Below are 142,569 nucleotides of genomic sequence, written 5' to 3' on the forward strand. Positions count from 1 at the left end.
CATCAACATTTAAATGGAAACTTTTGTATCATATCATTCTAAATGTGTGTTTTTTTTAAAAAAAATCTCATTATAATCTCATTATCATAAAACGTAACAGGTTGTCACATCAAAACATACTGGGAAAAGATGCTATATCATATCTATGTCCATAATAAATGGGCATGAGAGTTATTTTTGAAGTAATGATCTAAAAATGTAGTGTAGACAAGCAGTTTTTGGGTTACTCAAAGCTTGACTATTTTTGGGGTTTGGGGTGAGGAGCACACACACATTCACACACTTCTCTGGCAGCTGACTATGACCTCTTCTGCCCCACAGACTAACAGATTCAACCACACACACACACACCCTGGCACATACGTTCAAGTGTTTTTTGCTCCAGTTGCCTTCTTTAATGACTTCAACATGGGCCTGCCAATATTTTTTATTTTAGCAATGGTTCTAAATCTTGCTCACAGAGGGGACATGCAAGGTAGGTCCATATTATCTCAGATTTAATTATTTTTGCTTAATTTGATCAGATGATGCTATTGTGTTTTCTGGCCCTTTTGAATAGCTTGCATATTTTCTGATATATAAGAACAGACAGATTTGTATATAATGTGAATTAATAGCATATGATTAAATATTTGAACACACAGCCTGTGCATTTCATCTGAGTCTGTCACTTTGCTCACACCGAGAAGACATTTCCTGAGAAAAGAGAGGGAATGAGAATTTCTGGCAGGCTTTGCAATTGTGCATAATTAATATTGTTACTATTTCTTTAAATTAGCCTGTTGCTTGAATCGTTGCTATTGTTATTTTGAGTGTTTTGAGTATGTGATGATAATCATGATGAAATCTGTTGCTCATTGAGAAGAGCTGCATGCAATGAATGAAGATTCTTTTACAAATTCTGCTTTAGGCATTTCCACTGTCCTCCTCCAGACATCCTTATTTGAGAAAAAACATATAACCACTTATCTTTTCATTCTGAAAGTAATAAATGCCGGGGCATGGAAACAATCAATTCTGTCTTGTATTTAGTACTCATGAAATTATATCCCTAGAAGAGATTGAATTAGATTAAATCCTTAAGAAAAAGAAAAATGTGGTTTAAATTGTTCTGTTAACATACAGTAGCAATGCAGAATGCAAGATGCTTTTTTCAGATGGCAAAGAAATGCTTCTTGCAATTGTGTGTTCTGCTGGCTTTATTTATTTATTTATTTATTTATTTATTTATTATTTTTCTTTTTCTTTATTTATTTGTTTATTATTTTTCCATGCAAAGGCTGTGATTTTGAGCACAGAATTGTGTTCGCATGTAATCAGTTAAATGACGTACAGTGGCATGTGTGCGGTTTGCAGCAGCACGCAGCATATGTGCAACAGACCTGTGTTGGAAAGTCTTGTCACATGACTGAAAAACCAAAAACATCTGCTTCCTTTTGTGCAAAGCATCTCAATTTCCATCCCAGACGCTGTGCATGCTGCGTGTGATGTCACTTTTGTAATCAGGGCCTCATGCATTGTTTTTTTTAACGCTGTAGGAAATATTGCCTAATGCATTTTTAAGGTAATTTTAGCTTTTGTAAACAGTAAAAAATTGTCATTGGTCTTTACAGTTCACCCAGAATTAAAATTCCGTCATTTACTTACCCTCATGTCCTTTCAAATCATGCATGACTTTCTTTCTTCCTTGTAATACAAATGGATGTTTTGAATAATGTGCTGGCCCCTCTTTTCCATCACAATGAATGGGTACAGGATGCAAAAAGGATGCAGAAGCACCATAAAAGTAGTCAACATGACTTAAATTTGGGCCTTTTCTTCACACAAACTATGGTATAACTTCAGAAGCCTTGAAATATGGCAAACAAGTTGCATGAAATTCTTTTTAATTATTATTATGGTGCTTTATGCTATTTTGGAGTTTGACAGGCCCAGTCCCCATTAACTATAATTATATGGAAAAGAATGGCCAGGACATTTTTCAAACTCTCTATTTTACCTTAGGCCTTTTGGGTTTGAAACTACAAGGGTGAGTAAATAATGACAGAATTTCTGGCTGAACTCTCCTTTTAAGAAAGTGGTTTCTTAATTTACTCTGTGTTGCGTAATATATGCCCTTCAGGATTCATTTCACAAAATGTTAGGGAGTGTTAAATGGTCAAGAAATCCTTTTGTTGGCAGCCCTATCACAAATGAAGAAATCTGTCTTAGTTTATTAAGAGTGCCAAGTGCTGACACTTCCCCCAACTGTGCTTTATATGTGGGGTTAGCAGGGGACACAATGGGCGTAAACAACAAATAAAATTAGTTGTTGCCATAATGATTACTGTAATGGACTATGTCATTAAATCTTTAAGTAATATTCGTCCCTCTGTTTTATATATATATATAGATTTGGAGACCAGAGACTTGGTTCTTGACCAAACAGTGACAGGGATTTTGGGGGAGGAGGTCTACCTGCGTTGTCTGTACACTGGACAAAGTAACATCTTGTACTCCTCCTGGAACCGTTTCGATTCTACAAAGAAGGCAAAGAAAATGGCAGGCTACAAATCCAGCACCATTTTTTTCAACAGAGAAAACTTTAACATCCCGGCATCAATTACAAACCTCACTGTAAAGATGAATGTGACGAGTTTTGATCAAGAGGGAGAATACACATGTGGCTTCGACTCTGAAGAGGACGAAACGAAGGACAGCATGTTTCTCAGTGTTATTGGTGAGTATGCAAAAATGTATTTCCTCCAGAAAAAAGGAAGCCATATGAGTTTGAAATTACATGACGGATGCGTAAACGATTGAAAATCATTGAAAAAAAATCATCGAACCTCTGTTTTGTCTCTAGCTCGGCCTGATGTTGACATAACTGTGAAAGAGGAAGTTGTGAATAGGACCATCTACCATGCTGTCACTTGCTCTGCCTCCGGTGCCAAGCCTAAAGCTGTGATTAGATGGGAGATCTCTGGTGCCCTTCCAAGAGATGACATCTTCTCTGTGAACTTGATTAATCCAGTTCATCCCAATGGCACAACCAGTTCAATCAGTGTACTTCGCTTCCCCCTAATTATGAATAATGAGAGCACTGTTACCTGTGTGGTTGAGCATCCTGCTTTTACTGAACCCAAAAGAGCCAACATAGAGGTGGACACATTTGGTAAGTTCTGTTTTGATAGGTAATAAAAAGAGATAGCGTTATTAGGAAAAGCCAAGGTGTGCAAGACAACATAAATTACGTTTCTGTTCTTTTGCACTGGCTAAGTCTGTTCAGAATGAAACCTAAAACACAGAACTGAGAAAGCAAGTTAAGGTCACATGTGTTTACTGTGGTGCCGCCACATTTGCAGCAGCTGTCTGACCATAAATGTAACATACTGTGTAGATACAGTGTGTTCCTTGTAGAATACAAAAACTGCAAAACTGTGAAGAGTGAACATCAGTAGTTACTCTATTTAAAAATGCCTGCTAATTAAACTTATGAATGCTGGTGAACTCAGCAAGAATGGTTCTTACAGTTAACAGTTTATTTGCCTTTTTTAGGCCTGATTCACAAAAACATGCTGTTATACAAATCGAGTAACAATACCAGTCCAAAAAAAGTAGTTCTGAATATAATTTGCACAGTGCAGTTCTTAATCTTGCAAACCTGATAGGGTAAATTTCTATTTACCTTCTGCTTTATGTTAGCGGTAATAGAGCAAGACTTTTGACTTTTGACTTGTAACCGCTAAATCCTAAACTGTATATTGCAGGTGGTTAGTGAACAGGTTTTTGCACTCAAATACTGCAAGTGGTGCAAATGTTTAGTGACTTAATCTTTTATCATTTCTTGAATCATGACATCTAAACCAAGTGTCTTTCATTCACTGAAAAAGTACCTTGCTTGGAGCTAGAGTTAGTGTCTCCAACAGCTTGGTAAACAGACCGAGCAGCTGTTCAAACGCCTCTCTAAACGCCTCTATACTTGTTTAACTCACAGATACGCTTCTTAGTTTTCTTAAAAAAAAAGAACTGTCTCTTTTTCATGAACTTCCCCTGTTCTTATTGACACTTTTCACTTTTCTTTTTAACAGTTTCTCCTGTTATAAGCATGGAGACCGTCCTGGTCCAAGAAGGAGGAGAAGACTATCAAGAGGTCATATGTACAGCAACAGGAGGGAGGCCACATCCAAATATCACATGGATACTGCCTGAATTCAGAAACATGCCACCTTTACAGAGAAATGTCTCCAAACCAGATTCAGTTATCAGTTCATATTGGTTCCCTTCAGATCCTTATGAAGGAGAAAATATCATTTGTGTCTTTAACTACACTTTTCTCCCATTCATAAACTCAAGGACAATCACTTTGCCAATTTACTGTGAGTACCAGCACTATTTAAACTGAATAGATGCACATATGTAGTATATTTGAAGCACTTTTTAATTTGTAAAACTTTTTTCCATCTAGATCTTTCCTCACTTCAGCTGAAGGACCTTGATTATGCCATTAACAGTGAGAATCAGACTTCACTGGCGCTTGTGGAGGGGGACACGGACATTACAATCGGGATGAATGTTTTAGGCAATGTACCAAGTTATAAAATGAAATGTTCCAGGTAAGATGTGGTTATATTATCCCTGAAGGCCTTGAATATGAGCATAAAATTAAAATAAAAATTGAGCACTGATACAACACAATGATATAGTAAATTTCATCCACAATGTAAACATTTTAGTATTGGATTCTAGTGTGTTCACCACAGAATAAAACATTGAGACAAGTTGTGAAATGTTTGCTTTGCACTTTGTATCACTTGATCAAGGGAAGGCCAACCACTGCCTGAAGATGTGGATGTGGTTGGCAGTGATCTGTTTATCAGAGGACCCATACAGCTGCACCTTGTCGGACAATATCTCTGTCAGGTCTCGTACCGTAGACATCAGGTTTCTTTGCAGTTCACAATCAAAGTAAATCTAAAAGTCCTACTGCCAGGTACTGTATTTGCTTTCATAATATCATCACTCTGTATTGAAATTCTACACTCTACAACTAAAGATTGTAAACTATAGTGTTTGTTTTTATTTTTAGTGACATTCCCCCCAAATATCAGTGTGAATTTAGTAGAAAAGTCAGACTATGTTCACATTGAGTGTTTGGCCTCCAATGCTATTCCCGCTGCAAATGTGTCCTGGATTCTTCCACAAGAGATTAATAGTACTATTCAGTCTGAATACACACACTTTAATGGATCTTGCTCTGTTAGAAGTGTGTTGACTGTGCCTAGCTGCATGACCCGCAAATCTGTAGTTGAGTGCGTAGTCGACCATCCTGACTTCATGGAAAAAGAAAGGAGGCTGATTGCTCTTCCTGTGTGTGGTAAGACATTGTTGGGTGGATGGATAGATGGATGGATGGAATAATAGATGAATTGATAGGTGGACAAATGGATGGATGGATGCATGCATGAACGATGGGTGGATGGATGGATGGATGGATGGAATACATGAACTGATAGGTGGACAAATGTATGAATGGATGGATGCATGCATGCATGGATAGTATAATGATGATAATAGAATGATGGATGGATGGATGGAATAATAGATGAACTGATAGGTGGACAAATGGATGGATGGATGCATGTATGGATGGATAGTATAATGATGGTAATAAAACAATGGATGGAGTGGATGTGGATGGATGGATGGATGCATGCATGGATGGATGGATGCATGGATGGATAGTATAATGATGTGGATGGATGGATGGATGCATGCAATTGATAGGTGGACAAATGGATGGATGGATGGATGCATGCATGCATGGATAGATTATGATGATAATAGAACGATGGAAGGATGGACAAATGGATTGATGGATTGTATGAATGCATGCATGGATGGATAGTATAATGATGATAACATGGATGAACAACAAATGGATGTATGGGTGTTGAATGGATGAATAGATGCATGAATGAACAATAGATGGATGTATGGATGTATGGATGGATGGATGGGACAATAGATGGATGGAGGGATGGATGGATATGGATGTATGGATGGATGGATAGGACAATAGATGGATGGAGGAATGGATGGATAGAACAATGGATGGATAGATGGATGGATGCATGCTGGTGACATAGGTAGCTCACTAGGTTTTAAAACAGAGCTGTCTATCAAACATTCTGACATGTAGTTTATGTTTTCTGGTTGTAGCACCACCGAATATAACCCTGCAGTCTGGTGTTGAATGGGACAATGGCATTACATATGCATGGCTGGTGTGTTCAGTGCAGAGCCAGACCCCAGCAACGGCCATCACCTGGGCTGTCGAGTGCCATGGCATTGATATGAGCTCTAGTGAATTTGTAATGACTCAACCTGTGTTTCAGAAGAGTCATATGGTTGTTGCTCAGAGCACGGCACGTATTCCTATTCACTCACATGCCGGATGCACCGTGACCTGTGTGGTTGAGCATCGGGGGTTAGAGAAACCAGAGAACAAGAGCATCGTCCTCCCATCCCTAGGTAAGTTTTACTATTACATTAACCCCAAAAGTAGTTTGACACTTGAGCCAGACTTAAAAAAGTATAAATGTGATTGCATTAGGAAGCTAAATGTCAGTCCATTTATACATTTTAAACATGACCTAATTATCACTGTGAAACTGCTATGCTTCTTATAGCTTCAAGAATTAATCAAGTTTAATTGACAGCACTTGATAAACTTAAAACCCTAAAATGACCACTACAATAACAAGAACAACTTTACAGCTGCTTTTACAAAATTGGCACAATAATGAAGTAATGAAAACGTCTTTGCTGTCAGGGCCGTCTGCAAGCCGCGCATTTCTGGGTGAAGAGAGATACACTCAGATTTGGCATGCTGTGTGTGAGTACAGCGGCGAAGGGGTAAAACCCAACATCTCCTGGGTCCTTCTTGATGAAGACACTGTAACTCAGGCGACTACTGAGGTCAAATATAAAGGAATTAAAGTAAAAGTCAATTCAACTCATGAATTTCAACTCAGTCAGTATGAGGGGAAAGATTTGATATGTCTGATCCAGAACAAGCTTGGCAGGGATGAGAGACGGACAATACGAGTTCCAAAATACTGTAAGCATTCCTCAACCCCAAAATATTGACTCATTCATTCATTCATTCAGTAAATGTATTTTTTTGCTGAATGCAATCTGCTTTATCGTTCACTCAGCTATTTCATCTATTGAGGTTTTAAATGAAACCACACTTGATCGTAGAAGTCATGGCCAAAATGAGCATCGTTTAGCACTGCAAGAAAACCTCTCGAATCAGAAGATACTTCTCAGAGCCCATGGCAATGCTCCATCATACAAGACAATATGTTACAGGTATGTTGAGTAGTGCATTTAAATAAGGCACAAAATACTCAAGAATTCAAAGTTGGCGCACAGAAAAAAACTTCATGAAAATATTCAAAATATTAACAAAATTTGTGATAGTTTTAATTATGTGACTTAGACTGTTTTAGTTATTATTATGATTTGTCATTCTTTAAGAACACTTGGTGTCTCAGTCTTGTCTGACTATTGTTAACTAAAATTAAGCTATGCAAAATCATGTATGTTTATGTATTGAAATAAAGCTAAATATTAACACATTTAAACTTGGAAATTAGAAATGGTAACTGCAGCTAATGAAATAAGTTTAAGTTAATGCTACGTTTTTCCAAGCTGTTATTTAAGACATCTCTGAATTTTTCTCATCCCAGGGAGGACGGGTCAGAAGCTGACACCGCAGGCATGGCATTGGTTTTTACAGAACCAGTGTCTGAACTGGATGCAGGACTGTACATATGCCACGTATCGTACCACCACCGCACATCTAAAGTTTACATTCGGGTGGATGTCACTAGTGAAGAGACTCAACACAGTGAGTTTTCCATTAGATTATCAGCATATTGAAGTATGATGAATCGGGATAATGAATGTCTGTTTTCCACAGTGATATTCATCACTATTTGCTCCACGTCAGCCGCTGCAATCACCCTCATCCTGATTATCATTTTGGTTGTCCTCTGGTGAGTAGACTCGCTTTCTAACAAACTAAGTAAAATTCTGCAGTTTTCTTTTTGGATATAATACCATACAGGTGAGAACGGTGGAGGCAAACAGGAAGCAAGGAAGCTTACCTAGACCAGTGGCATGCATAGTGTTCATAAACAGGATACATGGTGGCTTGCACAGGCTGGCAGAACAAGACCACATCAATAACACATCTCTGCTATTCATGCGACATAAACAGATTGTTCATGTCTTTGTGGTAGAGACGTCAATTTGAATTGCAAAAGTATCTGTGGCTTTTTGTTTTAGAAAAAAAAAAAATCCCCCTTGAAATAAATTTCCTAATCTTATTTCCTTTTAGCAAAATTGGGAGAAGTCAATCATCACCAAAGGTACTTAGACAAAGTGTTATAAAGCTTGTCCAATAGATATCAATCGCTCATTTGATTATTATTTATATTTATTTTTTTCCAAAGAAGAAAGACAGGAGAGAGCGCGAGTCTCTAGCAGCTCTAATGCAGGACCCTCGCTGCCCAGACAAGACGGTGATTCCAGGTACGGCTGGGCCGCATTATGCTGAGCTTGTGCGCTATTCCATTGTTTTTGATGCTAAAAGCACCGTGTGACCCACCTGTTGAATTTTATGACCGTAATGTATACGTTTTTGCACATACTTGTGGAGCTCATCACAGCTTGCATGCATTAAAAAGAGGACGTTTAAGAAATTAATTCATTTTCAGTCAGATTGTTATGCTGATAATGTAACTGGTAATGGAAAAAAGAAAATGAAAATTTGTTGAAAGTTTACTCAACAACAGGCCACCCAAGATTTTAGATGAATTGTTTCATCTGAAAAGATTTGGAGAAATTTAGTTTTACACCACTTGCTCACCAATGGACCTTCTGCGGTGAATGGGTGCCATCAGAATGAGAGTCCAAACATCACAATAATCCACAAGTAATCCACACCACACCAGTCCAGTCCATCACTTAACGTCTTGTGAAGTGAAAACCTGCGTGTTTGTAATAAACACACCCATCAGGTTTCTCCAAAACTTCTCCAAATCTGTTCAGATGAAGAAACAACTCATCTACATATTGGATGACCTGCGGGTGAGTACATTTTTATTTTTGGATGAACTATTCCTTTAATAAGAATATTTCACTAGTGGTCTCAGGGGTTTTGGACCCCACTGTACAGTATATACACATTACAGTTGGAGTTTTTGATATGTAGCTGTTCTTCTTCCTCAATTACAAATACCAACTGTAAGGAAAATTAAGTAGCTTGGTATTACTTTCAGCATTATGATTTCCTTTGATAAGTAGCATTGTTTTATAAATATTCTAAGCACACTTTTTAAGACTGTTCTGATTTACATAGATGTTCTGATATGTTCTTATTTACACAGAGATATACTTTAAAAGTCTGGCTGGTGTTTTCTGTCTTGTTTTCATTCGAATCTGTAACGCTGTAGCCCCCTCTGGTGATCATACAGTATATAGTGGGGATCCACATCTGGGCCAGGTGTGTCCAGTCTGACATTTCTGTTATAAGCTTGTACTACCTTCACAGTCTTTGTCTCAATGACGACTGATTTTCTTTTGTGTTGCCCTAAGATGTTTAGGCATCTCCAGGGTAAATAATGTGACTGTGACACTTGTAAAAATACAATAAAATACTTGACAAGTTCAAATACTTTTCGAGTCTTGTTTGTTTATCAGGTAAAAACTAATCCAATCATAAGACAATATATGACAAATAGTTTTCACAAATTCCTTGAATATCACATGAAATTATTTTCTTTTTTTTTATAAAATGTACTTTCCTGTTACACTGATTTACAAAACATACAATGTTAAGGGGAGAGTTGACCCTTGAAACTGAATTTCCGCTGATAAACTTTTCATACACAGTCCATACACGAAGCAGCAAGATATTTACTTTGTGTATATTTATCGTTTCTTGTACAGACAAGGTTTAAGTTGAAGCCCGACTTTCTTCACGTTTACAGGTGCTTTTCCTGTCTTTATGAATTCAAATGAGTAGAAGTGGCTGTTTTCTGTGTCCTGAAAAAAATAACAGAAAATGAATAGCTTGTAAACAGCTCTTGTTCATTAAACTGTAAATTATACTACATTTTGATCACTAAATTATGATCTATTGCTATCTACATTATTGTATTTGAAAAACTGAGGACATTAAACCTTTTATGTTAGTGTTGTTGTTAATATATTTCATTATTGATCAGCATACTTGCAGAACAGCACAATTGTAGTCTGCAACACTTGGCCTGATTTTCCATCCCTAATACAGCATTAGACCTGCAACTAACAATCATTTATGATAATTAAGGAGGAGATTATTCTAGTGATTTAATATATTTTTGATAACTATCCTTTATTTTTTGCATGTTTGTCAGTTTTTAACAGTACGTGTTTTGCACAATCATCTAGAAAACACATCAGGGGTGGCCAACATCGGTCCTGGACAAACACAGTCCTGCAAAGTTTTGCTCCAATCTTGATAAAAACTCACCTGCCTGTAGCTTTATAGCAACCCTTAGACTTTATTCAGGTGTGTTTGATTAAAGATTCATCATTCATCTAAACATTTGAAAGGTAGTGTATGTTCACTGGAATAAATTGCACATTACCTTATTGACTAGCTTGAAGCCCAGACTTGACAATGCACCAATGAACAAACGCACATTTTCAAATCTACTGGCCACTTCAGCTATTTTAAGAACACCCCTGCAAAAAAATTTAAAATAAAAATGGAAAGAGGATATATATTGGCTTGGATTTTATAATAAACTTAAAATAATGGCAATAAATGATACAAATAAATGAAATAAGACAGTTACTCCATCACCAGGACTCTGTTTGCTTCTGCCAAAAATTCTCCCAGATTAGTCCCCATCAGAGAAAGACAGAAAACAGCAATATCTACTGTAGAGTCACGAAGTGGCACCTGTGAATAAGTAATAAACAGAGCCGTCTTTAGTCTTTCGGCTGCATTACAATTACTTTTATTACCACAATAACTTACTTTTGCCATATCACATGCAGTGACAAGATCACAAACCGGAGCCAAATCAAAAGAGTGCACTTTATTTTTTACACTCCGTGCAATTTTACAGTCTCCACAGCCGAAGTCTGCGACAACTAAAGAAGCTGGCCTAAAAAAAAAGGAATCAGAAATGCATTGATTTTCAGTGCTTTCCAAAAAGAAAAGTGCAACCTTAAAATGCTGTATTATTGTTGTCCATACACAGAAAATTATTCCATGTATGAACACTATTATTTGATAAATAGAAGTCTGGGGAATGTCAGTTACTTTGTTAATTGTCTTTGTTAACATCTTTAAAACAATTAAGTAGTTCAGGAAACTGTAGCCATGACAAAAACAGTATATAAAACAAAATTAATAATCCTTCTTCCTCATCTTCGTAATAATAACATTATTATTAAATAGAGCATAAAAAGACAAAGCAAAATCCAGCTGCCTCAGATCTCTTGTTTAATGTTTATGTAATTTTTTTTCTTGATTTTTTTTTTAAAGGTGCATCTAATAATAATACGTATTAAAAATATTTAGAATATTAGTATAAATATATATAGCATTGTATTTTTTGTAATTTTTATAATGACAAAAAAAAAGAAATATATATATATATATATATATATATATATATATATATATATATATATATATATATATATATATATATATATATATATTTTTTTTTTTTTTTTTTTGTCATTATAAAAACTACAAAAAATACAACGCTACATAAAGGAATAAAAAAAGGCAGGTTCTCTCACTTTTTACAAATATATGAAATGATTGAATCCACAGGGTTTGTAGGCCAGTGTTGAACTTGTGTTGTGTAGCCCTTGTGGTAAACTGCAATGGCCTGTGGGTCCTGTTGAAACATGCGTTTGGCCTCACCGCTGGTGGACGTGTAAAGCAGCTCGTTGATGTAGCGGAATCGAGCGGCTTCTAACTGCTTCTCCATCTTTGTCCTTAAAGCAGTCGAGGGGTCAGGAGCCCCTTTCTCTTCATCACCCTTCAAACTTACTGTTGTACCTTTTGGTTCTTGTGGTTCCTCTGAGGCTTTATTGCCATCATCAGGAAGCTGTGACTTTAAAATCCGACGCAGTTTTTCTGCCTGCGAATTTTTCATCATTTTAGAAGGTTTCCCTTTATGTGTGCCTTTATTGTTACTTAGGGAGACATCTACTATTCTAGCTCCTGTGCTGGATGTGTCATCTGTTTTAGAGTCTTTGCAATTTTGAGCATTGTCTGAAATTGAAGAAATACCATTCTTTTCATGAAACTTCATTGCTTTTTTGGATGCCCTGTCATGCTTCTTCACTTTCTTGGATTCTTTGACATGTTTTTTTTTTAATATTGGTTTGTTTTTTTTTAGATATTGGTTGTTGTTTTTGGTAGATATTTGTTTTTGTTTCTGGAAGATATTTTTCATCTTGTTCCTCCACTGCTTTCTGCTAAGCTCGTTCTCTGCTTGACCTTCCTTTTTATCCAACTGAGGTCCGACTCCTTTATCATTCGTCTCTTTTCTGGACTCTTGCGACACCTTAGAACCTGCAAACACAAATTGATGTGACGCAGTCAGTAACGTTCAAGAGGGTAAAATTATAAAGTTAATAGCACGTGTTCTCACTTGTTTCATTTGCGGTCTTCTTTGCTGTCTTCTTCTTCACAGGCGGTTCAGATGAATCTACTTTATCCTGCTGCTTCCCTTCATTTGCAGCATTAGACGTTCTTTTACGCTTTTTGCACCTTTTCTTTTTTGGTGCCTTAACTGTAGTGGAGGCGTCTTTCTCCTCGTCACTATCCTCGCAAACATTCCCAGTGTCCCAGTCTGGAACTGAACCCAATGTTTGCAAGGTTTTCAACAGACTTCGCTTACCCACAAACTTATCCTGTTGGGATAAAAAAATGGCCTATGAAAAATTCATTTCAGGTTAGAGTTACCTAAACAAAATGAAAAACCATAATACCTTGCCAGGGGCAGGAGACGTTTTAACAGTGTGAGATGATCCATCTGGAAATGGAGAATCAGTCCACTCCTCTTCAGCAAACATGTTTGTAAACGCTGTTAATTTTGGATAAACACTGTAAACTTGAAGCAAGGTTAAGTATTAACAGAGTTATGCTTGCATATGTTGTCAGAGAATAAAATTGATCATAGTGTTGACATATGACAGTACATAACGGATTTATATACGCCAGACTTACTCTTTCTTCCACACGTGCGAAGCACCGCCACGTGATTTTGTTTACATCCGGGTTACCGTGCCAACTTCTTTTCCAAGATACTTGATGTTGTTTTCTCCAAAATCGCTCATTCAAACTATTTATTATATTGTGAATGGTCCGTTAAACGACAAACATTACCGTTTTTAACACTAGATGCCTACAGGCTTTGGTTGTGCTGATGGAAAGTACGACTCGTTTCTGCGAATCGGTTCTTTTGAACAGTTCATTTCGATAAACCATGATACATAATAACACCTACTATTCTGTTCAAAATTAAAAGTTTAAATTCCCCCTGGCTATTAATATATTATGTAATTTCATAATTATTCCCGTTGCCATTAAAATAACAGCCCAAATAAGGTAAAGCGTACTGATGAATAATGACCAGCATTTATGTTATACCAAAAAATGCTTTAGTGTCATTTCTAATGATTGATTTCTATTAAATAACACACTGCAGTTAAAATTGCAATGAAGTGTAAGTAGCTAGCCTACATATATATTCGCTCTGGTAGCCTATGTTCATCACCACATGGAAATAAGTACATTTTTAAAGTCAAATAATATATATTAAAACCTAAGGATAATAAGCGAAATCATTATTACAAGTGCAAGTGTACTTAAAGAGAGTTGTCTCTGTGACATTTCTCTACACCCTCTGTTTCTCCATCTCTCAGGGAAAATTCTGGGTACAGTTAACGCTACATGTTTTATAAAGATACATATATTTTGTAACCATAACTATTACTGGTGTTAAACCCTTTCAATTACAAATTTGTGCAAGTGTAGTTTTGATTCTGTATTGACCCACCTACCATTTCTAATATGATATGGAAATTTCCCCTAAAAGGCCTCTAAAATCAAAACTTAAGTATAGTAAGTTTAGTATTAATGTAAACCTAAGGTTATGATTCACTTGTCTTTTTTTCTTTTCTTAATTATCTTTGCTGATTTTTATAAAGTAAATGTAAAAATAACTTTTATGTTATTGTTAGTAGGGTGTTGATAGTATTAGTTAATAATATTTTAAGATGAACACTTAATGGACTGAAGTAGCTTAGGTGTACTTGATTATCCATACATGTTTGCTTTTTTTAATCATGTTAAATATGAATATCAAATATGATAAAGCAGGCTTTTGAGGAATGTTGATTTGTACATCTTTCAAAAACATCATTGTATTGCATTGCATTGATGTGGTTAGATTATACATGTATATATATATATAATATCATTGATGTGGTTAGATTCAAATATATATACTTTTTTTGTAACTATGTTTTTTATCATGTTAAATATGAATATCAAATAGGATAAATCAGGCTTTTGAGGAATGTTGATTTGTACATTTTTTGTTGACAAATGTTTTATTTATTTATTTATATAACAATAGTTCGCAGTGCCACAAATTTTCCTCTAGATGACGCCATTTGTTTTCTAATGTGACTATCGTGGTTTATGAAAGCACTCTCATCTAAATCTGCTGTTAATCAGACTGTGAGACACTTGTTTTATCATTAATTGTATGAAATCAAAATCTGACAACGTATAGCTACAGATTAGACCACTGTCTGGTTCCTGAACGAATGACTACACCAGCGATTATAGAGTAATCTCAGATATTCAGATAATGAAGTTATTACTTTCTTCAAGCGACTCCTGGGGGAAGACGACGTTTTTGTCTCAAGAGCTACTAGCTAGCAACGTTTGCTAGATATGTTCATATCCGTGACTTCCGGCGGAAGTGCTCGACTCTCTCGTCGATGTCAACAATGGCGTCGCAGCAGCATATGGTCACTGCTGCTCAGATGGGCGTTCAGCAAGCGGCTGTTTTACAGCAATCACAAACTCAACAACAACAGCAGCAGCAGCAGCAGCAGCTCAGTCAACAACAAGATTTCGACCCCGTTCACAGATTCAAAATGCTGATTCCTCTGCTGAAAGATAGTTTACAGGTTTGTTTGCTGTCTTTCCTTGATCATGAGAGCTGAAAGTGCTTGCTGGAAATAGAATACTAACATTTATTTACAATGTTATGTTTTCAGAACGTCATGACCATTGCTTCACTAAATTTTGGACACAATGCAGCTATTGACAACGGAAGAACGACAGAGTGAGATTCTCTTATTGTTATGTAAATAACATGGGACATGAATATGCAATACACACACGCATTTATGTATCTACAGTGCTGGGTAGTAGCTGATGTTACATATAATCTGGATTAAGTAATCAGATTCCTAAAAGTACTTTCTAATTAGATTATATTACATTTTAAAATACTCGTAATCAGACTATAGTTGCTTTTTTATTGATTACATGATTACTTATTATTCACACAAGTCTTTGTCTTTGGAAGGCCTTTGTCTTTCAAACACGTTTTTAATGCACTTCATGCTGTTAATAACAACGAATGGAATATATTTTCAATCTCTTTTTATTTTTATTTCAATTTGGAACAATATTAACCTATTTAAATCAGTTTGATAAAAGAGTAAGGTTACAGAGACTACAATTTGTAAGTTATCTTCCCAGCACTGTGTGTATTGTCTGTTCTATCTGTCTATTAATTTACATATATGGAAATATATTTTTGCCACAGAATAAAAAAATATATATATAATCGTGACTTTTTAATTTCACTTTTTTTTTCTTGCAAATCCGAGGGATAGAAATTGGCAAAAAAGAATATGAATTATTATAATAAATAGTTTTTCTCACAAAGAATGAAATATAAGAATGTAATTGTTAATTCATATTTTTCCACAATTCTGAGATAGTTTGTTTTTTGTTGAGTTGTGAGATAAAATGTCACATTTATTTATTTATTTTTATCCTGTGGCAGAAATGAGATTCAGTAGAAAGATTTATGGTTGCATAAACCAAGAAATAATATTTAAATAATATTTCTCAATGTGTAGGAAGGGTAATGATGCAGCAGTTCAGCGGTTTGACAAAAGTTTAGAGGAGTTTTATGCTCTCTGTGATCAGCTGGAGCTCTGCCTGGTGAGTAACTGCTGTGTTTCTGTTGAAAATGTCATTCAAAGGTCTTCTTCTGGATTTTGAGTAACACTGACATTTCGTTTCTTCAGCGGCTGGCCCACGAGTGCCTCTCACAGAGCATCGACAGCACAAAGCATTCTCCAAATCTCGTACCTACAGCCACGAAGCCGGACACCGTGCAGACAGAGTCTCTGTCGTACTCTCAGTATCTCAGCATGATAAAATCACAGATCTCGTGTGCTAAAGACATTCATAATGCTCTCTTAGAGTGTTCAAAGAAGATTGCTGGGAAGGGTCAAGGAGCTTGTAATTAGTAGCTGCCAACTGTATTTAGATTCCTTTTTTATTTTTATATTGCGTAGCTTTGATGCTGATTGAAGAATATGTTTTTGTATCTTCAGTTCCGTTTTTCTGTTCACTATTGTGACAAGTGAACTCTTACAATTAAAATGATATATTCTTCAAAAGAAGTGTGTGTGTATGCATGTGTTATAATTATTTTGATCTACTGTAACAAGCTACTTATGTTATGGGTCCTGTCTAAGAATATTTTAGTATTGTTTATATACTGAGAGTTATGTAGTATTATTTACATTTATATTTATAATTAGCTTTTATTTTAATTTTTGAAGTCTAATAATTTTATTAGTTTTTTTACATGCTATTTAGCTTTAATAAAATTTTATTTTAATTTTAGTTGTAGTATTTTAGCATTTCAACTTTACTTCAGTAGGTTGCCAAGCTATCATATCTACTTTTTAAGTTTTTAGTTTTTTTTTTTTAATCCAATTATATTTTATTTAAGCTTTATCTGAATTAATGAAAATGATATTGAGTGGTCTACATTTCTGCATTAACCACACACTTCTGTGGGAATGGAGTATTCTGATGATGCTTTTCATACTTTCCTGGACCTTGACACTGTTATTTACTTGGCAGTCTATGGGACAGTCACAAGCCTCCCGGATTTCATCCAAAATATCTTTAATTGTGTTCCGAAGATGAACAAAGGTTTTATGGGTTTGGAACTACATGGGGGTAAGTGATTAATGACAAAATTTTCATTTTGGGGTGGAGTATCCCTTTAAGAATAAGAGCAGTAATATATATTAATATTAACATTATATTAACAGTAAAATAATGTAATGAATTACTTTATATGAAATATAGCAGTGTAGTTACCATTAAATAAAACCAAAGCTATTAAAAAATTCAAAAGCGTTTTTATTAATTGAAATATATCTGAAATAAGATAACATTTAAATGCTAAGTTATAAATTATATCCATCCTTTCATTTTCCAAACCACTTATACTCTGTAGGGTTATGGTTAATATTAGATGAAAACTTTTAAAATTTTGCCTTGGCAACTAACTGAAATAGTTTTATTTTTTATTTTTTTAAGGTTTATGATGAACTTAAAATAAGTTTTACTTAATTCGAACTACTAAAATTACAAAAACGGAAATAAATATAGATCAAAGCTACATATTTATATTTTAATTTTAAAAAAAATCAATAAAAAGACAAAAACAACTTAAAAAACTACTTAAATATATAAAATAATACTAAGTAACTTAAACATATGAATAAATACTTTAATAGTAAATAGAAAATACTAAAATAACACTGGAACATAGAAGCTTAACCTTTTTTTTTTTTTTTTTTTTTTACTTTGTTTTGTCTCCAGAGACCCCAAGATCACAGAGCTGCTCTTGCAGTGTCAGTATCCAGTGGTTGGAGTGGACAGTTATATGCCTGTGGTTGATGTATTCAGCGGCAGCACTCGTGGAAACCTCAGGGTGTGTCTAGCAATGGGTCTAGCACAGCAGATTACTGCACTGCAGCGAATGAGGGATGATGATCTGACCCATGGATCACCACTGCACCACTGCATCGACCTGATGCTTAAAGGATGAAGCTTAATTTGTTTCTGAATCAATGTTCTTGTAGGCCAGTACCACTGTGGATGTTCAGCGTGAGCATGTCTTCATGGTCCGAGTAGAGAGAGTGAAGGGTCTGACGCCTCTGCAGTCCACAGTTTGGGGAGAAGCTGACTGTTACATCCAGTACTCCTTCCCTGGACAAAATGAGTCGAGAGAGGACATGGACCCACTTATTGTCGAGAGCAGTAAGCTGTTTTCTTGCTGACTGTATCAAAAAGTTGTTGTTGTTTTTTTTTTTATTCAACTCAACCAACTTTCTGTTGCACAGATGTGGAGCTCAAGGCCTACCGCTCTGAGACCACTCTCTGTGTGCCTGACCCTGTGTTTGGACATAATGAGACTCATGTCCTGCTGGCTCCTCCTGATGTCCCAGTGCAAAGAATACTGCTAAGCTCACTGGCGAGTCAGGGGCTGAAAAACGGAGGAGGAGTGCAGTTTGAGGTTTGGTGCAGGTACAGTAAATGTAGAAATTGTAGTTTAGTCCTGAATTTTATTTATTTCATTTTAGCATTTAAAATGCATTTCTTTTATTTGGCAATAATTTCATTTCGATTTATTTGTTTATTTTATTTTAGTACTTAAAATTTATCTTTTATTTGGTTATATTTCTGTTTATTTAGTTAGTTGCTTTTTACATCAAAACCTGTCTCTTAAGCAATATTTAATCTTTTTATTTTTTTTTTTTTTTTACATTTTAGCATGTGAAAGCATGGTTTTTTTGGCAATATTTGTTTATTTATTCTTTTATTTACATTTTAGCATTTAAAATGTGTCTCTTTAGTTTGGCAATATTTTTGTTTAATTTTATTTATTTATTTATTTTTACATTGTAGTATTTAAAACATGTCTCTTTTATTTGGTTTTATTCATTTATTTATTAATTTGCTTTTTGCATTTTAGCATTTAAAAGCATTTTTGGCTATTTTATTTATTTATTTGTCTCTCTTATTTGGAAATATTTTCATTTATTTATATATTTATTTTTTACGTTTAGACATTTAACATTTAAAGCATTATTTTATTTGACAATATTATTTATTTTATACTTTTTTTTCTTTCTTTTTTTACATTTTAGCATTTAAAAACATTTGCTTTTTTTGGTAATATTTTTATCATTTAATTCTATTCATTTATTTTTCTCATTTGGAGAATTTAAAAACATGTCTCATTTTTAGTAATAGTTTTAATATTTGTTTAGTAAATTATTTACAAGCCTATTGAAACATTTGCAGGTATTATTATCCAAATGTTAGAGATCAGCTAGTAGCCAGAGGATTGCTGCCCATGTCCAAGCTGTGCACCATGGTAACCATGCAGAAACAGGGTCAAACCGATGCTCAACTTTTCTCTCTTCCTCTGATACCAAGAACTGACCGACCTGTTGACACACAGCCTCAGCCCCCTGGTAGTTACATATCTAATTATCTTAAAACTGCATGCAGGTAACATATACATTATAATATGTATTCGGGACAAATATAATAAAGTAAAAGCTGTTTTTATCTGTGTTTACCTGTAGGGCTGCTTGAAGTGAGTGTTCAGTACAAGTCTCGACCAGTGAGGAGTGTGGGAGTGAAGAGTGGGGTTGTGCCGTCCCGCAGAGTGATGCTGGTTGTGCAGGTGCACAGAGCAGCCGGGCTGCAAGCTGCAGCCAAGTGAGTCAATCTGCCTCAAATCTACCTTTAGCTTTTTGACCAATTACCCCAACAGCAATCTAGAATGATTACAATGATCTGCCTTTGCATGAAGTACAATAAATACATGTAAATTGTGTTTTTATTTACAATCTTTCTATTATTTCTCAGAGCTCTTGCAGATACCGATAACGCACTGCAGTATTACTCTGAAGTGGGGCTTAATACTTTCATCACCCTGCAGTTGTCCTTCCTGCCAGACAGCGATGTTCGGAGCACACGTGCGGCGGCCAGAAGTTTCTGCCCAGAGTTTGAACATCACGCCGAGTTCTGCTGTAACCTGCTGGTGCAGAGAGACAGCGGAGAGAGCGTCAGTCTGGCTGAACTCCTGCAGGAGGCAGTGGCTGTCTTCACCATTTACAACAGAGACACACGCAAAAGTGAGTTACCCAACTTGGAACTTACTCTTTAGTATCATTTTAATATTTACTTGTTAATTATTAGTATTATCACTCCATTCCAACAGTATAAATACTATGTACTGTGTGTTTTGTTTATCTCATTGTAGTGGCTGATACAACAAGATTGAAGGACACTGTCTTGGGCACTGTGAAAATTAAACTTGCAGATCTGATTCATAAAAGAAGTGGTATGAAATTCTTGTATATTAATAGGATTTAAGTTTTTGATTTATTTTTATGTTGTAGTGTTAATATATAATTTAGTATTATTATTTTTTTTATTTTTATATTTATATTTACTTTTTAGTATTTAAAAACTGGTCTGTTTTACTTGGAAATATTTTTATGTTAATTTTCTTTAATAAATTAATTAATTATTGTAGATGAATAATTAATATTTAAATGTTTTTGGAAAAAAATATATATATGCTTTTTTTACATTTTAACATTTAAAGAACTTGTGTCTTGTATTTGGCTATGTTTTTAGAATTTCATTTCATTTCTGTATTTATTTATCTGTGGTATTAAAGTATTTATGAATAGAAATGAATAGAAATATAACAATTGTTTATATATATTTATATGTGTGTGTGTGTGTGTGTGTGTGTGTGTGTGTGTGTGTGTGTGTGTGTTTACAGGCATATCTGGCTGGTACAGTCTCTCTCTACCTCAGAGCACAACATCTTCTCACAGTCTGAGCTCAGCAGGAGGGCTTGAAGTCTCCATTAGTTTTTCTCATCATGCTGATAGAGAGCGAGTCATCAGTTCAGCCCATGGTCTGGGATGGGACGTGGGGCAAAGCAGTGAAGATGAGGAAGATATAGAGGATGAAGATACTTTAGAAGCAAGCCCTTCTAAGTACACACAGTCTCTGGCATTATCACTTTCCATGCCAAGAGCATGGCTGCCCATCCATTGCCTGCTGCTGCCAGGAGATGAAGACTTACAGTGTTCCACCTACTGCTTCTACAGATACAAACTGTACAACCTGCAGACTGTCTGCTCTGAACTTAGACATCCTGTTCCAGACGAGTGTGAGGGAGGAGAAGGTTTAGCCACGGTGGCATTTCAGGGGAGTAGAAGCGTGGTGCTGAGGAGGACTCAACCCCTGCTCTGGTACCTGAGGGAGGAGAAGCTGGAGGTGCAGGTGTGGGTGGCCTTTGGGAAGGAGAAGAGAGTCCGGCCTCATAACGCTGACCGTCTGGTGGGCTCTGCATTTGTGGATCTCTCTGCTCTTGCTGGGACTTTGAAGCACCATCAAACAATCAGTGGTAGATATTTGTTAAAAGAACAGAAATTTGATTTAATTTAAAACGTTTCAGTCCTGATTTTGAAGCCCATTTTTAGTGCTAGGAAAATCCTACTTTCCGATGATGTGTCCTCTGCTCATATCTAATATAACATTTTTGTATAATAAAATCTGTATGCTCTCCATGTTTCTCTCTCTCATGGTAGGTGTGTATCCTCTGTTCAAGCGCTCTGCTGTAAACCTGAGTGGTGCTGCTCTCAGAGTCCATATCACGGTCACAACAGACTCTGAGCCACATGAGCCTCAATCCACTGAGGAGCTCAACGGCTCAGTAGAAGATGAGGAGGATGGAGGCCTCCCCACCACAGTGCTGTCTAGACCATCTCAATCCCCCAGCAAACAGCTGATCAAATCAGCCGTGAGCACTGATGCTCCACCATCCAAAGAATTCAGTAATGATGACACCTTCATAGCCAACATTACTGTGGACAGGGCTATGCATCTGAGCCTGAAGGGTGAAATAACCTAAGTTATTACTGATTTTACTTCATTCTTATTTGCAAGTACCTTGCGTTTATGATGTTTAACGCTGGTGTCATCCTCAGGTTGTCCTCTCGCTGAGCGTGGTGGTGGATTGCCTAGTTGCTGTGTTTCTTATGCCACCGCCGATGTCCCGGGCACAGTGACAACAGCACTGATCAAAGACAGTGACTGCCCTGTGTGGGACCACCAGCAAGAATCCAGGTAAACCCATTTGACATTTCTTTCCCATGTGCTCTTTTCACAGACTATGATGAATTTATTTGTTGTAAAATTTTAGCAATTTTCTTTTAGATTTTCAGTTTTTAAAAGATGAGTGTACATGTTTTGCACATAATTTTTCTCTTTTGTAAAGTCATAGAATGTTGTTGTGAAGTCATGTTGTTTTTGTTTTCAGACTGTCGAAAGAGCTACTTTTGGATCCCCAGCAGTCCTTGGTTTTCAAAGTTTGGCATAAAGGAGGTAATGGCAAAGCAATCACTCATGATGCCCTAGCATTGTGGCAGCAAGTTTTGAACAGGCAGGCACCATGCATATCTTCACCAGAAAATATAAAAGACTAGTTTTGCGATCTGTTTTCCTTTGCAGAGGTTGAGCGGGTGATTGGATTTGTGTCTGTAGACCTATCACCACTTCTGTCAGGATTTCAGTCAGTTTGTGGCTGGTATAACATCACTGATTTTAGCGGGCAGTGTCAGGGGCAGCTGAAGGTCTCTGTGTCTCCTCTGAGGGCAGTACAGGAACTCCGGGCACAGAGACTGCCGGCCCACAAGGCCATTGCTCCAGATTCAAGTGTAAGCCATTTATAGATTAGATTTTTTTTTTTTTTTTTTGTTTTTTTTTTTTTTGCTTTTGTGAATTTTTTTTTTTTTTTCATTTTTTATTATTTTTTTTTGTTGAGTACTTTTTTTGTTGAAATTTTGATGAATCCTAAAAAAAATGTATCCTGATTTCCATAAAAATATTAGACAACCAGAACCCTTTTCAACCTTTATAGTAATTAGAACCATTATAAATACTTCAGCATTAATAAAAATTATGACACTGAAGACTGGAGTAATGATGCTGAGATTCAGCTTTACCATCACAGGAATAAATTACATTATAAAATATATTACCATAAAAAACAGTTATTTTAAACCTTGGTGAGCCTTGGTGAGTATTGTAAACTTTTGAGAGTTAAAGAAAAAAAATTAAAAATCTTTTTTTTTAATCTTTTGACCGGTAGTGTGTTGTCTCAGATGGTGATGATTATGAACCTTTTGCAGGCTCTCTTTAGTGCACTTCCACTTTGTTATCAAACGACGTCTACATACAGCAGCTTCATCAGTCGATTCTCAGGGCAGAGGATCAGCACACCTCCTGATCAGTTTGAAAGACTGCTCTCTGACAGGTATTTATTTAGGAAAGCTGCCTTATTATCAGAATTACTGTGTGAAGTAATACCTGTGGGGATGTGTTTTCAGGTCCAGTGTGACGGATCGCCACGATGAGCACATGGACAACATAAGAATGTTCCATCAGACTTTGCGTGAGGATGAGAAAGCGTCTCACTCGTCCTTGGCTGGAGATTCCCACCCATCCAGCTCTGCACTCTTCTCTGCCCTCAGGTACCCACACTGTCCTCCACTTCCTAGATGAGAGGAGAAGAATTCTCACGAGATAATGATCAGATTCCACATGAAATCCAAATATCTGTTTACATGTTCATCCCATATTGTATTCCGAATAAAAGTTCTGTATATGCAAATACTTGGCCATACCAAAAGTGACAGTAAAGGCATTTATAATGTTCTAAAAGATTTCTGTTTCAAACAAATGAACTAGAAATCTCTCACAAAAAATATCATGAAGACTGGAAATTTTTTCAGATTTAGAGATTTTACTTTACTATGTTATTTAACAGATTATTTAAGATAGCAAATATGTTTTGTTTTTGTTTTTTTTGTTTTTTTTTTTTGGGGGGGGGGGGGGGGGGGGGGGTGGTATTTATGTTGACTGATAATTCATTGCACTTTGGCTTTCATTTTTGGATTGTTAATGGCATTTTTTTTTTTTTTGCATTTAAGGAAAAACCTGGATGAGCTGGATGATATTCAAAGGTATTTCAGCCGAAAGCTGTCCACTCCAACATTCCCAAAGCTGAGTGAGCTGAGAGGAACCTCCAGGCAGGACGAACACAGAGACTCAGAGACGGATGCCACACAACTGCTACTGAAATCCAGTCAACTGGTGGGAGAGATCAATAACATTATGAGGTGAGATTAGTTCATGATTTCCTGTTTATTTAAAGACATTTTAACTTTACATTCCTTTCAAATCAGGCTTAAGTGAACACCAGACAGAAGAAGCACCAACAGCCCGTAAAAGCTCTGCTGCACTTGTTGTGGTTGAGGAGCACTTAACGTCTGGGGTTGATCAGCTGATATTATCAGAGTCTGATAGCTGTGCGATAGAGCCACGCTTTCATAAAGAATTAGACCTGATGTTGGAGGATGAAGATGAAGTCTCACCCATCAGCTCTCCTGCTCCTGCACAGACTAGACAGTCACCAGCTGCTCCTGAAAATGAAAAGCTCTACCACAGCTCCAGCGAACACTCATCTGATGAAGATGAGTGTAAAGAAGAGGAAAGAAATGAGGATGAGCATGAAGATTTTGAGGAAACTTTAATACAGCCCCGAACACTTAATGAGGTCACTTCAGTCACAGACAGAACCAGCCCTTGGACCAGCCTTCTGTCTGACCCAGATATGGGATCTCTGGAGAGTCTGGAGTTAGTGCAGCATCACGCTCATGACGACACCATCCACACTCGAGGGATGGAAAGAAACCGTAAAGAACTTCTTCCAGACTTCAACCTGCAGTCACAAGCCGTTGATTCTGATTCAGATGTCTGTGTAAGATCTGAAACTGATCTGGAGACATTTAGGAGTGACGGCACTATTGCCACAGATCATCGGGAACAGCAGCCTTCTCCAGATGGTCTGGATGGAGACGCTGCTCTTTCTAGTATCAGTGAGGTGGAAGATTATAAACAAAGTTACAGTGGGCCTGAAGAAAGGGATGAGAGATCAAACTTGCTTCCCTGTACAGAGTCTGGCTCAGAAACAGATGATAAAAGTGATGAGTGGACAGCAAAACCGTATCCTTCCAAGCTTTGTAAGACCCCCAAAAAAGTAATTTGTTTCTCTAGTTCTTTTGACCGCATATGTTGCATGCTGTTGATAACCACAGAAGAAAAAAAATACATCTTCATCTTCTTCAGTTTGTAAAAACCAACAAAAACTTTGACACTTGCCCCATAGACTTCCTTTATAAGAGAATTTATAATGGAAGTCTATGGGACAAGTGTTCCAAACTGCTGCTTATTAAATGATATCTAGGTTATTTTAATCTAAACCCCTCTGCAGTTTGGAATCTGTTGAGATTCCAAATTTCTTCCTGTCGGCTCACCATCTGGAGGCGTCCATGAGGACTTTGAGGATGGCTCCTGTCTTTCCATTGGCAACCACTGAATCTGTGAGTACTCTCCCATTTTTATTTTTATTTTTTTTGAGCTACAATAAAGCTGCTGCTACTGTTTGGTAATCCTGAAAAAATGTAAAGCAATGTATGTAATTTTTTTGACTGTACTAAAGCATAAAAATACCATAATATGTTTGCAGATATTTAGAAAACATGCTAAGTTCACTTACTTAATTCTCCAAAAAACACTTTGACTTTGAAATGTGCGTTCCGTGTCGGAATGTCTGTTTTTGTTTTGGTCCGATTTTTTTGCGATTCCACCCACTGCCAGTTTACCCAATAGTATTTCAACACCCTTGGTTGCAAGTTGGTGTGAAAAAAAGTGTTTTGTTGCAGTGGTGGATAGTAGATAATATGGTTGGTAGATGAGATATTATATTCTACCTAAAAAAAACTCAAAATCCAAGTAAAAAGCTCTACGACATATTAAAATGTGGATAAATCAACTCATCAACTTACAGTGTGAGGCTCGTGTACTTCCATTTTCAGTTGCGCTTGTTCTTGTTGAGTGTGTTCAATCTGGCAACCCAAGTAAAGCGTTGAGTCTGATATTTTAAACTTGGCCTGTTTCAACTGCAACTGCTATATGAATGACGACATTTTCAAATGTGGTCCAAAATGACAAACCTTTATCTTGTAAGCAGGTCATGAATCTTTGTCCGCTTTCCTGTTTGTATAATTATTTGTTTTTAAGCCTGTCATGATTTAGCTATTAAAATTCATTCTTTGTAGGAGACTGTAAATCCTGGAAATCTACATAGAAGAATGCCTCGATCAAGACCCAACATCCCTGCATCACAGAGAAGTGAAGAGACCAAAAGAATTGCAAAAATATTTGCTTCAAAGTTTACAGAAGAAAGTTAGTATGTTCTTCTAATTTGTGTGTGTGCGCTTTAGTTTTTTCTATATTTAAAATATGTGATGCTTATTTATTTCTTACGGGATGCAATATTCTTTTTAACAGTAATTTGGATAATGTGAGCATTAAAAAAGTTGTTTATTTACAGTAATGAACTATTTTTGTAATAAAGAATTTTGTTTTTCCATCTACGGGTAATTGTTTTTGAAGGTCCCATTCTCACTATTTAGTTTTACCTCTTATAAACGTTGTCAGTTGTCTGGGGCAGTTAATGTCTGTCAAACTGAGCTGCTCAAAGGCTAGAAGCATTTAGCTGACAGATGAGAAAATTGCCCAATTTGAGCTGCTGCAGACAATGGCACTTACTGACAGTGATGAAACCAAAGTATTATCCAGAGACAAAAGAAGCCAACGGTCAGACAAAAGCTCTCCTTTTGTTTAATCAGCTCTAATTAGAGAGATGAGTCCAATCAAGCAACAATTCCTCGTGTTGACCTTCTTCTAAACTAGATGAATCAGCTGACAGACTCGGAGCTATAGAAGATGGCAGCAAATTAGGCTGAATATAATAGATTATTAACTATTTTTCTTTGTAGAGTGGACTCTGAATTGGTAAATTCTTGTAAAATTACTGATTTTACAAAATGGTTTTAACAGTAATTTAGTGCTTTTTGCAGAGCTCCCAGATCCCCAGCACATCTTTACTAGGGAGTCTCTCAAATGTTCAGTTGAATCTTCTCGAGTGGCTGTAAAGCAGCATGTCTTTGTGGCCATCGGCGAGTCTCAGAGCACAAAGTCGAGCATGTGTCGACACAGCCATGATGCTTTAGAGGAGGAAGATGTGATGTTGGAGATAATGGAGGATACTGGACACCAGGCAGCAAGATAACAGGAGCCCTGCCACTGAAAACATTGATTGTGGTCGGTGAGTGCAGAAAGTTTGGATGATGCCCAAGACAGCAAAAATCAGCATCTTGATTGTATGTTTGTGCGTGTATGATGAGGTTTTGGATCTTTTCAGCTTGAAAAAGGTGTAGATGACACAACGTCTGAGAGCTTTGAAGTGATTCCACAAAATCTGTCAGCAGAAGTTTTCCTTCTATGAACTTCTGTCAGAGATTCTGGAGAGTGAAAGACAGAAATCGCAATTAAAACTTTGAAATCAAGCTTATGTCTCTGAAATCTGCATGTCATGAAACCATATTTCAGATGTACCTCAGACTGACTGATGGAATGATTGGTCTTCTCCTTAAGAAGCTTATGAATCACTCAAAGGCTGATTTTCTGCTGCAAAGTGTCTGCATATGGCACAAGAAGCATTAGATCAGTTATACAGTGACACACATTAGAAAAAAGCATTATATTGCAAGCCTGCCAAGAACCCACCCAAATTTCTCTGCTTGCGTTGCACTGAAGACACCATTTGACCAAGAATCTGGTGCTTTCCAGCTAAAAGCTTTTTAGAGTTGTTCAAATATGGCTGGCTAAGTCCTAAGTTCTGCTCCGCAAGCCAACAGTTGGAGGCCTTCAAGATCTTTTTACACCTCTGAAGATGCTGTAACTGCAGGCAAGTCCTTCAGATAAAGTACGTCATGTACAGTGACACTATAAATGTATTTAGACACTTTGAAAACTGTAATCAGTCACCTGTAAACAAATGCTACCTGACATTTTCTCAGAAATAACTTCTGAGCACTTTTTGCAATCAGCTAATCTAATGTCTGTTTGTTTGTTTGTGGTTTGCGTTGAACACTACCTTTGAATTGAGTCTGACAGTTTCTTGCATCCTTTCCTCATCTTCCAGGAGCTCCAGAAGTTGAGCTGTGTTCAAACTCTCCAAATTTAGCATTGAATCCCCTTTATGAGGCATTGCAGCCCATTTATGAAGATGCTGCCTCTCAACAAGGACCTGAGCTACTGAAGCTGTGAGATCAGGCTGCATTTATACATCTTGTAACATGATCACGAGCTCCAGAGAGATTGGTTGCTTGGGATTTCTGAACTTTCATTGGAGCCAACATACCAACACTGAACTACACATTCTCTTCCAACACCCTTGATAAATGTAGACAAGGACAAGCACAAAAGCAGGAGCCAAAATGTATGAGGGCCTTCAGAACCTCGGACAGCTCTAGAATAGTTAGAATAACCTTGGAAAATATTAGCAGTATTATCTGTAAGCATATTTTGCATATTAGATATGAGTTATCGGTTTCATTCTATGACATGTAAATAATGATGTTCCACATCCACATTTAATGCCTTTATTTTATTTATTTATTTATTTTTTTCCCCATTTCCAAACCCCCACCCCCCCTTTTTTTTTGCAAATGTGCACATTTGATTGGGAAAACAAAATATACAACATATAACTAGTATATTTATTTTCACATAATATATTATTAAAATGCTTGGCAACACTGTTATTTGACATCAGCATCCTTTCAGGTAGTGTTTTTTTTTTTTGCACTTTAAATTTAATTTTGTAAGGCTTCTAAATAGTATGACAATAAATTGTCAACCCTGTTACTGTGATTATATCTATGAAACAATCTGTCATTTAAAATTAGATATTTGTAGAAGTATCAGCATTAAACTCTCTTTCTAATAATACTGTGAAAATGGCCAAATTAATTATAAAACTATCAACATGCCATCATCAAGCCTGTTACTTTATATTTACTATATATATATATAGTTTTACTTTTTTTTAGTTAATTAATTTACTAAATATTAGACATCCAGTTGATAGGAAATATACAAAAACCCTCTAGTTGTGTGTGTGTATATATATAATATATATATATATATAATTTTTTATATATATATATATATATATATATATATATATAGTGTGTGTGTATATATATGTATGTGCATATATATATATATATATATATATATAACATTTTAGTCACACCATTTCTGAACAGGGGAAACTGTTAAGGATATAAGCTTGTAAGGATAAGGATATAAGCTTGACATGTTCTATAAAAGTATCTTTGTTTTGGATTAAATCCAATTTTGTTGCTTCCTATAGGAGGTTATGTAACACTTGATCTTCTTTCCCACCTCAAGAGTATATTGCTTTTACCCTAAAGTGGTATCCTGTTATACTTTGACTTGGAGGTTCAAGAACTTAGCCATTTACCCATCATTCCACTACTTGCCATACTTTGTGTGTTCACACTTTAGTTACTTTACCGCACTTGCCCTCAGTATGACGTAGCCTCGCTCATTGATTACTGTTTATGTTCTTTCACTGACTGCAGTAAGTACATGTAAACAGTCTTTTGGAACAGATATAGCCACGCTGGACTAAATGTGACCATGCTAGCTAATCCTCTTTGCTTCGGTGATCCCAAAGAGTCCTCTGGGCTTCAGAGACACAACAGTGTTTTCTGCCTGATGAGTGGAAGACCATGCAACACTATGGCTGGCAATACAAACTCTTGCTGCTCTCTGTAAGTAATGACAATTCCTATGTATAGTAAAAACTAGAAACCTGTACAAATAATACTTTCTTGATTGGCACAACCTACTTTTATTTTATATTTATATTTATAAAGTAATTTTGTGTTTTGTCATTTTCAGTAGTTTTTTTTTATGTCGATGTAATTTAAATTGTTTTAATACTTCAACTTAAACTGAATGAATGTTGCCTTAGCGACTAGCTGAACATTTTTTTTAGATTTATTATTTTATTATTATGTTTTTCTTTTTTAACTTTAGTTTTAGTTTAAGATTAAGTAATAACTTAAATTAAACTAAACAAAAATGACATTTGTAGCTGAAATAAAATAAGGAAGTCCAGTTAATATTTATTTTATTCCAAGTCATTTTTTTGTTTTGTTTTAATTGTTTTAGTAAACAATAATAACCCTGAATCAGATGGGACCACAAATTTAATTATAATTTTAGAATATTGTAGATTTCATTTTTGTATTTATCACAGCCAATATTCAGACTATTTAAAAATGTATTTTCTCAGTTTATGCATGTTTATAAAAGAAATACAGAATGGTTTATAAGTTATTGCTCTTTAGCAGTGGTCTTTTTTGTGTGCTTCCATAATAGTACAGAAAAGCATATTTAACCTGAGATGTGAAAAGTTGTTTTGTTTAAAGTGAACAACGCGTCACTTAAATGTGTTTGAACTTATGGCAGAGTGTGCTTTTTATTGCTGTCAAACTCAGCTATTCTGTTCTGGTTTTACAGTTTGACGTTCCCACAGAGCCTCTGAAGAACACTGAGATGTGTGCTTTGTTCTAAGCAGCTCCGACTGAAGCAGGACAGTCATGAGTGCTGACATAGCTAACAGGCTGGATTTGGACCCTGATTACAATGCTGAACTGGCTGACATGGTAGCAGCCATGAACGTGGCTGCCAACAGACTGACCCCTTCTAATGGATACAGGACCACCCCGCGTCGCCTCAGTCTCTCCGATCGCAAGCTGTCACTCCAGGAGCGATCCAGTTACCAGAATGGCATCAACCCACGAATAGCCAGAAGACCCACTATTGAATCGAAGCGGGTGTCTATCTCTGATGGGGATGTGAGTTGGGCAGGACATTTTATACTTTTGCAGCAAAGTGTTACCTGAGATTGTTGAGCATCAGTGGAGTTCATTATACTTGGGCTGTCAAGATATCAGATTTTCACTATACATGGTTATCAAGGCCAAAATAATTCATGATTTAGGTGTAGGATTTACAATTTTCACTCATAAATTGCTAGTAAATTTTGCAAATAATTTTAGAGAAATGGCAAGAAAGATACTGGATTAAACATTACATTTAAAAGTAGAAAGACTGAAATATTTTCTTTAATTTTAGAAATATAGTAATTAATATATTGGATTTAAAGGTATATAGACTGAAATATTTAAGCTATTAAATGCATCTTTAATTTATTTTATTTTTATGGCCAGTGAATCACTCAACATATGAGTGTATTAAATTATCAATATTTTATTTTGTTTAAATATTCTTCCCACAGGACTGTGTCCAGCTAAACCAGTACAAGTTAAAGAATGAGATAGGAAAGGTTGGTGGTTCTACTTAAGAATCTTAATTTGTTTCTTTTTTTCCCACTCATATTTATGATTGATTGACTATTTCTGGTAACCTTCCTTTTTTCTTTTTCTTTTACCCAGGGTTCATATGGGGTGGTCAAATTAGCATATAATGAAGATGATGACCAGTATTATGTAAGCATATTGGTTGTAAAATTATATTTTCGTCTGTCAGCATTTAACCATAACATTATCATTACTATTATATTATATTATATTATATTATATTATATTATATTATATTATATTATATTATATTATATTATATTATATTATATTTATTATATATATTATTAATATTATATTATTAATAATACTTACAAAAATGCTCACAAATTGCTATTAAATGGCATTATATTATAATATAATATATGATATGATATGATATGATATGATATATGATAATACTTTATTGCAGGCTATGAAGTTGGTATCCAAAAAGAAGTTAATGAAGCAGTATGGATTCCCACGTAAGCAATAAACATTTACATTACATGTACTCTTATGAAGTTTGCCTGCAGAATATTAATATTAATGTTGTGATGGTTTTGTAGGGCGACGTCCTTCCAGAGACTCCAATGGATCCCTAGAGAATCTTTTAAAGCATTCTGGCCTGTTGGACCGGGTATATCAAGAAATTGCTATTTTGAAGAAACTTGACCATCTTAATGTTGTTCATTTAGTTGAGGTGAGCCAAACACAGTGTCTTCATTTTTTACAGGATTCTTTACAATACAAGGCAAATATGCTGGACTATAAAGTATAACTCTGTGTTAATTCGGTTTCTTTTATATAGTATTTATTTTTATTTGGAATTAGCTTTTATATTGATATTTTCAGTTTTTTTTTTTTTAAGTATTTCTATTTAATATCTATTATATGTTTTTAACTTTTAACTTAAAACCTTATCGTATTTATGTCAGTTAGCTACCGTGGCAGTATTACTAATTTAAGTTTTTAAAGTTTTTAATCTAATATTTATATTTTATTATATTCCAGCTTTATTTCATCAAACAGTTTTTGAATTGAAATAACAACTCTGTTGAAACAACTAACCAAAACACATCTGTCCTGTGATATTTAACTAAAGGTTCTTGATGACCCGGCTGAGGATAACTTGCACATGGGTAAGTCATTTTTGTCATTAGTCAGCAATCTGCGATATAGAAGACTTTGCTTTTTACTCTTTGATCTATTTTTTTCTGTTTATTCTGTTTGTCCCTTTCATAGTCTTTGAGTTGGTACCTAAAGGGTGAGTATTTGTACCTATAGGTCATTGCCACATATATACAAACTAGATGTTTCTTTAGTTTGTTTTTTCTCTCATCATTTTCGCCCCGTCCCAGTCCAGTGATGGAGATCCCAACAGACAGTCCTCTAACAGAAGAAATGGGCCGCTTCTACTTCAGAGATGTCCTCCTAGGAATTGAATACTGTACGTTTCCCTAGTCTATGGTATTTTAAGTTGTCTTGTATTTACAAATGGCATTTATAAACTTTAGGGTTTGGTGCTGTTTTATTTTTTTAGTGCACTATCAGAAAATCATACATAGAGACATCAAACCCTCCAATCTGTTGCTGGGGGATGATGGGCACATCAAGATCGCAGATTTCGGTGTCAGTAATGTGTTTGAGGGGAACGATGCTTTCCTATCAGACAGTGCAGGAACACCGGCTTTCATGGCACCTGAAACTCTGACTGACCAGGACCTCAGATTTAGTGGAAAGGTCAGAAGATTTATTAAACATTTCTGTTTACATACAGTGAAGACATCGATTCTTTATTATTTACAATCAACTCTCATTGGATTCAGGCTCTGGATGTATGGGCAATGGGAGTGACGCTGTTTTGTTTCATCTTTGGAAGGGTAAGACATTCACCTTTTAAAATAGCATCTATAGATATATCGTATACAAATCTGTTTATATCTCTTTGTTCAGTGTCCTTTTCATGATGAATACATCTTAGGCCTGCATGAAAAGATCAGGACCGCGCCGGTCGAGTTCCCAGACATGTGAGTCACCCATGCTGAAAATCCCTGTTCTAAACTATTATAGGAAAACATAGAAAGAAATGGTATCATTTTCAGTTATATATTAATTAAATTGTAGAGTATTTTTAGGAAATGAAACTGACAAAGGAACTGTATGTTCTAGTGGAAAATGGCACTTAATGAATATTCTTATTCAAATAAAGTGATATTAATATAAAGTATTTTTTATCATATAATAACTATTTTATAAAACCAAAACAAATCTGGTGCTCTACTACTGCACAGGCCTGTGATCAGTGATGGGCTGAAGGATCTTATCATCAGAATGCTGGACAAAGTCCCTGGAACTAGAATCACGTTACCAGAAATCAAGGTGAAATCATATTGAAAGATTGCTGAAAAGTATTTTAAAGTGTAGATGTAAGTGTTACTCTGAGTGTGTATATGTGGGCAGCTGCACCCGTGGGTCACACTTGATGGCACGGATCTTCTGCCTCTGGAGGAGGAGCACTGCACTGTGGTGGAGGTCACTGAGGAGGAGGTGCAGAACTCTGTCAAACTAGTCCCCAGCCTGTCTGCTGTGGTGAGTACATCTGAAGGAAGAGAAAAAAAAAAAAAACATTTGCCACGCACTGTAAAAAAAAAAGTTATGTTCAATTTAATAAAAATAAGAAAAAAGAAAAAAAAAACACTGCATTGTGATTTATAGGATAAGTTCCTTTAGGCTACGTTTACGCAACAACAATGTAGTCAAAAACGGAAAAGTTTTTCCCTTGCGTTTTTTAAAAGTTTCACGTATACACAACAATGTTTTCAAAACTATTTGCGTTTGCACATATCCACGAAAATGGCCAAAAATGCTGTATTACATATGCCAGGCCAGTAGTTGTAGATGTAACCTTGTTAGTGGACAGTAATTGTGTGTTAGTGACGATTATATGGTGTCTATGATGCTTGTCTTTAAAACCAACACGTACTGCGCATGTCTACATACCTAACACGTACTATGCACGACGCATGACGTGCATAGAAATGATAGAAACGATAACAGTGGCGTTTTCAAAACTTGCACTTTGAAACCCGTTTTCAAAAATGTGAATTTTCATTCCCCAAAACGCCATTGTCATGTAAACGAACAGGCAAAACGCATAAAAAGTTTCCCGTTTTTGGCGGAAAACATAGTGTAAATGGCCCCTTCGCTTCGTTGCACATGCTGCAATGCATTCTGGGAGCAAACAAATCCACATTTTTCATTATGAAACTGTTATTGTTGGAATATTGTTGGTCTAACATTCACTTTCATTCAAACCCAGTAAGAGAATTGGTAAGAGATTGTAATGTTTTTGAAAGAAGTCTGTTCACTTTCCTTTAAAAAAATAAATAAAAAAATGCTTTAAAAGATAGTTCACCCAAAACTGAAAACTGTCATCACATACTTACCCTCGAGTTGTTCCAAACCTGTATGAGATTCTTTCTTCTTCTGAGCACAAATTAAGATATTTTGAAGAATGCTGTTAACCAAACAATTGGCGGTAGCCATGGACTTGCATTATATATATATATATATATATATATATATATATATATATATATATATATATATATATATATATATATATATATATATATATATATATACTATGGAAGTTAATGGTTACCGTCAACTGTTTAATATTTGTCTCAAAAAAGTCCAATGTTGTGGATCAAAGAGTACCATGTTGTGGTTCCTTGTAAATGTGTGCTGTTTAATGACTTGTTTTAGAGTGAATATGTCTAAATGTTCTCTTTTGCACCGTATTTTAAGATCCTGGTGAAGTCCATGCTGCGGAAGCGCTCCTTCAGTAACCCTTTCGAGTGTCCCAGCCGCAGGCAGGGCAGGTCAATGTCTGCGCCTGGAGTTCTGACTGTGTAAGTCCAGAATGCACATCCTCGTCCTCTGCACATCACTGCATCTTGAGACTCATAATACCTGTGATTTCACTGACATTGATATTTTGTTCTTATTTCTCATTAATTTCTGCAGGGATATGTCACTGTTTCGCCCTCTAAGGTATCACACAAAAGACGTCACTGCCATGATAATCAGCTACATTTAATATTTCAAACTCAAAGCTCATTTTTCAGTGTGTGTGTGTAATACATATTCATATTTTTTTTATGGTCTGTGTCTCCAACAGCAGAGGGAGTAACAGTAACAGTAACGGAAGCAGAGAAGGAGAGCTGGAAAACCTTATTGAGGATGAAACGTTTCCATAAATTAGCAAAAATCATTTTTCATATTGGCCCAATTGTGTGATCAGCCATTTTTTCCCATCTGCATTGGATTATTTTGAGCATCAACATGAAAACTCTATATACTGTACACACTGCATGATGGTTATCTTTTGGAGGTACCTTTAAAATATAATGCAGAATCTGGTAATACTTTATATTAGAGTAATATTTGTGTTTCATTGCATTTACGTGCCAAACCGAAAGTAAATTTGAAAGAAGTTTAGATTTAAATGCATATATAAAATGATTGTATCAGTGCATTCGACAGATAAGCATGAGATCACTTTGCTGTGCAGCAGAAATCAGCATAGCTTTGCGTGAGATGTACAGTATTAGTCTCTGTTATATCAAAGGTCTGTTTACTGTTTTGATGTACTTTTGCGGTTTTGAAGTTGTGCTGTGCATTTGATTTGTGGACACATATATAAAATCTAAAATAAAAATAATTTGTTTTATTTTACCTTTTTAATCATATATAGCTAATTTATTTATATTTAATGTTTTAGTGATATATTTGAATTGATGGGATAAAATATTATGAATAAATAAATTATTTAAATTTAATTTTTATTTTTATTGTTTTATTTTTATATTTTGATTTATGGTTCTATTTAAATATATAAAAAATAGGCCTATATATATATATATATATAGTATATATATATATAGATATATTATATATATATTATATAAATTGATAAATAGATATATTACCTATTTAATTATATATATATATATATATATATATATATATATATATATATATATATATATATATATATATATATATATATAATATATAGTCACTGGCTAAACATCTAGAGTAAAGAAATATTTTTGATTATATAAAAATAAGAATCTAAAAACATTGCATTCTGAGTATAGGCTCCTGGGCTCCTTTTATTATTATATCCTATTATTAATCACTACGGATGTACCCTAGTGCCTCTTTGAGGTTGTTCTCTGATTAGCAACACAAACCCCAGGGACTCAGTATAACACTCTTTTTTTTAAAATAACCGTCTAAGGGAGATAGTATGTCAGGATCTGGCCCAGACAGACATGTCAACATGTGAACATCACTGCTGTTTCTCTTTAATGTTATAATGACAGTCCACATTTTGACAGTCCACCAATGATCACACTTTCAGGTTGTATTACAGAACTTAATTAGATCAAGCATAAGTGTTTTTACCTGTCATTGTGCATTCATTTTAAGTAAGTAAGTACATTTTCTGAAGAAAATGTGAATGGTTGTCGGCTACTGTTCTTTGTTTTGCAGTTTCAAGGGGTCTAGGGCACTTCCATTTAAATGGATTTTGTGGCTCAACAAACTATAGGTTGATGATATAGTTGATATGTGCATCACTCAGGTCTAGATTTGAACTGATGATCTGGAAACATTATTGGCTTCTCAGGACATGCCAGGATGTTTATCCTTTATCTTCTAAACAGTTCAACAGTTTAGTCCTCAAATACCAGGACCCAGTTCTTATCTTTACTGCCTGTACAGTGTCAATCCATTACACTGAAGAGAAAACAAAATTAAAGGAACTGTAATTAATACACCACTTTGTCTAACTACAACTGCCTTTGGGTTTTATTGGTCATGACTGGCATGATGAGCTTTAGGCTGGTATATACAGTGCTGGGAAGCTGTCGGCAGCTGTAAGGAGGTTTGGGATTGAGGTGGATAATGAAGGAAAATGGGCCACTGGATTTTACAATGTGGCTTTTTATATCAGAGCTTCAGCCTCATGGGTAATTCAGGACAAAGAATGCGAGCGTTTGATTCACACATAGACTCCCACTTTGTGGTGTCTCTCCAAAGTATTCCACAAAAACCTGGCAAACATTAAATATGTAATTACCATACAAAAGCAAAGAACAGATAATCCCAGTGTGTTCAATTTCTGATTTTTTGGAAAAGCTTTTGTTTTGCCTTTGTACTCAAGGGTAAATCTCACAAAATATGTCCAAGACTAACACACTTTTCACCCCGTATTAAAATTATATTTAACAAAAACAAATCTCCTCTTCCAAATTCTTATTAATGTAATGCATTTTTTAGAATTCCCATTATTTTTTATAGAAGATTGTTATTACTGCATATTTTGTAATACATTTGCTCTTACTAGAGTATTGTGTGTGTGTGTGTGTGTGTGTGTATGTGTATATATATATAGATATATATATATCTATATATATATATATATATATATATATATATATATATATATATAAAGATGAGAAATACAGAGAAATATGTTCTCAATGGTCATAAAATATCATTAATTTAGAGAAAAATAATGAATCTTTCTTTTGATTTTGAATGTGACCTAATAACCTTAAAAGATCGTGTGATATTTTTTTATCTAAAACTTAAGTAAATATTTTTGAAAAACTTGTAGCATAATGATAATAACAGAACTGTACAACACAATGGCTTTTTAGCCATTTTGGAGTTGTATTAATTCCAGGTTATTGTTGTATTTTCATTTGCCATTATAATAATAAATCAATAATTCTTGTATAGACTCATGGTCTGGAGGGGAAATTTGGAGTAAACTCACAGATAGAAATGGACTCTTGAACAGATTCCATGGTTAGAGCGAGTTCTGGTGCAGACTCAAGGATTAGAGTGAGCTCCGGTGCAGATTCAGGGCCAGAGTGGGCCTGTTACTGAACTCTGGGGCTAGAGCGGACTCATTACTGAATTTTGGGACTGGAGGGAACTCAGGACTGAACTCAGGGGCTGAAGCCATCACTAAACTGTGGTCTGGGGCTGGAGCCATCACTGAACTCTGGTCTGTGGTTGGAGCCATCACTGGCCTATATTCTGGATCGGATTTTTAATCTGAGTGGAAATCTCATACAGACTTTAGGACTGGAATTAAATTTAGAGTTATTTCAAAGGCACAAGTGGGCTCTAATGTCGATTCAGGGGTTAGAGTGGGCTCCCATGTAGATTTAGAGATTGTGACTGCCTTGATACTGATCACTGGGACTGAAGCAGACTCCTTACTGAATCCTGGAGTGGACTCATAACCGAACTCTATGGGATTAAATTCAGGGGCTGTAGCAGGCTCTTGACTGAGGTTGAGGAAATTAGTGGATTCTGCAGCTGGAGCCGACACTGGAGCTGGAGCAGACAAAGGAGCAGACTCAGGGGCTAGAGCCAACACTGGAGCTGGAGCAGACACTGGAGCAGACTCAGGGGATAGAGCCGACACCTGAGCTGGAGCAGACACTGGAGCAGACTCAGGGGCTGGAGCCAACACTGGAGCTGGAGCAGACACTGGAGCAGACTCAGGGGATAGAGCCGACACCTGAGCTGGAGCAGACTCAGGGGCTGGAGCCAACACTGGAGCTGGAGCAGACACTGGAGCAGACTCAGGGGATAGAGCCGGCACCTGAGCTGGAGCAGACACTGGAGCAGACTCAGGGGCTGGAGCCAACACTGGAGCTGGAGCTGACTCAGGGGCTGGAGCCGACACTGGAGCTGACTCAGGGGCTGGAGCCGACACTGGAGCAGACTCAGGGGCTGGAGCCGACACTGGTGCTGACTCAGGGACTGGAGCCGACACTGGAGCTGGAGCTGACTCAGGGGTTGGAGCCGACACTGTAGCTGACTCAGGGGCTGGAGCCGACACTGGAGCTGACTCAGGGGCTGGAGCCGACACTGTAGCTGACTCAGGGGCTGGAGCCGACACTGGAGCTGACTCAGGGGCTGGAGACGACACTGGTGCTGACTCATGCGCTGGAGCCGACACTGGAACTGGAGCTGACTCAGGGACTGGAGCCGACACTTGAGCTGGAGCTGACTCAGGGGTTGGAGGAGAGAGTTGTGGGGAGTCAGGGGTTGGAGCCGACACTGGAGCTGACTCAGGGGCTGGAGCCGACACTGGAGCAGACACTGGAGCTGGAGCTGATTCAGGGGCTGGAGCAGACTCAGCCGACACTGGAGCTGACACTTGAAAGGACTCAGATTCTAATTGGACTGGAGTGGACTCAGGACTCTGATATCAAAGAAAGGATGAGCATTTTTTTTTTTTTTTTTTTTTTTTGGAACTGGACTGGCTCAGAAGGAGGGCATATAGAATATATTGTTCCAACATGCAGTTGTTAGTATTCCAGGTTATCCGTGAATATAATGGTTTGTCCAAACCTACATGGAAGAATGTCATCAACACATCACCCTCCAAATAGATGGCAGAGAGTAGCAGAAGGAGGGATGAGGGGAAATGTAGTGCTTTATCTATCTATCTATCTATCTATCTATCTATCTATCTATACATTAGAAGTTAATAGAAGCCAGAACTGTTTTGTTGCCAACATTCTTCAAAATATCTTCTTTTGTGTTCCACAGAAGAAATAAAGTTGGTTACACTTTATTTTAGGGTCTCTTAACTAGTTGCTTATTAGCATGCATATTACTAGAATATTAGCCATTTATTAGTACAAATTAATCACATATTAATGCCTTATTCTACATCCCTAATCCTACCCTATACTTAAACTTAACAACTACCTTACAAACTATTACTAAGCAGCAAGATTAGGAATTTATTGAGGGAAAAGTCGTAGTTAATAGTGAATAAGTGTTCCCTATTATAAAGTGTTACCATAAAGTCATACAGGTTTGGAACAAAGGATGAAAGAATTTAAATTTGTGGGTGAATTATCCCTCTAAATATGTCTGTAAGTTGGTTACTTGAGTACATCTGTAATCATTAGGGCCACAAGGGTTTCTAGTGACATATATCTCTGCATATTCTGTTATTGATTTGGAAGTCATTTCTACATTACGCAGATGGGATCTTAGACCAAGGCACATCACAAATCCTTGGCATTCTGCTTCATACAGATGGTACAGTGTTTTAATGAATGTTCTCCATTTTCTTTCTCCAGATTAAACTTTAAATGTGAATGCCCTTGAGGCGCAGAGACGGATGTATTACATCCTATTCCAATTGTACTTGAGACTTGTACTTTAATGTTTATCAGACGATTTGAGTATGAAATCAATTAAATAAGCCTCAATATAATGCTGCAAATATATTTTGAGGTGACAAATCTTCAGATGAGAAGCCTTATCTAAACAATTTAACCAGGGCAAAAATATTCAGATATTCAGTGCTTTCTATCTTGCATCCAATCATAATGCAGCAGAAAATGGTGGCTTGCTCCTTTTGTGTACATGACAGAGTCTCAATGTGAACGACGGGAGACAGGTTTCTCTTGAATTTTAATGGTGTCTCTGATGTTCTGATGTTTATCTCTTTGCAGGTTGTTCTATATGTCTGAACAGCAATGGGAAAGGGGATGTTTTTTCTCCAGCCCTAGCAACATGCACTGGATTGGTGGATATGACAGCTCACTGTGCCTGCGATTGGCTGTTATTATGGACCATTTTGAGCAGAGAAATTCATCTCTTGCTCTACTGGGTGTGGGTTGCTGTAGGAGGCTGCAGCAGAATGTTGAAAGCGCTAGCAATTCAGTTTGTTTTACCTCCATAATAGATATAAACGCAAAAGGCGCTAGAATGAAGCATGATTTCAGATGGTGCTCATGCAGTTTAAGTAGCAGTCACACATCACATTCATTTCAGACAGCAGATGAGATCCGAGTTTAGTATCAGTGAGACAATTATTCAAATAATTAGTCATGCTGATAATGAATTAAATTGGAGATGTCTACAGGCATGCAGGAGTCAGCAATTTATTTGCAGTTTCTACTCTCATTAAACATCAAATCATTTTTAATGCATGCATACTGTAACTAAAGCAATAATGTGGTCCTTATCGAGGTACATTCATGTCAAGCATATTATTATATTGTGGAGAGGTGAGCTCTGCAATGCAGTGCTGAACACTTATCATGGATAGTAGGTGCAATGCAGAGAAAAACCATTTGGTCTTCTTAAATTCAGTTGTGTCCTGTTGGCATCTTACTTACTTGGATTGGTTGACAAGAAAAACAGGACTTGGATTTGACCACGTATTGAAAATTGAGCTGTAATTCAGTATTTTGAGTAATCTTTTTTTTTTAGATGAGTCAATAATAGAAAAACAATACACACGACCAGCATTGATTAACATGATGCATCTATGACTACTTGAGTTCTTTTTTCTGTCTTTTTATTGTTGTAATTATTTTGGCTCTTGTGCAACTGCTACATAGTTATTCACATTCAAGATATTGTCACTCAGGATACAGCTAAAAGTAATAAAAAGAAAAGAAAAGAAAGGAAAAAAGGCAAACAAATGAATTTAAAAATACTGCCAGAGACAATTTATGGTCCATGTTCTGAATCGATCACGGAAACACTGATTTGGTAACGTCACTGTTGTTTAAACCACAAATTCAATGTGCATAATATGACAAGAAGAGCACTCATATATTGTTGAGAGAGCAAAACATTGCTTAACAATGTCATGGTTACATTTTACCAAGAAAAACACCGTTACATTTAAGTGATCAGTAGTGTTTTTCGAAAGTCAGCCTAGCTAAAGAAAAAACATTCCATGTCACAACGGCAACGCCCATAACAGATTGATTTATTGTTAACAATCACAATTTTGGAATAGCAAATCAAAACGAAAACTGCTAAATTATAAATAAACAATATGAAGCCAGTTTACTTTTCAATTATAGGAATACATAACATCCAAGATATAAGTTAATAAAGTCAAGCTATTGTATAAATACATCACCAGCATGCACAATATTGAATCATTGATAGTATCGTTGTAATTATCTTACACTGACAAAACAGTATACTTGGCATGTGCAAAAATAAATTAAACACAGAAGTAAACCACAAACTTTTAAGCTGCAATATTTTTTTTTAAAACCAGATCAGTTTCTTTCTTTTCCCTAACCTGTCCTTCAAAAAAGTGAATGGTTCCAGTAGTATAAGACTGTAATGAATATATGACAATGACTGAACTTTATCTGTTTTGGTGCATTCAAAAGAACACAATTTTATTCAACGTACTTCCATCTAATAGCTATTTAAATTGAATTTTCAGTTCAGTTAATTGAGGACGATTTCAACAGATCAACTTGTGACTAATACCGGAACCATTTAATACTATTTTTACCCTTTGAACACCATCTTACCCTCTTTTAGAAATGCTTTTCTACTACCCAAAACATAAATAAGCAGCATCCCTTTGAAATACATCAGTCCATATGCCAGTGTGAGGCTGCCATTCCCAACCAACAACGACCGTTTCCGGCTGATTGACTGACATTTCAGTGGGGTTTTGGCAAATGTCAAAGAGAACCAAGAAGAGGGAGGCCCATTCAACTATATATATTTCTGTATATATTCAAACTAGTACTTCAGCCCCCCCTTTATCACCCTTGATATTTTTTTTTTCTTTTAACTCGTGGAAAAATAAAGAACTGCTGCTGCAGAGGAAACCATGGCAAAAGCTGCTGCCAAAGTCCACCAGCCATTTCTTATGTTTCTAGATCGAGAACTTGTCTACTTTTAATTGTTGCCCTCCCCGCCCTCATCATCTTGCTGGTCACTCGTCCACAGCGTTAAGTTGTCTCGGAGGAGCTGCATAATGAGGGTTGAGTCTTTGTAGGAGTCCTCATTGAGGGTGTCGAGCTCGGCGATGGCGTCGTCGAAGGCCGTCTTGGCGAGATGACAGGCCTGCTCCGGAGCGTTCTGGATCTCGTAGTAGAAGACTGAGTAGTTGAGGGCCAATCCCAGCCGGATGGGGTGAGTGGGCTGCATGTGCTCTTTGCTGATCTCATGAGCTTCATTATAGGACTTCTCAGAAGATTCCACCACGGTGGAGCGCTTCTCGCCGGTGGCCACCTCGGCCAAGTAACGGTAATAGTCTCCCTTCATCTTCAGGTAGAAGACCTTGCTCTCGTGCTGGGTGTCGCTGCAGTTCTTGATCAGGAAGTTATCCAACAGGTTGAGCACGTCTTGGCACACAGCCTCCAGCTCCTTCTCAATCTTCTCGCGGTAGGCCCTCACCATCTCAATCTTCTTCTCATTGCCGTCCGCGGATGTCTTTTGCTCGATGCTGGAGATGACCCTCCAGGATGAGCGCCGTGCGCCTACGACATTCTTGTAGGCAACGGACAAGAGGTTCCTCTCTTCGTTGGACAAGGCCTCGTTCAACTCGGTTACCTACAAAGGAAGGAAATAGAACGCTGTTTGAGAAAAGCAGCTAGCTAATAACAAGTTTTTCTTGTTACAAAACTCATTTACCAGTAAAATGAACATACAATGCTTCATTTTTCCATTACATAATGATAATATCCACAGAGAGCTTCATCATCTGGCTGAATGCATTGTGCAGCCATGAGCTCGAGCTATATGCCAAGTGCAGTTTCCATGGCAATCGTCTCATTTTGTACAGTAGTCCAACTCTATCTAGTGAGATGACAGAGTGCTAGCGCTACACAATACACTAGAGGTGAAATCACTTCAGCCGAGAGTGGGGGCAGGGGCGGGAGTAGAAATGTTCCCACATACCCTCCAGGGCAACTGCAGTGTAAGTTAACACGATCGCTGTGCGGCAATTCATGTGTTACAGTGGCCTTCTCTCTGACCTTTTCTCTTGCCAAACTGGGATGACCATACTACGGTTTGATGATGTTTCATGAGAATATATCGTAAATCACTCATGTCAACCACAGATCTCCTTCTGATGAAAATGTCAGAACTTCTTTGTGGTGCAATTACATATTGGCACGGATTAATTTGTTTTCTGTACTTAAGTGAAAAGGACTATATGTACTCTCTCTAAATAAAGGTTTCAAAACGGCGTTTTCACAGTGATGCCACAGAAGAAACATTATGGGTTCCCCATAGAACCTTTTTTTTTTGGAATGGAAAGGTTCCATGGATTTTCAAGAACCATCAAAGCCAATAAAGAACCTTTATTTTTATATTAAGCGTACCAATGTGCAGTTTAACACTTTTCAAATGCCACATGCCTCAGATCAAGGTTTCTGGTTTTAGCTTCCAGCTACAAAAGCTACATTTATTCCCTCAAACTCTTCAGAATACAAAGACAGCTTAAAAAGATCAATAGAGATCAGAGTAGAAAACAGGAAAACTGGGTAGGACAGGGAGACAAGACTCATAATGAAACACAGGCAGGAGGATATGTAAGGGTTTTATTTAAACAAGCGTATTGCTATTTCAGTCTGGATACACAGGTTCTGTGCAACAATGATTTAGCATTCCTCTCACAGACAGATAGTAACGGATAGTTGTGGTGGGTGACCGGTAACCTTGTTAACTTGGTAGCCGTGTTGCAATCGGATGCAAGTATTTACATGGATGCCAGCCCTTCACAAATTTAAAGTTTAAGAACTAGCTGGATGATCTCACTCCAGTGTGAAGTTTGAAGCTTGGTCTATTGAGTTGGCCGGACGCATCAAGATAATGAAGGCCCGTGGGCACTTTCCCATTAGGTCTGTGGCTAAATGGGCTTTTATCTATAGAACTGAAGTAACTTTAGAGTCAAACTGCTTTTAAATCTCCCCCACTGATCCATGAAGCTAAAATTGCATACACAACGATCATTGCAAGGATGGAAACCTTCCCTTTTAACAGCCATTTGGGATTTAGACCAAGGTTATATGGCAGTAAGATAATACAACCATTTTAGCAAAATTGATCGGTCTGTCACTCCTCAATTTTCTGGTTCAATAAACTTAATTTAATATTCCACATTTTGGTATTAAATAAATACTTTATTTTATGTAAAACACTGCTAATGAGTGCCAACACATTTGGTCTAGATTGTAAATTAACATATTTTGCACCCTAATCTATTTCCAGTTGCTTTATGACTATTTCAGTATGAAGATCATTTATTGGAGGTCTAAGAATAAAGAGCATTGAGGTAGACACATCAACATGTCATTTTTAATTAAGTCAGAAACATATTACCACGGGTAAGAACCATTCAATCACTCAAGAAATAAGAGATGCTAGACGACACCCCTGCAGAAAAAAAAGCATGATGTCAACCCTTAACAAAGCAGAAACGGAGGGGTCCTCCTAAATCTCCATAAGCCTGTGTAAGAATTGTCTCCTAAATGCCCTCACTCGGATGGGAATTAAGTCAGGATGCCCCCCCACCAAGAAGCCCTAAGGCCTTGAATGTATTCATTATGGTGCCATGTACATTCACCCACTCAAATACAGTTAAAATTTTACATAGAAATACTATTTACTATGAATTAAAGAGATCCCATTACCTTTAATAATCTATAAAACGGTAGGTTTGAAACTAGAAGGAATATCCAATCTGAATCATGGAGCTTACTGCAATATGACAAGGATGGAAGATTCTAGAAGGAATGCTGCTGCCTCTAACGTTGGTTTAGAGGAAACATCTTAATATCTCCCATATGTGGAAAATTAATATGGGAAGACGTAACAAAACTGCGAGGATGCGTGAGGAAAAAAAGGCAGCTGGTGATGGAAAATAATTATCTGATGCATTATGATGCATTTATGACATTATGCTTGGGTAATGAACAAAAATGACAAAACGCCTATTTCTAGTGTAAAATCAAATGCTAGCCAATACACTGCGTTTATGAACATGAATGTGTAGTTACGCAAAGTAGCGATTTAAAAAAAGGATAAAGTACGATATATATATATATAGGCTATATATATATATAGCTATATATATATATATGCATATCATTATAATAAGTATATATATAATATCATTATATATATATATGACCCCCCCCCCCCCCTTTTTTTTTTTTTTTTTTTTTTTTTTTTTTTGTATTTCATTAATGCTGAAAGCGATGTTGAAGCATCTTTTATACATTTGTCATGTATCGTCTCATTCATTTGATTGTGGGCTCGGGTAAATCAGGAGGCACCGCCCAAGATCCAGACAGTCTACACCCGATCCACTGCACTCTCATTAATAAAGCACTGATTTACCATAGATCCACACCCCAAAATTTGTCAAACATCATATTAAAGGCTCCCGTTACATGCCATATTTTACTGTAACTCAACCTATAGCCTATGATCATTCACCATTACCATTTTCCACCAAATGGATCGTGCGTAAAGTATGCATAATATGTATTTTATATTTATTCATGTATTTTTATATATTATTATGTATTTTATGATAGATAGATAGATAGATAGATAGATAGATAGATAGATAGATAGATAGATAGATAGATAGATAGATAGATAGATAGATAGATGATTTAAGGATCGTTGGTCAAACTAAATCATCAAACAAATAAAACCCCAAGGGTAAATTTGAAAGAATGACTTACCGATTTCATGGCTGCTGCCATATCATCATATCTCTCTGCCTGCTCAGCCAGCCTGGCTTTTTGAACCAGCTGCTCGCGGTCAACCATGTTGGATGGTTATGGTTTGGAAGATATTATTTGCTTTTAGGGGAAGAAACAGTAATATTGTATGAGCTATGCAGTGTAATTCAATGAACGAGAGCCTCTCTGCAGCTGTTCCTTGCTGTCTGCGCTCGTGCCGACGGGCCACCCTCGCCCCTCCTCACGCGCTGGAGGGCTACGTCAGGGCTCTAAACGTGGGTGCTATGGCAAGCTGGCACGACATTTATTCCTTAAAACTAACTGGAAGGCCTAGGCATGTCTATTGTTACCTTACTAACACTTTTTAAGGTAACACTATTTTACAATGTTCTTGTCATAGCCTACATGTACTTTAAAAAAATATTCCATAAATGCATAAATTATGACTAATTCTGACTAGTACATATTTCAGGAATTTCTGACTATTCCAGCTTTACTAGTGACTAGTACATAGTACTTATTTTAACTGTAGCTATTTAAGTTGTAAGTGTTTATACTAGTGTTTATAAAAAAAGTATTGTTTTTAATCGGAACCATTATGTGTTTATTAGACATTAATGCAAATTCCAGTTGTTACTTTAAATTTAGAGAAGATAACAGAACAAACTACAAAGAAATATAAAGTAATATTTTGACTATTGATTGTATATGACAGTTAAAACAGTAATTGCCACTATGCTATAGTGTTGGGTCCGAGTACACCTTGTTGAGTCTGAGTCGAGTCCTTAACCAATTAAGTCGGAGTGGGAGACATTTATTAATGCCTTGTCATGTTAATTTTATGTTGTTATTTTTCTCTAAATGCTACTAGTAATAATTAAGACATATATGATTATGAGTCTTGCATATATAGGTATTTGTCTAAGATTAATACTATTAAATAATTAGTACTAGGATAACTACCAGTATATACTACTAACTAGTAATGTAAATTAGGAAACGTTTAAAGAATAAATGTTAAAACGGCTTGCCATACCGGGTGCCTCACTCATGATGTAATAGTCCTTATATGGGAGTCAAGAGGCCACATATCAGCAGTGATGATGATGGCACATCAGACATCTTCTAAGAACAAATGCAATATGGGAGAATGAGTCACCCCCTATTACCATATCTAGCGACCCTCCTGTATGGAGTGGAGGATTTTGGGGGTGACACAATTATAGTAATATTTAGGATAATGTGTCTCATGTTTTGTCCATGCTCAGAAAGGTTATAGATGTGCTATATATCAGACTGGTGGAACAGACAAGCAATTTGGATCTTCAAATGAGTCATTTTATAAATAAATAAATAAATAAATAAATAAATAATGTGTCTCATGTTTTTATATATAGATATATATATATATTTTTAGTATATATTATTTAATATATATTATTTTTTATTTTTTTTCAAAAACATGTAAATAAATAAATATTCCAAACTTTTGACTGGTAGTGTATGAACACTTCAATAAGTGTCAGAATATGGAAGTGTCAGGAATATGGTAAATACATAGAATAGAATAGAATAGAATAGAATAGAATAGAATAGAATAGAATAGAATAGAATAGATGCTGTTTTACCTTACCAGTCAACAGCAGAACAGCAAGTCAAGTTCTCTCCCATTACTGTTGTATTTAGTTTATACAATATCTTCACAATGTTTTTTGGTTTCCTTAGGTTGACCCATGCAAACCTTTTGTTGACTGTAAAGGATTGTCCTGAAAAGGTGAAAGGGACTTGCAGGGTTACTTCCTTGACGATAATGTGGTTGACAGCTAGCTCTACTTGGCACAGTTCAGAACGGATGGCTCAGCTAATCGGCAGGACTGTGCGCGGCAGGACTGAGCCAAATGCACTAGCAAAGTGTTATTCAAGTTCCTCAGTGCTTCAAGTCCATGATGTGAAATCTGTTCTTTCACTAAAGAGTTTTGTAGACTGACTTTACAAAATGGACTTGATTTGATGTGTCAGGTTAATAGCTGATGATGTCTCAGGTAAAACTGATTCATTTGTTCCAAGAGGATTAGTCTGAGGCAGATTAGCTTGGCTACAGCTCTTAATGCTAAAGCTATAGAGAGCATATGGGTGTTTGCTAACCACCTGTCTGCCTACTGAGGGGACATCAGCTGGACAGTCGCAGGCATATGAGAAGACTGGAATGATTGGGCTGGATGTCTATCTATATCCAGATGGTCTCACGGTTGCTACACCAAAAAGTATAGAGAACTGGGAATCCGAAAGGGAAATGTTTGACCCGAACGTACGCCTCTTTGTGGCTCTGTTCTCATACAACCCTGCGGTGATGTCACCAAACCCTGAAACAATGGAGGAGGAACTGCCTTTTGAACAAGGACAGATCATTAAAGTAACAATGGTTATTTATTTATTCATTTATTTATTTATTTGTATCTTCTCATATCTAAATTCGCAATTATTCAGAACTCCATAATTAGTAAAACTGAACTTTTGCATCTCACATGAACCTGCTAAATGAAACACATGCTGTGATGGAAGCCTCAGAGATAGCGAGATGTGCTCTTTTGTAGGTATATGGAGATAAAGATGCTGATGGCTTCTATAGCGGGGAGACCGGTGGCCGATTTGGTTTTGTACCGAGCAACATGGTTTCTGAAATTCCTGTGGAAGACGGAGAGTTTAAACTTCGTCTGTTCCAGCAGGGGTTTCTACCAGAGGAGACGCCTTCCACAGGCAAGTATTTACACTTTTCTCTTTCTTTTTTTTCTTACTTGATGAAACTAGCCATATATTTAATACATTAATTAAACATAGTACACTTGTATGGATTTAGGAATTGAGTTATGGCTACTTTGTACTTTTAATTTTAGCACCCAGCGAAACGTCTAGTGTGCCAGATGGCGTGAAGGTCCACAGGATGGTGGCCATCTTTGATTATGACCCTTGGGAAAGTTCTCCAAACATGGATATTGAGGTGATTGCATTTTCCAGTAAATATGAAAAAAAAAAAAAAAAACTTTTTTATTTGACAACATACCAGACATTATAATAGAATAAACATTGAAATAATACATTAAATGATAATTAAAAATATTATAATATAAAAGTATTTATACATTTTTATGTTTTACTATTACAAATAAAATTAAAATATTTTTAAGTAATATTTTAGATATTTTAAAATTAATACAAAAAGTATTATAAATATTTATTATTATTATGCTTTATTTTGAAATATGTAACATTTTCAAATAATAATCATATATTACATTGCTTAACGGTAACAAGCTGAAAAAAAGTAAAACAATTATATACCTTTTGAAAGGTTGTACAAATAGACAACGAAAATATTTTATAAATATAATAAGTCTGGTCTATTATTAATTAACTAATTAATTCATTCATTTGTTATATTTCTTCAAAGATAAGAATCAGGTCATCGACCTATTATTGTTGTTTTCTTCTTTAGGATGAGCTTCCCTTTCGTGCAGGAGATATTATTTATGTTTTGGGGGAAATGGACAGTGATGGATTTTATTACGTGAGTATTATGACTCTGTTTACCATGATACATTTTTTTTTTAAAGGTCATAAGTTAAAGAATGACTGTTTTATATTGATCCAGGGAGATCTACATGGTTATCGAGGTCTTGTACCATCAAACTTTTTGCAATCACTGCCTTGGGACTGAAGGAAATGAGAAATGAGAAATCAGGAACATGAGAGTGACCTCAGACTGTGATTATAACCCACTTTACTGAATTCAGCTCCAGCTCCATTCTAGCTTCTTTTTTTTTCTTAAACCATATAACGTGTCTTGTTTCCTGTAATGTGCATGACATATTGTGTCGTGTGTCTATAAATGCACTTGACCTTTCCTCTTCGCACTGTGCTTAGCATTAATTATATATGTAAAAGCAAACTGATTTCTGATTACTACAAGAGCTTTTGGAGGCAGCTAGTATATTTTAGCCTTAATGATAACTTAATAATTGTGTTTTTATACTTTATGCATCGTCTTTTCACTGCTGATGTCTTTATACGATTTGAGCTATTTTTGTAATCTCCTTCCTGTTTACAGCAACTGCACTATAGGTTTTGCACACAGTTATACAGTTCAGCTTCATTTTATTACTGTTTCATGAATTCAAAGTCGTTTGATACAACTTTACATGCAAATATAAAGAAGAATGCATTAAAAAAACATTATTGCATTACAATTAGTCATGAAATACAATCTTTAATAATATGTAAAATCACAAGACATTTAGATTGAGCATCTTTGGTTCTCCATAAGGTCGTCCATCGCAGCCAACAGTACACTCATCCATAAAGTAGGAAACACTACACTGTGTAGAGACGTTTAGTAGTGCTGTCTACTTTATGAGTGACTGCACTGTACCTCTGATGTTCCCGCCTCTTCTCTTCACGCTCCAATCGTTTCTTTGCACGCTTCCTCTTATCTCCATGTGCTCCAAATGTTCATTTTACAACTATTTGTTGAAACCTGAAATAAAAAATTTGATCAAAATGATGTAATAAAATAAGCCAGATCATGTTTTAGTATGGTTGGATGTTCAGCTGCATCAGCTTCAATTGTTCATAGTGATTCACTGTAAACCACCAGGAAGCTTAGAGTCATTTTTATTGCCTGTTCTGTAGGTAAAAATGAAATATTACATGTGTAATGAACTAATCTAAAATAAAACTATGCATAATACCTCCAGTTTTGTCGCTTTGTGTAAAAAATGTATGTGAAATTGATTCAGTGTGGACTATTGGAATTGACTATTAAATTTAGGTTTTGTAACTACTAGTTTAAAAAATAATTGATAAGAAAAAGAATTCACTTTTTTAAACATTATTTTCTATTACTAAGTTTTAGCAAATTCACCTAATTATATTTACATCAAGCAGTTTACCATCCTTTACAATTTAGTAGCTGAAAACAGAAATGTAGTCATATTTATCCGATATTTTAGGTTAAACTGAAGAGCAGTGACTTACCAGTTCTCTGTCTGCTTGATCCCGGAAACAACAGCGAAAAGAGAAAGAAGTTGTCGCCTTTTAACACTTTTTAGGCCACATGGTGCAAACCACAGGAAGAGGCCCTTCAGTCGCTGTCTTAAAGAAGCACGAATGCACGCCTATTGGACTACAGCGATATTCGTTCAAAGATTGACTCGAATCAATTCCTTTTAAGGGCATTTTAACCGATAAAAGACTGATCAGAAATGAGAGAAAAAGCCCTTGGTCTTTAGCATACATAAAAATCATACAAAGAAATAAAGAGGAAGTCTACTAAACACGTGATCAGATTGCATCAGGCTTCCACATAGTCTGACGGTGAGGCTTTAAAAACATGATATCCATCAGTTTAAATGACAGCGGTGTTGGTCTGTGAGAAAATATCAGCGGTGGATGATGTTACACTTGTTTTGTGTGTGTTTTATGAATAGGTTCCTAATAACTTGATGTTTGAAGCATCTTGTTTGCGGCACTTGTAGAGCTCTTTCCTGAGGGGGAAGGGTGGTTGCTATGTTGTGCAAAACCACACTGTTTCATCAGCATATTACATATACTTATGAAGGTGTGGTATTGTGTCACATAAATGTCATATGAGTGTATTTTAAAATCTTGACTAAATTTGCATTGTTTTACAGTAAGATGCTGATCAGTAAAACAGTTATAGATATTATATGCATACAGAATTAAACATATTATGAGATTATCAAATGAAAATGTAATATCAGACACTCTTTCTTCTGTGTCACTTTCCTCAGATGCTTGAATTTAAACACTTTTGTCCCAGTCCCCCCTGAGTATTTGGTAGTTTGGTAAACAGGAGGCCGGTCTCATATTTCCCTGAACATGATGTACACGAGATGGACTTGGTTGTCTAGACAACCCAAACCTCAAACTCTCGTTTGACATGCACAGAAGGAAGTGGGGGATGTGCAGATACTTCTCTGTGATGTACAATGATAATGTACCTAGTGTTGTACAAAAAAAAAAAAAAAAAATCAAAATGATTTACAGACATCCCATTATATGTACCTGGGTGATTATAGGCAGTTTTTGGCTATTTTCACTAGTTTATTTAATTTGTCTAATAATAATGTCCAACAGTGTGTACATACTGTACATGAACCACAGGAGAATTCTGTCTTTATTTTATTTTAAAGGGATACTCCACCCCAAAATGAAAATCCCCCCCTGTCGTTCCAAACCAAGCTTCGTTCGTTCTTCAGAACACAATTTAAGATATTTTGGATGAAAACCAGGAGGCCTGTGACTGTCCCATAGACTACCAAGTAATTATTAACAGTGTCAAGGTCCATAAAAGGTATGAAAGTCATCGTCAGAATACTCCATCTGCCATCAGACGTGCAATCTGGGTTATATGGAAGTGACATGAACACTTTTTGTAAGCGAAGAAAACACAAAAATAATGACTTTATTCAATAATTCCTTTGTCAACAGTCTCCTCTGTGTCTCTCCATATCACCGTATGCTCTTCTGTATCATCCGCGCCACAAGGATGCGCTGTTTTTACGTGTATTTAGCTTTGATTTGAAAGAAAACAGCGCATCCTTGTGGCGCGGATTGTTGTTAATTTTTTTTACTATTAAATGATATAATATTTTATCGCACAGCAAAGGGTAAAACAATAAAATCTACACAAAAGGTATTCAAACATTGTAAAAATGAAAATGATAGCACAGTGACATCCAAACCAGGGTCCCGCCATGCCATATCATGCCATAAAAATAGGGGGGGGGGAGGTCATGCCATGGGAGCATATCTTCATTTTTTAATTTCTTTGTGTTAAAGCACCTTTTGTTCTATTTTTGCATTGACATTTAGAGAATATACTGGAAGTGAATTAGATTTTTAAAAAATACATTTTTATATATTTTGATATAATGCAACACTTTGTTCAAGTTTGATATTTGGCCCTTCGTAATGCAAAGTTTGGGCACCTCTGTGATAGTGGCATGATTACAAGTTTAAGTCAGTTCATTTGTATGTGGCCTTCATATAACAAAAAGACAAGATTTGTAATTTGAAGATCTGTCAGTTGTAATTGTAATGTACATGAGACATGAAAGTTCCCGAAGCTGGAAAAAAAAGCCTACTAGTAAATCACTTTATTTCAAAACATTTGCAGCAGTTATAAAAAAAGATTATGAAAGATGAAGGTTGCATCTAAAGGTCAGATCTAGAGGATGTTGTTTGCCTCCCTTTTATCAGACACACAAATCACTCATTGAGCAATCCACTGAGACCAATGGATCTTTTATCAGCTCCATCAACTTGACAATGTTTCGGTGCTACAAACTGTGTCCTATAAACTGTATTCTCACTGTTCAAGCAGTAGGGGTTGAGCCTGGACATCCTTTATATGCCTATTTCTGTACAAAACAAGATTAAGTCCTGAAATAAATTTCATGGTATAGATAGATTTTTTGGTATAGATACTTGAAAAGATGTAATTACTTGAAGAAGGTTTTATTTGTATAGTTGGTTTACCATCTTTGCCTTTGTTATTTTTAATTTGAGTTTAGTTTCTTTGGTTATTGCTGAATGTTTTGATTCATTATATATATATATATATTAAATATATATAGTATATCATATAATATATTAATCATATTATAGTATATATATATATATATAAAGATTCAATCATTTCAATCATTTTAAATACAATCAACATTAACATTAATCAATAAATTGTCATTAAAGTTATCATAAATTAAGATAAACTTTTACACCGCTATCATTTTTACTGTATTTTTAAGTAAGGTATGCATTTTTTGGGATTTCTTGATTTTTTTGTGTTTTAGGCGATTTCTTCATACTTGGTGATGGTAATGACTGAAACATTGTTTGACCAATAGCGTGCGAGTATTGTACATAATCGACCAATCGTAGCGTGCGAGAAGGTGGGATCTACAGAGGAGAGTCAAGCCAATTTGCATAGCCTACATACTGTATGAGGACTGTAGTAGATCACGTCAATATGAAAAAAAAAAACAAACAAAAAAAACAAAGCCGAAACCCGGACATTTTCATAGGCAACTTAGAAATCTCGGCCAAGTCAGCATTTTAAGTAGAGCTTTAATTCAGTAAAAAAAGAAGGTCTAAATGTTGTGTGATCCCACACTGTCTTATATTTGACGCTGTATGGACTTGATTGTTTTAGATATTTAGGATGTGACTGGTGTAATCTGGTGATACTTGTTTTCATTATATTCAAACACTTTAAAGTTTTGCAGTAAAGTAATGTAGCTTCATTTTACTTCATTTTACTGTTGTTATGTTTGCTTACTGCTCCAAAGATGGGCCTATGCAACCACATTATTCATTAGTTAGTGATAACTGATAATAAGTGCTTTATCATGTGTTAACTGAAATCAAGTGAAAGTTTTTTATAGGTGGAGAACATTTTTGTCATCATGACTAGTTTAGAGTAGATTGGATACACTGAATTACTCATAAGTAAGAATATGATTCATCCTAATACAAATGAGTTTTATGGTCTCTAGGTTTTGTGTTGTAAACCGTGAAAAGGGAGGGTCATTGTGTTCTTATAAAATGCACCTCCAAAGTATCCTATCATAAAATACATTCCCCTGTGAGCTGGATTGATCTTTCAGATGGATTTTTTCTATCCAAATATTAAGGATGAATATGCTCCGTTTTTCTGTACTTGCCATTCTATGCATTTTTGCTTGAAGTGCAGGTAAGCGAGTTAAATGGTGTATATGTCATCTTATTTATCATAAAAACAGATTTACTTTTAAACCTGATGCTGCTGAATTTAGGTGTGAGCGTGTTTAATTGTTTTTATGTGTTATTTTTTGTGATGATTTGAGATTTATTTATTGGAAGGCTTGCAAGAATTATAAGTTTACGAAGTGCATCAAGATTTATGAGAATCTGAGAATAAGAGTTGTCAGAATTAAACACCTTTGAAGGTTAGAGGTCCAGTTTAAATCTTTTTAACTGAATGACCTGAACATAGACAACATACACTGGTCATTGTCTGTATTCATGTAATGTAAATGTAATTTATTAAATGTGAATATATTTCATTATCAATATATTACAATATATTACACTACATAAAAAGCTCAGCAGCTTCATCTGCACTGGGGCAAGAATGGTGGACCTGGATCAGAATATACTATAGATGGAGAGAAATACCCTATAGAGGTAACAGGCTATTAAGAAATCCATCTTATTTTTAATGTAAGAACAGGGATGATGCCAATTTGTAATTAAATTGTGTGTGGCTTCCGGTATCATCCACTTCCAGTTATTTTAGCTGTACAAAAATAATCCGTCATGCAAAGTGCTATTTGTTATCAAATTATTTTATTATTTTATTAACATATTTTTAAACACTCTGGTTTATAGTGCAAATAGCTTTACAGTTTACTGCACTTTAATTATTAAAATAGCGGCTAATGAATCAGAAGTCTTGCACATTCACAGAAAATTTTTGCATCGCAAAATAAGGTGGATAGACAGGTTTTATTCCTACAGTTATTTGTGGATCGATAAGAAACTAAGCATGCATTTTTTTTTTTTTTATCCTTAACAGCTTTACATTGTACATATTAAAGAAAATTACAAATCTGTGAAACAGAGTTCAGGAGTTGCTGTCCTTGGACTTTTTTATAAGTGAAAACCACTGATGCATTGTTAAATGTTTGCTACTAACAATCAATACAACAGTGTTTTATCACATGCATCTTATTTTACAGGAATCACCAAGTGCCAATAAAAAATATGATGGCATCATTAATTCTCTGAAAAATATTACACATCCTGGTAAGGTTATTTTATGTACCTTCAAAACCTAATAAACATTTTTTATTGCTTCTTGTTGGATTTACAGCAGTGCTATAGTCACTCAAGTCTGCCGTATCTCTAATATGGGAGGAACTGGTTTGATAATCTATTATTATTCAGACAGGCTATATTTAGAACAAAGAACGGGAACTTCATGACAACTTGTAAAACATCTTTTTTAGGCACCAATGTAACACTTTCAGCTGTATCATTAGACATGCTTATTCTCCCCCATAATGAATTGGAGAGGTACTTCCGCTACCAGGGGTCCCTCACCACACCAGTCTGCTCTGAAAATAATTTGCTGTGTGTATAAACAAGTGAAACTTTAACACATCATAAGAATGAAAGAATACTATATAGCCGTCTTTTGTAGTCTTGCAGCTTTCTGCATTTTCAAACCTGACGTTTTCTGACGGGATTGCCATGGTAAATACACACCGCTCCGTTCAGCTGCGGTATGGGCGTGAAGTGTATTATTCTAGGAGTTATGTTTTTTTGTGTGTGTTGGCACTGCCTTATTTGTCAGCTCTGTTTTCACTTCCCTCTATGTTCTCACTGTCTGATTTATGTTGAGGTTTTACTCGGAAGCAAGTTATGTATCATTCATCAAATAATTCATGGCAAAGAAAACTTTATTGTCAAAATTTAGCCATGTGTGGCTTCAACATGTATCTAACATAAAATTATCAAATATGTAAGGCAGTCAGATAGATGCACCCTCTTTGATTTTTTGGGTGTTTTCTCTTAATAAATGTTCACCAATTGATTATTACTGTTGCCTCTAGTAATTCTGTTAGAGATTTTTAATTTCCAAAATATTTTTGGTTAATTTTAAGCCAGCAATAGTAATTTTCAATCAATAGTTGAGTTAATTAAAACAAGCCAGCACCCAACTAGCTGGGTCAAAATCAACCCAGTGAAAGGTTGCCAAAATAACCCAATTTGGGTTATTTTTAACCCAGTATTTTTAAAGTGTTTCAGTATATAATGAATAACTAACCCTGTGAAAATTATACAGGCTGAACACTTTGTAACATTTATTGCATCTGTTAGAGCTGTGTGGGATAAAAAGCAAGTGTGTTCTCATTGGCCAGATTCTAAGAAGACAGATTATTCATTGACATTCCAAGTTAGGTGATTTGTTATTGGTACTGAATACCTGGCAACCAAAGGAGAATTGAGAAGGAAATGGCAACTTTTAGAATTTTAAATTCAAAGAAAAAAAAACTTTATTTTAAGAGACAGATAATATCAAAAAGACTGGGAAAAACATACGAATTCATTCATTAATTCATGAACATAAACAGACCACTTGTACCTCTTACCATTACATATCCTACTATTAAATGGACTATCAGTTATCAGAATTTTTATTAATTTTATACTCATCCAAAACATGCATTTTTCATGTTTAATTCAAATGAATTTAAAGAGAATGAAAAACACAAATGAAAAGGATATGTTCAAATTAACTTACGTACCAAATAAAATAATCATAGAATATAGCCTATAATATACGCAATTAAGCCTAGCTAAAATCGCTGAAATCAGATAAATCGATTAAAACAGAAAAAAGCAATGCTGAACGTGTAGTGTACGAGAGTGTGTTTGGGCGGTGTGAGCAGGTTTTAAAACAATTTTGGGATGAAAAGCTTTGCTAGACCTGGCAACCCTGATCACTGTAACGACAGTCAGCTGTCCAGCAGTTGATCTTCGTGAGAGTAGCTAACAAGCAGCATGGATCGCTGGAAAGGCAGGCTTGCTCTTGTCACTGGAGCTTCAGTGGGAATCGGAGCTGCAATCGCAAAGTCTCTTGTCCAGCATGGCATGAAGGTGGTCGGCTGTGCCAGAAATGTGGGGCAGATAGAGGTAATGCACCGTTAGCATACACTCGCGAGAAGTAAGTTAAATGTGTATGCACCGCCTGAAAAATCGTGTGTTCTCTTGTCTTGCAGAACTTGGCTGCTGAATGTGTCAGTAGTGGATTCAGCGGCACTCTGATACCATATAAATGTGATCTGTCTGTAGAGGACGACATGTTATCCATGTTCTCCTGGATCAAAGTTCAACATCAGGGAGTTGACGTGTGCATTAATAATGCTGGTTTGGCTCTCCCTGCGCCTCTATTGAGCGGCAAAACCAGTGGCTGGAGGACTATGATGGATGTAAGTAACACTGTAGCGACGAAAAACCACCGACTCCTTTCTGCGAATCGGTTCTTCCCAGTAGCTCATTTTAATGAACCGTTTCAATCGACGGGTGCCTTCGAATAACTTCGTGAAGCTTCGAAACTTTTGGGAATCATTTGTTTCGAACCAATGGCTCGGAGCGCGTGTCAGACGTTCAGCATCACGTGATTTTAGTAGTGCGTGCTCTGAAATGTTTCGGAAGTTCAGTGTCATATTTAATGGTATTTGATGAATTGTTGATTGCAATAACCCTATTTAGAATTATTTTATATATATAATATAATATTATATATATATATATATATATAATAATATATATATATAAACATTTGCAATGGGTTTGTAGAAGTTGTTTTTATACATGTTTTGACCAGCAGGAGTCACCAGCTTGTGGTGTTTTCAGTGAATCATTTTGCGAAGCAATTGATTCAACTGATTCAAAGTTTCGACAGACGTTCGTTTCTCCCATCAACCGAGTCAGTGATTCATTGAAGTCATCACTCTCTCTGACATCTCGACATGCATATTACTTTGCAGTTTTTTTTTTATTTTTATTTATTTATTTATTTTTAAATAAGGGTATTTATTGTAATTGCATGTATCCACTTTTCAATTTGTTGTATTTATAAAAAAAAGTCAACCCAAATATAATTATGTAATAAATACAGTTTTTTTTTTTTTTTTTTTTTTTTTTTTTTTTTTTTTTTTTAGTGTGTATATGATAGTACTGTTGAAAAATAACTTGGTTGACTCCAATACTCCATAATTTCTTATGAACACTCATTGGTTCTGAAAGAAATGGATCTTGAGTTCAGTGAGTTGTTGAATTTATGAAATAAAGAGTTTCACTTTTTGTTTAGGTGAATGTCATTGGGCTGTCAGTGTGCACCCGTGAGGCATACCAGTCCATGAAAGAACGAAATATTGATGATGGTCATATCATTAATATTAACAGGTACAGGAAAGTTTTATTAGACTTTTTTTTTTTTTTTTTTTTGCCTGCATTCAGATTCCAGCCTGTACCAGGTCAGAAAATCTTTTAATATATTTGTGTGTTTCAGCATGAGTGGACACCGGGTCGTCAACAATGCCGATGTACACTTCTGCAATGCTACCAAATATGCAGTGACGGCTCTCACAGAAGGTTTGAGGCAAGAGTTACGAGAGGCCAAGACCCACATACGTGCCACAGTAAGAGCAGGAGGATCAGGATTTGCTTCTGTTGAGCACTTTATATATGTTATATGATTATTGCATGTCCAAAGACTTGTTGGCACTAAGTGTTCTCTTTCTTTAACAGTGTATTTCTCCTGGTTTAGTGGAGACAGAATTTGCCTACCGACTCTTAAGTGAAAACCCAGAAAAAGCTGCTGCTACTTATAAAAGTATAAAGGTATAGACAAATTCTGATTCCTTTCTATTCAATTTGTTGAAGGTCATCATTTACATGTTTAAATATTACAGTGCCTTCAAGCAGATGACATCGCAAACGCAGTGGTGTATGTCCTGAGTGCTCCTCCTCATGTTCAAGTAAGCATCATCGAACACTGGAGAAAACATTATTGTGATATATAGGCAGTTTACATCAGTTTTAGCAGTGTTTAGTAGGTATTACTTAGATTTCATGATTAAATTCTTATATAATGGTTTTCCTTTCACATATCTAGATTGGTGACATTCAGATGAAGCCTGTGGAGCAGCTGACATAAACTGAACAGAGAAACTGGAGGAAGCATCACTATCATCTCAATAGCCCATAAATGGCATAAAATATGAAATGTAGAGCTGACATAAGCCACAAGAATGTCCCATAAACCTTTTATAATAATTGTAATGACTATTATTGTACATATTAAAAAGACCAAATTAATATCAGAGAAATTATTTTAGAAGCACAGAGAGTTCTTTGCGTCATGTACTGATGCAGAATTTATTTTGCTTGACATCATAATGATTGACTTCTTGAATAAACATTTACAGATCTGATGATGCTTGACAATTTTCTGTTCAATTCTGTGCCTGCAATTCTGACCTTTAATGTTTTAAGTGAGATATTGCCTAATTAAAAGAGGTGTTTGTCTTTTCTTCTTAAAATGTATTTGATTAAACTACAAAATCGCTATTTTTTTAAGTCGAAGAGAATAAAAATATTGCTTTACAAACATGGCTGAGGGCATAAGGTATGTCACAGACCCCAAATAACTGAATTTGCAATTGTTTTTATCTAAATAAATAAATAAAAAGAAAACAAACGCTATGTATGGATTTCACTAGTGCATAAAAACATACAGTTAGCATTCAAGTTTAAGACAAAATGATGAAATAGCCTTTTTATTTCCCTATATTGCATTCAATATTGATAATCATTTGAATTCAAGTGCGAATTTCTAATGGCGCTGCATGAACGTGACACTTCCAAACTAGATAGATGGACGAGAAAGTGCTATTCGCAGCAGCAATCCTAACGGTTAAACACGTTTAACTGAACTGCATTTTATTTTTACACTGGAAAATGCGGAGGTACAACATAATAGCAAGCTATTGCAAATAATGTATGGATAGCAATTATTGAATGTGACTGCAAACCCATGAAAATCTCGGACGAACTGACAGGATTCTCTTGTCCAGCTTGGCATGAAGGTGGTCGGCTGTGCCAGAAATGTGGAGCAAATTGATGTAATTTACAGTATGCATTTGTAGCAGAGGAATAAAGGTTTTTGTTCTACTGAAGTTCTGTTTATCTTTTTAAAGTTTTGACAGCACCAGTTTAATGCTTTTAATGTGGAGAAAAGGCACCGTGCACATTAATCATTAATTCTCACTTCATGTTTCAAACAGTAATAAGTCGTAAAGGTTTGGAAGAACATTAGGGTGAGTAAATACAGGTGCATCTCAATAAATTAGAATGTCGTGGAAAAGTTCATTTATTTCAGTAATTCAACTCAAATTGTGAAACTCTTGTATTAAATAAATTCAAGTAGTTTTGTTATGATTTTGGCTCACTTTTAACAAAAACCCACCAATTCACTATCTCAACAATTTAGAATACTTCATAAGACCAATAAAAAAAAAAAAAAAAAAAATTTTTACATTAAAAATGAATTGTTGGAATTTTTTAAATTGTTATTGTTTTACTTTTAATGTTATAACCAATTGTAGCAGTATATTTTTGATTTAATTACTGCCTCAGTTCGGCGTGGCATGGAGGTGATCAGTGTGTGGCACTGCTGAGGTGGTATGGATCCCAGGTTTCTTTGACAGTGGCCTTCAGCTCATCTGCATTTTCTGGTTTCTCATTTTCCTCTTGACAATACTCCATTGATTCTCTCTGGGGTTCAGGTCTGGTGAGTTTGCTGGCCAGTCAAGCACTCCAACACCATGGTCATTTAACCAGCTTTCGGTGCTTTTGGCAGTGTGGGCAGGTGCCAAATCCTGCTGGAAAATGAAATCATCATCTTCAAAAAGCTGGTCAGCAGAAGGAAGCATGAAGTGCTCCAAAATTTCTTGGTAAATGGGTGCAGTGATTTTTTTTTTTTTTTTTTTTTGGTTTTCAAAAAACGCAATGGACCAACACCAGCAGATGACATTGCACCCCAAATCATCACAGACTGTGGAAACTTACCACATGGACTTCAAGCAACTTGGGCTATGAGCTTCTCCACCCTTCCTCCAAACTCTAGGACCTTGGTTTCCAAATGAAATACAAAACTTGCTCTCATCTCAAAAGAGGACTTTGGACCACTGGGCAACAGTCCAGTTCTTCTTCTCCTTAGCGCAGGTAAGACGCCTCTAACGTTGCCTGTGGTTCAGGAGTGGCTTAAGAGGAATACAACAACTGTAGCCAAATTCCTTGACACATCTGTGTGTGGTGGTTCTTGATGCCTTGAGTTCACTCAAATTCTTGAATCGATTTTGCTTGACAATCCTCATAAAGCTGTGGTTCTCTCGGTTGGTTGTGCATCTTTTTCTTCCACACTTTTTTTTTCCTTCCACTCAACTTTCTGTTAACATGCTTGGATACAGCACTCTGTGAACAGCCAGCTTCTTTGGCAATGAATGTTTGTGGCTTACACTCCTTGTGAAGGGTGTCAATGATTGTCTTCTGGACAACTGTCAGATCAGCAGTCTTCCCCATGATTGTGTAGCCTAGTGAACCAAACTGAGAGACCATTTTGAAGGCTCAGGAATCCTTTGCAGGTGTTTTGAGTATTATTATTATTATTATTATTTATTTGTTGAGATTTGTGAATTGAATTGGTGGGTTTTTGTTAAATGTGAGCCAAAATCATCACAATTAAAAGAACCGAAGAGTTAAACTACTTCAGTCTGTGTGCATTGAATTTATTTAATACACAAGTTTCACAATTTGAGTTGAATTACTGAAATAAATGAACTTTTCCACGACATTCTAATTTAATGAGATGCACCTGTAGTGTCAGAACCCAACAATGAAATTACTATCATTATTAACATTTGAGATCTCCAGTTGATCACATTTTAATAATATAATCTTAAAGTTTGAAATGCTTTACAATTTCTTCGTTATAGCCTGCAGTATTTCATGTCACAGGGAACAATGCAGGACGAAGTTCTAAAAACTTGTATAATAATTAACCCAGTTATACCAATGTGCCAGTGTCACCATTTTTGCTTGGTTTGCCAATACTTGCTGTCCCACTGCCAATTTTTTTTTTTTTTTTTTTTTTTTTTTTGCTGAACGTGTCAGTAGAGGATTCATTGGCACTCTGATACCATATAAATGTTATTTGTCTGTAGAGGACAACGTTATCCATGTTCTCCTGAATCAAAGTTCAACATCAAGGCATTGACGTGTGCATTAATAATGCTGGTTTGGCTCTCCCTGCGCCTCTATTGAGCGGCAAAACCAGTGGCTGGAGGACTATGATGGATGTACATACATCACAGAATAAATATGTATTTCTGTTCGGAAAACATGCAGCAAGGGATTGTGTTATGGTAGTCATCTTCATATTTTGCAGGTGCATGTCATTGGCCTGTCAGTGTGCACCCGTGAGACTTAACAGTCCATGAAAGAAAGAAAAGTTGATGATGGTCATATCATTAATATTAATGGGTACTTTTAATGTTTTATTGGACATTTTAGACACATTTTATTGCTACCTCTGCCATGGACCAGAAAATTCAGTATCTTTAAATATCTTACTTTAAGTATGTGTGGACATCCATATTCAATAATGCTGATTTATGATTTATACTTTTATACTGATTATGAATTTGCGGTTATGGCTGTAGGTTTGGGTTTGGGGTTAGAGTTACGAGAGGCCAAGACCCACATACGTGCCACAGTAAGAGCAGGAGGATCAAGAATTAACATGATTATTCAAAATAAACATGTCTAAACACTTGCTGGCACTATGTGTTCTTTCTTTAACAGTCTGTATCTCCTGGCTTAGTGGAGACTGAGTTAACCTACCGGCTCTTAAGTCAAAACCCAAAAAAGGCTGCTGCTACCTATTTAAGTATAAAGGTATAGACCAATCCTGATTCTTGTCCACAGAACATGTTATAGGTCATTGTTTACCTTTTTAATATCTAAAAATCATATTTGCAGTGCCTGCAAGCAGCTGAAATTGCAAACACAGTGGTGTATGTCCTGAGTGCACCTCCTCATGTTAAAGCAAGCATCATCCATCACTGGAGAAACTATTGTGTGTTTAATGCTTGCTGTCACTTCATCAGTGTTCTGAATATGAGATGAATGGGATGTTTTGATGATAAGAATTTGTTAGAAATTAGAATAATCACTGTTCTTTGTTGGTTTGTAGTGATGTAGAATCAATTTGAGCAGCAGTGGAAAAATTTGGCATTGTTTTTTTTTTCCTAGGTAGAATCATGATTTAATGGCTGAATTGTTTAATATAATATTTTTTTTCCTTCCTCTGGTGTAGATTGGAGCAGTAGATGTAACATGAGCAAATACATTGTGACAGTGATGAAGTACAGAACTTGAAGTCAAAAAACTAGTATTATTGTTATTCAATTTACTAGTTTATTTACTAATAATAGTAAATTTGCTATTATTACAAATGTTACTAGACAAAAAAAAATCAGTGCTGATGAAATATAATGCTTCGGTACAAACTTTAGATCTGAATTGGCAGCTCAGCATTGCAGGGTTAGGTTGCATCAATGGTTTTAATCAAACTTTATGATTAAGTTATTGACTTCAGTAACAAAAAAACCCTGGTTACCCTTATTACTTACTTCTGAAAATTTGGACTATAGTGCAGTGTTTTATGATAAATGTTTATGGTGCTTTTTTTGTAACTCCATAATCTGGAGTTTGGTAGATACCAAATAGCTCTTTAATCTTTCTGGTTTTCTCAGAAATCAAGGGTGACACCTATTGAATATTGAAAAGTAGAGAAACTACTGCAAGCATTTATTATGCCAAGAGTGTTAAACAATATTAGTGAAAGAGTCTGACACCTTGTTTTCCTCTAAAAACAGTATAGTGAAGAAAGGTATTAAAAAGCCAGTGTTACTTTCCAATGTATTTATAGTGTAAATGACAATCATTCAACTGATTTTTGAACTTGCTTTCATTTTAAGACTGTAGATGCTCGCGCCCCAATGTTTCGTCCTCATGCATGATTGGCATCTCAAGCTAAATTACCTAGCAACCAGAAATGTTCAGCCCTGAGTATAAAATGTGCTTGTGTTTTTTAAGTATTCTGCTTAAAAATGTAAAGTTCATTAAAATCATTTTGCTTTAGTTATTAGTTATCTAGCCACATTTTGTACTTTTTACCCACTTTACATTCATTTGAGTTCCTCTGCGGTCTTTAGATGGTCTGTCTCAGCATGTGGACAGAACATGCAGTTACGCAGCAAAAGCCTCTTGTTCTCATGGGAACACAGTCCCGCCCTCTTAACCCCATTTCCATGACCGCAACTGCACTGTGGAATCAATCATGAATTGTCTTTTATGCTTTGTAAGTGATACTATTGTACTGGTTTTGGAATGTATATTATTTCATAATGTCTACACCCTCTGACTGCTGGATTATTATTCTGTGTCTGGGAACCTGGGAGCTGGTATGAGACTCCACATTGTTTTAAAACACACTCGTTCTGAAACTGCTGAGTACAGCAGGGTTGGGGAGGAGGAAGTTGGTGTGATGCAAAATGGTGTGATGTTCTGCTCAGGCCATAATATGAATAAATTTGGGTGGTCCCTCATTTGAATAATGGAAAACCCACATTGGTCTCCCTTGAGTAGTATGTTTTCATGAGAACGTGCTAATGAAACATTTAAAAACCCTTTTTAAACTGTTTATAATTTCAATTTCCCCAATTGTTTCCCCAAGTCCTAATTAGGAGGTCAGATTCCCCAAACCCCATAATTCACACATTCATGTCCAGACCTCTCCATAAATTAATTTTGAATATTTAAAAGCAGCTACTTCATATGCATTGTAACACTGTGATTTAAATCACATCTTCCATTGCATATTTCAGACTGAGAATCTGCAAAGGCCTCGCTTTCTAATAAGAACATGTGAGGATCAGCTGATTTGGAGGAGATTGAGTTCAGTGTTACAATACTCATTTAATGACGTCGGGTGAGGTACCTAAAGCAGATTACCCCTAAGTCCACTGGCAAAAACCTAGTAAGGCCAGAGTCTGTGCTAGAACAATGACCATCATAAATGGACTCAGTGCACTCTCTTGTTTTTTGTTTTGTTTTTTTTTTAACAGGAGAGCAAATGCTGTAAATAATCAGGTTACCTAGAGGAACACTTAACACTTCATTTATTAAAAACAAAAACAATACTGTGTAGCAGAAGAATGTTTTCTCAAACCATGCTATAAGAAGGACCACCAGTGCTCTTATTTACTTTATTCAGCAATCATGTTGAGAATCACGTTTCATAAAAATTATCTGATCGGTCAGTCTACCATCAATGGAGCTATAAAAACAGAGTAGGTAAAAACATGCTGCTTATTAAAACAATGTTGCTGCATATCATATGGCAGCCTAGAAGATAACCAACCATTTGGTCGCACCATGTGGAGCTTCTTGAATTTCACTCTCTTTTAATTTTCCCACGCTTTTCTCGGTTTCCTCGCTCCTTGCTTCTCTTCATTTTTGTGTTCCTAAGTCTGCGGGTTGTGTTGGACGGAGTGTTAGTGTGTAGAAGAGGAAACATTGGTGCTGTGTTTATCTCTGGACCCTTCAACTGAAGCTCAGTGTCCTTTTCGATCAGAGTTGGAAGGGGTGTTGTGTCTGTACCGTCAGGCAAAACTGCTTCATAGCAGATTTTGATTACACGCCTTCCTTTGTTCCTTCTACCATTGGTGTCCTTCAAACTTTCTGTTGGGTTTTCAAGTCGGTCCAATCCCAGTCGCTTTAGTACATCTGTTGGCCGGACAGTTGCAGAACCTGTGAACAATAGTGGATCCTGAAGGCTGATATCACGAGGAGGTACTTCTGTAGAGGAAACAATGATTTTCCTCATTCGCTTTCTTCCTTCTCTCTGCCTCGAACTTGGCCTTTTGGTTCTAACAGTGGGTGTTTTTTGTGTAGTAGTGAATACAGGTCCCTTTTCTTCCATGTACTGTGTCATTTGCGTCACTTTGTTTCTTACAGCGTCAGCTGGACTCTCGGTTGTTGATGTTGCGAGGCTGACACCTTCAGATGGACTAGTCGAGAGAGTTTCTTCCTTGAAATAAAGTTGGGTGGCTTCTGTGGAAGGGTTGTTTTTTCTTTGCTTTTTCTTTCCAGCTCTTTGTCTCAGCTTAGCTCTGGTCTTATCACGGACAGCTGGGGTAATGTGAGCCGTAGGCGAGGAGGAGACTAACTCGGTGTCGTTTGCTTGTCTGTGCTCTAGAATCTCTGGTTCTTTATCTGTATTTATTGAGGTGGCAATGGTAGCAACATCCTGATTATCATTCACTGTCCTCTGAGGATCATCTTTCATCATCTTATTAGAATTTCCTACAGAGTCTAGCTCACTGTTCATGAAATTATTTTTTTTTATGCTAAACCGATTCATTTTCGCTGCTTCCTCCGCAAAGTTGTTCTTACCCATGACCTCCTCCGGCGCACCGGCCGTTCCTTCGTCGACCTTTAACACGGCATCAAGTTTTTTATTCTTCTTCCTGCCTTTACCCTTTCCTCTTTTCTTCTTGTTCTCTTTTTTCTTCTTGCTGGAATTTTTCTTCCTCTTCTTCTCTGATGTCTGAGTTTCTCCTTTACCTGTGTCTGCGGACGAGCTTTGAGAGGTGGAGACTGTGGCGAGCACTTTAATGAAGTCCTCTGCAGCTGTCACCACGTTTGTGAGCGAGGGCTCTTCAGGGGTGGCGGTCTTTGATTCAGAGAAAGACGACTGTGTTGTGCTTCCAGCGTTCTGAGTCTTGTTCTGATTTTCTTCATCTGACTTTTTCTTCTTAGGAGGAGCGATAGTCAATACATCAATGACATCAATGCCTCCAAAGTCATAAGCTTTTGATTCTTTAATCACTGCTACTGGAACTCTGTCATACTTTTTACACCTTTGTGATAGAGAAAAGAGTTAAAATTTGCATTAATTTGGCTAATAATTTGGCTACTGTAGACTGTACACTAGAGTATATGGAAGGATTTAGAACAACACAGAATTTGATACTTACACCCCATACCAGTGACGCTCCACACACTGCTCTTCAAACGAAAACTCAAAGCAAGGCACTTCCATCACATTAAAGAAAGCTTGTCCGACCACTCGGGATGAAGTGTCATTGACACGTCTCAGGCATTCCTTTAAGCTGTAAGATGCAGATATAAGTGTTCATTAGCTTAAATAAATATGGAGATGATTTCAAAATGTCTATTTTTCAGCATTTTTACATAAAGGTAAAGATAAAGCTCTAACATCAGTTTTTTAAAAAAAACCTACTCTGCAAAAATTGGTAACCTGTTGCAATCATTAACTTGATTTTTTTTTTTCTACCTGATCTAATTCTTAAATTAAGGGTTGTTGGTACACCCTTAATTATAATTTGATGTTTCTGTGTATGTTAGTTTTTAGTTTTAATTTAAGATTATTGTTGTTGATTTTTATTGTTTTAAAGTAGCAAGATTTTAATTTTTTATTTTTATTGGTATTGTCAAAATGATTTTTATTTTTGGGTTTGTGTTTTTGTATTTGAGTAAGTTTTTCTATCATTTTAGTCACATTTTAGTCCAATAAAATAGAATTTTACAGAAAAAAACGTTAAATTAAATTATCATTAATAAAAGTGTCTTAAAATTAATATAACGTCATAAAAACGGCTTATAGACAATAGTAAGATTTTTTAAAAAGTTTTTAAAGTAGTTTTAAATGAAGTAGGCCTACAGCTTGTCATGCTGCTGTCATCTATCTAACAGACATATTCTGGACCACATCAGACTTACGCATTGTCGCAGTCGCAGTGGCTAAGGGAGTGCCATTTAAAGTTGGTGTATCCATAGTTGGAGGAGAACGCATGGATGACGTATGGGCAGTGATCGTGAACGCGACAACATTTGTCGGTCTCCTCGAATTCGCCTGGGGGGGAAATCACACGCACAAAATGCCTAAACACTTGCTACAGTACGATAATTACACATAACACTCAATTCAGTGAATTAAAGTCAACTCACCTAGCTGATCATAATGATCTGCGATGTTTCCTGCACCACACCAAAGAGTCCCGGGATAAGTGAAGCCTCGCTTGGTTCGCGTCTTTGTATTGTTCGCCGCATCAGAGTTCGGCTCTTTTGCTTGTTTTGTCGTCGCGATGAAGTTTGTGTCGCCTTGTGATTTCAACTTGTTACAGTTCGCCTTCGCTTCGGACACCCCTGTCAAACTCATCTTCAAATCGGAGCTCATTTGGTTTCTTAGCCCAAGTCTGCACACATGCATGAAGGATTTGACTTGCATTTCGTTTTGCATCACAGAGCAGTCCACCAGGCGGCCCTCAGAGTCATGCACAGAGCGAATCTCTTCAGCCCCATCGGTGACCTGATGGAGGTGATACTCTCCTACAACCGAACTTTTGGCGCAAAGAGTGTTGTTGAGCATGTAAAAGAGCTCTTTGCTCTCTTTTTCCGTATCTAAAGCTTGGCTTAAGAATTCGCCTTTAACAAAGTTCCTGTCTAGATAAGACAGAAACACGAAAAACACGGACCACATCGCGGCGGGCGACACTTTCAGCACCACGGAGTCTCAGACAGCACCTCAGCCTCTCCTGTCCTTCGAGAACCGGCTTCTTTCACCGGCTGCCGTGGGTTTTAATATATTACCGGTCAATAATGGGAGGAGTCTGTCATTTAACTAACCCTTTCCTCCTCCAGTGGACTTGAATACCCTTACATGCATCTGTTTCCTCCTCCTGTCGTCCGTGTGGCAAGTGCACAATGTGTAATGATTTCCAATGGATTCTCATTTCTAGGCTATTTGCAAAAGGCAAATTCGTATTTCTCTTATTTGCGAGAGGGAAATGTTGCAATGCAAAAGCTAACAAACAAAAGGGTATTCTTGTTTTGTTTTCTTTTTTAAAGTAAATCAATGCTTTGTTGAAACCAAATATATCACAAACCTTGATATTTTAAAACTCTTTGAGTTGGTTGACTGTGCTAGGGGCGCTGAAACATTAGGATATACTGACAGAATAAATAACCTTCGACCTCCTGAAAGTCATTGAATACCAGCAGCACACAGAGTAATCACATCTACAAATACAAAGGTACTATAGCATGATTTTCTAAAAAAAAATGCAAACACACTTTTAGTGTAGGTTCTTTTGAATCAAGCCGTGTTTGTTGTGTGCACGCGCACCGGAATAAGTAATCCCACATAATGAATAGGCGGGTAATGGATATGTGTGTTTTGACCGCAAGTAACCCCATCGCTCCCCACACCTCGAGATTTACTTTGGTGACGCAGCAAGGAGGAGGTTCCTTTGGCGCTTTCCATAGTAACAAGAGATGGGGTGATCCTTCCGACCCAACGAGATTGGGCATTCTAATTTCACAAAAGGAATGGGTAGTGACCTGCTGGAACAGAGGGCTTTTTCAGTTCAGACCAATGAAGATCTCTGTGCAGTTAATGAACATCACTGAGAGTCTTTTCCTACATGGATCTTTTTATGACTTTAACAGACGCAGGTGTCAGCAAAGTGAAAGAGAGTCGTTTGAAAAGAGAACGCACGTTTGTCCATATGTAAATATATGGCTGTTGCGTTCAAACAATTAAATATGTAGCTTCCCATTGCTGTATTTCTTAGGAAAAAATATCTTATGATTAAAATTGTCCATTCCAGATGAGATTTATTCGAACTCATTTTGATTTATTCAGTTAGCCTATTTAATAATTGGTGCAACATTGTTGAAAAGTGTACAAACAACGAACTAATAAAATAACCAAATAAATCAGGAATTGAGTAGCCTATGTTCAAAGAGCCCCCATTGAGTCAACAGTGGGCTTTGGTAAAGAAATCGGATTGGTGAGGGAGGAAACAAATGATGTAAAACAAAATCACCAGAGGCAACATGCGACATTGTTGGAAAATCCGCCCGATGTAGTAGGCCTATTAATTTAATGCTCATTAAAAAGTTTTGCCCGGATATTAATAAGCGCGTGATCCGCGTATAGGACTACCTGACGAAATGTTACTTCATCACACCACACTGTTTAATTTCGAAATACGCCTTTTCTTTAAAATGTTTATGATCTACAATAGCGCGTAAGTTCATGGAGGATAAATCTGAAATACTGGAATATAAAAACATTTCTAAAACGATGACATGACAGCGCAATACTGTACTCATTAAATCTGACGTAGGCTACAGAGGAATCCATTATCTTAAATTGCACATGATTTTCAGATATATAGGTCAAAAAGGAACCCTATTTCCTTATATTAAACAATAAAATAAAACAGTCAACTGCTCAATCAAGAGGTCACTGTGAGACATCTCTGCAGAAAATAAAATGTAAAAGACCAAAAGATTCAATAATAAAATTGTCCATAGCATCATAATTTCGATCTTTTGTGGATCATATGGATGTACTGTAAAAGGCGAGTCCTGCATAATGAGGTGGAAATTCAGTGGAAAGGCTGCTCCTGGCACCTTGCACTTAAAGACGCTTATCGTCTAGGCTTTTTGTATCAGGTTTCCCTACTGCCGTTCATATAAGCAATTAATGAAAATGATATTCATATGCTATCATCTTAAAAGTGTGTAGCCTATAAGAAGCTTTCAGAACCTATCTGAACCCCTTTTTTTGACCGTCATTAATTGTTGTAACAATAATAATTGTAGCTTTTTTTTCAGAATTGATGTTAGGATACCAAAATGCATTTTTGTTAGCCTACGGTAAAGATAAAATATCATATAAAGTGAATTATTTCCAAATTAAATTCAACATTCATACTTGATTTCTTACAGCATGTTTTAGTTCTCCTTTTTTTCTTCATCACAGGTAAATCCAAAATGTCTGGAAAAAAAATGCAATTAAATTATTGCAAGACCTAACTTTGGCCCCACTTAAATACGTTTTCGATATGTGTGTATGCGTGTGTATGTACATGTCTTTCTATCCCGGTGGGGACTTAAACCTGAATACACACCAACTCATGAGGTTCAGTTATAAATCTATATATACATAAATCTGTGTACAGAATTAGTTTTTTTTTTTTTTTGAGAATGTAAAAATGCAGAAAGTGTTCTGTGAGGGGTAAGTTCAGGTGTAGAGCGGTACGCCTACACTCTCAGAAAAAAAGGTTCAAAAGTTGTCACTAGGGCGGTACCTTTTCAAAAGGCACACCTTTGTATAAAGAGTCCATATTATTGGTACCATAAAGGTACATGTCAGTACCCAAAGTGTACATATTAGTACCTAAAAGGTACAAAAATGTACCTTTTGAAAAGGAACCACCCCAGTGACAGCCTTTGGTACCTTTTTTCTGAGAGTGTATGGAGAGTCCCCGTAAACCAGACGTGTGTGTGTGTGTGTGTGTGTGTGTGTGTGTGTGTGTGTGTGTGTGTGTGTGTGTGTACATGTATTTCTATCCCGGTAGGGACTACAACATCAAGTCACTTTAGCGCCTCGGCTGATATCGTGGAGGGATTTCTTCTTCATGTAGCACTCCGGTTCGGGACATGCCACACAAGAGATAGTGCGGATCGATATCACAATAAGAAGAGCGCATTCAGCCCCGGTTAGTCACTCACACTAGGCTACTGTAGCGCAACTTATGATGTTACTGAGCATTTATTAAAACACATCGCAACCCAAAATTTTGAGAAGTCTAGCTCTTTCCAGAATGGACATTTTAGCAGTTCCCCAAAAGAGACAAGAGGGCTGGTACCTGCCTCTTATGGCACCAAACACAAAGGGACCGAAGTTTGCATGGCTTGATCCATCAAGAATCTATTGCAATTCACAGGTAAACAATCACTCTTGTTGCACGCCAAACTTTTCCCAGTGTGGACCTACAGTACAGGTCAAAAGTTTGGAAACATTACTATTTTTAATGTTTTTGAAAGAAGTTTCTTCTGCTCATCAAGCCTGCATTTATTTGATCAAAAATACAGAAAATGTAATATTGTGATATATTATTACAATTTAAAATAATTGTTTTTAAATTTATTATATCATTTATTTCTGTGATGCAAAGCTGAATTTTTAGGATCATTATCACATGATCCTTTAGAAATCATTCTAATATGATGATTCATTATCAAAGTTGGAAACAGTTCTGCTGCTTAATATTTTTTTCAGAACATGTGATACTTTTTTTAGGATACTTTGATGAATAAAAAGTAAATAAAAAAAAAAAAAAAAAAAAAAAAGCTATATTTTTAAAATATAAATATTTTGTAATAACAATATACACTACTGGTTAGTAATTTGGGGTCAGTAATTTTTTTTTCTTTCTTTTTTTTTAAATAAAATCAATACTTTTATTCAGCAAGGATGTGTTAAATTGATAAAAAGTGATAGTAAAGAAAATATATTATTAGAATATATTAATTTTTTTTTTTTTTGAATAAATGCAGTTCTTTTTAACCTTTTATTCATCAAATATATTAGACAGCAGAACTGTTTCAAACACTCATAATAAATCAGAATATTAGAATGATTTCTAAATGATCATGTGATAGACTGGATGTTACATGTGACACTGAAGGCTGGAGTAATGATGCTGAAAATTCAGCTTTGCATCACAGGAATAAATGATTTTTTTTTTAAGTATATTCAAATAGAAAACTATTATTTTAAGTCGTAATAATATTTCACAATATTACTGTTTTTTTCTGTATTTTTGATCAAATAAATGCAGGCTTGATGAGCAGAAGAGACTTCTTTCAAAAACATTAAAAATAGTAATGTTTCCAAACTTTTGACTTGTACTGTATGCATGTACATTTTTGAATAATCTAGCTTTAAAACTGTGTAAATTGAAGTCTGAAAAATAAAGACGTTAGGATGTGTTTGACTACCATGTGTTTTATAGTTTATAGTCTCTGCTCACTGTTTTCTGTCACTCCTAACTGATCCAGGCACTGTCAGATTGCGTAAAAGATCTTCTCAAACCATTTCAGAATGAGACCATTGACCTGGTGGCATGGGCTTCATCCTCGGTAACATTCTCTTTTGTAGCTGGTATGGAGCAACACAATCTGAACTTAAAAGACTATGTTTTTAGCTCAGTTCACATGTTGAAGTAAAAGTAAATATAACACCTGGTAAATAAGCTTTATATAGAATGGGATATACTTTAGGGACCATCTCTAAAGCGTGACTTAATGAAATTAATTTTAGTGCACTATTAAGATAATGTAACTGAAGTCTGACTGGCGAGAGTTTATTGACATTCTTGTAATATTACTTGCTGCAAGATGCAACACAAGGGATTTGGACAGCTGTTTTCTGTGAGAGCGTAATAGCTCCTGTTCACTTATCACTTATCAGTAGTGTTTTCATGTAAAATTTTAAAGGGATTCAGCCCTTGAATCATTTTCAGGTTGTGACAAGCATTATTGTATGCGAATAAGTATGAATCTTGTGAGGACTGATCTTTTCATTTTAGTTTAAATAGATTTGATCCAGTACATTTTTCATGTTTTAAGCATTCAGTCATATTGGTCATAAATAATCTGTTGTTGTTACACTAAAATACCAGTAGAGGTCACTATCAGATTGAAACTCAGATTTCTAACTTGTTACTGTTTAAAAATGGTAAAATAATCATTAATAATGAATTTCATGTATACTAAAGTTTTGATGAAAATATGAACAGTATTAAGATCAGTATTTAATTAAAAAAAAAACAGTATTATGATATATTAACACATTTGTAAAAACACCCATTTTATTTATCGAGAGGTTTTTAAATAAATAAATGGCTCATTTAAGGAGAAACATTTTATTATGAATAAAAATGTCAATCACAGGAAACAAAATATATAAGCCCTTATACTTTTAAAGTATTTAAAGCAATAATTTGAACACGTATCAAAAAAATTCAATATCACTTTTTAAGGAAAATTACCCTTTTAATAAACAGGATTTTTGATATAAAAAAATACATGTATCACTATTATTGCTTTTCATGCAACTCATGCACGATCCTCTTGTGTACCTTTTAAAATCACTACTGACTGTAAACTAAGAAAAACATGAGCTAATATGTAGCCTATTTTTAATGAACACAATTGAATAATCACTTATTATTGTGCATAGATCTCTTGGAGAAACCGAATACTGCTTTGCCACAAAAAATGCAAACCAACAAAGGAATGTTTTCTTTCATCCAGCAGATATTCAGTTGCACCTTATGAATAACAAACCACGCTGCTCTGTGTACAGTCGCATAGTTGGAATATTGTCCATCCAACTTTTCTTATCTTGTATATTCTCCCAATGTATGTATATGTACATTTATGTGTATGTTTTGCTTTGGTACTATTATATATTGGTGCAAATGTTTGCATTTTCACATGGCCAGTCTTTACTGACAACACTTGGTCTGTTTCTTCTTGGAAGTTGCATGCATGTTATTTGAGTCGCTGTTGATTTCTGTGTGGAGAAAATAAAGTTCAATTTAAAATCAAAGACAACGTGATCATATACTATTCTTCAGTGCATCTTTTTCTACAGAAAATCACTGCTTCATGATCTTTCATATGTAATAACACTGGAATGACTTTACTCTATTAATGAATTCAGAACAGTCAGGCAGGGGAACCAATAATATTTCATGATGCAATAAAATTCCAATGGATTAAATAATGTTGTTAAAGGAAGAGTTCACTTAAAAATCTAAATTAGCTGAAAATGTACTCATCCTCAGGCCGTCCAAGATATAGATGAGTTTGTTTCTTCAACTGAACAGATTTAGAGGAATTTAGCATAACATCAGTCCAAACAGCTGATAAAAACATCACAATAATCCACAAGAAATCCACATGACTTCAGTCCATCAATTAATGTCTTGTGAAGGGAAAAGCTGTGTGTTTGTTATAAACAAATCATTTTTAGTTTCCGACTAAAATATGAGTCTATCCATAATATGGCTTTCTCCAGTTAAAAAGCTGAGAAATATATACAGAATAAGCATTATTTACTCTCATTCTGACGGCACCCATTCACTGCAGAGCATCCACTGGTGAGCAAGTGATGTAATGCTTAATTTCTCCAAACCTATTCCGATGACGAAACAAACTCATCTACATCTTGGATGGCCTGAAGATGAGTGCATTTTGAACAAATTGAAATTTTTGGGTGATCTTTAATGTACTTACGAACAACTTCCCCAATACGCCTGGCTCCACTTTTCTCCAGCTCTGCCAGGACATTTGCCTCAAACGTTAAAGATGCCACTCTGAAGAAAAACTCTCTTACATTCTCCCCTACAGTCAAAGAAAGAGTAATTAATCTAATTAATAAACAGTAGCAACCTCTAAGGTTTCCCAAATACTTTGTTATACATTATTTACATAGATCTGATACAAATCCCATTAACATATAATACACTATAACAATATCTCTAGTCAGAATCTCACCAGACAAGGCGGACACAGCCCAGTACTCTGCTTTCATCTGATCTGCCAGTTTAATGGCGTCCTGCTCAATAAGCGTATACTGTGCAGGAGACTGCAGGAAAGACACACTGGTAAGACATATATAAATATATACATAAAGTATGTGGGAGAAAACAGTATTGGATTATGCATGGCCATGAATTTTAATATAAAAACATGTAAGTGTGATGTCAATTCAAAAATGTAAAAAAATGTAAAAAAATAAAAAGATCACTCACGCTCAGATCTTTCTTTGTGCCTACCAAGAAGAGTAATACACTGGTAGGATCATTCTCTTTCATTGCATCCTCCAGCCATTGCCTTAAGAAGAGGATGATACATTTCAATGTGTGAAGCACACTGTGTATTCGTTAACCCAGAGGGCAGAATTACAGTGATGATGTCATTTACCTTGTATGCTCCAGTGAAGCCACATCCGTCAAATCAAACACAATGATTACAGCTGTAAAACAGGAATGGGAGAAGTATAAGAATACCTCAAAAGAAAAAAAATAGAATTCAATAAATAAAAAAATCAATGGGAAAAATATGTACTTTTAAAAAAATAATACTTAAAAAAAAACATAAAATTACTGATTAGATGATTATCTAATTATTCAATAATTATGTTTTTATTATTATCAGGATATGTTATAATTTTTTTTGTATATAATATATATAATATATATATATATATATATATATATATATATATATATATATATATATATATATATATATATATATATATATATTTTTTTTTTTTTTTTTTTTAAATAATATATTTAATATTATCATCTGATGAGTCTTATACCCTGAGCTCCTCTGTAGTATGTAGAGGCAATGCATTTGAATCTCTCCTGTCCTGCAGTGTCCCACCTGAAAAATTAAAACAAAAACTAATTTGAAATAATTATAGAAAATACTTGTTTTAGAGACTGTCATAAAATGTACTTACAGTTGTAAACTGAAAGGCACCCCAAGAACTTCAAACCTCTCCATTTCAAAGTCCACACCAATGGTGGCCTTGTAATTTTTGTCAAAGACATCTTTACAAAATCTTTAAAAAAAAAAAAAAAATCAGTAGATTAAATTACTATATTCAGCCAAACAATAACTAAAGAGCAAGCTGAATTCTTTGATATGTCTGTTAAACATTAACCGGTTAACTCTGTAGCTTTTCTCACCTATTAATCAGACAGGTTTTCCCCACCGCCAGATCACCCACTACAATGACCTTGGAGATCTTAAACCTACTGGACAAAACAGGGAGGAAAAAAGCACTAAATAAAACAATGCTGCATAAACCATCCAAACAGTTCTGAAAATATCCTCAAACGACTGTTTCAACAAAAGATAACATCCCACCCCACAGTTCCTGTCCTCTGCTGCTGACAGGCCGTCTTCACCTTGCCGTGGAATTCATCCTCTGTGTTCAAAGCAGCACCTTTGTTGAAGCACTACAACAGGAGTGAATACTAACACTCATTACTTCAGGAAGCGCTCGAGGAAACGGATTACAGATCGGTTAAGTTGGACGGGTTTCAGAACAAACAATACCTTGAGCATCAGTGAATTGTGTGTAAAGGATGTACCTACCTGAGGAAGCTGGCTGATAATGCGGTCTTTCCGTACAGGGGGCAGTATGCTCATGATGATGCTTCTGCAGGAGAAACACAGAGTTATGAATCACAGCTTGGCATTTTGTAACATGGCACACCATTAAGGAAGAAATGAGTAATGGCTGCTGAGAATGAGGCTGACTTGCAGGATTAAAATAAAGGCCTATCTTTCAGTTTAGCGCGTTACTCGTGAGTAAATGTAACAGTCATGAAACAACGAACATTTCGGATTAGTTGTAATTTAAACAGTTGCCTACTTGGTCACAAGAGCGCCATAGATGTTGACTCACTAATCTGTGTCTGTTAATCCTGCAGTAAATCTGAGAACAAAGAGAAAAAAAACTAATTTGTGGCAAAACTTTTTGATGCCTCTTTTTATACTTTTGGTGCCATGCGTGCGTCTTACGCGTACATTATTACATTAACAACATAAGTATTAAGTATAGTAGTTTTATGACTAATATGATGTTGGCCTATCCGTGCTTCGTAACTGCTGCAACAAACAAACGTGCGCTTCTTACCTCAGGACTTTTTTTCTGTGAATGTAGCGCTAGTTTCCTGAGACAAAGACGTTTGAAACGCCTTTAAGGAAAGAAGAATAAAAAGGGAAAGAAACTAAAGAGAGGAGGGGGGTATCGGGCGGTTCTAGCATTCAAGCATCGCGTACAGTTTCCAAGTTTCTGAAGAAAACGGCAGGATATTCCGACCGACGGAAGCGCTGTGAGCGGCGTACAGATGGACTCGTCTGCTCCAATCCCCCGGTCTCTCCCCACCAAAACCAGGAAAGAGGGATAGAAACGCCTCCTACTGTCCCCGGCGTTTTCAGACCGGTTACAGCAGATATAATACTGTTGTTACTGTACTATTCTTTTAATATACTGTGGTTAGCAAGGTATGTTATTTTATTTTAAGGCCTATAGCTCGCAAACACTAAAAATATTGAATTTAGTTTAGAAACGTGCTCAGTTCACTAATAATTGTCATCCCTTGCTATAGTGCTATTTTTTAAATAAAAATAAATTAATACTTTTATTCAGAAATTATGCACATGTCAGTAAAAACATTTCTATTGTTAATAATAAATGCTGTTCTTTTGATATTTCAGCTCGTCGATGTATCCTGAACCAAAAAATGTACCACGGTTTCCACAGAAATATTAAACTGTTTTAAACATTGATAATAACATGAAATGTTTCCTGAGCAGCAAATCAGCGTATTAGAATGATGACACTGAAGAGTGGAGTAATGGCTGATGAAAATTACATTTTAACATATGCTACATTAATATAGGTCTAGAAAACACTTCTTTTAAATTGTAGGCTTGATACTTCATATATAATATTACTGATTTAACTGTTGTTGTTGTTGTTGTTGTTTTAATCCAGGCTTGGTGAGCATAAGAGACTTCTTACAAAAAAATAAAATTTCTTGCCGACCCCAAATTTTTCAACATTAATGTACAATCATGACCAAAAGTTTTGGCGGTGGCATAAATTTTGAGTTTTGCAAAGTTTGCTGCTTTGTAATTATTTTAAATAATTGCTAAAATCTTCATTGGCCAAAAATAAATAAATAAATAAATAAATAAAGTTTTTTTGATCCTGACACAAAATTGACTAATCATATTAGTATCATATGGGTATGGTATTTGTATTTGTGAGAAATTGTGAAGTTTTGAATGTGTGAGTGTGGTCAGGTGAAATCACTATCATACTAAATGGATTGTAAGAGCAGACTGGTTGCTTTAACAGGAGGAAGGAAGCGCTTCCGGTCATTGTGTTCTTGTTAGCAATGGTTAACTCCAAAGAAACGTGCAGCCACCATTGCTCTGCATCAGAATGGCCTCACATGCAAGGAATCTGCTACAAAGAATATTGCACCTGAAAGAACCATTTACCTGATCATCAACTTCAAGGAGAGAGGTTTGACTGCAGTGAAGAAGTCTTCAGGACATCCTAGAGTGTCCAACAAGCGCCAGGACCATCTCATGCTGAGGAGTCAGCTACAGAATCGTGTCACCAGCCACTTCTCTCCAAGAAAAACGTCAAGAACAGACTGAAATTCTGCAGGAAGTACAAGAATTGGACAGCAGAAGACTGGTGCAAAGTTGTTTTTTCTGATGAAGCTCCCTTCTGACTGTTCGGGCATCTGGAAAATCGATTGTTCAGAGAAGAAAAGGTGAACGCTACCATGAGTCCTGTGTTGTGACAAGTGAAGCATCCTGAGACCATCCATGTGTGGGGTTGCTTTTCAACCAGAGTGGGCTCTCTCATAATTCTGCCCAAAATCACTGTCATGAATAAAGAATGGTATCAAAACGTCCTGCAAGAGTGACTTCTTCCAACGATCCATGAGCAATTTGGTGATCCGTGCATTTTTTAAAGCATGGTGGAGCACCATATCACAAAGCAAGAGTGATAAAGAAGTGGCTCAAAAATCATTACATTGAAATTTTGGATCTGATGCCAGGCAACTCCCTGAATCTCAATCCCACAGAGAACCTGTGGTCAGTCCTCAAAAGGCGAGTAGACATTTACATTTAGACATTTAGCAGACACTTTTATCCAAAAAGCGTGGTTAATGCTAAATGAGTTTATTTAGGTGATTCTTGTAGATGGCTAAGGACTCAGCTGCTCGGATTGAATTAGGCAGGTCATTCCACCAGGAGGGAACATTTAATTTAAAAGTCTGTGTGTGAAAGTGATTTTGTGCCTCTTTGGGATGTCACAATAAAGTGACATTCAACGCAAACTTCTAGAGGGCACATAAGTCTGAAGTAATGAATTTAGGTAAAGGGGTGCAGAGCCAGTGGTGGTTTTGTAGGCAAACATTAATGCCTTGAATTGTTAGCGGGCAGCTATTGGTAGCCAGTGCAAATTGATAAACAGAGGTGTGACGTGCATTGTTTTTTCAGCTCGTTAAAAAATTAATCTTGCCGCTGCCGTGTTCTGAAGTCAAGTAAGTCACAGTCTGCTTTATTGTCAGTTCTTCCCTCATGTACAGCACATACATATAGAGAATTGAAATTGCGTTACTCTCAGACCCTTGGTTTCATACAGATGGCACAGATAGAGCCAAAAAATAGGAGGGAATTCCAGCTTCCTGACAAAAACTTGAATTAAACTGTCCTTCAGTCTGAAAGGGTCCTGGCCTGGAGACTCCGCAGTCTCCTCCCTGATGGCAGCAGACTGAAGAAGCTGTGAAAATCAGGTGGGGAGGATCACCTCAATGCAGAGGGCTTTGCGGGAAGAGACGGGTTCCATGTGCCCTGTCCTGGAGGGAGGGGAAAGAGAGACCAACGATCTTCTCAGCTGCTCTCACTATGTTGAGTTGAAGGGTCTTCCTTCATCCACCAACGCGTTGCAGGCGCCATACCACACAGTGATGCAGCTAGTCAGGATGCTCTCGATGGTGCCTCTGTTGAAGGTGGACATGATGGGGGCCTAATGGCTCTAGCTCTGGAGAAATTGTAAAGGTTTGATAGAACTGGTTGGAAGAATCTGCCAAGAGAGCATTGCAATATCAACTCAGCCTGGATAAGCAAGAAAAGCTTGCCATCAGGAGTTTTGTTAAGCATGAAAAGAAAGGGCCTGATCTTCTTGATTTGAATAAAGCAAATCATTGTTTTTCAGGATACCATAGTTTTTAGCAATGTGGCCTCTACAAAGTCAGCTGATCATCAAATTTGCAAACTCCCAAATACATAGAAACATGGAAAAAAATACTACAAATCTACAAATACTGAAGCTTGATTGTTTTGAATGAGTAATATTTTTTTAAAAACCTAGAAAATAGCTTTTAAAATAGATTTCATCTTAACACCATACTACAGTAGGTTTATTTACTGTTATATCTTTTATTTTAGATTTTTTATTTTTACCATACTACAACTCTCAGACCTTATCAGTTCATTATAATATAAGGTTTAAAAAAAAGCTTGTGATAAATCACTACATGTTCATAACTAGCATGTAATTGGCAGTTTTTCTAGTGTAAAGCTATGCAGTAAAGCATGTTGTTTCCGCTCAGCCACCAGAGGGCGCCATATTGCACAGACATAAATTCTTCTCTGCTGTTCTCCTGATAGATTGCTTAAGCTTAGCTTTCACACAACACACTAGATTAAGCAGGTAATACAGTCACATAAGAAATGAGACGAAATTGTCATGAGTTTTCCTCCAAGCATGAACAAGGCTGACAAGGAGGTTTTATTCATGTAACAGAGTGCTTCAGGGATGACATTTTTGTAGGCCAGTCTGGAAGTTAGCATTACCCTGACATCTTCAGCACTTACCTGCTGATAGCTCTTTCAATCTTAATTTAAAGTACTCAAGTTTGAGTTAAAGTAGTTTGCAAGGGCCTGATAGTGTAAAGTGCTGCTGCTGGTGTGTTGTTGCACATTTGATGTGTCAAGTCTGTGTAAATCTTTTGCGTTGTCTTTTTGTGAATCTCTGCAAAGATTGTTGCATCTTCTCCTTAACAAGCGCTTAACAAGTTTATGTAGACATTGTCTTTAATTGCAAAACTTTCTCTGCACACCTTTCATGAATGAACCAAGCAGTGAGAAACTCACCCAGCCCAGCTTCCTGAATCCTGACAGCACAGAATGGACCAGAGAGAGGTTCCCCCACTTCCAGGAGTGCATGTCGTCATGTTTCAACACTTTGGGCTGAGGTATGATCTGAACCAATCCATGAACCAATCTCAGTGTGAAACAGGCCGCAGGGTACCACTGCAATACAGACACCATTTATATCCCTTTTGTAATAATTGTTTGTTTGCTTGTACACTACTAGTAATGGTCTAAACTGGACAATGTTTAAAAAGTACTATTCTATTCTTTGAATGTGTGGTTGCTGGACAACCAGGGTCAATGTGAATTGGTTGAAGTGTAAAGAACAGTAGAACAGTTGAGGAAAAGAGGAATGGAAAGAGAACAGTTTGTTTGGAAAACAGTTAGATGGAGCAACTTGAGCTCATAAGACATCTAACCTGCATTCACTGAAAAAGCATTTCACTACAGATTAAAAAACTCAAGAAATGTATTGCCTGTGTATCTTGAGAAGATTTGACTGCATCACGAGACCGCTTTTACATGGTTTGCTATATATATATATATATATATATATATATATATATATATATATATATATAAATCTTAACTATACTATATATTGCTGTTAGCTTTGCAGGAACAATCTAATCATTGAAAGAGTTTTGAAAGAGTAATGAAAATATAAAAGAGTAAAATTGTCCCAGCCTAAACCTTAAGCCTTGCCATCAGGTAACACTTAGACTTTTGTTTTCTTTGTAACTAACCTTGTAAAAACAACAACAACATTTTTTTTTTATAATTGTTTGTAATTGATAAGTGCTAAAAAAAGTTTCAAAACAATATTAGGCATAGCGCAAAAAAACAAAACAAACAAAAAAAACAGGCTGGTCCAGCGAATGCGCATGTATGCCATTTAGTTGCCATATCGAGGGCTGTGAATTCTCCTATTGCCGTCTTTTGGAATTTCCAATCAGTTCACATACAAACTGTTCTGAAGCTCTTTAACGCCTTTCTACAAACTGTTAGGGACTCCCTCCATACAACGTATTGCAATGTTCTTCTGGTGGTCCTCTGATCCCCTTGACCTTGCAGCATTGGACTTGCAAAAGCCTGCCAAAAAAAAAAAGATTATGTGTTCAAAGCAGTTGCAAACCTGGGTTCAAACTCAATGGGTAGTGTAATGGACATCTAGATTAATGAATGAGGCAATTCAAAGGTTGTGGTTTCGAGTCCCACCAGAGCTTTTAGAATTACATTAACCCTGAACACGGGCAACATATTTAACCCTTCGTTTCAGCATGTTCACTTAAGTAATTTCAAAATGCTTTTAAATATGTTCAAGAACAGTCCAATAAGTTTAAGTGAAATGCAAAAACAACATTTCACACATTCTAAAAGATAAACAAAACCATTCATAATTGTTGCGTAGTGGTAAAAACAGAATTTCATCGATTCCGTTGAATTTTCCCCCCAACAGCCACAAGAGAGTAGCACACACCCACAGAAAATCACAATATCCTAAGATGACCTGTCATGGTAAGAGCTCTTCAAGATCTAATAGGCCAAATCAGTTACAGTGAGTGTGGTGAAATAACATCTTCTTTCTCTGTATGTACATCTGAAATGAACAATCAGTGAAGGTCAAATCTCCATGTAATTCTTTGATTCTTTGTCTTGATGTATAAAGCAGTATGTATGTGTAGGTGTTCCAAACCTTAGTATTTTTTAACAAATTTCAAGGTTAGCTTTAGTTGAATGAAGGAAAATGAGTAATCAGTGCTTGAGGAAATACCAGTTGCTTGTAATAACATCTACAATAAATGCTCGGTTATTGAAAACTATGTTTGAAATATTCTCAGTAACCTTTTAATTCCTTTTTAAGATCACATAAAATTTGATTTCTGTGTGTTATCAAATATCATGTCAGAGTAGGCCTATATGTGTTGCAATATTGGCTATCAATCATGATGACTCTGCAAAAAAATTGGACAGTTCATATTCAGTTAACCTACAGGTTCACAAGAATTTCCTCTTTCCATGTAATGGATAATAATTTTTTTGTATTATTTTAAATAATGTTGTATTATTCATATGCAACTATTTCATTATTCAGTTGCTTACATTTGCAGTTTCTAATATTCTGGCAGCCTGAAGCTATTTAAATAATTTAATATTATATTATATACCATACTGTATATCATACAAGATGTACATCACATAAAAATACACTGTAAAGTGTCAAGCCTCAGCAAATTTGAAAAGGTCATTTTTTGAACTTTTCACCTTTCAAACAACTTCTTTTTCCATTAAACCACACTCTGTGTTCTGTTTAGTTATTGCCACTTTCATGTTATGCAAAATTCTGTTATATCACTAAATGTTAATTAAGATAAAGATAAAGATAAAAGATAAAGATATTACATTTGATTCAGAATTATGGTGTTAATTCAGTCTAGAATTCATTCAGATTTATCACAGTAAACACAGTCACTGTTTTAGCAAACTTGTATGGCTTTGAATTTTGTAAATGTGTTTGATTCTCACCAAAGCGTGAGAACTGAGAAACTGCTCAGGGCTGATACTACAGAAATTCTCAGAGAAACTAAATGGTCATTTGCATGACAGCATAAACCTCTATGGCTGCTTCACATCAGTCAGTGTATTTCTAGTCCTCCTCCATGCAATCATTCTGGTCAGTGGTGCTCAGCCTAAGTTATTAATGTGAGTCATATAATACAGCAAAATGATGAACTTTATAAACAAAAGAACCTTAGACTTTAACCTATTTTATTGCTGTCTTCACTGTTCTGAACTCTGCTTTTCCTTTTCCAGAACCAGCTTGGTTGCATATTTGGTTCATCCCATAAAGCACACTGTAATCCATGTTTGAAATGTTTTTTGTTTTTTGTTTTTTGTCTCAGTATCTGACAGTCAGTGACCAGGAATGTTCAATGTTCATATTCAACCGGAACTGTTTGTAGTCAAAGAGAACAATATGAGTAGAAAGGGCACTTCCGAAACTCATTCTCACAGGCATTGTTGATTCTTTTTAACATTCATACCTGAACCTAATGTTTTTATAGTACCTTTCTGAAATGCTTTTGGATCATTTAAAAATATATTTTGAATTGAAAGCATTCAAAACCATAAAGCTAAGCTAACTAAAACCATAAAAAAATCATTTCTTGTAATAAAATAAACATTAACTGAAATAATATATATTTATTTTATATATGTATTTTAAAAAACTGATAAAAATAACAAACAACACAATAAAATTACTAAGGCTTTAGCTAAAATGAAAACAGAAAAATACAGAAATAATTTAAAATAATAACAAAAACTAAAATAGTCGAACAATGATACTAAAATAACACTGAACTTTGTAAGCATGAACAGAGAATATGATTTATCCTCTTGAATCTTGTCAAAAATAATGATTTTATTTCAAAGAACTGCTTTTTTTGCAATTAACATGCATGGACTTCTGCTATAAATATCTCCTTTTTTGTTTCATGGAAGAAAAAATCATATAAGGTTAACAAAGACATTAAAAGATGTTACAATTTGGAGTCAATTATTTCGTCAAACAAAAAAATACAGCAGAACTATCACTTCAAAACTCCTCCAGTATTTCATCAATAAAATTGTAAAATAAAAATAAAATGTATTATATTATTATTCATTAAAAGATGCTGAAAAAGACCAGTAATATCATGTCTGATGAGGAAATGCTCATTTTGCAAACAGGGGTCCTTATGTGCTTCTGAAATGTAAACCTCTCAGCCGAGGTCTAATCAGGCCAAAAAGCCATTACAGGTCACCAAAAACATACTTTCAATATTTTGTGGTCAGTGTCTCAGTCGTAGGCCATCGAATCACCAGTAACCAATCTTCTTCCTGAGAATCAAGTTGACACCATAATAGGCAGATGATGTAGAGGCAGTCTTAACTTTAGTCCACTGGTCACAGTTAATGGTTTGACCTGTATAATGTGGTGTTGAAAAGAAACCGTGATTCAGCCCACTTTAAACATCTGAATAGGCTTACAAAGCATAAAAATTAAGCAGATAATTGTACAGATGCCAAGGAAAAAAGTAACTGACCGGACTTATTTATCTCTAGCTTTGAGGAAAAGCATGAATAGCCCGCTTCATAGCCTCCTTGACACAAAGCAACCCTTTTACAGCGCTGTAAAAAAATAAATCCTACTAGTTGGAATTTCTATCTGAACCTTATCCGGATTGTACCCCCCTTGCAAAACAGAGGGGTTCCCCTGTCAAAAATTTACTGAGAAACACAACTTTTTCACAAGTTAAAGTAGGGGGTGAATAAAATTTGTGAGGCTTACAAAGCATAAAAATTAAGCAAAGGGAAAAGATCTGTTGAGCAATGAATAGCCCACCCTACTCCTTAAAAAAAGCAATTTTTATGGTTTTTCTATTTGAATTTTAACCGGAATGTCCAGCAAACAGAGGGTAAATTTGATCACAAAATTCAAAGTCTAAAGCTTAAAACATAGTTGAGAACACTTTAAGAGTCGCGAGGGTACACTTTAATGACTATGCACTTTGTAATAACTTTCACATTAAAGTACATTTTAAATCTTTATGTGTTATTAATATTTTGTCATGGTTTAAAGAAGTACACTTATTTGATGCGTTGACTAAAGCACATGGAAAGTACTTAATAATAATTTTACCTCTAGTGTGTTATTCGATACATTTACAGTTAACAAAACTAAATTGCAATTTCATTACAAAAGTGTAATTCTAAATATATTTAAATATATGTATATTCAGCAGTAAAAAAAATTCTGTGAATATAACAAATCCGCTTATTGACCAGTATCCTGATTTCTGTATCTGTAACAGGATCGTGCACCTTTATCGCAGACGCACTGATGGTGCGCTGGTGATCTTGAAGGAAATCCCAGTTGAGCAGATGTCCCGTGATGACCGCCTCGCGGCCCAGAATGAATGCCAAGTCCTCAAATTACTCAGCCACCCCAACGTAACTGAGTATTATTAAAACTTCCTTGAGGACAAGGCACTGATGATCGCAATGGAATATGTTTTGACATGTTTTGATGGTCACTTAATGTGTTCTGACAGTTTATATCAGGAACAAAATTCATAATATTTATTACTGTGATCCAAAAGTAATTATGTATTATTTAATTGATAAGGTATGGTTGCATTGGTTGTACAGAATTGAATTTTTGCGGATTTTAATACAATATTTTGTGAGCATTTTGAATTTTATGATTTGAAACAACATGCATGTAGTCAGTAATCTTAATATCTGTATTCATTTGTCTCTGTATGATTATTGTAGGTGGAACCTTGGCTGATAACATGCAGAAGTGCTGCAACTCACTGTTAGATGAGGACATGGTATTACACTTCTTTGTTCAGATCTTATTGGCCCTTTATCACGTGCACAATAAACTCATCCTACTGTACATCGGGACCTCAAAACCCAGAACATACTTCTAGACAAGCACCAGATGATAGTAAAAATAGGAGACTCAGCAAGAGCAAAGCCTACTGTAAGTACCTCACCAATTTTTTTAATTTGACTGTATGTGATAGTTACAGTTCAAATCCTCCTTTTCATGACAGGTTGTGGGGACACCGTGTTATATCTCTCCAGAACTGTGTGAAGGAAAGCCATACAAACAGAAGAGTGACATTTGGGCCCTAGGCTGTTGCTTTTGAAAGAGATCTGAACATCACAAATATTTTCTTTGTTGACTGTCTTAAATTTGAAAGAATCTTATCTTTGTTCCTTAAATGAATGTTGAATGACAAACGAAGCAACTTCTCTGTTGTCAGAACCTGCCAGCTTTGGTGCTGAAGATCATGAGTGGCACATTTGCCCCCATTTCAGATCGTTACAGCCCAGAACTGAGACAGCTCATTCTTAACATGCTGAATCTGGACCCATCTAAAAGACCTCAACTCAATGATATAATGGCTCATCCCATCTGCATCAGGCCATTGGTTAATCTCTACACTGACATACATAGGCAACGTCAAAATGCGCAGGTGGGACTTTATTATTTTAATTGGACTTTTCTACCTTACTTTCTAAGTAATTACTGTACAGTGTTAAGAACTGTAAATGCATTTTATTTGGCCATTTTTCTTTTTAATTTCTTTTTTTTTTAAATCATTTTAATTTATTTTATTTAATTTTTTACAACATTTAATAGTACTTTTTCAGACTTGGGTTAAGAATTTTAAATGCACTTTTTATTCATTTATCTTATTTTATACAGCATTTAATAGTACTGTTTTTGTACTTGGGTTAAGTATTGTAATTGCATGTTGATTTGTTTTATTTCATTTTATTAATTTATTACTTTTCTACTGCATTCAGTAGAACTGTTTTTGCACTTGTAAATGCATTTTGTTTTGTACTGCATTTAATTGCACTCTTTTTGGACATGTTATGTATTATAAATGCATATTGTTTGGTCACTAAATAGACAGCTATATACTTTGTTTGCGGGCCCTCCTTATTTGATGATATTATTCTCTTTTTTGAATAGAAAAGCCACATTCTACTGTACAGACAGGCCCTCATGGCAGATGTGTAACTGGTACCAGACCCAGGGGTGGGATCTTATTTCCTTATATGTTTTAAAGCATCATTAAATATTTTATTAATACAGCATTGGGTTTATAGCTGATTAAATATTAGGTTTATGCCCATTTTATTTCATTTAATTCATAGTAAGTCTTCATTTAGCTCTCTTGGTTTCATTGTCTGCATGAAGGTTTTCTGGTGCCATTTGTTGCATTAGGAGGGCTGTCCAGTCTAAGTTCAACAAAGTTGATGCACCCATTGCCTTTATCTTCAGTGCATTTCCAGTCCTCTGCGTATGCTGCCCATGTTAAACACAGAGGTTATTCAAGTGTCCCTGGGTCGCACCCAGAAGATGGGCATCACCAAATCTGTGCGGCTTATCACATGGGAGGTGTGATGATCATTTTCTTCCTAATTGAATATAAATACTGTTTTATTTCAGTTTTCAGTGTTTACTTCGGTTTGACTCTACCCTCGGTGGGATCTGGTGAGCCCACTCTGCCCGGCGCTGTTGAGCAGATGCAGCCCAAGTTTATCTCCCGCTTCCTGGAAGGACAGTCTGGTGTCATGATCAAATCTGTCTCATGTGGCGATCTCTTCACCACCTGCCTATCAGGTATGCTTCTTACAATCCAGAATTTTCAATGCATGTCTCAGCATATTGTTGTGACGTCAGATTTTTCCATCCATAATGTGACATGAAACCAAAACAAAGAAAGTTAATATGTCCATCAGATGCTCTTTTTTCTTCAATTAGTGGCCTGAAGCTACAAAATAGACCTGTCTATGGGAAATTAAACACAGGGTAATTTAAACATTTGTGATAAGGTTTGAAAGGAGGATGTAATCACCCCTTTTTACGATCCTTCCTACAGAGCTCATTAAGCACCATTTGTTCAGACTGCCAAAGCTAATCTCTTGTCCCCTGGCATTGTAGCACAGCGGCGTACATTTGTCTGCTCTAAAGTAAAGGATATGCTGTTAGCATGCGTCTCTGTGGGGGAATCATTAGTCACCAGCAGATACAGTGGATTAAAGGTCCTCACTTTAAGCTTCTCATCCAGCGGTTTGCACTGACGGAAGAAAAGTTGTTTAATTCTTTGTTTATTAGCAGCAGCTACTATAATCTGCTCAATCTGGTTTTGCAGACCGAGGTATAATCATGACATTTGGAAGTGGAAGCAATGGTTGTCTTGGACATGGGAACTTCAACAATGTGACACAGGTAGATTTCGACAACCCAGTATATAGAGACCTATTGTTTCAAAATGGAATGTTTAGTGATGCTTGGTAAGCAAGCTAATTAAACAAAGTAATCTTAAACATTGACCTCAGGGCTCCACAATAAAGATGACCTGCTGGTCTGGGATCATTGGTATTGTTAACTAAAACTAAAACTACTATGGTAACACTTTACAATAAGGTTCATTAGTAAACATGAACTAAGAATGAACAATACTTCTACATCATTTATTATCTTAGTTAATGTAAATTTCAACATTTACTAATACATTATTAAAATCAAAAGTTGTGCTTGTTAACGTTAGTTAATGCACTGTTAATTAACATTAACTAACAATGAACGACTGTATTTTCATTAACTACCATTAACAAAGATGAATAAATATTGTAATAAATGTATTGTGCATTGTTCATTCATGTTAGTTAAGACATTAACTAACTGAACCGTATTGTAAAGTGTTAACACTATTTAAAAAAATAAAATGTTTTTGTTAACTGAAATAAAGCTGAAAGAATATTAGATGAAAAGCATAAAATTAGAAATGTTGCTTTCGCAAATAACTAAAACTTAAAGTGAAAACTGAAAATATTAAATAAAGGCAAATTTAAAATATTAATAAATACTATAATAATATATAAATATTGATTAAAGACTGCAGAGTTTTGGGCCAGTTGACAGAACTTTGACTTGACCATTAGGGTTTTACATTATGAATGTACAAGCATTTTATGTTTTTCTTAAACACTTAAACACTGAAATGGTGTATTTATTAAATTAGCAATGTCTGTTCAAGTTTGTACAGTCAAACACCACTTACATTTTCTTTACAAATCTAGTTTTAATTGTATTTGCGGTTCTTCATGTTGCCGTCTTTGTATTTAGCCCAAGATAGTGGAGGCTCTGCTGGGTTATGAGTTGGTTCAAGTGTCTTGTGGAGCGTCGCATGTCCTGGCAGTGACCAGTGAGCGAGAGGTTTTCTCCTGGGGGCGAGGAGACAACGGTAAATGAGCAACATCATTTGTAAATCAAACACTGTGTTTCTTTGAGTTTCTCTTTGTACTCTTGTAGACAGCAGCAGTGCCTCCAGGCAGACCTGGCATTTTGTGCTCCATCCTCCTCCTCTCCCTCTCTCTATCACATTCACTCTCTGTTATCTCTCTGTCCGACAGGCCAGCTGGGATTGGCCACTCAAGACTGTCACAACTGCCCGCAGCAGGTGAGTTTGCCGGCTGATTTTGAAGCCCAGCGTGTGTTGTGTGGGATCGACTGCTCCATGATCATCAGCACACAGCACCAGGTACTCAATACCTACTCTCAAATTTAATTACGAACAACAACAACAACCAAAAGATATGAAAAATATTATGTTACTTTTATTAAAAAAGATTGTGTTGTGTTATACAGGTCCTTCTCAAAAAAATTAGCATATTGTGTTAAAAGTTCATTATTTTCCATAATGTAATGACAAAATTTAAACTTTCATATATTTTTAGATTCATTGCACACCAACTGAAATATTTTCAGGTCTTTTATTGTTTTAATACTGATGATTTTGGCATACAGCTCATGAAAATTAGAGCATATATAGAAAATTAGCATATTTCATCCGACCAATAAAAGAACTATAATAGATAAAAGAATAATTATGTTCAGTTATGCACTCAATACTTGGTCGGGAATCCTTTTGCAGAAATGACTGCTTCAATGCGGCGTGGCATGGAGGCAATCAGCCTGTGGCACTGCTGAGGTGTTATGGAGGCCCAGGATGCTTCAATAGCGGCCTTTAGCTCATCCAGAGTGTTGGGTCTTGCGTCTCTCAACTTTCTCTTCACAATATCCCACAGATTCTCTATGGGGTTCAGGTCAGGAGAGTTGGCAGGCCAAGTGAGCACAGTAATACCATGATCAGTAAACCATTTACCAGTGGTTTTGGCACTGTGAGCAGGTGCCAGGTCGTGCTGAAAAACGAAATCTTCATCTCCATAAAGCTTTTCAGCAGATGGAAGCATGAAGTGCTCCAAAATCTCCTGATAGCTAGCTGCAATTGACCCTGCCCTTGATAAAACACAGTGGACCAACACCAGCAGCTGACATGGCACCCCAGACCATCACTGACTGTGGGTACTTGACACTGGACTTCAGGCATTTTGGCATTTCCTTCTCCCCAGTCTTCCTCCAGACTCTGCCCCTGGCACCTTGATTTTCCGAATGACATGCAAAATTTGTTTTCATCCGAATAAAGTACTTTGGACCACTGAGCAACAGTCCAGTGCTGCTTCTCTGTAGCCCAGGTCAGGCGCTTCTGCCGCTGTTTTCTGGTTTAAAAGCACACGCCTGTGCACGGTGGCTCTGATGTTTCTACTCAGACTCAGTCCACTGCTTCCGCAGGTCCCCCAAGGTCTGGAATCGGTCCCTCCTCCAATCTTCCTCAGGGTCCGGTCACCTCTTCTCGTTGTGCAGCTTTTTTTGCCACACTTTTTCCTTCCTACAGACTTCCCACTGAGGTGCCTTGATACAGCACTCTGGGAACAGCCTATTCATTCAGAAATTTCTTTCTGTGTCTTACCCTCTCGCTTGAGGGTGTCAATGATGGTCTTCTGGGTTAACCTCTTACCCATGATTGCGGTTTTGGAGTAATGAACCAGGCTGGGAGTTTTTAAAAACCTCAGGAATCTTTTCCAGGTGTTTAGATTTAAATAGTTGATTCAGATGATTAGGTTAATAGCTCGTTTAGAGAACCTTTTCATGATATGCTAATTTTTTGAGATAGGAATTTTGGGTTTTCATGAGCTGTATGCCAAAATCATCAGTATTAAAACAATAAAAGACCTGAAATATTTCATTTGGTGTGCAATAATTCTAAAATATATGAAAGTTTAATTTTATCATTACATTATGGAAAATAATGAACTTTTATCACAATATGCTAATTTTTTGAGAAGGACCTGTATATACACACACACACACACACACACACACACACACACACACACACACACACACACACAGTGGTTGTAGAAAGATATAACACCAACATGTCAGAGAGAAAAAAAAAAAAAAAAAACAGAATCACTGAGTTGGAAACAGGATCACCCCCTTGTTTCAGTATTTTGCTTTAAGCCTGTTGGGATCTGTCTCGGTCTCTACTAACATTGATTGCACATCTAGATTTTGCAATATTTGCCCACTCTTCTTTGCAGAACTGCTCAAGTTTAGTTCAATTTGATGCAGTCTTCAAGTCATTCCACAGATTGTCAGTGAGTTTTAAGTCTGGGCTCTAACTTGGCCATGCAAGGACATTCACCTTTTTCTCCTTCAGTCACTGTGTGCTTTGGGTCATTGTCATGTCGGAAGGTAAACCTTCTTCTGTTCTCACTGAACACTTTCTGCCAGAGGGCAGCAGATTTTCCTCAAGAATTTGACGGTATTGTGCCCCATCCATTTTCCTTCTATCCTGACAAGTGCTCCAGTCCTTGCTGCAGAGAAACACCCCCAAAACAGGACAAGATTTCTCTTGTGTAATTATGACATGCACTAATCTCATAAATATGAGATTCTGACATGACTTGAAGGCAGCATAATTAACTGAAACTTCGGACAGCATGTGGTTGGTTGAAGTGTTGACTGTCACAGATTTCCAAACGTGCCTAGATTTTGTTATTGTGTTGCTGGTTAATGAGCCTCAAAGTGGATTTTAAACCTGCCATGAATCTAATCACAATTATAAATAATAATGAATCCCAAAATGTTAAAATATCTCAATTAATTTTTTTCTTAGCTGTCTTAGGAAGTTTTTCAAAGTTTGCCAAACCAGTTTAGGGAGTAACACTCCTCCTGCTCTAGCATTTAAAAGGACTGTGAATGCTGACGACATTTCATCACAGGAAATGACCAACACAGTGTCCATATTTTAAATAACAGTCACACCCTGTCAGCCACATGTATTTTTCTTAAGAACTTATAATTCTTAACAGATGTGGTTGTGAAAAAGAAGTACACTTTAGCAGACATATTACAGAAATTATGTCCTTAAAAAATTTATATAAAGGGATAATTCACCCAAGAATGAAAATTATGTCATCTTTTACTCAACTTTTGATCCAAAATTGCATGAGCTTCTTTTTTTCTGCGGAACATAAAAGAAGATATTTTGTTTGCCTACATTTTTCAAAATATCTTCTTTTGTGTTCAGCAGAAGGAAATTTATACAGGTTTGGGATGACATGAGAGTAAGTAAATGATGACAGAATTCATGAACTGTCCCTTTAAATGTAAACTGAATGCTGTGTTTTCAAACACTTAATTGCATAGAACTTTAGCTTTTTGACCCACATAAGCAGGCCGTAAGTACATCTTTATATTTAATTTACTAATTACTTCTGTTGTCTTTGAAATATGGTTAAAGTATTGTTGAATGTACTGACAAGCTATTATGGTAAAATAAAATAAAAAATTGATGTCATTTCTATTGAAACTTTTATGTCATGTATTTAAATTTGTAATTAGCTACAGTTTCGGTGCCTTGCTCAAAGGCACCTCAGTCGTGGTATTGCCGGCCTGAGACTCGAACCCACAACCTTAGGGTTAAGAATCAAACTCTCTAACCACTAGGCCACGACTTCCCCACATAAATACACATGCAAGACAATTGAATGCACTTCTTTTTCACATAGGGCTGCTAAAGTGATATTAGAATGAATAAATAAATCAAATTCCTAAATGCAGATTTAACAAGCTGGGTTTGGATAAGGTCTCTGGCGCAGAGGAGCCCCCATCTCACTGCCAGGTGGAGGAGATCCACATGTTCCAGCCCGTCCACTCGGCTCTCTAAATGTTGAGAAGATTGTGTTTATAGACATCGGTACAGCACACTCTGTTGCAGTCACAGGTCAGAGCATTTCATTTACACTGCAGTTCAGTGTGCTGTGTTGATTTAGTCTGAGGATCAACTTATAAACTATGAATGTGCCCTAAATGCAGAGAAAGGTCAGTGTTTCAGTAACCAGCATGGGCAGCTTGGTTGCAGTTCCCGCCAAAGCAGCTGAGTGCCCTATCAAGTGTCAGGACTGCAGGAGATCACCATAGCCGCGTGTGGCGATGCTTTCACTCTGCCTATCGGAGCAGGTAAACAAGACATATGTATTAATGAATCTCACAAAACAGGTCATATTTCACCCTAAAATCAGATGAAAAAGCGTATTAAAAAAACTTTACTTAAAAAAATATTTAACTTATAATTTCAATGAAAAAAATTTTTTTTCGATGAAGAAAATAAAGGCTTATTTATTTATGTTTTCACACTGTGACAATAATTAACTCAGTGATTTTCTTTCTATCTATTGCAGCAACTCAATAAATATAGAAATAGGCCTATATGATGATTTTTTATTTATTTTTTTGATGGAAGAAAAAGATTGAGAATTTATTATATTCTTGTTTTAGTTTACTTGATAAGATTACATAAAAAAGCAATTGCTGTGAAAATTACACTTTTTTGCACAGTATGTTAATGACAACTGGAGGAAAATAATGTCACAATACAAAGAAACGTAATGGTCCTAAAAATAGGCAAAAAACTAAATATAATATAATATAATGTAAATTTATACGTTAATGACAATTGGTGGAAAATAATGTTACAATACAAATAAATATAATGGTCTTAAAAATAGGCAAAAAGCAAAATATATTTCAAATAGATAATATTCAATGATATAATACTAATATAGATAATATTCAGTAATATAATAAAGTATCTAAACTAATCTAATCTAGTATAACACACACATAATACTAATATAGATAATATTCAGTAATATAATAAAGTATCTAAAATAATCTAATACACACACACACACACATATATATATATATATATATATATACTTTTTTTTTTTGGAATGAAATTTGACCTGGCAACCAAACTATACAGGCAACAAACTACAGCAGCTAAAATAATGGCAATGCAGTTCAGACAAGGCTGTTATCATGTCATTAACTGCTTCAGACACAGAATGTGCTCTAGTGGGGGCAGGTGGGTTAATTAATGTGACATGTGGCTAAAGGTCAGAATGTAACCCTGACTGTGTCCCAGAGGCTTACAAGACTCCGAAGACCTTTATTGTTTCATGTTGTCTTTGTTCATTCATGACTCTCACAGGATCTGACATGCAAAGAAACAGAAGGACAAAGATGTCATTCAGCCAAATGATGTTCAGAACTGTGAGTAAATGCTCTGCTCCTTGATTCGGCAGAGGGGGGAGTGTACACCTGGGGTAAAGGGGCATGTGGTCGGCTTGGACGGAAAGAAGAGGATTCTGGGAAACCAAAGGCAGTGCAGCTTGATGAGAGCCACCCTTACACTGTCACGTCAGTGGCTTGTTGCCATGGAAACACACTGTCGGCTGTGAAACATAATGTGTAGCCATAATTTCTTTTATGAATGTTAACAGTTCTTGAATAGACATTTATTGTAATTATCTACTGTTGATTTGGACTTACAAAGGTTGTTGTCATTGTTAAAACACACTGACTATATTCTCCCTCATAATTTCTCTCCTCAGCTTTTTTTGAAGAGCCCGTTCCAAAGTGACATCACTGCCTCTGCCCAAATCACTGCACACACTCAGCTCCTGTCCATGAGGACACTAGTGTGGATTCATTAAGAATTTTAAGCTATGCAGTTGTGTTAATAATGTAACAGACACTGTATGTAAAGCTTTTTATAACAACAACAACAATTATTATTATTATTTTTATGTAGCATTGTAAATAATGCCTGGTTTCTCAACAAGGTCTGACTGCCTTGAAGAAAAACACAACAAAACAACTATATGAAGATAATTATGTGCTGCTTATGTTAACACATAATTTAACAACAATTGAAACTGTTAAAACACAGTTTCTAAAGTGTATTGTAAATATGTTCCTGGGCATTACAAGGGTCCTTGTGGACAAAAATAAATTATTTAAAAAGTATGTTAATTAATTGCACGTGTTAATTAATATTACTCAGTACTTAAATATATATTTACACTGTAACAAGGACACCTTAAAGCAGTGTAATCAAAACTACTATTATTTTATAGTTAGAACAACCACAAAAAATATTAATATTAATGTATATCAAAAAGCATACTCGTACTCAGATAAATACATGGATGAATACCATCAACATGGCAGGATACACAGAGCTCGTGCGTCCATCATGATGTAATTCTTGTGCAATATGTGATGCTCACAAAAAAGAAAATAGTGTATAGTGTGGCTTTTGTTTTTATATGATATGAATATCTGACGAGACTTTAATATGTTTAAATGAAGCCGAACTATTAAATAGTCCACCTCGAATAAACTATATAAATCTAATTCCATCTTCTGTGCTGTTGTTCTGTTGACGTAATGTCTGCTCTTGCACGGATCGCGCGCGCTTTCCACCGTTAGAGGGAGTCGTTGGCCTAACTTTTTGCAACCTTTTGTTACCAACAATCCAGTTATTGCCTTTGTATAGATGTTTTTAATAATAAAAATGTTTTTAATAAATACTTTTTATGTAGTTTTATTAGTTGACGTTCTAAATTAGCATTTATATGTATGTACTTTAAATATTTTTCATATTAATGTAAAATTGTGCAGCGATACAACTCCTATACAGTTATATTCAAGGTATTCAGGCTGTGAATAATGAGGAGAGGGGATTTTTATGTAAGCACAAATATGTTTTCATGCAACCTTTTGTTAAGCACAAAGATTGCCTGCTGAAAATAAATACATGCATACATACATACATAAATGCGCAAGCTAAAATCAGCCTAAACTGACTGGCTGCTTTTAGATAATAGCTAATTTGCAGGCTGGTTTTAGAGGAGGTTGGACCACTTCTTTAGCTGCTAAGACTGGCACTCATTCTGAAACAATTAAAACCAGCCTATGCACGTTGGCTGGTCTTAGCTGGATTAAGCTGGTATTCCAGCCTGGCCAAGCTGGTGTTCATCTGGTTTTAGCAGGTTGGCCAGCTTGTCTTCTAAGACCAGCCCGAGCAGCTAAAGAAGTGGTCTAAACTTATCTAAAACCAGTCTGCAACCAACCAGGCTAGACCAGCCAAAACCATCTTAGGCTGTTTTTATTCCGAAGTGATATTTTGGTCATTATTTTTAATTTGATAAAACATGCACACATCGCAAGCATACCACGTTTCGATAAAAAAGGTTGAGAGAAGACCCTCGAGATAAATCCTGAAAATGATTTACAGTAAAGCATCTAAATAATCCCCTTACTTGTTACAATCCTGTGCACAACTGTAAATAAGCTTGCCTTTCTGATTTCTGCAAGGCTGAGAGAGATTTAAATTAGGCTCCTCCCTCATGCATAGTGGGTGGGGCTTTATATGGCCAAACAGATGGGATCCGAGCTTTGTCTCCAGGCTGTCAGTGTTATTCTGGACAGGCGCTGTGAACGTCTCTCATCATCGAGCACTAGCGCTGCATTGACAGCCTCATCCCACAGACAGCTCAGGGTTTCAGCTGTCACCCTGATGTTGGATCGAGCCGTGTTGTTCGAAAGAGAAAGCTGAGACGGAACAATAACGACGGGAGCTCGCGCGTCTTCGGCAAGTGAATATCAGCTTTCGTGAAGGACTCTTGTCACCGCGCCTTTCCAAGCGGAGGACAACAAACGCCAGTTCCTATAGACGCTTACTGTAAACACCAGCAATGCCGGGGTTTGACTACAAGTTCCTGGAGAAGCCCAAGAGACGCTTTCAGTGTCCTCTGTGTAGCAAAGCAATGAGGGAACCCGTCCAGGTTTCCACATGTGGACACCGATTCTGCGATACCTGTCTTCAGGAATTTCTCAGGTAAGGAGCAACATCTGACAAACACATACTGTGTATTTTGCGTAAGGAATGAAGCGTGACAACAACAACAGAGGATACACAGAACCAGTGTTTGAAACGATGGAGTCTGCGGTGTAAAACACTGAAGTGGGAATGATAAACAGCTTGGTCAATCATCGTTTCAACACGCGCATGTCAGTCATCTGCGCTTATTGACAGTTTTAAATCTGCCCGTGGGCCTTGAGTTGATCTGGCAACCAATAGGATGCCAGGGATGTTTGTATGCAAATACATATGCAAATGAAGTTAGTTTGCTGTAGCGTCAGGAGACAAATACTGACAGATAGAGCACGTGTTCGCGAAGGAAATGCAACATGATGCATTTAGAAAAGAAAAGGAAAGGACAGGTGGGTGAACAGTTCAATGAAATCACAATATCAAACATCTAGACTTCAACATCATGGCAATAGCTATATGAGAGCAGTATTTGTTTGTAGCACCACAGCGGAGCAGTTCCTGTCATTAAGACTAGTAAATAGTAACCTAAAATGATAACGTTATTTACTGGTTTTATTCATTTAAAAAATATTATTTAACATAACTCAATCAACCTATATACATTAGTTCATACCAGCAAACTCATTTGTATGGGTTAAGTCAAGTAGAAATAGCTCTTTAAGGTAACCGGTTCCCAGTGTACTTGTGGAGAATGTAAATATTTTGAATGTTTTTGAGTAAATATTTTGCTTTAGTACATCCAGTTGTGGGCTAGCTAAATAAATGTGGGAGAAAAATATTTTCAGACCTGTGTGTGTGTGTTCAGGTGGTAGAGACTCTCAGCTCTGGCCCTGTCTGTCATTTTGACCCTAGGCACTACAAGGCTCTTGGAGAGGGCGTCATGTTGGATTAGGAAGTGAATCCTTTATTGGAATCGGTGTACTGAAAGACTGCCGGATCGCTCGCTCGGCACTAATTTGTGTTATTTGCAATTTGTTTGCTAGGTTGTGTAGGACCCATGTAGCAATGCATGGAACAGAGATGCTCAAATTGAAAAACAAGTCATGTGAAAAAAACCTTTAAGCATCTTTATGTTCTGCTATAGAGTGTAATGTTTATTGTCTGCATTGTGAAGTAAGTGTCAGTGTAATAGCTTTCATTTTTATCTAGCAGGAAATTCTAAACAAGTACATTTACAGTATAAACCAACTGCTTAGTCATGCATAAATAAAAATGAAAAATTCACTGTAAAGAAATAGGTTTTAGAAAAATAAGTGTTGGTACTGCATACACTACCATCCAAAACTTTGGTGTCAGTAAGACTTTTAAATATTTTTAAGTCTCTTTTGGTGCCCAAGGCTGCATTTATTTGATAAAAAATACAGTAAAAACTTTAATATTGTGAAATATTATTACAATTAAAAAAAAATGGTTTCTATTGTAATATATTTTGAAATGTAATTTATTCCTGTGATGAAAAGCTGAATTTTCAACATCATTACTCAATTCGTCAGTGTCACATGCTTCTTCAGAAATCATTCTAATATACAGATTTGCTGTCCAAGAAACATTTATTATTATCAGTCTTGAAAACAGTTGTGCTGCTTAATATTTTTGTGGAAACCATGCTTCATTCTACCCTTGCCAGCATTATAAATGTCTTTACTGTTACTTTTGATTAATTTAATGTGTCCTTGCTGAATATAAATATTAATATTACAATTTTTTGAACAGTAGTATATATTTTAGGTGAGTTAACTGGATGCCTCACGTGAGTCAGATTTGGCCCGCGGTTTGCCAGTTGAATAGGATGTTACTGTACACATTACACATTGTCAGGCATTAGTTCAAATAGATTACATTATGCCCTCTTAAACGTTGTACACTAATAGAATACCGCTGTATTTATATTTAGAACATTGACAGATTATCATATCATGCCAACACTGATATCCGGACACAGCAGGGAACATGAGAGCCTGAATTGATTTTTTTTAAATATATGATAAATTCAACAGCAACAATGGCAAAGTGCGAGTCACGGATAGGGCGAAGATCTTATCTAGATTTTCCACATATTCAAACTGGTTTTGATTCTTTCTTGTCTGCGTGTTGTGGAATATAAACAGAACTTGTGCTGATGCTCTGCTCTGCTCAAAGATAAAAGGTCACAGGGTTTGAATGTCCACTATAGACTCTCACAGAAACCCTGAATTAACATGTACATTTTTGGATAGAGGGAGGAAAAAGGAAGCACATGATGCATTTTGCCTAAGGCTCTTTGTGTTTATGTTTGTTCTATTCTCAGTAAACCTCTTTCCTCTCACGCCTACATAGCAGAAAGTTTCTTCTAAAACGTGAAGCTGTGCTCAGTTTTCTTTTTTCTCAAAACTGCTTGAGATAATACAAATACAAGACGTGCTGTGGAAGACTAAATGAAAGCAGACAATTCTTATGAATCATCAGGTCATTATTGTGTCACTGGGAAGAAAGCCAATCTATGTTTTTACTTTATAAGTAACTTTTCTTTACCAACTTTTGTCACCAGCTAATGAGTGACTTTTTAACACTAGTTAAAGCTGCGCCTATTTAGAGTGTACTGTGCCTATTATACATAAACCAGCATTTCCACACATTTGGCAAATTGCTTTTTTGCAGTAATTCATGATTTTTGTGAGTAAGGATATTTAAAAAAGAGACTAGATGCACAAATTGCAATTTCCAGAATACTCATATGCAAATTTCTTGTGTCTTTGTCAAATCGTTCAGATCAGTTTTGCGAACTGATTCAACTGATTCATTGAAAAGATCCGATTCAAAAAAATGGAATGCTGTTCGTGACTTCACCATAAGTCTTTTGAAAATTCTATGCATAGCCCTTCATTGATTTGAAAATGATTTACATTAAAACTTCATTAAATTGAATCTCCACAGAATGAGAAATTAATCTAAACCAGGGGCCCGGGGCCCACTAGGGGACCTCAGCAAATTTACAAGGGGGCCTCAAGAAGATCAGAATCAGAACTTAATTGGTAGCATGTTTAGTTGTTAGTTATATGAAATTTGTGTATTTTGTTATTAATTATTGTGTCTTTTGTTGTCCGTAAGACTTTCGTTCATCTTCAGAGCACAAATTAAGATTTTTTTCGATGGAATCTGGAGCTGTCTGACCCTGCAAAGACAGCAATGCAACTGAAATGTTGCCAAGTCCAGAAACGTAGCAAGGACATCTGTAAAATAATCCATGTGACATCAGTGGTTCATCCGCAATTATACGAAGCTACGAGAATACTTTTTTTTTATTCAACAATTTTTATTCAAATTCAACAATGACAGTGTTACGCCGATATGCTGTTTCCATTCAGATCAAATCACAACAACGTGGGAAACAGTTCCGGCGTGACGCAGCTGAGATATTCTCCAGAATGGCACCAGGGTGATGCGGAGGAGACAAATTGTTGAATAAAAAAAAAAGTATTCTCGTAGCTTCGTATAATTGCGGATGAACCACTGATGTCACATAGATTAATTCACAGATGTCCTTGCTATGTTTCCGGACTTGGGAACATTTCAGTTGCGTTGCTGTCTATGAAGGGTCAGACAGGTCCAGATTCCATCAAAAATATCTTAATTTATATTCTGAAGATGAACGAAGGTCACACGGGTTTGAAACGACATGAGGGTGAGTAATTAATGACAGAATTTTAATATTTTGTTGAACTAACCCTTTAAGATAAATATGTGCTTTGTTGACATTGCGTGATAACCGTGCATTCTCTTCTTCATTGTTGTGTACAGTACACATTCAAAGTTATTCCATCCGTTACTCCAGTCAGCCTCTGATCAGTTCAGACCTGCCGTCACATTGGGAAATTTTGCCATATGTGTGAGGATTTACATGGGTTATGCTCAGCTATGAATCACCGTCTCCTGTGTTTGAACCATTATTAGAAAAGGGCCTCCAGCTACTTCAGGTTGAGTTTCATGCTGCATGCACACCTATAGACTTGCCTTGTAAAAGTCTGTTTCAGATTCAACCCTGAATCATCTCAATCAAACGCCATTCACTTGGATTTGTCCCATGCACATTGACGGACTTTGACTTTGCCCCCATGTTGGTTTATTTGTGTGGTAAATGGAGCGTGTTTCTGCTGAAGGAGGAATGCGTAAGGAAGTCGGTCATCTCAGAAGGTCTAATCAGTGCCGGGAGGTTCAGGAGGGGCCGACCCTCAGGCCTTATCACTCCGGCAATCAGCTCGAGTCACATGACCGAGACACTAATGCAGAATAGGCGAACCTTGAGCTGAGGGCATTTGGTTCACTGCCAGCACACAAAAGAGGTTCTCATAATATGGGCTTACATCTCTGAATGCACATACAAGGGCACCCTTTATGCCATTAAGCAATGGTTTAGATGAGTTAGACGAGTCAAGTCAAATAAACTCCTGGATTTTATCATGTGGTGCTTTGTGAGATAGTGGTCACTAGTTTGTAGTCTGTTATTCAAGCTTTAGCTTTGTTTGTTTAGTCTCTGAACTTCTTGTGTACATATTCTACTAATACTTATGGACTTCCATGCTTTTTTGTAGTACAAATAGATAGTGCTTTCCATGGTTGTAAAAGTATAATAAAATATAAAAAACTTATTTTATTTCAGCTAGTTACAAAGGCAACATTTCTCATTTTCATTCATATTTAATTTAAAACTAAAAATGAATAAAAAGCTGCATAGACATAATTAAAAAAACTTAAACTAATAAAAATGACAAAAACACAACTAAATATTTTTTTTTTTTAATTAAAATATGTATAAAAATAAAAACTTACTCAGAATATTGATAAAAACTAAAATAGTTTTCATATCGATTTGGGACACAGCTATTGATTCCAGTAGAATTTGATGTTAGCATGTAGCCATGTTAAAATGCAGCTACACTAACAATGTGACACTCTAATAAGCATAGAAATATATTGAACATGAAAGTATTAAAATAGTGTAAATTTGTCAGGGTTTTTTATTAAATTGACTTTTTTTTTTGTTACTTCTCAGCACTGAAATAAATTTCGCAGAAAGGTGATTGCCATCTTAGATGGATTTTTTCATTGCACTTTTCACAGTGCATTCTGGGATTGCCTTCTTTGCAAAGGATAAACATGATGGTGCTTTAGAATGTGGCCAAAACAGTAGCTGCGTCCTAAACGGCATACTGTCTACTAGGTACTACATTTGGTTTAAAACTTACTTTGCGACTGTTAAAAAGTAAGTTATATATAATATGAAAATGGGGACTATGGATAAAATTTGGATGTACTGCTTTCGTCATGTTATATCACCTACCAGCATCAGCTGGGTCGCTTCACTGCCATTCACAAACCCTTTCCCATGGCCTCAAGGGACAGTAAAGTGTCAGATGTGCACCTCAGAATCTCTGCTTTTCACCTACTGTATTATGGGTATAATAATTTCACATACTATGGTAGGGAGGTAGTCATATTTGGTCACAGTGAATGTATCTTAAAAGGCAGCATGATTTTTCTACCTACCTTGATAAACATGGTGTCTAATTAGGCAGCTCACTAGGTTTTGAAACAAAGCCTTTGTTGAACTAAAAGTTTTCCTGCAAACATTTGCTTCACATGCCGCTCCACACATCCATTAAAATTAGTCGTCCAACTTACTCTAGTTACTAATCTGCTAAAAATGACAAGAACTGCATATTCTGAGATTTATAAATAGAAATACATGACAAGGCCACCATTCAGAAGCCACTTGTATCCAAAGTACAAAAGGTGACTGTCCTGGTCTAAGGAGCATAAAACATTCACTTCTCTATTAAGCTTCAGTTTTCACAGCCTAGTTTTCTCAAACAGAATGTCTTTTTTCCTAGAGAGTCTGAATAGAGTCCTCTGTGTCTTGTATTGAAGTCAAGTCCTCCTGCGTTCTCTTGAGAGCTGATGGTCTGCAACATGTGCACACTGAAGCCTTGCAACGGAAGGATGGGTTTAACCGGGGTAGAACTGGGTAACTGGTGACAGGCAAAGTGGGAAAAGAAAGACTGACTTCTTTTCAGCCATCTGTGTGAACAACATCTTTTTTAGATTAAAGCTCAAATTAATTGCCCTCTGTTCATTGAGATACAAAAAGGAGCCTCTTTGGCCTGTCACAGATAGAGTGAGTAGTTCTCTGAGCAAAGGGAGATTTAAGGGAAGCATTGGTGCCCAGTACTGAGAGGAAGCCAGGGTGGGTATGGCAGCCTGGAGTCTGAGTCCCTCTTCAGGATTCATGCCACTGAAGCAGATGAATAGTGACTGGGCATCCTCTCTCACTTCCTGCCCAGCCTCATCAAAGACCCTCACATCCTCTCACAGGTGCCACTGGCCACAGAAGTCATCCAGCCAGGCTCATTTGTTCGCTGGGTCAGTGACACATAAGATCTGAGGAGGCAAATACTGTTTAAGAAAAGTAAATGAAATGACTGCAAAATTATTGTGTGGTGTAACTGTCAAGCAAAAATGGATCATATATTTTTGATGCATACACATCAATCTTTATTATTATTATTTTACTTTTTTTACTTTTTTTTTTTTCTGCATGTTGGTCACACCGCATGACTTGGTGTGCAAATGTTTTACACTATTAATACAAAAGGTTTACAATATTAATAAGCACTGTAGCAGTTGTCTTAGAATAAGTAATAATACATTATGTCAAACTAATTAATAAGGTTTTCTTAAGAACTTTTTTTTTTCATTATGATATCAGGACAGTTGTATCATGCTGACTTTTTTACTTGATGCTCTCAAAAATATCATTTTAATTCAGAAATGTAAGACAAAGGTTTTTTTTTTTTTTTTTTTTTAAATCATAAATTATGTGATATTATAATAAGAATAAGAGAATATAATTAATTTTATTTGAAAAATTTAAAACATTGTCCTCATAGAAGTGGTGCATTCAAGCCATTGTATGCATGAATTATATTTGTAATATTTATGATTTTTTTTCCCTGCATGTTGATCACACCACATGACTTTGATTTGGTTAATACAAGTGTTTCAAATGTTAATAAGCAATTTTGTTAAAATATTTTTTGAGGCAGAATAAGATTGTGCCAGACTACTTTACTTTGTGCCAAAGTTTTTGTTTTATCAAGAATTGAATTCTTATAACTAGGCTGTTTTCATCATTATAATATCAGGTCAGTTGTGCCACCTTCATATTTGAACTTTTTGCTGCTCCTAAGAATATCTAAATTAATTTTAATTTAAAACATTCTCATGATATAAAAGGTATATTAAAATCATTGTACACATGAATTGTATTTTTGAATAAATAGAACACTAAATAGCATCATATGAGTAACTCAGCCCCGAAGAAGAGCTGAGATATTTCACACAGTTGTATGTTTGCCAATACATAGTGGAGAGAAAGTTAGCAACAGCGTAATATTGATTTGTCTTCCTGAAATAAACTGTGTTGATGAGTTGCTGCTTCAGACTGCGGTCCAACAAATGAAAATGCCTCGGGTGCTTCACTGTCCTAATCCACATATATGTTTCCACAACTTCAGCCGAGGGAAAGAAAACAACCAGGAATGCTCATTAGCCCTGTCAAGTAAATTCAAATCAATTCAGCAGATAAAGAAAACAAGCACTACATAAATGTGTCTTTGAAACGAATCTGAATTTGACGTCAAGCGACTTGTGAGGTTTACAGCAATTTAATATCTTTGTGAAGACCCACATACATTGTTTTCTCAGATGAAAAACTGAGATCAGATCCTGGCCAAGTGATGTCATCGAGAGGGGGCGTTTGGGGAGGTTACACCTCAGTCCAGCTGTGAATGGGACGTTATGGACTGAAAGTTCTCCATCCGTTCCACACAGCTGCAAGCTGATGTTGGCTGAGGCTGTTACTGAGAAGCTTGCATTTCATTTAAATGTTTTGCATCAGTGCTTTGGTTTGAAGTGCCATAAGGCTTCTTTGTTAATTGTCATCGAAGAGGGTGTTATTAGGACCTAAAGGGCTTGTTCAATGAGGGCGACACAAAAAGTGGACGAGCTCTTAACATTCCTGACTGGATTTTCTGCCCTATTCAGATATCCATCGTTTGCAAGCGCATAGACAACATTCCTTTGTGAAAAACTGTGGTGCTTGACGGCCTTGGACGCTCACTGGGGCTCATAAACAAAGTGGATAGAACGCTTTGTGGGGATCTGGGACTTGCCCTGGCATGCTTGTATTTAAAGAGAAATCATGCAATCTTTACTCCCCTTGAGTGCAGATTTGCAGGGAATTTCAGTTGTGTAGTAAAGAACATAGTCACTCGCTCCATGCATGCTGAGACCAGCTTGCTTTAACCTATACCTGTCAGAAACACTTCACCTGACAGGAATCAAACAAGAAATAATCTGCGGTACTTGTTAAGGCAAACACCACTATTGCTCATTCTTAAGAAATGAACAAACCCCTAACTCTAGGTATTGAAAACACTGTCCACACTATGTGCTTTGATACTTCAAATTGTGTGGCTTGTTGAGGAGTTGTGATTTTTGTCTTGCAGATGATAAAACTGATGAAACTTCATAGATTTACATTGAAGGAGGGATTTGAGATATCTAGAGTAAAGTAGACACTCAGCAGTGGGCTCTTTTGACTTACAACCACCCAGAACTCCCTAGAAACCACATAGACATTCTTCTAAAAGTATCCAGAACACCTTAGCAACCTCATAGCTACAGTATGTATTGGGAACCATTCAATGTTTTAAAAACAACCATCTTGATCATCTTAAGCCTAAACTGGTTTGCTGGTCTTGCCTGGTCTGCCAGAAGACATTTATTTTTATTTTTCATTTTTACAATAAAAGGGATTGAACAATCAGTTTCAGTAAATGATATTGAAATGAAAGATGAAATAAGATATAAATATTAAATAAGAAAATAGAAATGTTGACTGGGCAAGTTCAAGTTAAAGTACTGAGTTTACCTAAACTGAAATAAAAATACATTAAAGCTAAATAGAAAAAAAATATATGTATATGTATACATGTTTGTGTTTGTGTGTGTGTGTGTGTGTGTGTGTGTGTATGTATGTATGTATGTATTACAAATAAAACTAAAAGCGTTTAACAGAATTAATAAAACATAAAGAAACAATTAAAAGATAATTGTAAATATACTATTATAGTATTTAATAATATAAATAATACTAAAATAACACTTTTGACCACCTTTGGCTTTCAAAAACAGCTAAAACATTTGGATGAGCTGTCCATTTAAATCAGGTAAGACCAGCTCAAATCAGATAAGACCAGCAAACTTTATAAGGCTGGCTTTAGCAATTTTTTCAGCAGGGCTCTTAACAATGAAAAAAAATCTAGTTTTAAGCAGTCATATTTTGTGTTGATTGTACTTTCAGCACTTTGTTTCAGATTTACAAAGCTATTTTGGGATAAATTGCTCATTTATAGTTTTATTTTATTATATTTTACATGTGAATGAATTCAGTTAAATGCTTTGTGAAGTATCCCTGTAACAGGCGGTTGAAGGTCATTTGGAGCATCTAGATGCAATTAGTTTCTCTCGGCTGAACGCTGTGCTAATGTCTAAATCCCAGTCCCATCCTGTTCTGCACACGCAGCTTGTGTGTTTTTCATTTTGCTGGAACTCCAGCATGCATCATCTCGTCTTCATCCAACATGTAACATGGTTTAATCAAAACTGAATGCATTTGCATGGACTCTGAAGGGGTCTCAGACAGCTGAGAGAGCACTGGTGTGAGAATGCAAGCCGTTGTGTAGCTGACAGGCAGGCATTTGAAGAATCTGCTGGTGAGGGGAGCAGCTGGGGTGGCCAGATCTTGAGGAAGGAGGAGGGCACCTGTCTCAGTGAAAGCCTCTCTTTTAGAGCACAACAGGTGTTGGCAGAGTGGTTGAGCTCTTCGGTTTAAGCGTACACTCATTTGGTGTTATTGACTATCAGTTCCGGAGGCCGGCTGGATTGAAGGTCACAGCCATTGGTTCTCCTTTGTGAAAGAGGCACTGTGGTGGTTTCCTTCCTGCTTTACCCTGCGCAGATCCGCTCTATATAGCAGCTCAAACTCACGCTCCCACGTCCCAACTCGGCTCAAAAGTGACACTGATCCCATGAAAGAGGCCGGAGAAAGCCACTTCCTCATCTTCAAGGCCAGGCATATGGAAGGTTCCTTCTGCTAGATGAGAGAGACGTTAAAGAGCTTGTTGTTTGAAGTCATTTGCTGTGAACTGCTGCTCCATGTCTTTAAGTCTCCTTATTTGGCTTTTGAAAGGACCAACAATGGTAATTTTGTGTACTCATGTTTATCATTATTTTCATTAATAATTATAAAAAATAAAAATAAAAACATTCTGTGGTATAACAGACTGATTTCCTGCATGGTTGTGCTACTGTCATGTTTCGCATATCATTCTGCAGTCTATTTTTTTCTTTGCAATATATATGTAATATAAGAATTTAAATGCAAATCTATGTATGTATTTATTTATATATATATTTTTTATATTTAATGTTAAAATTTTATTGGAGTTGTGTGTGACAGTTTGAAATTACTTTTTCCACGTCTTTCCTGTGATATAATTTTCTTTTCACATTATTGTTATTATTATTATTATTATTATTAAAAATTATATATTGCATAAATTGTAAATTATATTTTCATATATCTATAAATTATATATATAATTATATATTTATATATATATATATATATATATATATATATATATTAATAGCTTAAGATAGACACTTTTAATGTTTTAATACTTTGAATATATTAAAATTTATTGAAATAATATTTTTAAACAAAACTACTTTAAAATAATTATTACTTAATAAAGAGATTTTATCACACACACATCCTTTTTTCATTTGTAGTTGTCTATGCAGTAAGAATGCAAAAGAATGTTTAAAATCTGTGCTACATGAGAGAAAACACGAGAGCCATTTCTAGAAGAGTTTAGACAAAAGCCTTTGAGCTGTCAAAAGTCTGCTGGACGATGCAAAATTACACATTTTGCATTATCTGGTGGACCTTTGCATGTTTTACAGACATTATAACAAAGCTGGTGGAAAATCGGCAAACTCATCCCATAGATATCTATGGAAGCCTGTTTCCGCCACTGAATAAAAAATATATATAGCACTTTGTGAATTTTTTTGTTAAAGTTCTGACTTTATTTCTCAGAATTGCAAGATATAAAGTCAGGATTCTGAGAAATAAAGTCAGAATTCTGAGATATAAAGTCGCAATTTTGAGTTTTTTTCTCGCAATTGCGAGTTTGATATAAAGTCAGAATTACGAGAAATAAAATCAGAATTCCGAGATATAATTCTGAGTTTATAACAATTCTGTGAGTAAAAAGTCAGAATTGTGAGATAAAAAGTCACAATTACCTTGTTTTATTTTTTTACTCAGTGGCAGAAACGGGCTTCCATAGATATCACTGTATGTAGGATACACAGGCACAAAAATAAGAGTTCACATCATTGACCCTTAATGATATGTACAAAAAGAACACCCCATCATTCATATAGGGAACACCAGTACTGTTTCATAGCAGCAGAGCCTGTGAGAGAGGGAGAGCCGAGTTTAGCTCCGTGTGAGTGTTCACTGTCTGCGCTGTGGGATGATGGCAAGCACAGGAGTTCTAGCATGTTCTTATCAGCTACATGAGTGCACATCTAGCAGACTCGCCGCTCCCTCACACACCTCTCTCTCCAGCATAAAGAGCCTCACCTTCACCCCGTTACCATGGCCACTGAAGTTGTGGGCCTAGCCAAAGGAGTGCAGTGCACACACACACACACACACAAACACACACACACACACACACACACACACAGAATCTGTGATGAAGTGCTGACGAGCTGCCCGCTCTGCTTTCCCTGACTATCTTCCTCTAATCAATGAATTGAAAGAGGAGAAATCACATTATAATTACATAATCCTCCTACACAGGGAGTCACTGGGTTCAACGTTGGTTTTAAAAGTTTTTGAAGTCATGAACAGGAGACAGGTGGAGAGCACTCAGGAGGTGTTGTCTCGGGACGCTGGAGGTGACTCATCACATATAAGGTGCGTAGTTTATTTCCACCGGCACACGGTGACTCAGTCAGCTGATAACAAGGGTAAAATCTTTAGTTTCACAAAGAGTTTCACCTACTTTCCAGTTACTTCTACCACGCTGACTCAACTGTGATATAAAGTTTAATGCGGCACGCCGCTGTCCGTATCTGCAGAGCTGCAAGCTGGCAGTGGATTTTCTCACCCACTCTTTCTGGACGCTTCTTGGGCGCATGAGGAAATAGATGGTATAATTAGATGATGGAACTGTGCTGTTGGGGTGTGGTTGAGTTTTTCCCTGAAGCGCCTATAGAGTCGAGCTAAATCAAGCCTCCTACACAACACACACATTAGTTTATTCTTTCAGCACCTGGTGCTGTACACTGTCTCATGCAGAGAAGCACAATGAAAAGCTCTGTCCATCCATTGGGTCACGCTCAAGTCTTGCTTAAGAAGTTAATTTAGAGTTTATTCAAGCCATGGTTAGTGTGGCATAATACTGTTGGACTCACTAAGAAGCTTTTGTGTTGATGTTTAACAATATTCTTACTCATTGGATGACAAGGCAGCTATGTATTTATTGATCTATTGATCAGATTTTAAATTTGAGCTGCAATCCCTGAATATCTAATTTCCTTCTGTAGAGAGTCACTGTTGTGCTCTGAGGAGAGGAAAGTCTGTCTGCCGCAAGCTAGTGACGGACATCTCTGCCCGATAAGTATTTGTTGGCCGGGATTATCTGTCCGTTCCACCTGCTGTCATGGTAGAACAGCACATGACATTAATCCACCCATCCTCAGTCACCGGCGCTAAGGATTAGCACGCTGCTAATTTGCCTCTAGCGAAGCCCAAGCTTGTGGCGTATTTTTTGCCTCCTATTTCTTTTGTATTTTTCAGTACTGAAACCAGCCTGGAGTGTGAGGCGATCGCAAGATAATGAAAACTGTGTCGAATTTCATTACTTATGGTACACATGCTATTTTAATGCTTCACTAAGTCTATGCAGGCTAAAAGGAATCGATCGCGAACAAAGATGCAGATCATTTGATATCCACTCCTATATTTGCTGGTGTCTCTTTATGAGATCGTATCTCCAATTGCATGAGCTCCTTTATCTTTTGGACCCAACAACAAAGTTGAGAACATTTGGAACTGCCCATAAGCTTCATATCTTGCATCCAAAGCTCTGAACCTGCTCAAAGGCTCTCCAACTTACTTTTCCTCCAAAATAAACCCTCAGAAGATTGAATATATCAAGCTGTTGCGAGATTATCCAACAGACATTATCAGCTTGTTCTTAGATCTTCTCATTATGTATTTATCTCAGAATGAGCTGCGAGAGCTTCTTCTTTTCCAGCTCGCCTCATAGCCATCTCAAAACCCAGACCTTTTATAACATCTCGCCTTCCCACCGGCTGAGAAGGGCGAGAGGGGCTCGCAGCTGGAAGATAAGCCAAGAAACGGCTAATCCTGCAGTCCTTTATGCTTAAATTTTCCCTACTAATTTCCACATCATTGAACTCACAATCCTTTCAAACTGTTAAAGAGCTTTTTAATTCAGACCGGCTTTGTCTTTGTTGTCTGCATTATGTCAGTTTTAAACTTTAATCAACGCCTCAAAAGCGACAGATGTGATGTAAGAATGTGCCGTGAATGTCATTTTCATTAATTAAATGCTTTGTACTTCAGTATTTATCACATTCAGGGCTTCATCAGGCTTCGCCTTCTAATACAATGAAAGCTTGACAGATTTAAAATGTGTGGCCGCCCACTTTACTTCAATCCTACAGACCTTAGTCAGAATAGATGCCATATTTAATTTGGCACCAACAAACTGTACTGTAACATACTGTACAAGCGATGACAGCAAATGGGTCTTTTATTATACAAACGGTACATTTGTATGCACAATTATTGTACAGTTAGAATTCCACATGGTCACACAGTCTCAGTGTTTTTAGCTGTATGTGAAGCAAGAGACTACAAAATGTGAATGAATCATTCAGAATAACTCATTTGAATCACTGAAAGATGAACCACTGCAGGTTTCTAGAAGAATATAAATGGAGAGTTCACTCACAAATGTCTGTTTCTTCTGTGAAGCGTACATAGATATATGTGGGGAAAAATTTCTTTTTTCATACAATAAAAGTCAGTGGGAGTCCCATGTTGCTTTGGAACCCACTGACTTTCATTGTGTGCACAAAAACTGAACGTACAAATGTCTTCTTTTATGTTCCACAGGAGAAAGAAAGTCAAACGGGTTTGAACATCATTTCTGAGTGAACAAAATATGATCTCTTTAAATATAGTTCATATGAACTACTTTTATGGTTCTTTTTTTTTTTTAGAACTTAAAAGCCCCGGTTCTCATTATTTTGAACATTGTTCAAAAAAAAAAAAAAAAAAAACTTTTGTGTTCCACGGACACAAGAAACTCAAACGGCACACTATTCCTTTCATCTGTCATGGCCTAATGGTTAGAGAGTTTGACTTGTAACCCTAAGGTTGTGGGTTTGAGTCTCAGGCCGGCAATACCATGACTGAGGTGCCCTTGAGCAAGGCACCGAACCCCCAACTGCTCCCCGGGCGCCTCAGCATAAATGGCTGGCCACTGCTCCGGGTGTGTGTTCACGCGGTGTGTGTGTGTTCACTCCTGTGTGTGAGCACTTTGGATGGGTTAACTGCAGAGCACGAATTCTGAGTATGAGTCACCACACTTGGCTGTATGTCACGTCACTTTCACTTTTTTTTCACTTTCATTCCTTTAAGATTCCCTCATTTTATCCTCAGGAGAACTGCTGTTTTCTAGTGTCTCAAATCTTAGGGTTTACAGAAAACTGAGTCATCCATCAGATGTGCTGGTTATCCGTCCTCTCAGTATCTGGGATTAGTGTGACACTTCTTTAAGATCTTCTGTTATTTTTAGAGTTGGATTCCTCCTTTTAATTATCCCTCTTTTTTTTTTATAGTTGTATTTATCTGTGTGATTCAATTTGTTTGTTTTGAAATCGTCTTACCCGATCGTGGTAGTTAGCACTGCGATGCCCATGGACAGTGTCTCTTTTAATAAAACTGTCAGCATATCTGTGTGTCATGTGCTTGCGTTCTTCAGGAATCTATGGCTTCCCTGTAAAACATTTGCCTTCTCATGGACGAACATTCTGCAAACATCTGCCTTTTACAGAGGAAGCTAAAATTAGACTTTCCATCTGTAATTAAACAGCAAATGCAGTCTGTCGGAGGAATTTTGTTTGCCATTCATGCCATTTTTCATGATTTTGAGCCAGTGTGTGCATATGCATGTATGGTTATGTAGGAGGGAGAAAGAGAGATGCGAACAAAGGAAGTGACAGTAAACGAAGTGAGAGAAAGCAGAAAGAAAAAGAGATGACATTTCGAGTGAAGATCAAAAGCACAGGCCGTTTCACATCTGCACTTGACTGCAGCTTTTAGCACCTCTCAACACGGGCTGGTGTCTCCTTCTCACATGTGTGCAAAGTCTAATGTCGAAACACTCCTTAACCACTTTGAGCGTTCATATATGAGATCAGGCTCTTTCAAGCCACCATCAAAGCTCGCCAGGAACCATTATACTCCATTGACACCTTTTCTTAGGTTCTTCATTTCCAGGTCTAATGCCAGGCCAAGTTTACAACTGATTTTAATATCCGTCTGTATCGGGAATCTGATCAGGTGGACAGTACTAGGTCAGATGTGCCTTGTGTTCTCATCAAAGCACTTGAGAAGGTGTTTAGGACCATTGCAGCATTTATAGTGTGCACTGTAACACCAATGTGTCCTTGAAGGATTGTCTACTTATCTAAAATATTATATTATATTATATTATATTATATTATATTATATTATATTATATTATATTATATTATATTATAATTAAAGTTATTTAATATATTGTGAAAGTCAGATTACAGTATTTTAATATTTTTACAAATTATAATTTAAACTTTAAGAATTGCATTTTCAGTCACTATTTAAGAAAATTATTGCTTTAATGACAGAAGCATTGGAGCTGCAAGCACACCGCAAATTTGACATAAAGAATACCACAAATTTGCATATATTTGATTAGCAACCTACAAATAGTGCAGAATCTTGCAGAACTGGACATGTTGATTGTGCTGGACTGAGCTGGGATGAGATTATAAACGAGTGGCATCTCCATCAGGACTAATAGCAGCAGCGTGTCCCACTGCAAAACATTTAATGAGATAGAATTGATTTTCCTTTGCCTCCCTCATGTATCTGTACTCTAACCAATTACATAAAAAAGACTCCCTGAGTTAGCTTTTGCTCTCAAAACCTTTTACAGCTATGTTCTGGTGTTGAAATCAAGGTTAGGATGCCTTTAGAGCAGCCTTGATGCATTTTGCTAAGCTTGGGTGCTTCCTAAAATGTATCCATGCATTTGAAATGAATTTGAATGAATATTCAGTTCACATTGAGTCCAAATTTGAATACTGTTGTTATCATTCCCGTTATGGTGAGCAGGGTTCCATACTGCGCCTAAAACGGTCGCATTTGCGACCAAAAGTATTCATTTGCGAGTGAAGTTTTGCTGAGGTCGCCAATGGTGACTATATAAATTTACATGTTATGATTTAAAAATTTGCATGTAATTACTTTTTTCTAATTGTTTTGCGATCACATATTTTGTTATGTTGACGTAATAAACTGAGACTGAAGGGTTTTGCTTAAGTGTGAGTCCATGTGCCCTTGATGCTGCTTGTGTTAAATAACAGTACAGAATTTTGACAGGTCATTGCCCACCGTTGTGATTATAGAGTCATGCCAGAGACCATCATACATTTATAGTTGATTCAGCTTCTCAGTGCACAGAATTTGCATTATAAGTGCATATTAAAGCATATCTGCAGTGTTTTGTATCAAGGTCAAGATTATTTGACTAGGCTATTGTAAATCATGCCTAGGACACTGTAATAAAGGGTAGGCAGCAGTGAGTGAGTAACAGTTAAGTGCTGGTGTTAAGTGCTCAGCTCCTGCAGTGTTTTAAATGAACAGACATGCTGGATTTATGATGGTCAAGCCCTCATGATCTAACAACAGTCACAGTGTTGTGCTGACCTGAGCCCACCTGCGGAGCTCTGTGATTTTCACACTCAGGTGGGTGGGTGAGATGTTCCGCTATTGTCCATCCTAAAGGCCAAGTCAGAAACTTTACTGCACTTATAGTTCAGAAAAGTAAAATATGTGCTTTTGTGTTCTTTTCATACTTTGTTAATAATGAAATTAAGAGTGAACAGAAGACAATTGGGAAGCGAGAGCAGAAATGAGATCAGGAAATATGACCGGGTGGAATCGAACCTGCAAATCCTGTATGAGCGCGCGACTGGAGCTGGATGCTAACAAAGAAGCCCAAAATATATTCTATTCAAGTTTAAAATAATAAATAAAGTCACTTTGTGAGATATAAAGCCACAATTACAAGAAATTAATTCGCAAATGTAAGGTATAAAGTCACAGTTACAAGAAATAAAGTTGCAAATGTGAGATTGAAAGTGATAATTACGAGAAATAAAGTCACACTATAATAAGAAAAAGTCACAAAAGATGTAATTGTGAGAGATACAATCACATCTGTGCGATATAAAGCCCCGGTTACAAAAAAATAAAGTCTACAATTTTTACAAGAAATAAAGTAGCAGTTAGGAGATCTAAACTAACAATTACAAGGAGTAAAGTGAAAAATTATGAGAAAATTATATGAAAAATAAAGTGAAGATTATGCAGTTATGAGAAATAGGCATAAATTTGAGTCTCAGTTGTGTCATGTACAATCACATTTGTGAGATATAAAGCATATTTACAAGAAATGAAGTGATGATTATGAGACCTATATTTGCAATTACAAGAAACGGTCACAAATTTAAATAAGGAGAAATAGGGTGAAAACTATGTTTACAGTTACTGGGAATAGTTGCAAAAGTAAAAATATTTCAGTTGTGAGATATACAATCACATCTGTAAGATAATTACAAGAAATCATGAAACAATTACAAGAAATTAAGTTGCAATTGTAAGATCTAAATTAACAATTACAAGAATTTATGAGAATACAAGGAGAAATAAATTCACAAATATAAGAAATAGTTGGAAATGTGAGAAGGTCACAGTTGTGAGATATAAAGTTGCAATTGTGAGATATAAAGCTACATTGTGAGATATAAAGCTGCAATTTTGAGAAATAGTCACAGAAGTATAATTGTGAAATTTGTAGAAATTAAGTGATGATTCTGAAAAGTAAAGTCGCAATTATGATACTCGCAAATGTGAGAAATAAATGAAAAGTGATGAAAAATTTCCCTTTACACAAAATAGTAGCACATGTGAGAAATAAAGTGAAAACTATGAGAAATTATTTCACAATTGCGAGAGATAAAGTCACAAATGTTAGAAAGCTGCAATTGTGGGACACAGTATACTGTCACATCTGTGAGATATAACAAGAAAACCATATGAGAAATAAAGTCAATTACTTTTTAACTGTGAGGTAGAATTGGGATCCATCAGAAGCTTAATAGTAAAATGAACAAGAATTCTTTTGTAAGATCTGAAATATCACACTCGTGGTTCCCTGTATCCAAGTGAACATGCAGTGCACTTTCCAAGGGCAGAGATTCATTTAGCTGCCTTCATCCGTACTCGAGTGCACTAACTATTCATGTCAGTTGAATCGATGACTGTACACCTTCATACAGTTCTGTGACAGAAAGAGAGAGATATTGCTTCATAAAGAAAGCATTCAGATTCACTCTCTTCTCTCTAAGGTTCCCTTTGTTGAGCTTTCTCTACAGCGATTGGCCACTTCCCGGTGGCCTGCCTGTCAGAGAAGATGTAGAAGGTGTGAGTGCAGTGTTGTGATGCCTGTCCTCATCTATATCACTTTGCCAACGGATGGCTCAGTAATCTAACCTGGGGCCACGGCAGAGAATCTTAAGGAGTTTGGGAGGCAATCAAGAATCATTGCTAAGAAGTGAACAGCTCTGTTAATACTACAGATCTGACCCTGATGTGCCCACAGGAAGTAGAAGATGATGTTCAAGAGAGATCAGAGGGCTGTAGCTCTGTGTTAGATGAAGGGTGAGAGACATGAATATGTAATTAGCCTGCAGGCATTCTCATCTGTCCTGCTGTTACAGCACATGGGTCTTCATCTCGATTGGTCGTCTTTCTAGCAGAGCATCTGTCACTCCGGCCTGCGTGCTGGAGGAACTCCGCTTTCACTTGCCCCAGTGCTCACATGTGATTTGGAGTGGGGCAGGATATTGTGACTGCCTTATTGTATCATATTGTATTATATTTTATTGTACACTAATTTTTGAAGGTTGGGTGTTGGTAAGATTTTTTTTTTACGTTTCTGAAAGAAGTCTCACTAAGGCTGCATTTATTTGATCAAAAATACAGTAAAAACAGTAAAATTGTAAAATATTATTACAGTTTAAAATAATTGTTTTCTATTTTAATATATTTTAAAATGTAATTAATTTCTCTGATGAAAATTTCCTTCAGAAATTATTCTAATATGCTGATTTGCTGATCAAGGAATTATTATTTTTATTATTATTATTATTATTATTATTATGCTGAAAACAGTTGTGTTGCTTAATATTTTTGTGGAAACTGTGATACATTTTTGCACGATTCTGTGAGTAGAAAGTAAAAGAAAAAAAATGTGTGTGTGTGTGTGTGTTAAAAAGTATTTTAAAAAGTATTAAAACAGCATGAAAAACATTTTTAAAGAACTATTAAAACAGTATAAAATAAGATTAAAGTCTGCATGTTTATAAAATATTTTAAAATATATACTTGTTTATTTATAGAACTGTATGTTTATTTGTTTTTCTTTCTTAATGTTTAAAACTAGGGCTGTATTTAGAAAGCAGAATGAACGGTAAATATCTTCAAATATTATGTTAAACAATATCTCAATTTAACACATAAACTTTGACAGCCCTAAATATGAATTAAGGTTAGCGCTAGGGTTAGTTTTCCACACATTTTTGTGTGAGCAGCAAATTGAAATGTAAAGATATGCATTTTTCTTTTTTACTGAAAATCTCACACTTTGTCTTGAATATGTGCAAGCTGAATAAGATTTGATGTTTGGAGCAATGTTAGAGGGACTGCATGATGACAGACTTTTGATGTTTGAGTGAACTATCCCTTTAACTCAAATCTGTCAGATCAGCACTCTTGTGAAGTTAAGAGACAGAATGTAAGAGATTCCCTTATGCAAGGCTTTCAAAGCTTAGAGAAGGGGCCAGGCATCAAGGGTTTTGAAGTGTTTCTTTTATACTTGCCTTAGCATTGAAGATGAAGTGCATTTGCTGATGTTGTCCTTCTTACACGAATGCTAATACAGCGCTGAAGCATAACAATGAGTCTCAATAAATGAGTCAGTTCCTCAGAGTCAGTCCGAATTAGAGGGGTGCAACAGATGAATGTATGGCTGCCGGTTTTATCTTCCTCTCTGGAAGGAATCAGTCTGAAAAGTCATTTATTTACATGAGAGTTTCCAGTGTACCTTGCCCACCTCTCTGTCTCATGTTTGTTCATCAGTCAAGAGGTGGGCCTCTGAAAAGCTGAACAGTCCCAGTGGAACCACATTGATGGCCTAGAAATATAGTTGTTATCATTTATCGTATCAATTGTGAGTCATTAACTGAAAGGAAGCTGAAATATAAATGCATACATACATAGAAGATAAAAAAAATTAAAGTTAAAAAAGTGTACAATTTATTTTTTATTTAAAAAATGTTGTTTATTACCAAAACTTAAATATACATAAATTAAAGCTAAATATAAAGTTTAGAAAAAGTACATTTAACTGACAAAAGCATATAAAATTGCTAAAACTTCATCTGAAATTAAAATGAAAATGTACAATATTAAAATAAATGCTCATGCGAAAATTACTCTGTAATTTTATCTTCTTTTTTTTCCAGTACAAATATCTATACATTTTAAATCAAGATGCATTTTGTAGTCGGTAAGCAAACTTATATACATCAGATATTTAGTTTTGTTTTCTGAAAAAATGTATCAAAATTTATTGTTTTTCCTTTTAATTTGAAGTTTATTTTTACCCTATTGGCAGAGATTGTTTCTTGTTTTCAGCATTAACTCACCTAATTTTGATAATTTTTTCAGAAAACAAGTCATTTTGCTTTTCAGGTGAATGTATATTGATGTAAGAAAGTTCAGATATTTGTACTGGAAAACAAGACAAAAAATCTGAGTAAGGAAGTTTTTTGTACACTGTAAAATTTTCAAAGCAGTAAATAAAACTAAAGATAATTGCTGCACATTTAACAATAGTGTATTTTACTACTTCAGTTTTTCTACCTCAAAATTGTATGTTTAATTCAATGTGTTACTTGCCATTTCTTTGTAATTATGCAATTTACTATTAATTCTGAGTGAAATTTGTTTCTATGCTAAATGTTTTGCAGTGTAAATAAATAATACTAAAATAACACTGGTATGTGGCTCACACTGTAGAGTCACATTCATAAGTGCTGTTTAATAGCCTCTGTATACAGTCTGTAGGCAGTAGAGGGGCTGTATTAACATGTCTCTTGGGACGTTTCCACAGATGGTCCTTTTGGATTCTTTTTATGTAAATAACAGCACTGTGCAGTTGGACACAATGACACACACACACACACACCTCCCCCTACGGCCGTCAGTGCGATCTGCAGTCACTTCCATTATTTACCATGTGAATATTTCATGGTGACATCAGTGTTCTGGACGTCCCATGCTGCCAGAGGGGCCCTGCTAATGAGGCACGACGCCCCTCTCAGCTGGTCGCCTCACAGCCGGATAAATCTCATGTCTTTTTTTTTTTCTTCCTTATGTCCCACCACAGCGTCTTTCTCTCTGCTCCTTTTCGGCGTTGTTGTAAGCAGTTCACAACTAGGGTACATAATTAACCTTCACCCTAGTTAAAAAAAGGGCAAAGAGCCCTTTTTTTTTTTATTTCACCCTAGTTAAAAAAAGGGCAAAGAGCCCTTCTTACTCTTTTTCGGTTTACTTTTTATTTCTGTTTAAACTTAAAGTGAGAGATTTGAACAAAGCGCTAATCCTGAGCATTAGACTTGTGTGAGTTCATCATTCATGCACCATTTGTGCCACAGACATGAATAGCAGATTTTTTTGTCCCATTGATTTCATTTATTCAAATATACCTTAAAAGGTGCAAATTCATGTATGTAATAATAAGCTTCTTCTATGATGAGAATGAGAATCAAAAACAAACAGGAAATGACCTAGAAAGAAAAGTTTCTTAAATATCAGACAATTTGACCTTTTTATGACTAGGCAAGGTTAGTTTGGGTTTGATGATAAAGATGCATACACTCATGTATTCAAAGAACATATTATTAATTTTTACATGATGATTAGACTCGCCACTCATGTTTTCTTCAGGAAATCTAGTTTCCTCTTGCAATTTATTTTCAGATGCTTTTACTCTGAATCTTCTGTTTATAACAAACCTGAATCAGTTATCAGTATCTGTTTTGTTCTGTGCTGCTCAGTGAAGCTGAAAATACAACTTTCTTTTCTTCTGCTTGCAGTGAGGGGGTCTTCAAGTGCCCGGAGGACCAGCTCCCACTGGATTACGCCAAGGTAATAATGCACTCAGCGCGACTCTCTCATCCATTCTGTTGTAGAGCAGATTACAGATCAATCTCCCACAGTTATTTACATCCCAGTGGAGTTACAGGGGCCTCGCTCTGTGCCTTGATTCGCACACTGAACTTTTCTCGAGTGGCTCTGCGAGAGTGAACGAAATGCTAGTGTGTCAACAATAGCAGGCTATGTTTGTGAGTCACTGACTGCCCCGGGCACTCGCCCCTCGTCCACGCTTCTCAAACCACCCGAGTAATCACACTAATGAACTACCACAGGCCACTCATTTCCCTGGGACTGTCGAAAGGAAGGAAGCAAGAAAGAGACGTAGATGACACATAGATTAGTTCAGAATATGACAGAATGTCATATTTAATGCGGCAGTGTGGTCTTTCTGCACCACTAAAAGGAACATTTATAATGATATAAATAATGCAAGTTTATATCTAAACAGTCCTAGGTTGTTTGGACAAATGTTATTCCTTTTATCAACTTATACTAGAAATCATTTAAAAATATTAAGCAGTATTTAAGTTATTTAAACTGCCATTAATACAGTAATTTACCTGCCAAATGGTACATAATGGGACATTAAATGTGCATAAAGTAAAATATGAAATGTCCATAAATATAAAAAATTAAATTTTTAAAAATATATAAAGTTTTTTGTGTGTGTGTAATAAACAGAAAAAATTTAGATTGTAATATTGTAATTTGTGTGTGTTTGAAGTTTATATCTAAGTTCTAAGTTGTTTGGAAATAGTTTTGCTGAACTCATGTAAAATCGTTTAGCATAATTATTAATTTTAAGTTTAATTCCTACAGTAATTTACATGGCAAATAGTACATCATGGGACATCAATTGTGCATGAAACACCAAATAATAATAATAATAATAATAATAAAGTCTCCTAAAAAGTTCCTAAACTGAAAAGAGCAGGGAAAAAAATGTGTGTGTGTGTGTGTGTGTGTGTGTGTGTGTGTGTGTGTGTATAAACAAACACACACCAGGTTGAGAATCACTGAAGTATGGCAAAAATGTGTATTATTTATAAAAGAGAGTTGAGGGTTAATCTCTTCATGAAGGAGTTAAATATTAATACAGTAGCTTCCTCCTTGCAAAATATTTCAGTTAGGCAATTATACTCTGCGGTTTAGCTAATCTGCACCATGCCCTATTAAAGAAGGAATTTCACCAAATCTTTAATTAAAGTATTGGCTAATTTTTCATCTTGCTATTTAGTTAATTAATCAGGTTGAGCTGGGAAAAGTGTCGGCATTTATTAAAGAGTCATTTTTCTCCCTGCTCTAGAGAGTGAGATTTTAATTTTTCATTTTTCTATTTGGTTTATTGATTGGGTTTGAGCAATCTTAAGGTTTTGAGTATTAATTAGTTTTTTTAATGGTGGTATTAGAGATTTTAATCTAAATGAGTGATTTTAATGGTGGTGTTCATTTTATTTTTTTTTTTTTGCATGAGTCATCTTTTCCAAAAGCTTCTAATTCTAACTTCTGAGTGGGTTTGACTGGCTTCTGTAATTTTTCAGCTTTAGTGCACTAATCCGTTGAAACTGTGATTTGCATGATTTTGAAGGGATGGATTTCGATAAATTTGTATGAGTGAAATGTTTCTTGAGCAGCACATTAGAATGATTTCTGAAGGACACTGAAGACTGGAGTAATGATGCTGAAAATTCAGTTTTATCATCACAGTATTAATATAAAAAATATAAATAATTAGAATTATTATAATAATATCACAACTTATAAGAAAAATTACGCAAAATAGAATAGAATACAAAATAGAATAGACTACTTTTTTTTTTTTTTTTCATTTTATTATTTCAATATTGCGTTTGCATTTAGGTGTTTCCATGCAGTATTTATATGCAATATTTCAAAATGAGGATAAAAATATGTGGCTTTGGAAACCCATTATTAACAATGATTGACAGTGACAAAGCTGATCAGCAAGAGTTTGTAACTTTCTTGTTATTCTTGTTATTGTCGAAGCACTTATCTGCCGCTGATAAAGTTGGATATTGCAGTCAAGCAGGGACACCAACTAGCAACCAACAATTTTTCTACTGAAGACTCGCCTGCTTAAACATGATGTTGTATTTTTAGTTCTTTATATAATTTGTTGTGGTTTTTTCAATTACAAATCTTCCATAAATGTTCAGCCGTCGTGTGTGAGCCAGGATGGCACAGTTGGGAGAGTTTATCTTAGTGTGCCAGAAAACCTGTCAATGAAAATGAATTTGTATGTGTGTGTGGTTGGGAGGGCGAGGGGGACGGCTCCATATGGGACTACATGGGTGGCGAACGGCCGCGTCTGCAGTGCTGTCGTAAACGCTGCAGATCTGTCTGTACGTAAATCCTGCAGGCAGGGGATTTGGGCTGATTGGATGAAGGGAAGATGCAGTAGCCTCTGGATCTATCGTACACACACAGACGCACGTGTACGCACTTGTTTCACGGGGCTCTAGTTGAGGTCATCCATCACCGTGCAATTGAATTTGATTGTGTACCAGTGTATGTGTGTTTTGAACAAAACATTTTTCTTTTCCCAGTCTTTCAAAATTCACTTTACAGTTTTGCATGTTTTTTTTTTTTTTTTTTTAACTAACAATATAAAAGCATTAACATTCAACTAACTATGAATAACTGCATTAAATTTACACACTAAATTTGTTGGTCAATTTATTATGTCAAATGGTCATCTTTCTATGTAAATTATGCTGATTATAGATGATTACATATTACATTTTTTAATTAAATGAACATTTTGATGTGGACGTTTGAACATTTTGGTGTAAGGTGTTATAAAAAACTCAAGCAAGTTACACAATTATTATGTTTTATGGTCAATCATTTCCGTCATTTCCGAGCACTTCAATACTCACACCCATCTTTACGAATGACGTGACTTTACAGTAATTATATCAACAGACAATCCCCTTTTAGCATGGGAGAAACCATAAGCGTATACTGTGTCTGAGTTAATAAGTGAATGTTTAAATCCAGACCTCTGTCCTGTCCTTGAGTGGTTAATATATGAGTGTGTTTGAAGAGAGGAGATTATGTTGATTAATGTGTCCTTGGTGTTATGGTGTGTTATAGATCTATCCTGACCCTGAGCTGGAGCAGCAGATACTGGCGCTGCCCATCCGCTGTATTCACAGTGAAGAGGGCTGCCGCTGGACCGGCCAGATGAAACAGCTACAGGTAATGATGCTTCCACCTTTTATAATTAGTGACTCCCAGTGTAGCTATAGCAGTATTGTCTGCTAGCTAGCATGGTTGTCTCTCTATGTGACTTGTTTGAATGTTTTATAGTTGTGTTAAAGGGATAATTCCCCCAAAAATTTTAATTATATAATTTACTCTCCCTCATGTCGTTCCAAACCTGTATGACTTACTTTCTTCTGTTGAGCACAAAAGAAGATATTCTGAAGAGTGTTGGTAACCAGACAGTTGACGGTAGCCATTGACTCAATGGGTACCAGCAACTGTTTTGGGTGAACCAGGTAAATCTGGCCTAAAATGGGAACTGTGTCACTATAAATATATACTACAAAAGCATACTTGTCTGTTTCTTTCCCAGAGCCACTTCTCAACCTGCGCCTTCAATGTGATCCCCTGTCCCAACCGCTGCTCCGTCAAGCTGACGCGCAGAGACCTGCCCGAGCACCTGCAGCACGACTGTCCCAAACGCAAGGTCAAGTGCGAGTTCTGTGGGAGCGAGTTCACAGGAGAGGCCTATGAGGTACTGCGGTCAAATCACAACCGAAACCGTTTTTATTGGGCACTGCAGGAATGAGTCACAATATGAATTAGCATTGAAGTCATTGGGGTTTTGGTTAAATGCTGAAATAAGGTGTGTTCAACACAAGCTCAAGATATTTTCAGATTTTATCCTACAATATTAAATACTATTCTATTTTATGGCTATAAAATAAATTCAGTAATACCCCACATGTAATAATTTTAAGCTTTTATGTGTCTTGAAAAAGACACTTGCTAATTTGCTAACAAGTGGCTAAATGGGATTGTTACAACTAGATTGTCTATACTCGCGCACTTGCAAATTATTCTAACTGAAACTTTCCATCTTGTGAATTTTAAATAAAATCTGAAAGTTTGCTGGAAGCTTTCACAGCCTAACTTTAGCTTTCACCTTATGATTTTATTTAGGCGTTTATAAAAGTCGTGTTCATTTCTGAAAGATTCTCTTGATGAACAAAATGTGTTGGACACAGAGCTTATTTTCCGCCAATGGAAAAATCTAATTGGCTTTTTGTTGAGGGAACCTGTTAACGTCATCCATGCTGTAATCTATTGTTTAAAATATTAGCCTTTTGGATGCATTAGCACATTATCAAAGACATATTAGTTTTCTTATTTGATCATTGTCTGTTTAGTGCTCTATAATAATTAATTCTACGCAAAGATTGAGGCTTGTGTGCTTCTCCATGTGGTGTAGTTCTGAAATGTGTGAATTCATTATTAGCAAATTGGCAACTTGATCTTGTAGTAGCACTAGAACGTTGGTAGTTTGCTAATAAAGTGGCACTTATTTATAATATAAACCTCCCAATGTATAAAAGAGACAATTAAGGCTTTTTTATTGCATTTTATGGAATCTTTCTTTTGTGTTTTGTGGGTAGGCTGCAAAATTGCACTAAATTGTTTCAGTTTATGATTAAAGAACCTTTATTTGGAATTTTCTGCTTTTATGGTAAGTGGTTTGTTTTTGCATCATAAAAGTGCTTGCAAGGCAGATATGATATTGCACAAGCATTCTAGTTACAGCTGGAATACAGTAGATGACTTTTGCCCTAATTTGCAGTCTGGGCGAGTCATGCTTGTTGCCGAAAATCAGAGCCTGTCTGAAGATTTTGGGCAGTCAGAATTAACAGATCGCATAGTATATGATGGTCACAGACTGTGATTACATCCAGACAGAAGATTCCAGTAAACAGTTCTTAAAAGAATCATTTTTCTTAGTGTGAAGAAATTTTTAATAATCTAAAGAACATTTTTACACTTTAAAGTACCTTTTGCACAATTTTGATGAGATTCCATAAAAATTTGAGGTTCTTCATAGAAGCATAGATGCCAATAATTCTACACTGTAAAGGCTGTGTCAGGATGATGGCTGATAGTTCAGTAGACAAAAAAAAAGCTAATCTGATGCTGCCAATTTGGTTATGCAGCACCTAAACTAGTCTACAACTTTAATGCTGTTCTTTTCTTGCTTTGCAAGCAGTAGTTTTATCTTCAGGAAATGCAAATCTAGTTTATTTTTTTCCTCTGACATCTCAATCTCCTTTCGTGTCCCTCAGAACCACCAGGGCATCTGTCCGCAGGAGAGCGTGTACTGCGAGAACAAGTGTGGTGCAAGAATGATGAGGAGACTATTATCCCAGCACACCATGACCGAATGCCCCAAACGCACACAGCCCTGCAAGTACTGTGGCAAAGAGTTTGTCTTCGACACCATCCAGGTGAGTGACACAGCACAGCAAACCTCTACACCCAAATCATTCAGCGCTCTGACTTCAGCTGCTGCCCTGCATCTGTACGACAGAAAAATGGATGCAAATAGTGTTGGTTGTTGATCTTTCTATGCGCACGTCCAGCGGCGAGTGTGAATGGAACAGTAGCCGCTCAGTGGTGAATTAAAGGGGTTTTGAGGCTGCACAGAGTGGGATGGCAGTGGGCCTGTGACTACATAAACACTGGCTTTCATACTAAATTCTGGGTTTGGTGCCAACCACAGCTTGGGCTGGCCTAGCTTCTTTTTATAACACCTGCGTTCACACACATAGCGGTATACATCCTGAAAACACTGTGAGATTCAGCTGCCTAGCTAATGGACACACCAGCTCTGTCCCGAAGCCTAGTGCACTGCCTCGCTACATCTGTCATGGAACCTCATAAGAGACCAACTTGAAGCGCTCTGCAAGAGAGACTAGACTTGTTGTTGATTTCAGTGAGTTCTGATGTTTGTATGTCTCTATGCTAACAGGTTGATAGCCTACTAAGCATAAAATGCAGAAGACACTAATATTTTGTAAATAAACTATTTTTAATTACACTGAATAGGGCTGCAAGATTAATCCAAATAAAACCATGATTGCAATGTGCCTTAGTGTGATTATTAGATCTCAACTGTGTTCGTTTACATGCGAGCAGCTCATGATCCTGTGTTTTCAGTGTTTCAGAGCAACTCGGTTCGCAGTAAATGCTGCTCCGCATGAACTCTTTGTATCTGCTCTAAGTTTGGGTCACTTATAATATGCATTTGGAAACGCAACATGCACAAACCATTTTTCCAAACTTGTAATGAGCAGAAGCACTTACAAACTGGCCATTGTTAACAGAAGAGACACTTTAACATTTCTTTGCGTTTTTATTTATTTGTTTTGACAAAATAAAAGCTCAATGATTGAACGTTCGAAAATGCATAAATGAAGAGAGGCAAAAATATTAGTGTTATAATTTTGGAGTTGTACTGTAAAATAAAATTATTATTATTATTCAATTAATTTTCTTAAGTATATTTAGATTTTACAGTGAAATATTATAATAGTTTATTAATAAATGAGTTACACATTTCTTGTTTAGTAATATTATATAATATTATATTATCACAAAATTGGAGCTTGAGTTTTATTTTTCACAATCAGTTTTTTTTTTTCTGAAAAGTGCAATTCGCAGTTGTGAAAACATTAATATTTTTTCCCAAATTGTGCAGCCTTAACAGTGGTCTAAATTTAGTGACAAGCTTCAGTATTAAATTAAGAATATGTTTGTTTGCATTTATCATTTATGTTTACATTTCTTTAGTTGAATTAATTATGAGCACAATGCATTTCTATGTATGCAGCCTGACAGTTTGGTTAAAATGGGGGATCTTAGGAGGTGGCATAATTAAGTGGCCTACCTTTTTGAACAGCCTTTGTGTTATGAACGCCTATGATACCTTAAAATACGGTCTTCATAGGCACCCGTAGGTTTTTAAACTGAAAAGCTGGTTTAATTTCCTCATACAGAGGAGGATTCACATTTCGTGTGCTTTTTGATGCATCATTTATGACTGATATTTGACCTACGCTTTAATCCAAAGCCTAAATATTTATCAGTATGTGTTTCCTGGGAACTGAACCCATGACTTTGGTGTTGCTAGTGTCACGCTCCAGCAGTTGAGCCACAGGAACACAAGTGCAGTGATTCTTATAGATGATCTCATGATGATTTCATGAATCCATGCATATTTTAGTTCTCACGCCTCAATGCTCAAGCTGTTATTGCTCAAGAAATCACAGCTCAACCTACTGATTCACGTCAATTCTGACTCTTGCCTTTCATTCCCCAGAACCACCAGTTCCACTGCCCTCGCTTTCCCGTGCAGTGTCCTAATCAATGCGGCACCCCTAACATCGCACGTGAGGATCTGGCCAACCACGTGAAGGAGAGCTGTGGCAGCGCGCTGGTCCTTTGCCCCTTCAAGGAGGCTGGCTGCAAACACAGAGTGAGTCCTGTGCTGTAACTTTCCTGAATTCCCCTGCTTCCGATGCAGTTTTCCTTCCTCCACTCCTGTAAAAATTGTGTCTGTGTTAGTGAAAAATTAAGTTGAAGCTTATAGCAGAAAACTATTTTTAAGGATAGGATGTCTGCTATGAGATTTCATCTTTTCTAGTTTTTGAGATCAAGGGAGTTTGGGGAAATAAGTTTTATGCATTTAGCAGGTGGCACTGTTTCTGGTCTCTTGTCTTTACTTGCAGTATATAGACCTGAGAGTATAGAGGAATAGCAGTGCTACTTAAAAATCAAAGAAATTATTAATTTATTATTTAAAAAAAAAAATTGTAAAATAATTAATACTTCATTACTTTATTTAAATTTTTACTTTTTAACTAATACATTGAAAATATTTAAGTAAATGTAACAATAAAATAATTAAATCTCTTTTTAAATTATCAAATAAATAGACATACTGTTTATATAATAAATGTAGTTAAATGTAACAGTAAAATATTTTTTTTAATTATAAAAACAATAAAAGATTAATTAATCACTTTTCAAATTGACGAATATTTAAAATGTTTTATTTAATAATCAGAAGGTATTTTTTAAAACTTTATTTTTTAAAATGTTGCATTTTATTATTTGACAGATATTAAATAATAGTTTTTAAATATGTCTATTTGTATATCAATTTGAAAAGTGATTTATTAATTTATCTATATTTTTATTTTTCATTAATACATTGAACAATGTAGGTAAATGTAGCAATAAAATAATAACAGTAAATAAACAGACATATTTAAAATGGTTTATTTAAAAACAAATAGTAATTAGGAAATGTTTTATATTTTTAAATGATTTATCAATTTATTTATTCTTAAATTATCTACATTACATTTTTAAACACAAATTTAAAAAAGTTTTAAACATGTCTGTCAGTTAAAAAATTATTTATTTATATTTTTGAATTATTACACTGATACATTGAATTAGTGATACATTGATTTGCATCAAATGAAATATGATGTCTATAATGATAATCAAGGTCTATAGTTATGCCAATAGCATCATGCAGATAAAAACGGCAAGCCAATTCACACTATGCTTCTGTGCTCTGGTTTATAGTGCCCAAAGTTGGCAATTGGACGACACCTGGAAGAGAGCACAAAGTCCCATCTGACCATGATGTGTAATCTGGTGGGACGGCAGCGGCAGGAAATCATGGAGCTGAGACGTGAAATGGAAGAGCTGTCGGTGAGTCACGACGGCGTCCTCATCTGGAAACTGACCGACTACTCGCGCAAGCTGCAGGAGGCCAAACTCCGCAACAACCACGAGTTCTTCAGCCCCCCCTTCTACACGCACCGCTACGGCTACAAGCTCCAGGTGTCCGCCTTCCTGAACGGCAATGGCAGCGGCGAAGGCTCGCATCTGTCCATCTACATCCGCGTGCTGCCCGGCGAGTACGACAGCCTCCTGGAATGGCCCTTCTCCTACAAGGTCACCTTCTCCATTTTGGACCAAAGTGACCCGTCGCTGTCCAAACCTCAACATATCACAGAGACCTTCAACCCTGATCCCAACTGGAAGAACTTCCAAAAACCGTGCAGCAGCCGAAACTCGCTGGACGAGAGCACGCTGGGTTTCGGCTACCCCAAGTTCATCTCGCACGAGGAGATCAAGAAGAGGAACTACATCCGCGACAACTCCATCTTCCTCAAAGCTTCCATAGAGATCCCGCAAAAAATCATGGCCTGAGGCTATTCGAGTGACGATTTGTCTTGACGTACGTCTTTGTGGACCCTTCTTCCTGTCAGAAACTCTGGCGAAAGACTCCGAGCTCGTCTGTCTGGTTAACCGACTGGGGTCCGTATCTCCACGTAGAAGTGTTTCGCAAAGTCATCACTTTTTGATTTACTTTCCGACACTCTCTTCCTCAATCTACAGCAATGCCTTTGGACATTCAGTAGTGCCTAGAACATTTATTTTAATTTAAATATTATTTTTCTCACAGATGTAAAGTAAACGACTGAAGCGGATTGTGAAAGGCTATTCGTAAGCTTTGCACTTTGAGAATGTTCTTCGGAGCTCTGCGATACGATGGCAGGCGTTCAGCGTACACACACTAACCCTCTTTTTACCCTTTTGTGTACACATTTTCACTTGGCATCGGTCCTTGAAAAGAAACTCAAAATAACTTTTTTCCAGTTTAACTCATTTTACGTGAACTAACTACAACGACTGTGAACTAAATGTAGCTTAACTCACTCTAGCGGTTCGAGACTTGTTCGGTGCATTGTAGTACTTGACAAAGTTATGTTTTTCAACATTAGGACCGATTCCAAGGTGCTAAAGCTTTTTTGTTACTGTACGATGGAAAACGACATGTTTTTGAAGCTCATGTACTCCGGTTCGGATCGAAAGCCATGCGAGAGCTTGTTTACATTCAGTCTGTGGGTGTTGGTGAGGATCTACGACGTTGACCAGTTTTTTGTACTGTAACCTGTATTCTTAACCAGCGTGTGAGGGCTTGTTGTGTTGAGACGGATGGACGAGCGAAAGGAACCAAATTTTTTTTAATATGTGAAAAATAAATGTGAGAAACCTGTTTGTGTCATAAACGGAGGGTGATTTCGAATGTGAACTCTGGATTCACATGCTCAGTTGATTCTTTCTGTTCTTTGTCTTAGTCTGGCAGATGATGAATAGAAAGGTGCGGGCACTTGTAACGGCCGCCCTAAAGCGTGTCAACTGTGCGAGGGTGTCGTATATGAGCGGCGCTTGTAGCCATGGTTACCCATGCCTGTTAGCGCAGCATGTGAACGAGAAGAGAGTTCTTCCATGTGCCTGAGGAAGATGAGCCTTGTGCAATATGGCTGCCATTGCTCCATACAGACCAGTGGAGGACTTTGTTGATACTTATTATATATTACATGTGAATACTAATTAAAAAATGCAAAAGCACATTCTTCTTCACATTTAATCTTGCTACAATACCAGCTAATATTTTGCAATGATTTTAAGAAAACCTGAAAAAAAAAAAAAAGATTTTTTTTTGCTAAGATTCTGTATTTTACGAAGTACTTCAGATGTTTTCTACCACAATTTTTGGCGATTAGTTTCAGGGGCTGTGTGTTGAAGTTTTTTGGACCCTTTTTATGTTTCACCTCTGTGGCATTCGCTCAGTCGTTTTGTTTTTGTCTGGTTTGGATTTTGCATATTATGTCTGTATTATTTCCTCTTGAGAAGTATTTATTTTAAAGCGCCATGACATAAGCTTGAAACGAAATGGTGCAGATGTTTTTATATGTTGATCTGATGATTGCTTGCCGAATATCACTTGAAATAAAACAATGTCTACAAGATCTGGTGTTGTCTCTCACTGAAACAAACCTCTCTGAGCTCAGTTTCTCTCACGTGATCATTGCCCGTCTCAAAGTTTTCATGGCCCGCAGTCGCAAATATTTACCAATCCTGCAGGAACCACTCACAAGAGACACAACAGAAACAAACCACAGCTTACTGAAGAATAACATATCCTCCGATTTAGTGTGAAACGTCCATAGTGTAGAATAAAATAAAATGATGTGCAGCCAATGTTCCCATGGTTGTGGAAGATTTGGGGAATAACAGGGAGGTGAGTCTGGAAAACTAAAAAAATTGAAATTTTTATTGTGAATATTCATTTTCTAGTTGCAGTTCGCTTGAAAATATTGCATCAGCTGCTTAATTTGAGTGGAATTTCTATGAAATGATTTTAAAAAATCTGATCACAAACAGCTGGAATGGTTATGGAAATGTGAAAAGGTGTGTAAAGGGCTTTACAGCTACAGTTTGGCTGAAATGTCTTGCAGTGTCACAGCTTTAATTTCACTCACGCTATTTCTAAGCATTTGTGACGAGTGCCAAGTCTGCACAAGTTTTTTTTATGGCTTTGTTTTACAACAATAAGTGAAAGGGGGCTGGATCTCATTACTACTCTCACATCGCTGCTCCATGTGCTGATCTCCCCCTGAGATGAAGAGGGAGGAAGCGAAGCAGACACGTGCTCAACTTTGATGTTGTGCCAGAGGTTTGCTTTGGACTCTGTATGGTATATGGGAGTTTTTTTAAAAAAGATGGCATATTAAGGCTTCTCAAGTCCCCCAGAGGAGAAAAGCTGTTCAATTTATTAATAAGACAGGCCAGCCCTTAAAAATCACTTGAAAAACCATGTTGAGACTTTTTGTTTGTTTTAAATTTGTGGAAGGGCAAATGTCATGGATACACTACCGTTCAAAAGTTTAGCATCAGATTTTTTTCAAGAAATTAATCAAAAGTTAAGGTAAAGATATAAATTATGTCTTTACAAGAGGCTTTTCAAATAAATGCTATTCATTTTAACCACCTATTCATCAAAGAATCATGAAAAAATCGTGAATCATGAAATCTAGTTTCCACAAAACTATTAGGCAGCACAAAAGCGCAACGTTGATAATAATATTTCTTTTTCCTAAACAGCAAATCAGCTTATTAGAATGATTTCTGAAGGATTATGTGACACTGAAGACTGGAGTAATGATGCTGAAGATTCAGCTATATGATCACCGGAATAAATTACTATTTCAAATATATTAAAATACAAAACACAAAAATTAAAAAGCAATTACATTTTGCATAAAGAAATTGAATTACTGCATTACAGCAATTAAAATCAAATCAGAAACTGAGAAACATGGGAATACATTTTTTTTTAAAAATCTAGTTACCTCACAGTAACAAGAGTTTGAGTGAAAATGTACTTACATTTTTCTAAATAATCTCATGGAAAAATCTTAATGGTCATGTAAAATTTATTGATTATTATTATTTACATCTATATGATTTTTTATTTATTTAATTATATTATGTATAATGTCAGATAAACGTATAATAATCGTCTAATTCCGTGGTGAAATATGACTTGCCCATGTTTTTTGTAAGAAACTGGGACTTATACATTTGAAATGTATTGTAGATGTGAATATGGGGGTTTCTAATGTATAAACTTTGTAATGTGGGAAATCATATTGACATATTTTAACACATTATAACTGAAAGAGTGGCTTTGAGAGTGTTCTGAGTAAGTTTCTCCAGCCGTATCGTTTTCGACCGCCGGGCTGAACACAGAGTTATTTAAAGTTAACTGCAAGAACCCAAAGCCATAAGGATGGCCCCTAAGTTTCCTGGCACAGGGAGTTCAAACAGCAGCTCCTGTAGGGCAGAGCTCTGTGAAAATAGTAACGTCTAATTACACATTAGCTCATAAATGTTTCCCACTCGGAGTGGAAAAGTCACGTGCGATGCAGCTACAGCTCAGCCGTCTCGTGGCTCACTGATGAAATATGTCAACAATAAAGCCTGTCTCTCAAATTCTGTTTGTATTTTCCTACCGTAAAGCCCCTTTCACACTGCGATTCCGGAAAATACACGGGTAATGTGTCCCGGCAATTGTTCCCGGGTCGCTAGATTTTGCCCCTTTCACACTGCCAGTGATTACCCGGAATATGTGGATGCAAGGGTGTTCTCGATAGTTGCTAGATGGTTGATGGCTGGTTGACCTAATGGATAACATCCAGTATAATGCGCTCTATTCATCTCGGTAACTAATGTTTTTATTGGACAGACTGTGTAATATGTAAATTAAGCATATCATTGGCGTTTCATCTGCTTCCAACGTGTTTTCAGAAGGGTCTGGGTTTGGCACTGTCCTTGGATGCTAAAATGCTTTGAAATAGAAGTTCAAAGGATGTTCAAATCAAAGATGACGTCCTGTAGTGTGACAATAGCAGGGGGTCAAGAGCTCTTTCCATTTCAGTTTCCTTTTCCCCAACCCTTTTTTCTCTCCTTCGCTCAATCTAACTTTTTCCTCTTTCACCAACAGTGGCAGTTTTTAACATGCACGTGAGAGTTTCCACTACCTCACATATAAACACGCTCTGATGGAGGTGTGTTTCTAGACAGAACAGTTCAACTCTCAATGTCTTTTGATGGCCCATTTTATAAAGCATTAAATTTAAATACTTTCAAAAAAAAAAAAAATTACAAAAAAAAAAAAAAAAAAAAAAAACACTGGACAGTTAATTTCTTATTAGAGAATGTTGCTGAATTGTTTAGGGTTTGTGAGCCCCCAACATTTATGCTGTTACTGTAATAGGATTGTTGTTTTGTTTTTTGTTTTTGCTTTATTCATGCTGTTGTTGTTTTGACATCACTGATAATTTGCTGTGTGTTGATGTTAAAGGGATACTCCACCCCAAAATGGAAATTTTCTCATTAATCACTTACCCCCATGTCGTTCCAAACCCGTAAAAGCTCTGTTCGTCTTCGGACCACAATTTAAGATATTTTGGTTGAAAATTGGGAGGCCTGTGACTGTCCCATAGACTGCCAAGTAAATAACAGTGTCAAGGTCCATAAAAGGTATGAAGGTCGTCATCAGAATACTCCATCTGCCATCAGATGTGCAATCTGGGTTATATGAAGTGACGGGAACACTTTTTGTAAGTGAAAAAATCAAAAATACTGACTTTTTTCAACAATTCCTTTGTCAACGGTCTCCTCTGTGTCATCCACTCCACAAGGATGCGTTGTTTTATTTCAAATCAAAGCTAACTACACGTAGAAACAGTGCATCCTAGTGGCACAGATGACACAGAAGAGCATACACAGCATACGGTGATATGGAGAGACACAGAGGAGACTGATGGCAAAGGAATTACCTGGAATTTTACCTTGAAGGAATGGTTTGAAGCGTCTTGATGGATTTGTTCAATACAAACATTTATGTCTTTTTGCTTTACAAGACATTTTCACAAGACTTCACAGAAAATTTACTTTGTTTTGGCCTGATTTTGTCCAAATTGACATCATACCGATTCATTCTTTGATTTTGGTTGAAAGTATATCGGGCCTTTAAAGTCAGTAATAGTTTTAATTTACTCGTTAATGAAATTATGTTCGGTTTTACCAAACTCTTTTTTACAGTGCAAAGAGTCGACACTATGCATCATGAGAGCAAAAGCAGCATGCATACATTTACATTTGTTATGCACAACATGTTTGATGTAAAAATCCTGACGAAACAAGTAAATATCCACTTAGCCCAATGTGCATGACTCACTTTCTCTGTTTCTCTCAGATAAGAATAGACATTGACTCGTGATGTTTTATCCGCAAACAACAGCGTGATTACGCACTAGTGTACAGTGATGCAGCTTTTGTGAAGCTGAATTCGCACGCAGGCTTTCTGTGAGCAGACATCATGTCTTTTTCAGTCAGTTTGCGTCAGTCATGCTCTCTGCTCTTTGTGGAGGGCACTTTATCTGGGTATGAGAGACAGAATGGCATTCTCACAGCCTGTGGGTATGAGTTTCATCCTCACAAAAGTGGAATGCTGGAGATGGGTGACATGCATCATTGAGCTCTTATTTTAGATTATAGAATAAATTGAATTGCAGTGCTTAAAGGGATAGTTCACCCAAAAATGAAAATTATGTCATTAATGACTCACCCTCATGTCGTTCCAAACCCGTGAGACCTCCGTTCATCTTCGGAACACAGTTTAAGATATTTTAGATTTAGTCCGAGAGCTTTCTGTTCCTCCATTGAGAATGTATGTACTGTACGGTATACTGTCCACATCCAGAAAGGTAATAAAAACATCTTCAAAGTAGTCCATGTGACATCAGAGGGTCCGTTAGAATTTTTTGAAGCATCGAAAATACATTTTGGTCCAAAAATATCAAAAACTAAGACTTTATTCAGCGTTGTCTTCTCTCCCGGGTCTGTTGTGAGCGCGTTCACAGCACTGCAGTTTAGTGATATCCGGTTTGCAAACGAATCACTCGATGTAACCGGATCTTCTTGAACCAGTTCACCAAATCGAACTGAATCGTTTGAAAGGGTTCGCGTCAACAATAAGCATTAATCCACAAAGTGACTTAAGCTGTTAACTTTTTTTAACATGGCTGACACTCCCTCTGAGTTCAAATAAACCAATATCCCGGAGTAATACATTTACTCAAACAGTACACTGACTGAACTGCTGTGAAGAGAGAAGTGAAGATGAACACAAGCCGAGCCAGATAATGAACGAAAGATTGACTCGTTCTCGAGTCAAGAACCGTTTCTGTCGGACGCGTCCGGTTCGAGAACCGAGGAGCTGATGATACTGCGCATGCGTGATTCAGACTGACAGACAGCGCGTCTGAACTGAACTGGTTCTTTTGGTGATTGATTCTGAACTGATTCTGTGCTCATGTTATGAGTGCGGGTAAACCGAAGGCTTGAATCAAGGCCATCATCGCCAATGAAGTCATTACGTCGAGCGCAAAAGAACTGTGTGAACCGTTTTTCGGCAACCTGTTTATTGAATCAAACTGTCCGAAAGAACCGGTTCGCGGGAAAAGAACAGCACTTCCCATCACTACCGGTGATCCGAAAACCGATGCAACCGGTTCTTGACTCGAGAACGAGTCAATCTTTCGTTCATTATCTGGCTCGGCTCGTGTTCTTCACTTCTCTCTTCACAGCAGTTCAGTCAGTGTACGGTTTTGAGTTAATGAATTACTCCGGGATATTGGTTTATTTGAACTCAGAGGGAGTGTCAGCCATGTTAAAAAAGTTAACAGCTTAAGTCATTTGTGGATTAATGCTTTTTGTTGACGTGAACCGTTTCAAACGATTCAGTTCGATTTGGTGAACTGGTTCAAGAAGATCCGGTTACATCGAGTGATTCGTTCGCGAACCGGATATCACTAAACTGCAGATAACAGTGAACGCGCTCACAACAGACCCGGGAGAGAAGTCAATGCTGAATAAAGTGTAGTTTTTTTGCTATTTTTGGACCATAATGTATTTTCGATGCTTCAAAAAATTCTAACGGACCCTCTGATGTCACATGGACTACTTTGATGATGTTTTTATTACCTTTCTGGACGTGGACAGTATACCGTACAGTACATACATTCTCAGTGGAGGGACTGAAGGCTCTCGGACTAAATCTAAAATATCTTAAACTGTGTTCCGAAGATGAACGGAGGTCTTACGGGTTTGGAACGACATGAGGGTGAGTCATTAATGACATAACTTTCATTTTTGGGTGAACTATCCCTTTAAGCACATAATTTCTGAACTCCTCTCAGATGAAGTGTGTATCCCTGCTACCTTTCCTGTAAATGAACTGTAACTCATGGAAAATGAGCCTTTAAAAATGTCTTTTCATGCTAAACTGGGAGTTGTTTCTTCCAAGCCAGGAAACTGTTGGTCAGAAGTTTTGTAAGTTTAAACAAGGTAGTGTTGCTTTTAGACTTGAAGTGAAGATGAGAGATGAAGGTTGTTTAAAGAAAACTGAAGTACCGGTGTGGGATTCACAAAAGTCTTTTACAACAGATAACTCTCAAAATGTTCCATTCACATGAAATTGTCTGTAAATATATGTCTGTAGTTTAAAGTGTACCAGTGCTTTGGAAATATAAAGCCCTTCAACCATGTCAATAAATCTACTTGAATCTTAAACAATTGCTGCTGTAAAAATGAGTGCAGCCACACTGGCAATATTTTAGATAGGCCTAAATTTTGTAGGCAAAAAAGGTCAATTGCTCATTGTCAATGTATGAAGTGCTTTCCAACCAAGCACTTTGCTGTTGGTCAGTGCAGAGAATTTGCATGACCACCTTGAACATGAGTGAAATCTGCATGGAGAACTTAATTCATCCTCATGCAAAATTCCTAAATGGATCTCAATGGAAATGACTGGATTTTTGTTTTCTGGGAATTTTCACCGAGCAACGATAAATGTGACTGCACTTATTGTGAATTAATTTTTTTGTTCTTATGCTAGCCTTGAATATCATCTGTAACTTTATTTACAATTACAGCAACTTTCATAACACCACAATTTTTTTTCAAAGTTATTTGGACATGAGTCCAGCTAAGCGTGGGTTCATCCTTTAGAACTTAATTAACCGAGTGGAGACTTTGAGGAGAATTTGAGTCATATGCAGACCACAAAACTGCTGGTAACCACTGCAGTAGAAGACCTGTTTCTGTAAGTTAATGAAACACCTCACAGAAACATTCAACAGACATTCGCATGTAGCGTGAGGCGTTCACTTTGTATGGGGACAGACAACTAATTGTTCATTACAGTTCTGTTTACACATCTGGACATTGCCAAAAACACGGTTGTGGGTCCTGAAAATATGATGGTGTGATTTTGGTTATAGAATGCGGTTGTCACTCTGCTAAATAACTTAACTGTGTGTTAACATTTGTATTAAGCACTCTTTGGCTCTTAACTGAGAAAGGTTTTAAAGTTTGTATTAATTCAGCTTTATGTTAGTCTGGCTAGCCAGATATTTGTACTATAAATAATTACTTTGTAGTTTATGTTACCAACAACCACCCACTGCAGGATAATAGGTAATCACTTAAGCTAACAGGTTGTTAATATGACACATCTACTAAAGAAAACAAAGAATTATATTGTGAACAAACCCAAGTAACTGAATTCAAAATGATGGAAAATATTTATTTCTGTCAGTTATTACAGTTATTACAGCTCAGACACTCATATATCAGTGAATTTCGAGTTTCCCGCTTGTAAATACGACTGTTTGGTCATTCATGTGCTTGCAACTCATAATAACGAGATTTCCAACTCCACTTGAAGGGGGAGAGGTCTTCAACCCTGCTCCTGGGGACCCACTGTCCTGCAAAGTTTATTTCCAACCTGCTTCAGTATTTTCAAGCAGTCTTGAGAAGCTTGATTAGCTGCTTCAGGTGTGTTTGATTAGGGTTGTAGCTAAACTCAGCAGGACAGTGGATCCCCAGGAACAGGGTTGAAGACCTTTAAAAACAAACATATTTCATTTAAAGTCCCCTGATGCTCTGTATTGAGCTCCAATGATAAATTTGTCTGACAATGTATTTTTTGTTGTAGTGGTTCTATATTAAGCAGTTTCCAGGCCACAACTCTTCTACTACCACAGTATTCACTCAGTTTGAACCTAAATCCCTTCAACTGGAATGTCTAACACTTTTAGCAGGCTGAGCTTAGAGGACAGCAAACTTCAGAAACCTGATAAAAGACTACTGACATACACTCAATATTCCTGAACCAACCGAAAGTGCTTTACATCCTTTTAAATAATTTTTCACAACACGTTTTCCTTCAATAATGTGACATATTTCTAAATGAAATAGCAACTCTTGTATATTGAGTGAGGTTTTGTTGGTAGTCATTGGGTTGTTTCTGTTAAGCATGTTCTGAACAAGTTTGTCTTCATTGTTTTCTGTAGTTGTTTATTTTTCCCAGCTCGGGAAGAGGCGATGGCCAAATTAGGTCAAGTCGGGTTACTGAAGTAGTTCAATTGTTTCTCATCTGTCTGCTAAGTGCCATCATTGATTTCATAAATGCTGCTGTCAAGATTTAATGTCAGGCCGGTTGCAGCTGATGATCATTATTGTTTTCAATTGTCATTTATGTTCCTGTTTCATCTTGCACAGTCAGATTTGACCATCATAATTTGTCAAGGGCGAAGGTCACGCTCTGAAGCGCTCACCCTGGGACTGCGATACGCTGTTGTAACCCCATCATAGCTCGACTGCTAAGCTGTGCTAATCCTATTACACCCACTTTCATCATAACCACCTTTTTTCACTGCCAACCAAAGAGATTTGCCCTCTCTAGCCGTTTGATGAGAGTAAAATGCTGTAAAATATTGCAATTGGTAAATGAAAAATTTTGTTTTGATGCTAATGCAGATGTTGGGAACATTTTCCAGGTAGTTTGTTAGACTGTCAACAAACTTTACTTTGTCAAAAGTAAATAGTTTGCAATAAATATAAGTAGCAATATATTTTCATACTTTATTTCGAATTGTAAACTAAAAATTGCTGAAGAGGCAAAGGAAATTCCAAGAATAATAATGGCCGTATCAAACAGGTTTCCCCAAACTCATGCCATTGCTTGAGCCTGAAAAGATATGAACTGGCTAAAATTCAGTAGTAGCTTACTTTAATTTGTCTATGAATATTA

At 36.3% G+C, this 142,569-nt stretch overlaps 11 protein-coding genes, 1 long non-coding RNA gene and 2 pseudogenes across 17 annotated transcripts; 9 read left to right on the forward strand and 5 right to left on the reverse strand.

Moving 5' to 3' along the window:
• The first annotated feature begins 270 nt into the window (after positions 1 to 270).
• On the forward strand, positions 271 to 9,004 carry LOC109067131. 2 transcript variants are annotated; one of them, XM_019084134.2, is made up of 14 exons: positions 271 to 475; positions 2,393 to 2,719; positions 2,846 to 3,154; positions 4,071 to 4,358; positions 4,448 to 4,595; positions 4,803 to 4,972; positions 5,069 to 5,356; positions 6,202 to 6,513; positions 6,815 to 7,102; positions 7,200 to 7,356; positions 7,737 to 7,897; positions 7,970 to 8,045; positions 8,390 to 8,420; positions 8,508 to 9,004. In XM_019084134.2, the coding sequence occupies exons 1-14, from the start codon at positions 301 to 303 to the stop codon at positions 8,652 to 8,654; spliced, it is 2,877 nt and encodes a 958-aa protein (XP_018939679.2). In that variant the 5' UTR covers positions 271 to 300; the 3' UTR covers positions 8,655 to 9,004. The 2 variants fall into 2 exon arrangements, with proteins under 2 accessions (XP_018939679.2, XP_018939677.2); XM_019084132.2 differs by having other exon boundaries at positions 272 to 475; positions 8,505 to 9,004.
• A 724-nt stretch (positions 9,005 to 9,728) lies between these two features.
• Positions 9,729 to 14,250, reverse strand: LOC109067115 (ribosomal RNA-processing protein 8-like). Of its 3 annotated transcripts, none has more exons than XM_042771016.1 (8): positions 13,298 to 14,250; positions 13,060 to 13,154; positions 12,720 to 12,981; positions 11,857 to 12,640; positions 11,081 to 11,210; positions 10,896 to 11,002; positions 10,686 to 10,782; positions 9,729 to 10,098 (listed from the first exon to the last, which is right to left on the reverse strand). In XM_042771016.1, the coding sequence occupies exons 2-8, from the start codon at positions 13,141 to 13,143 to the stop codon at positions 9,985 to 9,987; spliced, it is 1,578 nt and encodes a 525-aa protein (XP_042626950.1). In that variant the 5' UTR covers positions 13,144 to 13,154; positions 13,298 to 14,250; the 3' UTR covers positions 9,729 to 9,984. The 3 variants fall into 3 exon arrangements, with proteins under 3 accessions (XP_042626950.1, XP_042626951.1, XP_042626949.1); XM_042771017.1 differs by having other exon boundaries at positions 13,060 to 13,181; positions 13,298 to 14,245; XM_042771015.1 differs by lacking the exon at positions 13,298 to 14,250 and having other exon boundaries at positions 13,060 to 13,291.
• A 766-nt stretch (positions 14,251 to 15,016) lies between these two features.
• On the forward strand, positions 15,017 to 16,791 carry LOC109067123 (mediator complex subunit 29). Its single transcript, XM_042771018.1, has 4 exons — positions 15,017 to 15,273; positions 15,364 to 15,431; positions 16,240 to 16,324; positions 16,411 to 16,791. Exons 1-4 carry the CDS (start codon positions 15,082 to 15,084, stop codon positions 16,633 to 16,635), a joined length of 570 nt encoding a protein of 189 aa, XP_042626952.1. The 5' UTR covers positions 15,017 to 15,081; the 3' UTR covers positions 16,636 to 16,791.
• A 405-nt stretch (positions 16,792 to 17,196) lies between these two features.
• On the forward strand, positions 17,197 to 28,788 carry LOC122147770 (C2 domain-containing protein 3-like). Its single transcript, XM_042771682.1, has 19 exons — positions 17,197 to 17,201; positions 18,011 to 18,122; positions 18,274 to 18,451; positions 18,535 to 18,718; positions 19,499 to 19,671; positions 19,786 to 19,921; positions 20,072 to 20,340; positions 20,469 to 20,549; positions 21,000 to 21,632; positions 21,817 to 22,125; positions 22,216 to 22,354; positions 22,548 to 22,612; positions 22,739 to 22,944; positions 23,419 to 23,543; positions 23,617 to 23,760; positions 24,220 to 24,405; positions 24,470 to 25,294; positions 25,563 to 25,671; positions 26,410 to 28,788. The coding sequence occupies exons 1-19, from the start codon at positions 17,197 to 17,199 to the stop codon at positions 26,539 to 26,541; spliced, it is 4,011 nt and encodes a 1,336-aa protein (XP_042627616.1). The 3' UTR covers positions 26,542 to 28,788.
• Positions 28,789 to 29,656: 868 nt separating this feature from the next.
• LOC122147686 (calcium/calmodulin-dependent protein kinase kinase 1-like) lies at positions 29,657 to 36,334 on the forward strand. The gene is made up of 17 exons (XM_042771019.1): positions 29,657 to 30,000; positions 30,755 to 31,092; positions 31,536 to 31,583; positions 31,693 to 31,746; positions 32,030 to 32,081; positions 32,166 to 32,299; positions 32,702 to 32,738; positions 32,842 to 32,863; positions 32,958 to 33,046; positions 33,140 to 33,339; positions 33,426 to 33,479; positions 33,553 to 33,626; positions 33,891 to 33,978; positions 34,060 to 34,188; positions 35,410 to 35,513; positions 35,629 to 35,655; positions 35,783 to 36,334. The coding sequence occupies exons 2-17, from the start codon at positions 30,835 to 30,837 to the stop codon at positions 35,859 to 35,861; spliced, it is 1,449 nt and encodes a 482-aa protein (XP_042626953.1). The 5' UTR covers positions 29,657 to 30,000; positions 30,755 to 30,834; the 3' UTR covers positions 35,862 to 36,334.
• Positions 36,335 to 42,002: 5,668 nt separating this feature from the next.
• LOC109067134 (14-3-3 protein gamma-1-like) lies at positions 42,003 to 47,425 on the reverse strand. The gene is made up of 2 exons (XM_042771021.1): positions 47,187 to 47,425; positions 42,003 to 44,037 (listed from the first exon to the last, which is right to left on the reverse strand). Exons 1-2 carry the CDS (start codon positions 47,271 to 47,273, stop codon positions 43,381 to 43,383), a joined length of 744 nt encoding a protein of 247 aa, XP_042626955.1. The 5' UTR covers positions 47,274 to 47,425; the 3' UTR covers positions 42,003 to 43,380.
• Positions 47,426 to 49,056: 1,631 nt separating this feature from the next.
• On the forward strand, positions 49,057 to 51,936 carry LOC122147687 (RIMS-binding protein 2-like). The gene is made up of 5 exons (XM_042771022.1): positions 49,057 to 49,599; positions 49,781 to 49,943; positions 50,081 to 50,184; positions 50,680 to 50,751; positions 50,836 to 51,936. Exons 1-5 carry the CDS (start codon positions 49,393 to 49,395, stop codon positions 50,899 to 50,901), a joined length of 612 nt encoding a protein of 203 aa, XP_042626956.1. The 5' UTR covers positions 49,057 to 49,392; the 3' UTR covers positions 50,902 to 51,936.
• On the reverse strand, positions 51,322 to 52,487 carry LOC109067139. The gene is made up of 2 exons (XR_002013773.2): positions 52,218 to 52,487; positions 51,322 to 51,717 (listed from the first exon to the last, which is right to left on the reverse strand). It is a non-coding gene; the product is annotated as an uncharacterized LOC109067139 (long non-coding RNA).
• A 6,245-nt stretch (positions 52,488 to 58,732) lies between these two features.
• On the forward strand, positions 58,733 to 61,252 carry LOC122147688 (dehydrogenase/reductase SDR family member 11-like). Its single transcript, XM_042771023.1, has 7 exons — positions 58,733 to 58,946; positions 59,033 to 59,242; positions 60,127 to 60,221; positions 60,328 to 60,457; positions 60,567 to 60,659; positions 60,731 to 60,796; positions 60,934 to 61,252. Exons 1-7 carry the CDS (start codon positions 58,815 to 58,817, stop codon positions 60,973 to 60,975), a joined length of 768 nt encoding a protein of 255 aa, XP_042626957.1. The 5' UTR covers positions 58,733 to 58,814; the 3' UTR covers positions 60,976 to 61,252.
• Positions 61,253 to 64,042: 2,790 nt separating this feature from the next.
• Positions 64,043 to 65,006, forward strand: LOC122147771 (annotated as a pseudogene).
• A 2,130-nt stretch (positions 65,007 to 67,136) lies between these two features.
• LOC122147689 lies at positions 67,137 to 70,592 on the reverse strand. Its single transcript, XM_042771024.1, has 4 exons — positions 69,918 to 70,592; positions 69,690 to 69,822; positions 68,924 to 69,058; positions 67,137 to 68,806 (listed from the first exon to the last, which is right to left on the reverse strand). The coding sequence occupies exons 1-4, from the start codon at positions 70,447 to 70,449 to the stop codon at positions 67,339 to 67,341; spliced, it is 2,268 nt and encodes a 755-aa protein (XP_042626958.1). The 5' UTR covers positions 70,450 to 70,592; the 3' UTR covers positions 67,137 to 67,338.
• A 5,077-nt stretch (positions 70,593 to 75,669) lies between these two features.
• On the reverse strand, positions 75,670 to 79,756 carry LOC109050736 (ras-related protein Rab-34-like). Of its 3 annotated transcripts, XM_042771026.1 has the most exons (12): positions 79,492 to 79,756; positions 79,228 to 79,290; positions 78,948 to 79,011; positions 78,717 to 78,808; positions 78,536 to 78,604; positions 78,307 to 78,408; positions 78,163 to 78,227; positions 77,760 to 77,811; positions 77,588 to 77,669; positions 77,331 to 77,421; positions 77,070 to 77,177; positions 75,670 to 76,344 (listed from the first exon to the last, which is right to left on the reverse strand). In XM_042771026.1, the coding sequence occupies exons 3-12, from the start codon at positions 78,999 to 79,001 to the stop codon at positions 76,277 to 76,279; spliced, it is 783 nt and encodes a 260-aa protein (XP_042626960.1). In that variant the 5' UTR covers positions 79,002 to 79,011; positions 79,228 to 79,290; positions 79,492 to 79,756; the 3' UTR covers positions 75,670 to 76,276. The 3 variants fall into 3 exon arrangements, with proteins under 3 accessions (XP_042626960.1, XP_042626959.1, XP_042626961.1); XM_042771025.1 differs by lacking the exon at positions 79,228 to 79,290 and having other exon boundaries at positions 75,672 to 76,344; positions 79,492 to 79,755; XM_042771027.1 differs by lacking the exon at positions 79,228 to 79,290 and having other exon boundaries at positions 75,676 to 76,344; positions 78,536 to 78,601; positions 79,492 to 79,754.
• A 3,820-nt stretch (positions 79,757 to 83,576) lies between these two features.
• Positions 83,577 to 98,335, forward strand: LOC109087214 (annotated as a pseudogene).
• Positions 98,336 to 99,752: 1,417 nt separating this feature from the next.
• LOC109104220 (TNF receptor-associated factor 4-like) lies at positions 99,753 to 133,871 on the forward strand. Its single transcript, XM_042771029.1, has 7 exons — positions 99,753 to 100,216; positions 122,918 to 122,969; positions 126,096 to 126,200; positions 126,580 to 126,741; positions 128,321 to 128,482; positions 130,357 to 130,512; positions 131,634 to 133,871. Exons 1-7 carry the CDS (start codon positions 100,074 to 100,076, stop codon positions 132,264 to 132,266), a joined length of 1,413 nt encoding a protein of 470 aa, XP_042626963.1. The 5' UTR covers positions 99,753 to 100,073; the 3' UTR covers positions 132,267 to 133,871.
• Positions 133,872 to 142,569: the final 8,698 nt, after the last annotated feature.

This window comes from Cyprinus carpio, chromosome A15 (assembly GCF_018340385.1).
Source record: "Cyprinus carpio isolate SPL01 chromosome A15, ASM1834038v1, whole genome shotgun sequence".
Classification (NCBI taxonomy): Eukaryota; Metazoa; Chordata; class Actinopteri; order Cypriniformes; family Cyprinidae; genus Cyprinus; species Cyprinus carpio.

Bases quoted from the DNA above. Each gene is read 5' to 3' on its own strand.
- LOC109067131 (XM_019084132.2), top strand. From the start codon at position 301: ATGACCTCTTCTGCCCCACAGACTAACAGATTCAACCACACACACACA. The intron at 4,359-4,447 runs GTGAGTACCAGC...TTTTCCATCTAG, and splicing joins AATCACTTTGCCAATTTACT to ATCTTTCCTCACTTCAGCTG. The intron at 7,898-7,969 runs GTGAGTTTTCCA...TGTTTTCCACAG, and splicing joins TAGTGAAGAGACTCAACACA to TGATATTCATCACTATTTGC.
- LOC109067115 (XM_042771016.1), bottom strand. From the start codon at position 13,143: ATGTTTGCTGAAGAGGAGTGGACTGATTCTCCATTTCCAGATGGATCA. The intron at 12,982-13,059 runs GTATTATGGTTT...TTATCCCAACAG, and splicing joins CGTCTCCTGCCCCTGGCAAG to GATAAGTTTGTGGGTAAGCG. The intron at 11,003-11,080 runs GTAAGTTATTGT...ACTTATTCACAG, and splicing joins CTGCATGTGATATGGCAAAA to GTGCCACTTCGTGACTCTAC.
- LOC109067123 (XM_042771018.1), top strand. From the start codon at position 15,082: ATGTCAACAATGGCGTCGCAGCAGCATATGGTCACTGCTGCTCAGATG. The intron at 15,432-16,239 runs GTGAGATTCTCT...CTCAATGTGTAG, and splicing joins GACAACGGAAGAACGACAGA to GAAGGGTAATGATGCAGCAG. The intron at 16,325-16,410 runs GTGAGTAACTGC...TCGTTTCTTCAG, and splicing joins ATCAGCTGGAGCTCTGCCTG to CGGCTGGCCCACGAGTGCCT.
- LOC122147770 (XM_042771682.1), top strand. The intron at 19,672-19,785 runs GTAGTTACATAT...GTTTACCTGTAG, and splicing joins CACACAGCCTCAGCCCCCTG to GGCTGCTTGAAGTGAGTGTT. The intron at 19,922-20,071 runs GTGAGTCAATCT...ATTATTTCTCAG, and splicing joins GGGCTGCAAGCTGCAGCCAA to AGCTCTTGCAGATACCGATA.
- LOC122147686 (XM_042771019.1), top strand. From the start codon at position 30,835: ATGAGTGCTGACATAGCTAACAGGCTGGATTTGGACCCTGATTACAAT. The intron at 31,093-31,535 runs GTGAGTTGGGCA...TTCTTCCCACAG, and splicing joins TGTCTATCTCTGATGGGGAT to GACTGTGTCCAGCTAAACCA. The intron at 33,979-34,059 runs GTGAAATCATAT...ATATGTGGGCAG, and splicing joins TCACGTTACCAGAAATCAAG to CTGCACCCGTGGGTCACACT.
- LOC109067134 (XM_042771021.1), bottom strand. From the start codon at position 47,273: ATGGTTGACCGCGAGCAGCTGGTTCAAAAAGCCAGGCTGGCTGAGCAG. The intron at 44,038-47,186 runs GTAAGTCATTCT...CTTCCTTTGTAG, and splicing joins TGGCAGCAGCCATGAAATCG to GTAACCGAGTTGAACGAGGC.
- LOC122147687 (XM_042771022.1), top strand. From the start codon at position 49,393: ATGATTGGGCTGGATGTCTATCTATATCCAGATGGTCTCACGGTTGCT. The intron at 49,600-49,780 runs GTAACAATGGTT...GCTCTTTTGTAG, and splicing joins AACAAGGACAGATCATTAAA to GTATATGGAGATAAAGATGC. The intron at 49,944-50,080 runs GCAAGTATTTAC...TTTTAATTTTAG, and splicing joins AGAGGAGACGCCTTCCACAG to CACCCAGCGAAACGTCTAGT.
- LOC122147688 (XM_042771023.1), top strand. From the start codon at position 58,815: ATGGATCGCTGGAAAGGCAGGCTTGCTCTTGTCACTGGAGCTTCAGTG. The intron at 60,222-60,327 runs GTACAGGAAAGT...TGTGTGTTTCAG, and splicing joins CATATCATTAATATTAACAG to CATGAGTGGACACCGGGTCG. The intron at 60,660-60,730 runs GTATAGACAAAT...TAAATATTACAG, and splicing joins CTACTTATAAAAGTATAAAG to TGCCTTCAAGCAGATGACAT.
- LOC122147689 (XM_042771024.1), bottom strand. From the start codon at position 70,449: ATGTGGTCCGTGTTTTTCGTGTTTCTGTCTTATCTAGACAGGAACTTT. The intron at 69,823-69,917 runs GTGAGTTGACTT...TTTCCCCCCCAG, and splicing joins AGATCATTATGATCAGCTAG to GCGAATTCGAGGAGACCGAC. The intron at 68,807-68,923 runs GTAAGTATCAAA...TCTATCACAAAG, and splicing joins GAGCGTCACTGGTATGGGGT to GTGTAAAAAGTATGACAGAG.
- LOC109050736 (XM_042771026.1), bottom strand. From the start codon at position 79,001: ATGAGCATACTGCCCCCTGTACGGAAAGACCGCATTATCAGCCAGCTT. The intron at 78,409-78,535 runs GTGAGAAAAGCT...TTTTTTTTAAAG, and splicing joins AAAACCTGTCTGATTAATAG to ATTTTGTAAAGATGTCTTTG. The intron at 77,178-77,330 runs GTGAGATTCTGA...CTTTGACTGTAG, and splicing joins GGCTGTGTCCGCCTTGTCTG to GGGAGAATGTAAGAGAGTTT.
- LOC109104220 (XM_042771029.1), top strand. From the start codon at position 100,074: ATGCCGGGGTTTGACTACAAGTTCCTGGAGAAGCCCAAGAGACGCTTT. The intron at 126,201-126,579 runs GTAATGATGCTT...TTTCTTTCCCAG, and splicing joins GCCAGATGAAACAGCTACAG to AGCCACTTCTCAACCTGCGC. The intron at 128,483-130,356 runs GTGAGTGACACA...TTCATTCCCCAG, and splicing joins TTGTCTTCGACACCATCCAG to AACCACCAGTTCCACTGCCC.